General features: G+C 36.9%; 4 protein-coding genes and 2 non-coding genes across 7 annotated transcripts in view; 4 read left to right on the top strand and 2 right to left on the bottom strand.

The window, feature by feature from the left end:
- The first annotated feature begins 28,181 nt into the window (after positions 1-28,181).
- On the top strand, positions 28,182-110,855 carry LOC148839531 (pleckstrin homology domain-containing family G member 1). 2 transcript variants are annotated; one of them, XM_088929353.1, is made up of 18 exons: positions 28,182-28,203; positions 65,542-66,065; positions 82,930-83,030; positions 88,097-88,166; positions 95,127-95,173; positions 96,841-96,991; positions 97,994-98,125; positions 98,356-98,538; positions 98,759-98,854; positions 99,751-99,837; positions 100,626-100,659; positions 101,180-101,275; positions 101,598-101,636; positions 101,743-101,765; positions 102,130-102,336; positions 103,173-103,289; positions 103,589-105,230; positions 106,489-110,855. In XM_088929353.1, exons 2-18 carry the CDS (start codon positions 65,679-65,681, stop codon positions 107,577-107,579), a joined length of 4,503 nt encoding a protein of 1,500 aa, XP_088785479.1. In that variant the 5' UTR covers positions 28,182-28,203; positions 65,542-65,678; the 3' UTR covers positions 107,580-110,855. The 2 variants fall into 2 exon arrangements, with proteins under 2 accessions (XP_088785479.1, XP_088785470.1); XM_088929344.1 differs by lacking the exon at positions 28,182-28,203 and adding an exon at positions 55,663-55,703.
- Positions 110,856-122,287: 11,432 nt separating this feature from the next.
- Positions 122,288-130,433, top strand: tcp1 (t-complex 1). The gene is made up of 12 exons (XM_088939783.1): positions 122,288-122,446; positions 123,586-123,671; positions 124,255-124,383; positions 124,753-124,850; positions 125,024-125,134; positions 125,406-125,587; positions 126,005-126,131; positions 127,647-127,822; positions 128,449-128,572; positions 128,936-129,128; positions 129,296-129,459; positions 130,059-130,433. Exons 1-12 carry the CDS (start codon positions 122,374-122,376, stop codon positions 130,270-130,272), a joined length of 1,677 nt encoding a protein of 558 aa, XP_088795909.1. The 5' UTR covers positions 122,288-122,373; the 3' UTR covers positions 130,273-130,433.
- LOC148839530 (small nucleolar RNA SNORA29) lies at positions 123,258-123,397 on the top strand. The gene has a single exon (XR_016090312.1). It is a non-coding gene; the product is annotated as a small nucleolar RNA SNORA29 (small nucleolar RNA).
- Positions 124,519-124,655, top strand: LOC148839529 (small nucleolar RNA SNORA29). Its single transcript, XR_016090301.1, has one exon. It is a non-coding gene; the product is annotated as a small nucleolar RNA SNORA29 (small nucleolar RNA).
- Positions 130,434-130,991: 558 nt separating the features above from the next.
- acat2 (acetyl-CoA acetyltransferase 2) lies at positions 130,992-140,730 on the bottom strand. Its single transcript, XM_088939795.1, has 9 exons — positions 140,579-140,730; positions 139,423-139,557; positions 138,155-138,336; positions 137,403-137,520; positions 137,029-137,172; positions 136,220-136,342; positions 134,281-134,435; positions 133,379-133,489; positions 130,992-132,030 (listed from the first exon to the last, which is right to left on the bottom strand). Exons 1-9 carry the CDS (start codon positions 140,628-140,630, stop codon positions 131,860-131,862), a joined length of 1,191 nt encoding a protein of 396 aa, XP_088795921.1. The 5' UTR covers positions 140,631-140,730; the 3' UTR covers positions 130,992-131,859.
- Positions 140,731-142,488: 1,758 nt separating this feature from the next.
- wtap (WT1 associated protein) overlaps positions 142,489-144,179 on the bottom strand; it is a 10,055-nt gene continuing 8,364 nt past the window's right edge. The window contains exons 7-8 of the mRNA XM_088939770.1: positions 143,895-144,049; positions 142,489-143,677 (exon numbers count right to left, since the gene is read on the bottom strand). Of these exons, the coding sequence (XP_088795896.1) occupies positions 143,100-143,677; positions 143,895-144,049 (733 nt within the window). The 3' untranslated portion in view covers positions 142,489-143,099. The remainder of the gene's footprint in view (positions 143,678-143,894; positions 144,050-144,179) is intronic.

Raw genomic sequence — 144,179 nt, 5'->3', positions numbered from 1 at the left:
TCTGCCATTGAAGAAGGGATGGAGAGAATAAACTTCAGAACCTAAATTCAATGTTCTGTACAGACAGTGACAGCAGCATAACAGTGAGTTCATATTAGGTATATTACCATCCCATTTTTTAACTATTAGCTCATCAGTCCCCAAATCTTGTCCATCTTCTTTATTGACCCCTAATTGTTGGCTTCAGCAATTTGGCCAAGTTGGTCTGTTGCAGTTATGCATGACTTTTGGCATGACATACTGTATTTCTTGTTTTTAGTTCTAAACCCATGTCTCTCCCATTTCTGTTTGTGATCCCATATTCTGTTGAAGTTAAAAATGAACTTTTAACAGCACCATACTTTTAATGACTTTTTAACTTAATAACTTCAAGACCAAACAATGTGTTAATTTAACCTGTGTATGATGTTCCTCTGAGACCAGGATTTTTTTTAAAAGCTTTTCTTTTAAATAATTCCAGGAAATTAATATCCTTTTGTGAAATGTGATGACTATAGCTCTAAACTATTTTGTATGAGGTCACATATTGTACGTATGGTATATTGTGGTTTAGCAGTGTTGATTATTCACAGTCTGCGTTTTTTCTACACCTGTGTATGCAAGAATTATTTTTCCCCATTGCTTCCATAGATTGTATAGATCATCTTGCAGAATAAATTTGTTTACTTAGTATTTGTACCATTATATTAATGAAGGAATACACATTTTTTTGTATTCAGGAATGTCCTACAAAGCATCTGAGCAACTGTTTAGAAATTTGAAAATTATTATTTAAATTATAAAATGGTTTTATATACAGACATGTCAAGTAGACAAAAGCAATGGATGTAAGGCAGGACACCCACTGGATGGGATGCCAGTTCATTGCAGGGCACAGACAGACACCAACAGCGGCATGCACACACTCACTCACAAGCCAATTAAACATCAATGTGTCTTTGGACTCTGGGAGGAAACTGAGAAATTGCATGTGAATGCGGGCATGCAGACTCCTTTCAGGTAGCACCCAAGTAACTGAATCTAGGATTTCAGAGCTGTGAGGTAGCAATGCCTAACCACTGCACTACAATGCTGCCTGCATGTATGGATGTTGGTTTGAAATCCTACAAAAGAAGCTAAATAAAATCTTAATGGGTTTATAAACCCATTTAAAAAGAACTACTAATACAGGTGAAATAGAGCACATCAAAATTATTCTTACTTTCTCAAGTATTTTAGTTCTCAATCGCAAATCCTTTGGCCGCCAAAATATTTTACATGAATGGTAAAAGACATTCATGTAAAATATAGTCTTTTTGATATAACTAAAACACGATTTTTGTTCTTTTTATAGCACCTGTGTGATCAAATGTCATAGCTCTCTAAATATCCATGCTAGAGTGAATGGATAAAAAAGTTTTCCTCTGCATACTCACAATTATTATTAAACATAAGCAGCCACACGGTTTTCACACAGTCATGAAGCAGCTGTACTCATTTAGTAAATAGCTGGCCATCTTATTTAAGAAATACAAAGCTCAAGAATAAATATAAAGTGAATCTTTGCAATTTGTTGTGCATTGTGTTTATTTTAATTGGGATTAGTCAGCATTATTTCATGTGCTGATGGATAATTGAGGCAATCACATCTAAAGCAATGATTCTGTAGTTTGTAGAAAATTAAGATCTTTGTTCATTCCTGCTTTTTATCTGTATAACAACTTGGTTTTGATATGCTGGCATGCACAGTAATTATCTGGGGTGAGGCATTACAGACCTCACTTCCACAACACAGTTACTGCCGGAAGGAGATTGCCTTTTATGGTCTGCCAGAGAGTTTTGTTATGATGCATTCTTTGTTCATTTCCTTCCTTTCCTTGTACAGTATCTTGACATCTTGTTAGTCATGGCGTAGTTCAATGTTCTGTGACTCTCATACTGGAGAAAGCCATAGCAATGACTAAAGAACAATAGCTTATATTGCACTGAAATTAGAATGCTGCTGGAATTATCCACAAGAGATCACTTAAACTTAACCAAATATTTACAATACCACTAATAGTGGACTGGTCCACCTCCTGTGGCAAATTATAGATGCAACTTGCTGTTGCATTATTTTAAATGAAGGTTCACAGTTGTCTGTGGAAATATGAGGCTGTTCTGTGGTCTTTTCTCTAGAGGTGAATCTGCCATTTGTTACAGAGCACCATCTGGCATGAATTGCACTTCTTTTTGTACAACGACAATAAAGCTTCCTCAATTGGGCTGCTGTTGTCTTCACTGAGGCCTAAAGACGTCAAATATCATTCCTTGAAACTGCATGCATCAGTCATCTTCAGGGACAAATAAGAGCATCCCGCTTGCATTGTAATCCAGAACAGGGTCGCAGGGAGCTGGGGCCTATCCTTGCAAGCAATGTGTAGGGGGCAGGATATGATTTGGATGGTACACCAATCCGTCGCAGGACACACACAAACATGCCCACACTCCTCTCATTTTCTAACCGCTTCCTCCTAGTGAGGGTCGCTGTGTTAACAGGCTGAGCAGGGTGGCCCAGACTTCCCTTTCCTCAGCAACTGTCTCCAGAACTGGCTCCAGGGGTGGGTTCTGGTGTCCCAGATCTGGGCAAAGTTCTCTGCATTTTTAATTTGGATCGTTCTTAATCTGGTTTTGTCACCTTAGACCAGTTTGCCAAGGGTAAGCCTACCATCACTACAAAGCCACTGATATTGTAGCTCTAAGGCTACCTGGGATACTGAAGCTGCTCCACCATGACAAGATGAGGAGGATCCCAGGAGGTGCTTACAATGTAATATTAATCTTAATTTACAGCCCTATTGTTGTTCAAAACCAAAAGTTACTAAAATGTTAACGTGTTTTTTTGCTATAAATATTTTAACATGTTTGTGCATTAAATGCATAGATACATTTATTGTTGAGCTGCACAAATATTTCAAGTCTGCAGTGTATGTGTGTGACTGCAGATGGAGAACTTCAAGTACAGCTAATTTTGACATGATTTACTGTCATCCTTCATTGAAATCTTATAGATTTGTTTTATTGTCCTAGTTTGTCTAAACAGGTCTTTTCAGCAATGTTCTAGTGGTTGCAAACAGGAGTACTGTATATTCATAAAATGTTTACAAATTTGACAAAATGGAGACCTCTGGATTCCAAAAAAGTTCAACATGTACACAAAGCACTAGTTTTATCCATTGAGCATCAGAAGAAACATACAACTCATAACTGCAACAAATTCACAGTTATCAGAAAAATTATAGCTTTTGGTAAAGTTTTGTAGGAGTTTTACTGATATGACATGACACAGGTAAATGTTTTGGACAGCTTATTGATCAACCCTGTTGATGACAAATTCATTATGCTCATTAATATTTGTCATTAATGCATATATTAGCAGGATATTTTTACTGTGAACATCACAGGCCAGAAGCGTGTGTGGCCACTGTTTGGAAGAAATGGAAACTGTACTTCTGTGCTGCATGCTTTGCTTCAGTTCAGACAACAGTTGCCTACATGACTGTCACATTCTCATCACCAAAGGGGTCATTATCATCCTCTCATTTGTAACCTTTATATTCTCATCTTGCAAGAAAGCCTTTGTTACACAAACAACATGAGGACCTGCTTGATTCTGTTGCTGAGTTGTCGTGTCAGCATAAGCCTGCAAGAAGGGCAGCAAATTAGCTTGTGCGGTCAGTCAAGCTGCCATCAATCACCGCAGCACTGCAGCTTCACAACTCTTGTGCAGTTTGGGTTCAGTTCCAGTGGAGGGTAGCTTGGGGTGTGGTCCTCTTGGTAACTGGGGTTCCTACCAACTTCCAAAGGAATTCTGGTTATGTGAATTGGTATCACTGAATTGATCCTGTAAAAAGCATCTGTATGCACAGTGTGAGGGATTTACATCTCATCTGGGGCATAGTTCTGCTTTGTACACTGTACTTCCAGAATAGACTCAAGGAATAAGGGGCCTTCTGCGTGGATGAATCTTTTTGGATTCTGAATCCAAGAAGTATGAGAAGTAAAAGTATTAAAAATAACTTGCTTGATATTGATCTTATAATGCAATACTCAATTTATCATCAAATATTCTCATCAAATGGACAGCATTTGAGTAAACAGCATATAGTATTGGAAGGAAAGTAAGGATGCATTTCTAGGTGAAATGGGAAGAGTTGAATTTGCAGTTGTTGGCACTGAAGGAGACCAATTATTTGCTTAGCAGATGTCCTCATCTAGAGCAAATTACACAGGATAATTCTGTGGCATTTAGTACCAGTTTATTATTAGTCATTGCCCTCATAACATTTTTTAATTTGCTCCTTTGCTAGTGGGGTTTTGATCTTAGAGCAATCATTCTGTGATTCTGTGGCTTTTTAATTATGGACATAGCTTAATCAATTTTGAGTACTGTACTTTGCGTGGGAGTTAGCTAAAGAGTTAAATTGCACTGCATAAATTTTTATTGGATCATAGTTTACTATTCAAATTATAGGCACCAGTTAGATTTGTAAAATTTACACTGTGCTCCTGCTTTATAGCTCATAGTCCTCTCTTTTCCAAAGTAACCAAATACCTCATTGTTTGTAGGAAAAGTCACCAGTTCAGAAGTCAGTGGGTCTAATAAGACAGAAGACTGGAGAGGTAGGCCTGTGCTGATAGCAGTTTGGCTTCCTGAGCCGGGTCATCTCAGAGTATAAAAGCTCTCCAGGGCTTCTGTTTATCCTGGCAAAGGAAAAATACCTAAACAAAGCTTCCTGATCTCAGCAATGGCATGGGGCCTTTGCAGCCTTCCTGGACAGCTGAGTGGCCCCTGCATCTTGCCATACAGGAAATCAATTGCAGCTGAATGGGCATGGTTTCCAGGCCAAGTATAAACACATCTTGTTTCACAACCCTTCTCTCAGTTGTGATCTGTTTTTACTATAACACAGGAAAAAGCCAAGCTAGAGGCCATCTCTGTGAACTGCCAAAGACGGAACTCTGTGTGAATCCTTTCTGAGACCCCAAATGCAAGCTGAATTTTATTACTGCCTTGTCATGGCAGGAGTTGTAGCTTCACTAAGCATTTTAATGAAGATGCCTGTAATGTGGCAAAACAATTAGACATTGAGCAGCCTAGCATATGCTGGGGTGATTCAGAGCAAAACTGTTTATTAGGTGTCTGTATATGAGTGTGGAGAAAGTGTGAATTGTTAACCTTTATGATGGGTGAAAACAGGTGGGTCTGTAAGATGGAATTTCTTTCAAAGTTTCAAATAATTGTGCTTTATCGTTATAACTGTATGTTTCCGTTTTCACTTGATCATCCTTATCTTGCCTACTGCCATGTGGAACTGGGTGTGTTTGGTGTGTCCTGTTATTACAAGATGATGTGACTTCTTATGCACGTCTTAAAAAGGCTAGCCAGATTACTGCAGTGCTTGGAGTTCTAGAACTGTAATGTAGCAGGGTCTAGAAGAGCTGCAGACCCCACTGTTGCCATGTAAAATTGTTCTTTTAAATCCAGGGAAATTAAAATCCATATTACCTGAGTTAGAATTCAATTAATGGTTTTAAACTTCTTTTAGTTGATTTTCTAGACGTAGAAATGTGTGTGATTAGAGTGTTTGCACAGCCCTCATCTCTCCATACATATGACAGGCTATGCAAACAAATGAAAACTTCACTTTACGTGGAAGGTAATTCTGATTTAAGATTATTTTTTTGGAGAATGTAATCTGTATTTTCTGAAAGCTCAATTGTAGACCTAAACTGAAAAATTTAGTGAATTTTAGTAATGCAGGTTTGTTCATTTAAATGTATTTTATCTCCTTTTAAAAGACGTATTAGGTCTTTCTGTGATTTCCAGTGTAATCAGTCCTGTGTGCTTTCAGGGGCTGTTTTAATGGAACATTATTAGACATCTGTACTAAATTAATTTTCATAGCATGCAAATTTAACTTGTGCTGAAGTTTTGTTTTTGAGGTCTTTTCTTGTAACTTATGGTATTTATTTCATTTCAAAAACCTTGAGTTAACATTTGAATAAATGGCAGAATTTTCCCCTTTGAAAGAGCAAACTAGTTCCTACAAAGGCTGTGATTTTTCCTTTTCCGAATTAAAGGGTTTTTTGTTTGAAAGCCTTTTTTATATAGAAGTACTGAGCTAAATTTGTCTGGTGACCTCAAGAAACATATCTATACCAGAGGGACTGGTAGGTTCTCTTGCTAGACATAGATGTTTCTATGTTCCCTAAGGATTGAGTTAATTGTGTACATTGCTATTTATTGTGATTACGTAGTAGAACTTCTACGAATGAACATCTTGTATCCATCAGGGGGAATTATAGATAATGATCCAGGAGGCCACAGAAATGTGCTGCTGATAATGATTCCAAAATGGTCGATAGAGGTTTGGGGGCTGTGGTCTGTGGAGTTTACGCATTGCCTGGAAGTTCCTTACCAACCTACAGTACAGTTTCTTAGAAGGAAGCAGTGGTATAGGCCCTGATACACAATCACTCTTTTCAGCAACTTTGCCTTTGATATTTTATCTTGTGCGGATGAGATGACTTCATTACATCAGAGACTTTATTTGTTCTCCTTATGGGGAAAAAAAAGTCCTAGTAATATTTAATCTACTGTACATTTTAGCAGCACAATAGCATAAAACTTGGCAAAAGCAATATTTCATGTTCTACATTTGATTCATGCTGTTGCTATTGTGAAACAGTCAACTTTGAAATATTCCACTGGCTAAGTTCTTTCTTGTCAGTTTTTCAGGAACAGGAAATGGTGTATTAGTAACTTTTTGTTAACATTTATTGTACATTAATCTGGCTTCTCAAGAAATAAATAACACTATAAGTAACTGGCCACCCAGATTTGTGTTTTGAGAACTGGTTTTATCTTGCATCTAGTGTAAGAACAAAAAATATTCTATCTACATTAAAGAATATATGGGACAAAAATGTACAGTAGGTTACGTTCTATAACAAGAGCATTGAACATTAATTTCATGACTGAATATATGATGTACTGTACAGTACCTGGTCCGAGCTAAAGAAAGGTAGTGATCTTGATTGGGAAAACCCATGTTTTTATGCATTTGGCCACCAAATCTTTCTTCCCTAACAAAAGGAATGATCTTGGGCAAATTTTGTATTGCATGTTTGAGTAGGATGTTGATCCAGTGACCACCATTCCAAGGTTTCCTGTATTGCTCTGCTGCAGCTAACAAAAGAAATAAGAGTGCATAAAGTGCATAACAAGAAACCAGGAGTAACAGGATCCACGAGACAAGCTCATAGAAAGACAGACAAAATTTTTGCATTTCTACAGATGATTCAGGCTGTCATCAGGCACTGGAGCTGTCTTGAAATCGCTGGCTTTAATCTCATCCTAGGTCAGGTGGGTGGGGTGTTGGCGGCTCTCTGGAACCTTTTCAGTGTTTGTGTGCTTTGACGATACAAATATTGGTTTAATAATTTCTGGTTTGTTTTGTGGGTGCTATTTGAAGTGTATGGTTTTATTTGACCTGTAGTCAAGGGAATTTCCGACTCCAGTAATAAAACATACTAGGGAGAGCAAATGTCTTCTACTTGGATGATATGCCAGTCCATCACAGGGCCTACACCCAGCCAGCACTGAGCCCTTTCTTACAAGGTCTGGATGGACTGGAGCAATTGGATGAAGTATCTCACTCAAGGTACCACAGCAGTGTGACTTGAACCCACATCCTGCCAGTATGAGTCCAAAGACTGGCTGCTATACAGTGCAATTCAAGTATTCTTGGAGTTGTTTTTTATTTGATAATTTACTAATAATCGGCAACATACATTAGCAACCAGCAGTTTCATAAGATTTTTAAAAATATTTTAAAATGATGAATTTCCCATTAAACATGGACGTCCTCTCCATTTTATTACTTAGATTTTTAGCATACTCAGTTGTTTCTAAATGTGAGTTGAAAACAAGGGCAGCATGGTGATGCAGTTGTTAGCATTTCTGCCTTGTGACATTAGGACCTTGGGTTCAATTCCTGGAGTGCTATCTGTGTGAAGTTCGCATGTTCACCCTATGTTCTGCATTCTGATGCAAGGCCTTTAAAATGTTTCATAGTGCATTATACCTAAAAGCTGTTTACAAACAGTAGGTGTGTTCTATCCTTGCTACCTTGGTACTGTATGTGCTTTGATTATTCTTTAGAAGGGAGAAATGGTTTACTGGAAAACCCCTTTTTCTATGAAAATTAAATCCTACATAGAGTCACTGAGTAAAGTCTTTCCAGATTTTCTATAAACTACCTCTCTATAAACATGTGGCTGTCTTTATGGATAATGCCTTAATGGTTATGGATAAATTTCAAGCATAAATCCAAACCATAAAATCAATAGGGAAAAGCACTTCAACTATTTTGCAACATTCATTATATAACTCTGACCTTTCATTATCAATGAGAGGGGGTAGATTCACTTGCTGTCCTATTATGGACCATGTTGGTTCTTGTCTGTAGTTGAGATTTCAGATTGAATTGGTGAAGGACAAATTACTTTCTCTTCTCTGTAGGTTTTACACAGTTGATTTTGTGTGTATACAAGTAATGATTTTTTCAAAAGTAACAAATCTGTTTTAACAATATCCAACTCTTCAAAACTAGTCAAAAACAACCTTTCAGAAGGATTTCTTTAATTTTAAAATTCCCTATTGGGGAATTTATGCATTTGTTAGCCCTGCATCAAAACATCATTACAAACCTCATTAATATCATTAATATATTAATTTCTTACGACAAACAGTATGTGTAATTCCAATGGGCGGTAAGATCTTGTATACTGTACTGCATGCTGTAAGCTTATAATAAAGAATTAATTTTCCATGACTTCTCTCCGGAAATGTATTGGATGAGATCTTCAGATCAATTAGCTAACAATTACTCTACTAAATGGACTGGATGGACCACATGGCCAACTCGTTTGTAGCTTTCGTGTTTTTTATGTCAGAAAGTACTTGATTTGACTTGATTTAGTCAATATCATTTTATTTGAATGCAGTATAATGTTGTCGGAAGCACACCTTTATATAGGCTACAAAACCATGTCAGTTTACTGAAAGACAGTGCATCATAACAAGCTGTAATTAACATAATTAAATGTATGTCAGGTTCAGAGCCAAAAGCGAAACATAAGAATTTAATTATTTAATAAACACAAAGCAGCCAATATTCTGGCAGGGAGAATATGATTTATGATTAGGAGCTGATTTTAATAGCCTATCATAACTTTTTCAGACTTCAAACAATGTTATGTTAAAAATCTGGTGGTTTTTTCCTTTACAAAACATCACTGTTTTTTCTTACAAAGTTTAAGGAAGACTCTGTCAGATTGTCACACTGTATCCCATAATTTCCATTCATCTTTTGGATACTTGTGTTTACAGGAGAGAAAGCTGGAACAATTAAAACAGAAATTGTCCTGTTGAAAACTGACCATCATGGGTGCAGTTTTTTTTTAGTTTAGTAAATCGATAAAAAATATTAGAGCATTAATATCTTGGTGCAATGTTTCCGAAACGTGTAGTGTATTAGCTATTAAACAGGTACTGGCATCTGATCTTTGGTTCTGTTTAATCAGTGTCTAAAACTGGGGTTCTCCCTTGCTAAGGTTAAAGACCACTATTGTAGAACAAATTTGTAAGTTAAAATTAGTCCTTGGAATGTAGACAGCAGGGGAATCTGACTCTAGGTACAAATGGAAGTGGGACATTGAGATTGGATAACTAGGTTGTGAATTTCTTGTTTTTCTTTATTAAAATGTTAATTAGTGTGAAGGAGGGCTAATTAGGCTGAATGCTCATGCTCAATTACATAAATTAAAAGGTTAAAGCTTTTCTAAGCCAGTAATTTGGATGGAATGTTGTTTTGTGGCAATTTTATTCTGTTTGCCTAAATTACGGAGTTCATTCTCATCACCAGTACTTGGACAATAATCCTGAAGCTCAGAGTGTGGATAGAATTTGTTTTCCTGTGATTTCTCTCTTAATCTGGCCCATCGCCCTCAGTTTTAAAGTTATTTTTATTTGGCACTGTCAAGTGAAGGTTTGTTTTCATTAGTATTGTTTTTTCTTCAAAACTAGAAACTGCATCTCATTCTGTATATATGTATATATATATACAGTGGTGTGAAAAAGTGTTTGCCCCCTTCCTGATTTCTTATTTTTTTGCATGTTTGTCACACTGAAATGTTTCAGATCATCAAACAAATTGAAATATTAGACAAAGATAACACAAGTAAACACAAAATGCAGTTTTTAAATGAAGGTTTTTATTATTAAGGGAAAAACAAAATCCAAACCTACATGGCCCTGTGTGAAAAAGTGATTGCCCCCCCTGTTAAAACATAAATCAACTGTGGTTTATCACATCTTTGGAAAGCTGAGTTAAATTTCTCTAGCCACACCCAGGCCTGATTACTGCCACACCTGTTCTCAATCAACAAATCACTTAAATAGGACCTGCCTGACAAAGTGGAGTAGACCAAAAGATCCTCAAAAGCTAGACATCATGCTGTGATCCAAAGAAATTCAGGAACAAATGAGAAACAGAGTAATTGAGATTTATCAGTCTGGAAAAGGTTATAAAGCCATTTCTAAAGCTTTGGGACTCCAGCGAACCACAGTGAGAGCCATTATATACAAATGGCGAAAACATGGAACAGTGGTGAACCTTCCCAGGAGTGGCCGGCCGACCAAAATTACCCCAAGAGCTCAGCGACGACTCATCCAAGAGGTCACAAAAAACCCCACAACAACATCCAAAGAACTGCAGGCTTCACTTGCCTCAGTTAAGGTCAGTGTTCATGACTCCACCATAAGAAAGAGACTGGGCAAAAATGGCCTGCATGGCAGAGTTCCAAGACGAAAACCACTGCTGAGCAAAAAGAACATAAAGGCTCATCTCAGTTTTGCCAGAAAACATCTTGATGATCCCCAAGACTTTTGGGAAAATACTCTGTGGACTGACGAGACAAAAGTTGAACTTTTTGGAAGGTGTGTGTCTCATTACATCTGGCGTAAAAGTAACACAGCATTTCAGAAAAGGAACATCATACCAACAGTAAAATATGGTGGTGGTAGTGTGATGGTCTGGGGCTGTTTTGCTGCTTCAGGACCTGGAAGACTTGCTGTGGTAAATGGAACCATGAATTCTGCTGTCTACCAAAAAATCCTGAAGGAGAATGTCCAGCTATCTGTTCGTGACCTCAAGCTGAAACGCACTTGGGTTCTGCAGCAGGACAATGATCCAAAACACACCAGCAAGTCCACCTCTGAATGGCTTAAGAAAAACAAAATGAAGACTTTGGAGTGGCCTAGCCAAAGTCCTGACCTGAATCCGATTGAGATGTTGTGGCATGACCTTAAAAAAGTGGTTAAGGCTCGAAAACCCTCCAATGTGGCTGAATTACAACAATTCTGCAAAGATGAGTGGGCCAAAATTCCTCCACAGTGCTGTAAAAGACTCATTACCAGTTATGGCAAACGCTTGATTGCAGTTGTTGCTGCTAAGGGTGGCCCAACCAGTTATTAGGTTTAGGGGGCAATCACTTTTTCACACAGGGCCATGTAGGTTTGGATATTTTTTTCCCCTTAATAATAAAAACCTTCATTTAAAAACTGCATTTTGTGTTTACTTGTGTTATCTTTGTCTAATATTTCAATTTGTTTGATGATCTGAAACATTTCAGTGTGACAAACATGCAAATAAATAAGAAATCAGGAAGGGGGCAAACACTTTTTCACACCACTGTATCTGTATACATGTTGTAAATATGTTCAGCTACTAATCACATTACCTGTGAATTAAAAGATCATATATTAGTTGATACTGACTAGCAACAAATAATATAAAAACAAATTCCTAACCTGAACTAACACTACAGTACATCAGTGTCCCAGTCCTAAGTCTGGTGAACTTTTAATATTGTTGAGTTGCGCAATATTTTTTCATATTGGATTTTGTTTAAAACCCAAAACAACTATATATATATACACAGTATGAATGTCATATGTTTAAGTTGTAGATGTATTTGGAACTTTTGTCCAGTAAACTAATATGACAAGACCCACTTTCAAGTCAGGCTGTTTATACTGTAGATGATTGTGCATGGGACTTAATTAAGTGTTGTGCTGTTTTGTGACATCTGAAAGATTGGCCCAAAATGGTTTTCTCCCTGAAGAATAAGATATTTTTAAAGAGAAATATAAAATGCCCTTTGAAAAATATTTGAAAAATTTGAAAAATATAAGCACAATATCTTCTACAATTAACAACTAAATAGGGCAGAGAACTAACTACTGAGAACTACAGTTTTAGTTTTCTCTCTCATAGCTGACTCCTTAAAAAAAATCTATTTTCCGGCTGATGCCACCAATATGTTTTACTCGAGTTACAAGGTAATTTTTTTTTAATGTGCAAGTCTAGAAAAAGATGATATATGGAGGTGGTCTGTGCTCTTGCATTTTGTAGGAATAAATTCATTGTATACTATAATTCATTATAACCCTGATGCTCTATGTTTAACACTAGGAGGAAGGTATGCACTCCACCTGCAGTGAATTAAAATGTACAGCATAGTGCTAGTTCCAAAATGCACCACTGTTAGTGATTGTAGTTATTAGTGATTTGAAAATCTGCTGGTTTTCTAAACTTAATAAATCATTCCCTCTCTTTCAACAGAAACTTTCCAATGTCTGAACTAGCTTCCTTTCATTAGATTTTCCACAATTTAAAGATGCTGAAAATAAACAAAAAGCTTTAAATGAGTAAAGGATATTTAATTCCTTCTAACTCCTTTTGAAGTAAGCAGTTAATTGATCTGAAGATCTTGTCAAGCTGCTTCTTGAAAGGCTTGGACACCATGGCTGGGTAGCTTGTTCTAGACTCCTGTCTCCTCAGGACAACCTGTTCTCAGTTTTAGATGCACTTAATTTTGTTTCCACTTATTTTGTCCATTTCATGTTTCACTGTTAATTTAGAGTTAACTTGAATCAAACGGAAACATAAGCTAGAACTGACAAGGTTTAGATAATTTAATTTTTTTAAGTTGGAAGGGGAAGAAACTAAAATTCAGTCAGTGCCCTCAGTAGGTTTTCTGTAAATCAGACTCTGCAGCATGAATAGCTAAACATGGATCTGAGCATGTGTACAGTGTAGTTCAGGGGGTTTGAATTTGAAGTTTGAATTGTGTAAATGCAAACTTACTACCCATACACAAATTGGTTATCAGTCAAATGTAGTCCCTAGCATTTTATGCACAACTACCTCTTTATAAGACTGTGGGCATGATGCAGGGCAAAATCATTGGGCTTGCATTGCGTTGAAATAGTCCAGACCATTTAATTGGGTATTCCTTGTAGTCAAGGATGTTTATCTTCAATGAACCCATAGTGACTGATAAAGAGTAGACATCCAATAACGGATCCATGCATACTTTTGCATGTTGATTGGGGGGAGATTTGATCATGTACGGTATTTCAAACTTTTGGTCATGGTAAGCTCTTTTTGACTCTCACTTTGCTTCCTTATTTAGACCTCTTTAGTTCTCAAAGGGCTGGGCTCCCTTCCTCCATCTGGTTCTGTCAAGAGTCATAATCCCCCAGGAGCTGGTATCAAAGTTGCATTTCCCCAAATATCTCTGAAATGCTTCTTTTGGCCTCCTCTGGTGTGATTCCATTAGCTTAGCTTGGAGAAAAAAAATTTTTTTTAAGGAGACTGAAGTCTGACATCCACCAGACATGGCCAATCCAATCACTCTGCACATGTTAATTAATTGTAGATTTTCATGTTTTCAAAGGAATTTAAAAGATAATTGGAAGGTAGACTAAATCAGGGCACTGTCCCTTGCTGTCTATGGTGTTTCCAGAAAGTTTTAGTCTTGCAAGGCTTTAGACAGCTAAACACCGTATGTCAATGACAATTTGTGGTCAGGCAAACCACATGTACATGTAGCAACACCTTGCTATGACTATTGGAGTGATTGTCTGGACAGAAGTGTCTAATCACTGGAACCTGTCCTGTTGCAACCCTGTTGATTAGTATATATGTTTATTCACTATACTGAATACATTTTTGTTTGCTTGATAAAATGTCAGTGGACCTGATGCTACAAAGATTATAACTTTGCTAATTTACTACAGTTGTAAATGATAAGTATCCAATAATACTTTATTGTGTGACATTTCTGCGGTTGACCAAGGGTTCAAAATACAACATTTGCTGGGCCATTGACATTCCAGAATGCATATGATTGTTTTATGGCCTCTTAATTCTTATTCCAAGAAATCACTGTCTTATATTGTCAGTATTGCACAGATAAATAACAGTATGCTCATTTAGTTTTGTTTTCATTGTTAATTTAATTATTTTAACCAAACATAAATTAAGTATTGTACCAAAATGTCACTGTATTATAAAGATGAGTAAGTTGGCTTTCTTAATTCTGTATTGCAACATAATATAAAATATGTGCATTGCACTATAACTGAAGAGAAAAGCATGTGAAATGATGATATTTTACTTTCTATTTGTGTAAATTTCTTTAAGTTAGGCAAATAAAACACCTGAAGCAAATGTGAAATGAATAAATGCATTTCTATGTGAAATCTACTGAAATATTGTCCTACACATATTGTTTACGGAGTGATGAAAGGATCCCCTCATGAGATGTTGATTTTAGTATTTTTGTGGAATTTTGTTATTTTCGAATTCCTTGCTGTTGGCAGAACTGCTTACATATTTCCCAATATATTCTTTCTCTGTGAGTGATGTACAGCTCTGGGCCTCCAAGGCCATGGGTTTAAATGGCTGTGGTTTGTTTTAAATAACTAGCTATTTACAATCTTGGCAATGTCTAAATTGGTTCTGTTAGGTAAGTAATTTAGAATGTGCATATTGCCAGGAATTTCCAACTATACAACCTGGAGCATGTTATACAAATGTTCTTATATATGTACAAAAAGAAATAAACATAGGACTATCAAGCTGTTTCCAGACCGTAATATGCATGCTTGCTGAATATTCTAAAACTCTAATTAATATTTTTTAACATAGTGTTTTCTTACATAGCACATACTGTAACACCTGAAAGTCTTGTGAAAGTAAATTGTGTACCAGGTGGTTTTACACTACATTGTTTATGTAGTGTGCAAACATTATTGAGTGGCTGCATTAATTTGCACAAAGTAAATCTCTTTTAGGGAGGAAAAAATGAATGTGGAGTAGAGGTTTACCACCAATGGAATTATGAAGCAAACAGGTGGTTTCAATTGTTGCCCTTTTATTGGGTAGTTTTAGGCACACAATATGGCTCAGAGAGCAGAATAAATTATGAGATTAAACTATAATAACAGGCTGTCATGGTTTACTACATATCAATTAATTTATCCAGAGAACATTGTGCTGCTGAGTTGCCACAAGATAGCTGTGCATGCCAGCAAATTTTTCATAGATCTTAGATGAAGTAAATTAAAGGCGGCCAGATAACCCTTTTTTGCTAACTGAGCACATATTGAAGGCTTCTTGTTTTTGTCACAGATTATAATTTATTTCAAAGATCCTAATGGGCTAATACAGCACATATAATGGATTCATGTTAGATGTTTGCCTTCCTTTACTGCATATTTGTATGACTGTGGTTGTAGTGTTCATGCACGTGGTTTATAGGAGCATAGACTTAAAATGTTTAGTATAAAACACAAAATAGCTAACAGACTGATGCAAAAGATGTTCGTTTCTGACTAACTCACAAAATTAGTTCATTGTGGCCTTTGTGGTTTATCGATCCAGGAATTTAATTATGAAATTCAGATAATTTTATGCCTGCTAAATACATCTTGAAGGTCTGGTTTTGGTGACATTTACGCATGATAACTTTATGTATATTTCTGTCTCAAGTAAACAATTATTGAACAAATAAAATGGTTTGAATCCTCATTGAACGGGTTTGTTTGGGGCTTCAAATGGAAGTCCTGAACTCTTATTCTATTATTGAAAGATATCACCTTTTTGAGCCGAGACCAAGGAGGTTAAACTTAATTAATGGACACATTTTTATCCATATGTAAGCATCTCCAAGCGGCTAATATAACATTTAATTCTACACTCAGAGAAGCCAAAAGTCCATTTCTTTTGCTTCTTGATAAATAACATGACAGTGCCAAGGATCTAAATAGAGAGCGTTGCCCCAAATGAAAAAAAGGAGTGATGGGGGACTTTGTTGAGTGGCTCAACCTGTAAAGATGCTCATCTGAGCCCAGACGGGGATCGGTGGTCCAGGCGTCATGACCAAGTTTCCAAACCACGTCACTTGTCAACAGGGGCGAGGATTCTCCTGGTTGTCGTACACAATCGGCTGAGGGCTGCCGGGGGTAGAGTGTGAATATGCAGCCAGGGCTGTCTTGCCTCTCAGGGGCTTGGAGGCTTGTGGTGCTGTCAGTGAGGGATACATCTCATCTCCAGCTGCCTCAGAACTTCTTGTTAAGTGACCTGTTAAAGGAGGAGTTTGTCTACAGTTCCTCCGTCTCCCCTACACTGTGGTCATAACGTTTGTAGCCTCACTTCAGGATGTGAAAAACACAATTGGCAACTGCTAAACTGGGGGTAATAAAGAAATAATTTGTTTTTTTTGTTTAAAAACTCTAAAAGAACTAAAGAAAACAAATGCCCCCCCAAAATTTTGCTTCAACAAAAGTTTCAGTCAATCCAAGTGTTAATATTCCTTATGAAAGATTTTTAGAATTTCAAACTTGTACTCTTCATTATGTTAAAATTAACGCTTTTTATTAATTTTTACAATTCTGTTAAAATGAGGTTCACTGCACTTTTCTACAATGCACATAAGAACCTGTGGATAATTTCAATTAAATTAGTTTCATAGAATATTGTCAGTAGGGTCTTTTGACAAGCACTACAAAATAAGCTCATGTGAGGTATTATGCTCATGATTGCCTTAGAGAAAACAACTTACACTGCCCCTTTGCTGTTAAATGGCAATTAAAAGGCCACCTTCTATAATCTCCTGTGCAACAGTCAAGAAAAGCTTAACTGTTTATAATGTCATTCAGAACAGAGATATTAGTTATAAAGAGGACATTACCTTGTGTCTGGGATCATTTTAATAAACTTTGCAAGAAGATAGTACTAAATAAAACTTTAAACTTACTATACCACTACAGTACATACAGTACAAGGTTTTACCAATAAATAAGGTAACAAGCACCTAAGGCAATATATTTTTATGTTGCCATTTTCCACCAAGTCTTGTGCCCCACCGTGACACCAGTGCACTGGACCTGGCATTATAAAAATTCTCAATGAGCTGCTAGAGCTGAAACCAGCAGTAACTGCCTCAGAATCCAAACCATCTCCTGTACAACTGCTTCTGCCAGCAATCTTTAAACTGGTCCTTGGAGTCCCCATAGACAGGTGGTGTACTGCAAAATCTCTTTTGTGTTTTTACAATCGCAGTGTGCACTAGCGATACTTATGGAAATGTACTAGGAGCACGTTTCATTTTTAACAACACATGTAATAAAATATGTCCTCTGTTCCTCTATATGAACTATATTTTTAAATTGTAAATCACTTAGAAATGGTCATTGACATGAATATGAATAACAATCCCAGATCCTTAAATGGTACTGCACTCACTAGGGAACAGTACTGTAGGTTTCATATCAAACAGGACAGAGACCTTAATGCTATGTTTTCATAGGTCACGAAGATGTTACCTGCCTCTTAAAAATGGATAATTTTAGTAACAAAAATGAATATACCCTCACTATTAGTAAGAGTGTTTTTAAAATCACCTTATGTGAATAACCCAATTAACAACCCATCGGGGTTTCAGATTTGTGGAGAGAGACATTTCTAAAATGTCGAAAGCGATTTGGAAGATTAACATGCTATGGTGCAGTTCATCATGCATGTTGTTTTGGCTGCAGATATTTTAAATAAACTTTCAGAACCGTTGCAGATGATAAAACTAAAACGTGCTATAGGTCTGATATTTTTTGTAAACAAAAAGCAAATGCAGACAAGTGTGTAGCCTGAATCCTGTATGTTCCGACAAGCTAGACAGCTGGATCTATTTCAGCATAAGAGCATAAGCTGTTCATTTTGCTTAAATTTGATTTCTACCTGTAAAAGTTCATTCCAAGCCATATTTTGTTTTTCGAAGAAACAAATTTAAAATGTCCTTTTCTGTATGTCTGTATTTCTAATAAGGAAAATAGAAATTGCTCAAGATATGCAGTGCTATAACATTGAAAAGCATTTCAAAGTGCATTAACAGGCATCAGTTTTATAAACTGCTTTTGTCTTTCGGTTGCTTAGCACTAAAAATGCAGAAGAACAAGTGTTGGACCATAAATTTTAGACAGCTGTAATCTGTGCTGTTTGTTTGGCTCTGTTGCGTGACTTGGATTAAATATAGTGTTTGGTCTAAACATTTGATCTTATTTAGTCTTTCATTTGTTCCCCTAGAATGTGCTTGTGTATTGTATTTATATTATTCTCAAAAATAGATATTCATCTCAACTTTTAATTAAGTACTGTAGATACTTCATTGTCCGCTACTGTGGAAATTTGTTTTGGCTTCTCTGATAAAAGTACAAAAACATAAATGTCCCATAACATCACATGAAGTACATGACATTGCCAAAACAATATGCAATACATAAATAGGTAGTGGGGGAACTACATTTACATACATTCATTGAGCAGTTTTATTGCAGAGGAGACAATGGACTTTTAAAAATGTTTTCTGTAGGCCACAACCTTTTACTGGGGAAAAATGAAGGATGTTTTAATGGCATTTTCTCTCTCCCTTCCATTCTTCCAGATGATTAAGTAGCCTCTTGTCTTAAGCAGGCAATGGGTAAGCTCACCCTCAGGGCTGTCAGTCAGTTGGTAATACCCGTGTGAAGTAACTGAAAGAGATGGTTTCTGGCTTGATGCCACAACACTAGCCCGTCCATTAAAGAAACTGCAGGATAGGCCTGCATGGTGGCAGTTTTCCTGGCTTTGCATTATGGGGGCCAAAAAGTTCAAATTGAAAAGCTGTGCAGTTTATTAGGGGTTGCAACACTGGCTATAGAGCCAGATAATGCTGTCTGTATGTGTGTTTCACTAATATGAATGAACGCTATTCACACAAATGCCATTAACTATGCCAATAAACTGATTTGCTTTCAAGCACAGATGGTGAGGCAACTAGTGCCAAACTATCACACTGTCAACTTACAAGGATGAGGCTGGCTCTTAAACACCTAGACGTTTTTTTCTGGTGCTCTCTTGGTTGCTGTGTGAACCACGGTACAAGATTGAAATAAGAAAATAAATAAGTGGAATAATATGGGCTGTTTACTGCGAGTGTCTCTCACTGTTTACTTCTAAGTCATTTTGCAGTGTTGAAACAGGTGAGAATTCTAATAGGAAAGGAAAAAGCCGCCATTAGTTTTTCACTAAAACATCTGCTGTGGTGCAGTTTCTGTTTTAATTTAGTCTTTCATTTATACTGTATATAGGTGGTTTAAGCTCCTAGCTGCCAGGGACACTGTTTTCTATTTAGTTGTGAGCTCTGATGGAAATATCCTTTCTGCTTGCATTACTGATATCCAACTGTGAAATTGGAAACACCCAATGACAACAAGCAGGGTCTCTTTTATTTGTTGATCCTGGCCTCCTCATCTCTTCAAACAGTTATTTCTGATGAACACTTTAAACAGCACATAAAAGGAGAATGTTTTCTATGCAAGCTGAATTCATGCTGTAAAAATTCTAGTGAAAAGGTTGCTCATTTTTCTTGCCGTGTATTGACTGTTTTTTTTTCACCTGTTATCAATATTATTTCAGAGCTCTTATGTTAGTGGTAGTTAAAACAGACATACCTATTAAATGTCAATATGTAGATGTCTAATTTCAAATTAGGGCTTTTCAATTTAGAGGTCAGATCTGACTAACAAACTGCATATCAACAATCTGACAATCACGTCTCTGTCCATTTTGCACATTTTTCTTGCACACTGCTTAATCGGGTGTTACATAATAATTTCATTTAATACTTCCAATCTTTTAATACTTGAATTTCAAATACTTCCAATCTTTCTTTAAAATCTCGGATGAATCAATCCTTACCTTGTGTAGGGCAGAAACCTACTGTACGTCAACACCATCCACTTCAGTTAGTAAATTAGAAAGTTATATATTTTATTTCTTTATTCTTTAAAATAAAAGAAGCTGACTGCTTGAGGCCAATGTAATTAATGTCACTCTGGTAGTGAATAAAATCCCCAGTATTTACAGGGTGTGGACTACAAATATAAAAAAGATATCCCAAAGTATTTATGGCATTTTATAAATACTTTAATAAAACTTCAGCCTCACATCATTTTAAAGTTTATGATTTAATTATAGTCTGGCAAGTTGCAAACTGTGGTTCCTTTGTTCCTGTACTATGTTGCTTCTTTACATCAATTTCTCCCTGAATGTATGGAATGTTTTTTTCCCTAAACTGCTGAGTCATTAAAATATTTTATGCTTCATGTTTTCTGCAAAAAAGGTAAGCTTTTATATGCTAAATCAGCAGTTATGATAATAACTTTTATTTAAGTTCTTATTTCCTTGACAGCTGGATACAAGGGATCAGCTGATAAGTTTTTGGCCACATTTTGATGTCTTGGTAATGGAATGTACAGTAGTAAATATCAAGAATGGAATATGCTCATGTATGAGGCAGAGAATTTAGTTACATATAAATTATGAAATGACTTCTGTAAGAGCCATGGCCCCAATACCCCCTTCTGAAAGAAGGCATGGACAGATTTCTCAAAGAAGGGTACACTTTTACTAAATTGGAAGTTTAGGGGAAATGGTTCAAGAAATTGGTACTAAATGCTGACATTGTTAAAATTAATGTTTTTCGTGACAAAGTATAGCCTAATACGATGTTAGCTAGTATTGGTGTGGAGGATGCAATCCTCTTTATGCTGCGCAGACTATACTCCCACTTGGAGAAGGCCGGGAGCTCAGTGAGAATGATGTTTTTTGACTTCTCAAGCTCCTTCAATACTGTTAAGCCCCATCTAATTGGAAGGAAACTTACAGAACTGCAGACCAACACTGCTCTTATGAAATGGATATTGGATTATCTACAGGCAAGACCACAATCAATGAGACTAAAGGATTCAGTCTCACTTGTACTTCACTGTAGTACAGGGGCACTCCAGGGTACTGTCCCTGCCTCTTCAATCTTATATACCAATGTTTTCAAGTACAACAACCTTTCCTGTCATCTAATGTTTTTTCTAATGATTCTTCAATAGTTGGCATCTTTACCAAAGACAGTGATACTCAGTATAGAGAGCTGATTCACAAATTTGTGGTTTGGAGTAAGGACAATTGTTTACAGCTTAATATCTGCAAAAGCTAGGGACATGTGGACTTTAGAAGGAAAAGACCTACTGTTCTCATTAACATCCAGGGTACTGATATGGAGTCCTACAAGTTCCTTGGTGTACATCTGGATAAGAACATACTGTAGATTTATGGATTTAGTGTGTAAGAAGGGCCAGTCAAGACCTTTTTTTTTCCTTTGTTCTTTTAATGTTTGTGGCAAGATGCTGGCTTTGTTTTATCAAAGTGTGGAGGCTAGTGTGGTCTTTTATGTTGAGGAAGGGGGGTAAAAGACTCTGTTCAAGGTTATAGGTTTATTAAGAGGGTGGTTGCCATTTTTGGGACACAACTGTAGTCTGTGGAGGATATAGTACAAAAGCAGATCCTAAGGAAAGCCACACTTATACTGGGAAATGTGTGGCATCCTCTCCACAGTGATTTTGGAACAAAAGCTCTTCGCCTTATAGCTCCCCAATGCACTACAGAGAGGTTTATGAGACCCTTTATATCAACGGCCATGTGCGCACTGCATAGCTCCAAAGCATTTTAAGATTTTTTTTTATCTTGAACTTTTAGTGTTTGTACTGTCCTTGTTTTTGGAATAGTGCACTACATAATTTGATTAGTTGTGTCAATGTACTGTACTGCATTACATGTCTGTTTTTAGAGTAACTGTCATGTCTGTCTCTGTAGTGTTTTCATAATCATTTGTCTTTGAGCTCTGCTGGCAACTTAATTTCCTCTTTGGGGATTAATAAAATGTATCATGTCGGATATCCTCTTATTTTGTAATCCCCATATAAACATGGGGTGAAATGAAACTACTGTATACTTCAAAGCTAATGCATGGCAGAAGTTAAATCTTCCATTGTCCACTTGTTGTATATTCTGTTATGTGCAGATTAATGAGATAGAAATTCCCATGTTCTGTGTATGTTATTTATTCTATAATATGTTTTGTTACAATACATTTGCTAACAATATGTTCAGATGTTTTTTTTTTGAGGATATACTGCTGAAGTTCTTGATTTCTACTGTATGGAATGTGTGCTATGAGAGTGTTGATAATTATGTGAAGTTTCAACACCTGTTTTGAACTGGGCCTTTTCTCAAGTAGTGATTGCTAATATAAAATTCAGCAATCGGATGTTTATAGCTTTTAAGGGCTGATATTTTGTGTCTGGAATTTTTTCTTTGCTCTAAATGTTTATCCAGTCACTTGATGGGGAAAAGCTTAGGTACAACTCTTGCCATTACGCTCACAATTGAGCCCATATGTGGATGAAAATTGTTTTATGAAAAACACACTTGCAAATCCCAAATACACTTACATTAACCCCAGACCAAGGCTGAAGATGAAACTACTTACTGACATATATAACTTCCACATTCCCAAAAAAGCTGATACTGCAACATTTCAAGCAGGGCATGTTACTAATTCCAAATAGCAATGGTGTATAAAATTACCATATATTTGGGGGATATTACGAATATTCATGGGAGCACATGCAGTAGCTGTGTAGTAATTAAGAAGACCATTTCAGCATCCAAAAATTCATAAAGTTTTTCCACACGCAGAGAGGCTGTGATTATCCAGTCTTAATCAAGCTGAGCAGGCTTCAAGCCCGGAATATCCCAAAGAGCTTCAGATGTCACAGATGCCAATAGTGTCAAAGGAGGCACCTGTTCATGCTATACACATGGCGGTGTTTAGAAGAGGTTGGTTTTGTCGTTGTTTTGTAATGGTCTGGGGAAGCCTAGCTTACAGTCAGATAGCAGAGCTAGGCATTGAGGTCAGCCTAATACAGAGTAGATCAACTTTCTCAACCCTACTCATCATTCTCTCCATGTACATTAGTGTCCCAGGTCTTGGACTGCAATAGAAAAATTCCTGTCTCCACGATACTGTTTCTCTGTGGGACTGACATCCTTGCCGGTTTGGGAACCCACCTCAGATTCATTTCTGCTTGATCAGGGAACTAGTCAGCATTGTGATCACCTTTGTGATTACCTCTTTGAGATGCAGACGCCTTGTAGGACCAGCATGATCATAAAGGGCTGCATGACACCAGCTTGTACAGTAAATGCAAACTGTAACTACCCGTGTAATGTTATAGAGAGAGAAATGTATGTCATGTTACCCCTAAGATGATAAAATTGAACTGTGGGATGTTGCTGAAGTTATTTGGATGGTCTTACTACTTTTACATTCTGTAGGTGGACTCCTTTTAGGAGCAGTCTTATTACCAGCAAATATATAATGTTCCATTATATATTTTTCAGTTTAAAAAAAGTCATCTCCTGATAAATGCAATTGATAAATGATTGATAAATGCAATACTAATTATTTTCTATTAGTGAACATTCTTTACTAATGCTTGAGATCTCATCATTTATTTCTCGATTAACTGTTAAATATTTCCACGACATTAAAGTATTTGGCAGGTCAACTTTTCCTGGTCTTGGGTGAAAAGCTTTCCAGGGTGTGACACATCTGGTTTTTGCCTTTTTTTTTTAAATATCAGATCATTCACGTAAAATGCTTGTATTGTAAGACCCTTCCCAGACCTGAAAGGCTGAACCCAAGTAATAACATAATTTCTTAAAGGTTGTATTTTAGAGTTTATATATAATTTATTTTTTTTCATTTCATTTTCCAATAATTTCATACACATCAGTGTCACCCCTCAGACCTGGTTTCTGTAGTATCATCTTCATTTTTTTAAATGATGATAACATTCATTGTTCATACATAGAAAACAAAATGAAACCCAGTGTGAACTGTATTGGTTTTTAGACAGTAATTGAGTGAGTTAGGGTGTGGACAGGCTAACACTAACAGTCTTACAGATTCTGACTTTGATTCTGTAGTATCTTCACTATAAGTGCTTTGAGTGGAGTGTCCAGAAAAGTGCTATATAAGTGTAAGCATTATTATTATTATTCACAGTTTTTTAAAGCTGTTTGCGTGTTGAGAGCTTTTATCCATATTTCCCTTATCTTTTTTCCTAGTGTGTTGATGCCTGTGCAAGTCTTTATCAAGTTCATAAAGGTTTGGCCTTCTTTTGAGGAGAGCCTTCACTAGTTTTATATGGAGGTCGAAAGACGGTGTTTTTAGTCTGGTTTGTTGTGCTGTAATGTATCATGTGTATCAGGTGTGACTCACTGCGATGGCTATCTTATTCGTGTTTTCAACTGTATCTGCTTTGTTATGACTTGGATCTATCCTCAGGATATAGCAAAGTTAGTCTTTCTTTCTTATACAGGGTAGGGTCTGTTTGGATTCCTTATCTGAATGTTATGTTTTTTAAACTCCAGTTTACAGTCTTGTATGTTAGAGTGTCATGTTAAATATCTATGATTGCATTGCTAAAATGTCTTTACTGATTTATGTGTTGGCTTTTAGGAATTTTATCCTTAATACTCCAACAATATACTATAATAAAACATGTAGATTTATGTACTTACATTGAGTACAATCATTGGTTATCACTTGAGCATCACGTTCAGTGTTCTTATGTCCATTGTGTGTGAATAAAGCTAGCTGGTATCGCAACATTGTTTGTATTACATTTGGTATGGCAGAAACAATACTTTGTAGTACATGTTTATTAACGTTCATGGGATTTGTCCATTTACAGTATAGGATGAAACAAATTTATGGTAACTGCTGGTTAAAATATAATGAATATTTTAATTGACTTAATCTTAACTGTTTTCAGGCTGTTGTCTCACATTTTTCCATTTACCTTGCTGTTTCTACGTTGTTTCAGATGGAGCTTACTTTTGAGTTATTTTTAATTTTGCAAATTTATTTAGACATTTTGGTTTCTTATCTAACGGTAGCCAATTCTGCCTTTGCGATCCTGGAGGTAAGCTTGACCTTGCTGCAGTTTTAACAGTGATGATATAACTTTTTTTTTATTATGTTAGAAAGGGAGCCGCCTGTAATATGCCCCTGATGGTTATAGGACAAGTCACTATATCCTTTACTATTACATTGTCACCTGAGGGGATAAAAAAGAAGACATCTTCTCTGCAAGGCCAAACTAAGAAAATAAGCAAGGCTGAACTTAAGACCCTTTTAACTCATTTGGTTGTACGGTATGTAACTAGTTGATCTGAGGATCTCACTGAGCTTAAGAAGTTTAATCTTCAACAAAATGGCTAGCTACTGTAGCCTGTATTTCTTTACACAATTGAGCTTGATCTCAAGTTTTAACATGCTCTAAGCAACAAGGATAAAACAGTACAATACTTGTGTGCCCTTCTGAGTAATGTTTTTTTTTTTCTAAACCCAGTCTGTAGTGTTGGTGCTATCACTGTTGTAGTTACAGTATGTTACAGAAAAAAAGCCATGCTCTTTTATCCGGTCTTGATTCAACCTTTTGAATTTTGACAGACAAATTGGCTGCTTTTTTTTCCATCTTATATTTAGTTTTTCTTTAAAAAATATCTAGGTCATTGCTTTTTTAAATGTTTTTATAGCTTAATACAGTACAAGCACTGTAGCTTCCTGAACGTCAAGATGATGCCGTTGTGTGCCTTGTGAGCAGAGCACATTTCCAGTGAAAGTGGGAATAAGCCCGGAGATAGAAAGGATGGTGCAGTGAAACAGATGGCAGAAAAATATTTTAATCTCGGAAGGTCATCATTTCAGCCTAATTTCCCAGAAGGAGGCAAAAGTCAGTCAGCCCGAATGTAAACACTGAATTATAAGTAAATGATTTAATAGTAGTATAGGACAGGAACCTTAATGTTGAATAATCTAGGGTAGCAGTGTATTTAAGTGATGAACCGTATTTTGTTTTATTGTTGTGTTTTGCATATGTGAAGGAATGAGTAATGTTTATTTTTGTAATACAAACCATGCTGTTTTGAGGAGAAATAAGGCTTTTACAGAGAACAGTTACTGTTACAAGAGATTGAGACTCTGGGTGGCACAAAGCATATTTGTGGTTAAATTAAACATGCTTCACTGATCCTTAAGTCTTTAATAAATACACACAAACTGTAGCATCATTCATATGCTGTCACTCATTTTAGGTTCATCCCTCAGATAAGCCATTTTTATTCAATATGTACAGTATGTTCCCAGTGTGTCCTCTTACTGAACCAAGAAAAAAAATTCTAGCACTTATTTGCTCAGAAATGTCTGGAGTACTCAGCTTTTCAGTGATAAATAAGTTTTCTTATATAACTATAAACACATGTCTTCCCAGAATGGGGTATATAAAATATTACCTCCATCATGCTTCCGACTTTGCTTAAAGTACAATCATGAGCCAGGAGAGTTTGGGAACAAAGTATATTGACAGATGAGACTTTAACCAGCTAAACCGTTACCAAAGTAATGCTTCAAAGACATCTGTGAAGCCTGGTGAAGGTGATGCTATGGTCTGAGAAAACATCACTGCCTCTGTAACTGGCTCATTCACCTTTGCTGATGATGTAACTGAAGATCAGAATGAATTCTGAGGATTACAGTTACATTTTGTCTTCTTCTGCAGAAGAAAATACTTCCAAACGTGTTGGGTGGTAGTACACCATGCAACATAACAATGACCCAGTGCAAGCAAGGAGTTTGACTTGGGCAGTCTGATTTCACACTTTTCTCCTGATAAATCCAAGTGAGTGTGCATTTTACATGCTAAAGAAAAACATCTGAAGTTGGATCATCCCAAGGACAAGGATAGGCACCAACACAAAGAGGCTGTAGCTGTGTCTTTATAAAACATCTCAAATAATTATAGAAAGTGTTTGGTGGGCTGAAATGATCACAGGCTTCATGCAGTTCCTGCCTCAAAGAGATCAAACTTTGATCCAAAACTGTGATAAAAAAGTACCTCTTTATACAAAGGGTAGCAGGTGTCTACAGCAATCTGTCCAGCTGTGTTGTTTAAATGTATTCCAGAACTAACCAAATCTCTGGTATCCTTGGCAGGAATACAGGCTGATTGCCTATTCTCTACTGTATAATTCCAGTTTTAGCTGTTTTTTATAGTTCCTTTTCCTAGATTCTTCTTTTCCCAGTAATGAGGGGAATTGGAATTTAAGGGTGTGCAGCTATACTGTGTGCTAACATTGTCAGAGGTATTCCAGAGTTTGGTTTAAACCTCGCTTCCAGTCACAACTTTCAAAATTAGGTGGTGTCTTTCCTGTAATGTCCAATATAAATGTCTCACAGTTGGCCTTTCTAAATATCTTGCCTTTCAGATGGATACAGCACTGTCTTCTGTGTTTTTCCTACTAGGTTGGAGTCAAACAGGTGAACTAGATTCAGTGAAATGTAAGAAGGAAACATTTCATTAGGCAAGGAGAGAAGCCAAATCTCAAAGGCTGCCTTTTTTCCCCAGTATGCAGCCTTCTGTGTTTCTGCAGTAGTAATGTAGTACTATCCTCACTATGATGTTTTTAATTGCTTTTTTTGGAAGGCGAATACTCTGAATTAACAATAAATCTTTGTGGCAGCCCAAGTAATACAGAGTCTTAAAGATTGAAGGCATGTTGATTTTGCCCAGACTTTACAAACCTTTAAATGTGAGAAGTTCTGTTTGGTTGGAGTGGTGAAAGAGGAAGTATTCTTGTTCTTTGCTGGGGCTAATCCAGGTTGAAACAGTATCTCTCATCTGTGTAAAGGTGTCCTTCTGCTGGAATGTGGTGGTTGTGCTATAGAATCCTTTCCTTTCTTTGTATCCCCCAGGTTTCAGTAAGCTGGTTTCTACTGAGATGCCTGATAAAGGGCTGGAGGGAACAGAGTCTGTGGTCAGGAATGAAGGTTAGTATTGTCTTACAAGTGGGGATAAATCTCTTCTCACCAACCCCCACCATTACCACCTCTGTCTTGACTGAGTACACACAGTATGTAGCTGAGCTGAGAGAGTGCTCTTCCTTTGAGTAAGCTCTTTTAAATTTTAGTATTCAGATTATAAATTAATACCTTAATACTGTAAATTGATTGATTAATTACATTAGCAATTTTCTTAATTCATGTTATTTTAAAATTATACACTCTATATCATAGAAAATGGAGGAAGTTTTAAAGATACTAGGCCGGGATAGTCTACATTGATTTAAGAATTTAATTTATTTTGTTTAATGGACTTGCTAGACTTTTTGGAACAAATAAGCTGTATTGTGTATAAACATTTCTTAGGTTTTCGGAAAACTTTTGATTAAGCACTGTCGAAGACTAGTTTTGAAATTTAAACCTGAAGGAATATCCATGTGTTCTGAATTTCTTAACATGCAAGTAGCAAGATAATGATTAAAGACTAAAACCTCAATGTGGGTTGAGACAGAGCAGAATGGGAACTCACAGGTGACCTGCTGCTATAGTTGTTCATCTTGTGTTGGGCATCTGAAGATGTGGCAAAGCAAATATGCAAAGAGCTGGTGAGAAAAGGCAAATAAGTGTTAAAAAATATTCAAGGCTGAATAGAGGCCTATAAACGTAGACAAGTAACAAAAGGAAGGAGCATTTGTTACATACTGTATAAGGATTTGTGTTGAATTATCACCGTCTGTACCTTAGCAGTATGTTAAAACAGTGCAGCAATGTTTACTAAAAATTAAATTATATAAAATTTAGTACAGCTGTGGTGACTATAAGATATTATTGGAAATACAGTCCAAGAAGGTCTTAAAGGTGTATCATAAAAAGAGATTTTATTTTTGTCTTGAACAGTGGGGATTACAAGGGATCTTCATAAAAGTAATGAACATTCTGAGAAGTACTGTCAGATATAATAGAATATACACTAATTAAGGAAATGAGGACTCATGGATCTAAGTGAAAATTAAGAGGAAGTGCATTTAGGAAAGAAGATTGGAGATGGTTCTGTCTAAAAGATCAAGGGGTATCGGCAGAGACCTACCTGTCCTTTGTTGTTGAAATTGACTATCTTATAGATGTTTTTTTTTTAAAGAAGATTGGGCAAACTTCCAAAATCATGCTTTAAACCAAAAAGGAAATCCATTCTAAAATAAATGTGCTTTTAAGTACTACGCAGAAACTGTCAGTAATTCCTGGTTTGATTTAAAGAATTATATAACTGTCACAGATACACTTCCTGAGAGGCAAGAGCCTTTCCAGAGATTATACAATTATATAGAATTATATAGATGTGGAAGCTCAATGTTTTCTCACAGTCTGCTCTCTACCTTCATGATAGATGGGAAAGAAGGCTGGTGAGTGAATTACGGGATGCAAGCTCTGCAGCAAGCACCCAGTCCTGGCTGTTTCATTGTTCCTCAAAGAGACGGTCATCCCATTGGCGTAAACGTTGAGGACATGGATGCACCATGAGTTATGGGGGGGGGGGGGGGGGAGTGGGTCACAGCCAGGGTTAGACGAGACGCAGCACAAACATAAAAGTAATTTATGTAACTGCCGGCTCCAATCCATTGATGGGTTGCTAGAACCACAGCTGTTACTTTTTTTGGGACCCACCGGCCACAGATGCATGATGCCTTTGTTTAATCATGCTGAAACACATGGAAATCAAAGAGTGGAATGAGTTTGCGTGTCGGCTGCTGTACTGTAGATCCAACTGCAAACCGTTTTAATTGTGGCTGTAATCAATAGTCTCTGTGAAATGTCTTTGCAATGGTGATGGATAAGTTTTTCCTGCCAAATTGAATCTGACAGTGTGTTTTGGCTACCCCCCACCCCCATTAGTTAAGCCTGAACTTGTTCATTCAAATGAATAAGGATATTATGCTCATTATTTTAGGCTTTCCCTTTTTTGTACATCTGTCTTGAAGGCTAAATTGCTTTTCTTACAGATGCATTTTTATTTTGTCATACAGTTCTTAATCTTGCATGTACATCAGGTTTATAAAACATTTCACACAAATCTTAATCTGTCTTAAAAAGCCACAGTAATTTTGGACTGTATGGATTCTTTGTTTTCATGCGCTTTATTTTCTTATGTATCAACAAATAATACAAATTGATAAAGATTACTCAGATTTGTTTTATACCAAATAAGACATTGTTTAAGATGTTATTTCAGAGGTATTTGGGCATACAAATTAAACCTAAGCTGTTCGAAATTATATTGAATATATTAGTAAATGTATATATTAGTAAATATAAAAATATCCTCTGACAAAATTCAGATATGTTGTTTGCTTTTGAGTTAAAGGTTAATTAGGTTACACAAAACTAAGAACATTGCACTGTTGAACACAAGTGGTACAATATTTTTTTACACTTTTCATGAATTTCTAATAACTTATTCCATACACTGTTTTCCTTTTTGTTTAGCTTATCATTCAACTTCCTTATTTGTGTAAACTTTCTGCTTCCCTGACTGGTATGTTGAACCTAATGTATACCAGGAAGTGATAAGTTTAATTCACATAGGTTTCATGTTAGGTCCCTGTGTACACTAACTTTTGCAAATTCACTTATTTTATGCCAAATAGAAAGCATTTAAAATGTTTTTCAACTCAAACATATGGTACTTACAGTAACTAGTATTAGAATTCCACAGTGGTGTTAATTTTGCAGCTTGCACTAGTTTAGGGTAAAGAAAATTAACAGTTGTCACAGCCCCTACTGGTTCAGTCAGACTGAAACTGGGTAGGTGGTTGGATTGTAACTATTTCTAAATGCAGTGAAAGCCATTATACCCGAGTAACTGAACAAGTTTCTACACCCATTTTATTCAAAGTTTTTTTTCAAAGGCTGTAAGTAAATGTGTTTATAGTGAGATCTTTCTACTGCTGTATTAAAACCCTTTACATTTTTCAAAGCTTTGCAATTAGAATTGTACTGTCATAGAACAATATCTGACAAATTAAAGATTCCACATAGTAGAGATCCAACAATATGCAGCCTTTAGCTGATTAAATTAACTTGCTGTTGAAGCACTAAACTGAAAGATGTTGCTGTTGACACTATAAATTAAAACATTCTTCTGGTTGACACAAAAATGCATGCATTAATTTATGGATTAACTTTTATTTTATCCATCTCCCGGATTTACAATGTTATGGATGGAATAGAGCATAAACACAAAGTGCAAGATTTTTTAGTATTACTGTCATACATCAATATTTTAGAAATGTTATGCTTTTCTTCTTAAATATGAACAGTTAATCTGATAGATGACAAGTCTATTCTTCATACACAATTTTGTAGGTTCACCTACAAAAATGTTAGTTCATATCTTAAAGTCTTACCTCCTGTGTGTGAGAATGAGGACTTGTGTGACCACAAATCTGTTAGAAATAAGGATTCCTGTGTTTTGGGATCACACCTGTAAAGGAGAAGAAGAAAAATGCAGAGTCCATCCATTTGTCATCAGTGCTCTGCCAGCTGATAGGAGATGTCCATTGTCGGCCCAAACCCAGTGAATCTCATTTATAACTCAGGAAGAACCACCTGAGAGATCACTTCTCATAGCATCAACTGCAGCTCACACTCATCAGATGACACTCAACTGACCAGCCAATAACAATAGTTTTGTGACTCAAAGTCACTTAGCTATACAGTACATCTGACCACTTTTTTTGACAAAAGATGATCAAGCCTGGTTTTGTTGCTGAGCTTGCAATAGTAGATCATATGTATAATCTTTATAAATAAACAGCTCTGTTCAATAACAGTAACACTTGTATGTGGCCCATTATTGCTGACTTTGAGAGCAAGCTTTTTTGATTGGAATTGTGTGATTTATACTTCCCTTGTTACAGCAACACAATTGCAAATATAACTCTGAATTTACAAATAAAAGTGCATTTACCCATACATGAATGGTCACTTGCTTCAGGGAATTGCTTCATTTCAGACTTGATTCCAATACAAAAATATCTTTCAAGGAAATTAAGGTAGCTACAATGAATGTCAACTGCTATTTTAACAAACCTCTAACCAGCATTGTTTATCCAGATAGTACCCAGGAATTTGTCTGCCACATTCCATGCTATTCTTATGAGCTTAAATTTAGTTTGCTTGCAGGTCTTCAGTTGGACTCAGTGTGGCCTGTTTTGCAAGGACACTATTGTCAAACTTAATTCCAGGAAAACCAAACCATCTCAAGCACTGGGCAAAACATCCAAAATGCCCTTTGTAGGCCTTACTGATTGTTTGCTGGAACCATTTGCGTTGCTCTCTGTAATTTTTTACTTGGCTGCTCACTTTGCAAAGTTCCAGACTGTTTTGTCTGTTGAGATTCATACTCATTCCTTAGAAGTAACCTATTTTAAAAGGCCTAAAAACTTGGCCTCAGATCATGAACATGAATGATCAAAAGGAGCACTAGCTCCCTCAGTGATTTTTCTTCTTTTGATCCACAATGAAACTGATAATAATCTTGTTTACTGTTCTAAAACCCAGCACAGATTTAAGCTGTAGTTCTTGCTGAGGAAATGACTCGGAGTCCCCAGAGAAGGTGAAACACAGAGAAAGCGATGTACTATTATATTTATTCTGGCATGTGAGGTGATCAGCATCTGTGGTAAGGTTGTAATTTGTGTGTTTGTGTGAGAAACTAAATTTATTTCTCTTTGTTTTTCCACCACTTAATCCAGTGATAGAGCACACATCTGGGTTTTCAGGCCAACAACAAATTAAGTTTTAAGAGAGAAAGATTAGCAGAGCCATTTAATTTGATCGGACTTTAGAATTTGCTTCAGTATAGCAAAGAAAGATTGGCAACCCTGACGAGATGTCAATTTAAGATCACAGTATGACTTTTACTTTTTATACTGTAGCATCAAACCAAAAAAAATAATCAACTTCTTACTTTAAAATAAAGCATTGCCATTATTTACTCATATTATTTGAATTATATGAACCACAAGACTTGTATTCAGATCAAAGCTACAGCGTTAACTTCAAGTGTTATGTTTCTAATTTTTTTTACATTAGTGAAAGATTAGAAAACAATATTTGTTGTTGGCTGACTTCATTTATTAGAGTAGCGGGTAAAGTGTGTAACCTGTATGAGTCACAAGGTTCTTCAGAGGCCTTTTGTAATATTGTCTTGAATATTAGGTCATTAACAGATTATTTTGGTTATTCATCATGTATTAAACAGGTGACGAGGGGAAAAAATAAAAGCACAGCCGTCTTGGGTCTGACGGGTAAGGTTAAACAATGGAATATGTGTAAACACTGACCCACTTCTTATCCGCAGTGTGGCCATTGTGTTCCCAGATTATAACAGATGTGACTTGAACAATAAGCTCTATAAATAAAAGGAAGTGACTTATAAATAGTTCCATGTGCAGCTTGCTGTGGAATTCAGATATGGATAATACATTAAAGTAAATCTTCAGGCTTGATTCATTAGAAATGCTGTTCAACTAAGAATGCAAATTTGACTGACACTGTTGCTAAGGAGCATAGAACAGTGATTAATCAACATTTAGTAAGGGGTGACAAATTCTCAGAAAGGTGTGGCATTTCGTATTTATTGCACAATCTGTGGGGAAAATGTTTTTGTGTAATGCAACACCGTCACCATCACTTTTGATAACCGCTTATCAAATTCAGGGTCAACGTGGTCCGGAGCATATCCCAGGAAGCACGAGGTGCAAGGCAGGATACTGTCTCGATGGGACGTCACTCTATTGCAGGGTACAAACGGAGACAAACAGGCCCATGCACTCATGCCATTGCCAGTTTTACAGAAGCCAATTAACTTACCAACATGTCACTATACTGTGGGAGGAAACCCACATGAACATGGAGAGAGTGTGCAAACTCTAAGCAAAAAGCACTGCAGGAACTGAACGCAGGGCCCCTGTTCTGCAAGACTGCTGTTTCTTAGTCAGTTTATGTTTTGAATTACCTATCGTATATATGCTTTTCTGCATGAAGAAAAGAGCATAAATTGAAATCGTTCTGGTGAACAATACATTGTTCTAATCCTTTGTTGTCAGGGGTTCAGTGAAGATGTACTTATGTATACAGTAGTGTTCATATCAAGTCATAATACATTTCTGTATTATGGAGCACCAGTACAAATACAAAACTGAATAATGTATTGGTTCCTAGTATTTATAATTATTATTGACTGAGATCTCTTTAATCTTTAGCCTTGTTATTGGAAAACAAAACATTTCACCACAAGATATTCTGTCGGCGTTACCATGTTCCCTAGCTCAGATACAAAGAGAAAAGCCAAATGTCAGTCTGGTCATTTTATAAGAAACAGTACAGAGCATGTGGGTGATCTACCATTGCCTTATTAATAGCACAGCCTAGATCCCACAGCGCTGTCAAATGGTTATGATGTTCGTTCGGGGATGTAGTGGACAATTTCACATATTTTAAGTTAGATTCAATACCTTCCAGTCTTCACTTTGCTATTTCTGCTATTTAGTTTACGAAGTCAAGGGAGAACCTTGGGCTATCATTAAATTAAAAAAAAATCTCAGAATACCAGATCACATTTTGTTCTCAATTGGCTTTCCTAAATTCACAGATCATGGAAAATACCATTAGCAGAAATCTTTTGAAAGATCGGTATTGCGTATATTGATATACAGTATCTCAGTTGCGTATAACTGTCCATATGACAGTCTGTATTCCGGCCATATGAAAATGGATACAATGTAGTCCATAAGTATTTGGACAGTGTCACTGTATTTGTTGTTTTGGCTCTGTACTCCAGCACATTGGATTTAAAACAAAACAATGACTGAGGTTAAAGTGCAGAATATCAGCTTTAATTCAAGGGTATTTACAGGTATGTCTATATTGGGTGAACCATATATAGTAGGAATCGCAGCCCTTTTTATATCTAGTCCTCTTTCTAAATCTTCCAAAGCTGCATTTTGGTAATTGTTCACATTTATCATAGTTATTGGACAAACTCCAATTTGTGAAAATTTCTAATTGTGAAAATGAGATTCCAGGACTCTGATTGCAATAGTATGGCAATACAGAAATAACATAAGCAAGTGTAAGCAATTATTATTATTATTATTATTATTATTATTATTATTATTATTATTATTATTATTATTATTATTATTACCCATTTTAAGAAGGTGTGGTATGTTCACAGATTTAAAAGAAGTGTTTTATGTTCCTCCTTATGATCAACTAACAGGATAATTTAAGTTCTATATAGTGCCTTGCAAAACCATTCACCCACATCCAAATATCCTATTTTGCTGAATTTAAAAGTGTGTATATGTCATTTATAAGTGAATATTTTAATGGAATCTCATGTAAAACTGAACACTTTATGACTGGAATACCTAAGGTATATTTCATCAGGATTACTCCTGATAAGTCCCAAATTTGTCTCGTTTGAAAACAATCTTTTGCTACTTATTTGCAGTATTACTTAAAAGGCTTTGTTGCAAAAAGAGGGATTTTTTTTTTGGTAATGATTTCCTTCTGCCACTCTGCTAAGCAGGCCAACTTTGAGACATTTTCTCCCATTTCGGACATTGAACACTGTAACTCTTTTAAAGTCATTGTTGGCCTTTCAATGGCACCACTAACCAGTCAGCCTGATCTAGGCATTATCTGAGTAGTAAAATACACCTTCCACTTCTTAATGAATGACTTTACCATGTTCAAATGGATATTCAGTGTCTGAAGTTTCTTTGAAAGTTTCTCCTGTGCATTTGTGCAACTTTATTCCAGAGTTGTTTTGTGTGTTCTATTGAATCTTTGCTCCAAATAGCTGACTGAAGAGTTAGTGATGTTAATTCTAAAATCATATGAGCTGCTATTATTGCAGACAGAGTCCATTCAACAAATTGCTTGGCTAAATTGTGACTTGTCAAAGTAATCTTATGCATCTGAATCAATTTTGAGTCATCATACTGTAGGTAAGATGTGTGCACAATCAGCATTTTAATTCTTGATTTTCTTTGTAGTATTCAATAATATGATGATGACCCATTCAGTGGTCTGATTACCAACACATTGGGTGAGTTGAATGTGAGATACAGTGTGTGGATGATATTATTTGAACACCATTTTATTTAGAAATTGACATCAGATAATGAATTGTTAAATTGTAACTGAGATGAGAAATAACATCTTTTTACTCAGTCTTTTGTGATGGGGAACAATCTGAAGTGATTAGCCACAGACTTGGTGGACTGAGGAGTTTTGGTTTAGCAAAGGTTTTGGCAAGATCATTGGATCATAAAGCAGTCTAATGGAAGAGATAGGCTAAGTGCCCTCCTTTCATTTGTGACCTTTCTTGTCTTCTTAAAATATATAAAAAATGAATTTTTAGTACCCCTTGATTTGTGTGTTCAATGTCTAGTGCCAATAAATCCTAGGACATTAGGATCCTTAATCCATAATTCCATAAGATCCATAATTATGTTCTTATTTTATTTAAGTTGCTGCACATCTTTACCTTAAAATGTAGATCAGACCCAGGTCTCTAAAGTTGTGTCTTCAGTCCACTGGGGCTCTTAATTGTAGACTAGACATGTTTGGACCAGTACAACAGATTTTCCAGGTCGATGGAATCTGGTGATTTTAAAGGTTCCTTTAAACCTGCTTAATTTTTTTCATTAGGCTTAAACTGCTCTGAAATGACAGGTACAATTTTTATTTGTTTAGAAGACACTTGTATGATAAGGGAAAGCTATTAAAGCATGCATAGTTAGGATATACTGTATGTCAACGGAGCTTCTGCTCGGAAGTCATGTAGGTACTGGCTTGTATTTGTCATGATAACACTTTACAGTCTGAACAGTTTGTTTTTGTTGGTGTGTTCACCTTAGCCATGTGATTCCACTCAAGTGAAAATGATTACTCCATACTGGGTTGTGCCATCATCACATAGTCTCTCCACCCAGGCTATCTGATTTCCTTAAGAAAGCAGACAAGACTAACCACCACAGAAACTGGGTGTATGTTAAATAACCTTTTATTACTCATCATTGTTCATATGGGAATGGTTGAGCTGTGTACAGTAATTAGCCATCTCCTCACAGTAGTGTTTTTCGTGTTCATACAAACACAATCTCCATTTTGCACTAATTTCAATTTTCTGTTCTCTTTCTTCTAAATTTAAGGTTTAGGTGCATTTAGCAGGCTTTGAGTAAAAGAGGGTTAACTCATAATATGGGTCAAGTTGTACTTTCTAAAACGAATGTTTGCAGCTCTCAATTTAGGTCACCCTTTATGTGGCTCTGATTTTCAAGTTGTTAGTTAGGATCTAAACTTACTGTCGCCATTAATGGGGGTTTTGGATTTATATAATTTTATAAAAGTAGAAAAGATACAGAAGTTTGGGATTTTAAATGTGTGTGCATATATGCAATTTTATTTCCTACAGTTTTAGGGTTGTTAATGATTAGCATGTTTATTAAATCAAGTGGAAATTTTAATTTGATTATTTAACTTTGATATTGGTTTTGTGTTTTGATTTCTAATTGTCAATTTAGAGCAGCTTATTGGTGCCATTGATACTGTGTAACTGATTTTATCTTTTAGAAGTATGACATAACTATTATTGTACATATGCCACAAACACAATTAAGGAAATTGGACAGTAAAGGTAAAAATATTTGGCATTAGTCTGACGATTCATGTTTCTTTTAGTTATCTTGATTGTTTACAGTGTTTCAGCCTATGCAAGCTAGGCAAATCTGTGGTTGATTTACTGACTGGGTGTACAGTGCTTCAGAAAGAAGAATTGCATGTTCTTGTCTTTCATGTAGTCTGTTTCATTACTTCATTAACTGAACCGTTCCAAACCTAGGATTACAATGCCAGTATCAATGTGAAAAAGTAAAAATGAGGTGATTACCCATTATGATTTATCTTATTTACTCTATTATCTGAATTTCAGCAGGCAATTTGTGCAAAGAAACGCGAGGTAAAAATAACAGGATCAATTGTTTATGGTAAGAGAACATGTAAATTCACCTGTACTGTATTAAGAGATTGAGTGGATTTAATAAAAGAATGCATACAATCTCTGTACTGAAATATAAAGGTCCCTTATATATTTTTATATAAGGAACATATAAGTATATATTTACACAGTTAAATGAGCTTGTTCTATGCTTTTATGTGACGAAAGATGACCAGCATAGTGCATAGCCATGTACATTTTGTGCCAAGTTCTCTGGTTTCCTCTCTCAGTCCAAAAAACATGCTGTCAGTCTTAACTGGCTTCCCTCTATGTGCGTCTTGATCTGGCACACCACCACAGTGTATTGGACTAAGCGGTTATTGAAAATGACTCGAAAAGAACATGAGAAGGGCCAAATGGCTTCCAGTGGTTTGCAACCTCTCTAGCCTGTTTTGATAGTTAATCCATCCAAGGATCTCATCCAGGCATTTCTTAAATGAAGCTAAAGTACAGACCTCAACCACACGGCAGGATATCTTTCTTACAGTATATACTCCCACAACTGTCCGGGTAAAGGTACTTCCACTATGGTTATACAAGTGTTATATCTGTCCTTCTGAAAGTGTCGGAATTTTCATGATCTTCTTTTTATACGTCATTCTTGCAGGATTTGGGGGGGTTGAGAAAATGAATTCATTGTTTGGGAGAAATAAAAAGCACACATTGCTTTAGAACCCATTGTTAGTTTTCAAAGCAGGTCTAGTAAAGTTTTACTTCAACAAATTGAATACAGTACATCGAATAGGAAACAATATTTGAAGATAATTTTATTTTTGTACTTTTAAAATCCATGCGCTGTGTGGGGAAAAATGGGGAAAAAAAATTGGCAATACTTTTCTGCTTTGCTGTGGAATTGTTCTTGCAGAGGCACCATGGCTATAGATTGATCAGCCATATTAGGTCTCTTTTTGAGTTGTGGTTTGGGAGCATTATAAGGATATTATCTGGCTAAGAGCACTAAATAGAAGAATGCTTTTCACATGTTTATGGAACTGATTTTCTATCACACACATTCTCTTGCTTCATTCCCAGAGTTTGTAAAACCTTTTCAAAAGCAGCTTTCCTCCGGCCACCTGTCTATCCAGGATGTGCCCTTTCCCCAGAATCATGCTGGGAAAAGTGCTGATCGGTGCGTCAAGTCTGCCATTCTTCGCAGAGGACTTGTAAAGTAGATATGTTTTGCTCAGTGAGACTTAAATTCCACAGGTTTAGCTGGATTAAATCATGATAGCAACTAGAAAACTGTTTAATAAGCTCAGGAAGAAATTAAGCCCTTAAATATGTGACATCTGTAGTCAGAATTGTTTATATTTGCCAAACATATTAGTGTTAGCCGAGTCCGCTGTTCAGTGGCAATATGCAGCGCTTCCTTTCAGATTTTTATTTTTTTAACAGATGCGTGGGTTGTAAGAAGAGCAACACATGCAGGCAGCTTTTTGTAGAAACATGATTGTTTCCACTGAGTTGGCCAACCAGTCTGGATTTGAACAAATTAATAGTACGTTATTAGCTTTGTGCTATGCTTTTATCATTTCCAAATCATATACCAACGTGTTTTTTGGTTTCATTCCATCTCTTTCTTACTTGGTTTACAGAAAACGCATTTTCAACCTCTCTTTGTAGACCAAGAGATTGCATTTTATTTTTGTTTTATAGATTTTTTTTTTTCCATGATTTGAGGACTCATTCTAAATGTTTTGATTTTTTTAAACTCAAACATTTTCTGGTTGTAAATCTTTGTGGTAGTAATTTGCTAAATTTATTAAAATGCCAGATACCCGTGATGCTGTTCATTCAAACAGTAGATATAGCTGGACACTTGCTAAGTAGCTTCTGAAGGGATTTATTTTTTCATTTTTGATTACGACTTCTAACATAGAGATCTGAATAGTAAACAGTATAGCTGGAAACTAATAAAATGTAAAAATCCTTCCTAACTAATATTTCTCCAAGACAGCTGCTACTAAAAATATACTTGTGTGTTCAGGCTACCAGGTGGCTTTATCTAATTGAGGTTTTCATCACAAGCAATACAGTGTACATAGTACTATATAAATGAAGTTCCTACCTATGAGAAAAGAATCCTCTCTTCTCCAAACAGGAATATGAGCTTTTCCTTAGTGTGAAACTTGCACTTTACTGAAATGTTATCATTTCATGCTTCTAGTGAATGATTGAAGTTATATTCTTGTCACTTTAAAAAAATGTTAAAAGTGCAAAATTCAGACCTTTTCTTGTAGTTAATTCTGTGTTGGTAGAACAGACTCTTCTCTCGGTTAAATTTCTAACCAGTGCCCCAGTATAGTGAAAGGGAACACTGTGGTCTAGGTGGTATTGTCCTTTGAACTAAGGTCCTTACTCCTTACCTGTAGGTACTAAAGGACTCATGCTTAGAGCTTAGAGTTTAAACCCCAATGTAAATTGCAATCTGGAGTTGAACAATTTCGCCTCCATGAAGTTCCTCCTTAATTCAATTGGTGAAGCAATTTCTCACTTCGCTACTGGATCTGCTGTGAAGTGGGACTGCTTATGCACAATAGTACTGCTATACAGCTTACAAACCCCATCCATATACTGTACTTCACCCTGTGATGGATGAAATACAGTAGTTCTCCTATACATTAAGTACCTTCCTTTGATATAAATGAAATTATTATTATTATTATTATTATTATTATTCAGTGATTTTTTTCTTTCCTTTTAGTTTAGTATCAAAGATCAGTGCACAAATGTTTCTGTCAGTGATTTGCAAGGTGGTCAGTAATTTGAGGCTCTCACCATTTCTGCTGTTTGTTGCAACTAATAGTCTTTGCAGAGCAAACACTCCAAATCTATTAAAGGCTGGTAGGGCTCTGAGTAAACATTCCCATGTTAAATGAGCCTTAATTACTACTGTTGCCACTACTACAAATATCCCTTATCTTCTTATCAGGTTATTAATGCTTATTATCAAAGTATTTAGGGATTTATCCAAGTTTCTGTTTGTATCGTTTTATTTGTAGTCTGTTGCTGTTATTAAGGAAAGCCTTAAAGAATGGTATACACATTGTTGCTTACGTAGTGTTTACTACATAAACTCATTATCCACTTAAGCATTTAATGGAAATCATATATCGAACAGCGTACGGTTTTAAGCGTCTTTTTTTTTACAGACTACATTATTTGTGTTTTCCAGGAGCTGAGTGTGAGGGTTTATTAATTCACCGTTAGCCCCAACTGCTTCAACCTCTCAGTATGCAGTAATACTATTTAACTTTTTTTAATATAACATCTCTGGACAGACTGCATTGGAACAGTTTGATAGGCATGACTGTAAAAACATAATTTGGAAAAATTCTCTGAAACCCTGTATTTATCAATAAATAATATAATATATAAATATATAATAATAATAAATATAATATAAGTTGGTATTGGTCTTTTGATAAAGAGACTAACAAAACCCTGTATCCATTATATGCCTTCACTTCTTCAGTGAAGGCATCCACTGTATAGCAAATGACCCAGAATTATGTTCTCAATAAACAAGCTTCCCGATTTCTCACTTAATAGATTTTGGTACTACCATGTCCCACTTTTTTTTAGTTTTATTGCCTGGGAGGATTGTGGTGTTCTGAAGTCATTAGGTGATGACTTTCAAGTTAAATCTGCCCTATATACGTGACACAGTTTAGTTCCTTCCATCTAACATTTTGCTTAAGAAGTTAATAACAGGGGAGTACAGTAATATTAATTAAATATAAATGAGCGAAAGTATTGAATTAATGTTTCCTACTTTAGGAGTACAAGGACAGAGGACATTTTCTGCTTTCTTGTCTGAAGTAACAAGAACAGCAGTGATACTTTGCTGTAGAGGGCTGTTAGACAGCAGCAGTCAATGACTTTAGGCCTTGATGTGGTTGGTCTACACTGTTGCCTCTCTTGCAATGCAAGGTGTTTCTCTGAATCATTGTTAAATGGATCATTTCATTTCCAATTATTATAATTCATGGTCAATCCTAACCGCACCTGTGGTAATTATTTCACATTTGATTAAAAGAATGGATTTTTTTGCCTTGTTTTTAAGAGTGTATACAGTGTTTATCTTAAACAAGATAATCTGCAGCATTAGTATATCATGGAGAGTAACAGTATGGAAGCTGTACTGATAATTTTGCCAAATGAACAGATAGAAACAGAACAATTGTGTGAAATTAAATGAGTCCAAGAAAATCTTTTAAACCTACAGTAGCTGGTAAAAAAATAGAACAATATGCCTCTCCAGCATTAAGGATCTCTTTTGCACTCTGACAAAACTTTTCTTTTGTACTAAAAACCGTCCTGCATACAGTATGTGTTGAGAACAGGCCTTCTCCTTACAGTGAGACAGTGAGATATTATTGGCTTTTAAACCAAAAAACATTACACATTTAAATGCTCTCTCCAGTCAGATTAAGTAGAAAGCACTGCTTCTAAGTAGTGTTTTCAAATAAACCATGGCATTCAACTTTTGGCCTTCCTGTGCATCTTTGTCCTGTTCCTGACTAAGCATCTGATGCTCAGACAGACACTTTCAATGTACTTCATTCACCATAAAAGTTATTGCGTTCCTAAAAGCCTGCATCATTTTTCTTACTTCAGTGTCCTCTAAAACAATAAGAAATGCAATTAAATGCAACTCTTCTTGCTTTCTCATGAGTCATGGAGATGTCATTATCTTGCAAGTGGGAGGTAAGAGGTGTGTAAAGCATTCAGGGGAGGCAGAAGATTCTCTGTGGTCTCACAGCCCAGCAACAAAGGTTATCCGTAGTGTTTGGAGCAAACTTAGTGGCAGTTACCTAACCTAAAAAAATTCTAAAAAGTTGACTTTGACATAAGTCTCCAGAGGTGACATCACATTTCATCAAAGAGCAAATATGTTGTTTTATCATGTTTAGATTTTAACCCCATCTTTCCATTGATACTGTATATTAAATGCAGTTAAAATTTGATTCAAAATCTAATTAAGATATCTCACTTCTTATCACTGAATTTCTTGATATGATCGCTCATTTTTTTACTTTTTTGGGTTATCCACTGAAGTAAACATCACATGTCTGTCACATCTGTGGAAATATGGTGCCACAGCTGAAGCCTAAATGTATTTTCCATTGGGCACAAAGAAGCAGGCTCCTTTTTGCATAGTTTTTGCTTTTGTTTTGGATTCTGTTTTTTACTTTTAGTAAAACTGCTTAGGAAAAAAAGGACTGAATCCAAGAAATGCTCAGTAATGTTGAAGCTAAATATTGTAGCCCAGTAATGTTGAAGCTGAAACTTTGCCTTCTTTCAAGAAATCACGTGAGCTCTTTGATTCAGTTAGCTGCTACCAGATGAGCTAGATCGGTCAAATACCCTTCTCTCACTTATAACTGTTCTTATGTCCATAAATCTGGTGGTTTGTTGCTTTATTTAATTATCTTTAACTAGATCTTTGTTAACGGAGCACAATGTAGTATCTGAAGGACAATACTAAACAAGGGACCAATTATTTTTATATTAATATTGCTCTTTGTTCTCAAACTTGGTTTCCTCACTGATGAATGTATGAGCATTCTAATTATTAGATCTTTGGATGTCTCATACATATGTAATTTCAAACAACAAAGTACATTTCCTAAACTGTAACTAGATTCAATATTAATTTTCTCTTTTTATAAGGATCCAGTTTCAAAGCCCTAGGCCCCCCATAGAATAGAACATTTAGACTGAGGACCATACACTGCCTATCTTTTTACCTGCTTTATTAATTTTGCAGAATTACCAAGACCAAAACTAAGTAATCTGACATTTCAGATGCTGGTGCCTGGATTTTGTGTTAAGAAGTGATACTCAGTGTTCTGGAATTCATTATTCATTATAAAGGACTCTATTGTACAAACTGAAGTTTAATCAGTAAAAAAAAATATACATGTCCAGAGATTGTGGGTCGGAACCTTTCTAGTCGTTGTTTAGTCCTTGCCAGTTCTAAGATGTTTCTGGAATGAAGAGCTACAGCAGACAGCTGAGATTATGGAATTGGTCAAATCTATTCTGACAAAAACTAAACACAATTACAGATGAAATCTTATGAAGACCACATATTTCTTCATCAGGTGGTTCTATCATGGCAGCTTTAGTTTCACTTATTTTATAAAAGTGCAAAAAGTGATTAAACATAAAACTAAAATTGGTCATTTGTGATTTTGAGATCTCAAACCTTTAGAATGAACTTATGGTTCACTGAAAAGGAAAAGGCACATCTCCAATTTGGATACTTTTAGTTGAGTTATACTGTAATGTTTTTGAAGTTCTGGATCAAGTTTTAAAAAGCTGCATTGTGGTATTACAGGTCATTTCTTCGTTGTAGAAAGCTAGGTGCCTTGTTTCAAATATCGGATGTGCATTTGAACAGTGGCTTAACTGAGCATTGAGATAACCCTTTATTGAAGCTTTAAATGCCCTCTTGTCTTGGTGTTTAGTACCCAGCCAACTTATGAGGTTGCCCTGAATTAATGTTACAGTTTTCCCCTTCCAAACATTGTTAAAGATAGAGTCACTGGAAAAAGATTTTTCCAGACATTTGATTATTAGATACAGTACAGGGCTATGAGTGTTAGTATGCAAAAAACATCTTCATTTCTTTGTGTGATGTGCTCAAACCTGAAAGAAGTATTAAGAAGAAAATAATTTTGTGAAAAATAAGGCAGCTTCCTCTGTGGTTATTTGTCTGAAAATTGTCAAAGATTCTTGGATTTTTTTATATTCCTTTAACAAACTTTCAGATACATCTACATAACTTTTATTATAAAATTATTCACTGTATTGTCTTTAAATCTTTCAATTTGTCTTGAAATGTTTTGTTTTTATATGAGGTTCTGACTTTTCACTGCATGGGCCACACAGACAGCACATATGGATTCAGTGGATTTGTTGCAGACTATTCATTTTACTAACTTGTGTGAACCCTGATCCGGTGTAAAAGGCCTGTGATGAGCTTTTACTTAAGAGGTACAGGAGGACAGTGATCTACCATAAGTCTCCAAAAGGTTGAAGTCAAGTTGTAATGGTTGGGGAAAAATAAACCAGAGCAATCGTAATATGAGAGGTTCATAGCCTTCATTTTTTGCAATAAATTTTATTGTGTTTAATGTTTAGTTTTAAGTCTTTATAGTGTTTCAGACTACAATGTGATGATAAAGTTTTTAGCGCCTTATAAGATAAATACCATTTTTAATATTAATCTTATGTAATTGAAGATGCATCCAAAATATTAATTGTATCCAGCTGATGGGACATATTAGTGTTTTACAATGTGGTGAGCCTTCCTTTTCCTTTTTCCCCTGAATTCAGAATTGCTTTTGCCAAAAACTGCCATTAGTCACTCAAAACAGATATGATTTAGTTCAGCATTTTGAAAATGTTATTAATTTTGGAAGGATTTCAGAGCTTGAAAATGAATGTATTATTGTAGGCTCCCAGAAGACTGCAGAGTGGACACTGAAAGGCTCAGCTTTGATTTTATGTTATGGGAATTGTGATGTTAAAAACAATGCTGGCCTAGAAAGTGAGTTTCCCAACATCTCTAAAGCATATTTGTGATCTTGCTTCATCTTCTATTTCTGTTTTTAAGTGCTGTCTTCTCCACCAGGCATTTGAGCCACTGGGAGCAAGACTTGTTTAGAAGTGGAGAATGAAGGAATGGGAGGACATTGGGGAAAACAAACAGGAGGAAATTCCAGTCTTTTCTACTAACTTTAGAATAACAAGAATACAGCTCTTTGGGATGTGGGTTTATCTAAATATAAAATCTTTTCAGATGATTTTTATGATTTATGATGAATGTGCAACATTTCTTTTTTTGCCAGATAAATGTTTATTGTAAAAAATTATCAGCAAGGACAGAAGTACAATTTAAAATCCAAACACTTGGTATTAGTTGCATTAGACTTTTTTCAAGTCCTTTTGTAGCTTTTGGTTTACAGCCAACGTATTGTGGGCTTGTGGACAATAAATAATATGAATTTCCAAATTGATTGATACAGAGAGAATGCATAATATTATTTATATAAAGGGTAAATGCTGTATTTAACAGGATTGGTTTCAATTAACTTCAAATGATTAGAAAAGTAGTTATAAAGTGCTTGAAATACTGTATAGCTACGTTGCCTTGCTGAAACAGGTGTTTGTAAATTTTCGTAGAATAATGTTAGGCTTTGAACTCCATATACACTTTCTGAAGCTTTTCATTTATTCGACTGTTGGGATGTTAATAGCTGTAATTACATTTTCACACATGATACAAATCTGTTATTGCTGAATGGTCTGGGACCAGACTTCAAGATTGTCGGTTTGCCAACACTGTGCTGCTACAAAGTTTAATAGAACAGAATAGTTTACTGAGTGTGACCTACCTTATCTAAAATGGCCTGGTTTTTACAAAGGTTTCAAAACCTTGGGTCCTATTTTCAGCTATTTTTTATATTGCAATATAAAATGCATGTGACTTAACTGCTAAATTTAAGTTTCCCATTTTCAAAGTTAAAACCTGTATATTGTATAATTCCTTGCGTTGTTTAAGTAGCAGGATTCATTTCCTACACATTATTAATAATGACATAAATACTAAGTAACTAAACATTTTTGAAAGGTGGTGGTGAGTTTTGCACGTATTTGCAGCTGTTTGAAAGAATCTCTAAAGAGGAAGGAATGATCTCAGAGTCCTAATTGTGTATCCGCAAGAATCCAGCCTGTGCATTCACTGAGCTAAATATAACCAAAAATTCAATATAGGTGTCATTGTTACTGAGAAGTCCAGCGACGCTCATGCCTGTCCTCATTTTGTGCTCGGTTTGGTAATGAGGGGTGACGTTTTAGCTGTGTTAAATTCTCAAAAGGTATACAGTACGTGTTGTGTTCATCTCATCATCATCCCTGGCTGATATTCAGTGTGCACTGGAAAGCTGGGCTGGAATAACAAGAAAGGGGGACGTAATTGTTTTACTGGATTCATTGTTATTTTGAAGCTTTAATTGCCAATCTGTTTGGTTTCACATTCCTCTAAAGCTGACCATAATTTAAAAACCAACTTTCACAAGAAATGCACAATTCCAGGAAGAGTTACTCAGGAATTGCATAATAGCTTAAATTAGGGATTTTCCTGTTGGCTTTCTACAGCGCTCAAGTAAGCAGTGGCAAGACTCAGTGCAAAAGAAGGATATTCACATTGACAATGACAAGTGTTTGATACAAACTTCTCAACTTATGGTATCGAATCAACTTATGGTATAAAACAACTAGAACATAACAAAGACAAAATCTAAAAGACATTATCCTTCTTTTTAAGATCATTTTGTACCCAAGTTTCTGTCTTATGCACATTTTCTTGTTATTCTCCAAGCTGGTTTATCTCCTCCGGTACAGCATTTATCATTTATCATTTATCACGGTTCTGGTAATGTTCTTTTTTCACCACAAAATAATTTCTAAATAAGAACAAATCTGAAAAGTTTTGATTGCCACTTACTAGGAATGGGTAGAATGGGTAGAACTCATTTCTGTGTTTATCCCCTCCTGAAATGAGAACCTTGTTTTTAATTGCAGTGATGATTTAAGTCAAAGAACACCTGGCAAAGTGTCAATGAGATTTGATTTGGGAATGTTATGGATTAGTCACTAAGGCACTTCATGTGGGCTGTTTATGTACAGTTTACTTTGAGCTGTTGTGATCAGAATATACAAAAACATTTGAACATTGAAATAAAGATTGCTAAATGTCAGGTTTAGCTTCTTCTCAGACATGCTGTACTGTATTACAAACTTGTTGCAATAGAAAACACTAGTGGAAGCTTTGAGTCAACTGTTAAACGTATGTAATATAACTCCTATTTGTGTCATTGATGTCTAAGGTTTGAACAGCAGTGCACACAGAAAACACCTTACAGATGTCATAAAGAAGATGAATGCCAAGTGTGCAGGTTTTTGTTCATGTTTTCCTTCTGTAAACCACAGTGAATGAGGCAATAATATAGCGTTCAATTTGTCGATAATTTCTGAATGCATATTACGGAACATGTGCAACGTGAACCCGGTCTTACCAGGAGCTTATTTGATTTTAGCTAGGAAGGTGAATACTAGCAGAGCTGTGCCCTTGGGTTTGCATTAAGAATGTCCCGACTCTGATCATCCATTATGATACAGCAGCCTATTGCCTGGCAATTGACATCAAGTGTCGCCACTTCAGCAGAAGAGATGCTGTGGAGTGTGGAAGAGGCTCTGCGAGTGAACACAGATTTCCTTCTCTGTGGTTCTGCTGCCTGCAGTGCTGGCAGCTTTCCAGTTCTGTTATCAGCAAAAACTGCGGGCTCTGTCTCAATCCAAACTTGAGCTGATGGCCCTTGGCTCAGTTAATCTTCTGACGAAAACTTCGAACCAGTAATTAGTTGTGATGTGCCTAGTAGATGCTGTCTCACTCACTCATTGCTCCCGAATCCCTGATCTGATCACATTAATATGTGGACTTTGGCAGACAGAGCGTCTTGCTAGCTGTCATTCTTTTACCGCCTGAGAAAATCGGAGAGCAATTAGCGTGCTTGTGGGGAAAAGCTATGCTTGGACTACCACACCAAGATGGAAATAAACTTTAGGAGAAAAACATCTTGAATATCAACTTGAAAAAACAAATGCCAGCTTCTTTTACAGGACTGGAAACAGCCTGCAGGGTGAGTACTTTTGTCATTTTAAAACCACCGATGCTGACTTTTCTACCCAGCAAATAGAAATTTTTGTTTTTGCAATGAAGTGGAAATTATTCAAAGACAAGTTTGATTTTTCAGATCAATAATTTCAAAAGGGGTTTTAAAGAACATGTCGATTATAAATTGTAATATGCACATTTTAGCTGCAGTGATCACAAATAGTCTTAACATTTTAATTTAAAAGTGAGGTTAAGGGTAACATTTTCTTACATCTACTATGAAACTAGAAGATAGGGTGTTCTTTTTAACATCAATTTTCTGTGTGGAAAATGTTCCTCTTTCAGATAATCTTCATTTATTCACAAAAGTGAAAGCACTCTAAGTAATTTTCATTTGCTAAAAATAACAAGAGTAGCTTTATTTACACAGCATGTTGCAACCCTTTATTTTTAAGTGATAAAAGCTAAAATACAAGTGAGTTCAGTTTTGTCCAAAAAATTGAAAGGTAAAAAATACATCTTTGTTGTGAGATAAAACTGCAATTCTGTGCTTTCTTCTCTGAAGCTGCTCTTAATTGCTTAGTAAACTGTGTGGATAAGGGAGTACCAACCAAGCAAAAGGTTTTGGGGCTGTTTGTTTATTATTTTTGACCCTGACACTTCTAAATTCATAATCTTTTTTTTCCCCCGATTGAGTTGCGTGGTTGATACTTTGATTTTTTTTTTCTGGTTGCATATGACCTATTTAGAGATGCAACTTAATTCTAGCAAGAATTATTCAAATTAAAATGTTTACAATACTGCTACAAGAGATACTGTAGCCAATCTCATCATTTTGTTGTTGACTGCAGCCCTCAGACTTAGTTTAATTAAATACATTAGTTTTGGCTTATCTTAGTAGGGATATGCAGTTTCCTTCTTGAGAAGGCAAATGCATACTCTTAATGTAGGAAAAAACAAAGGATCATGTAACCATCCTGACATTTATATATCTTATTATATTTAATTTTTTATTTATGTAGGTTTGTCTGTATCTAAAGAGTGATAAATAATCTCAGTAACTTCACAGACCTAAGAGTTTATGTCAGGGTGTTTATACAATTTCTGCAATGTTTTCAGAAGAGCAAGACAAAAGAAAATGAGGGGAATGTTTCTTGATCTGCAAATGTTTATAGCAACCTATTCAGTTACTGTAGTTTTATTGTAAAACAATATCCGAGCTTCATGGTTTTTTTTTTACTTAGGGTAGAAATAAACATTGCTTGTGTAAGTATGTAGATAATTGAATATGTGGTATTCAAATTCCATTTTTTTATTTAGCATGACATTTTCAGACAACACCATTTTCCTTTTTTCCTACCAGTGGTCAAACACCCTGCATTTAATGATTCACAGGCAGTTTCCTCCTCTGTCTTATCTCTCACACCTATAGTTCATTCGCATCCTGGTGTGCTTATTTCCACGTCATGTGTTTGACAACGATGTAAACCTGCATCTGGTAAATTAATAAGAAAGTGGGAGCAGCCAAGTGATTCATTTAAAGCTGCCAGTTTTAACGATGGCTTGGTTTTGGAGAGGAGAGAGAGGCTCTGTCAGCTGTCTTTTGCTTATTTTCTCTTAGTTGTTAGAGTTGGAAGGCTGTTTCTTCACTGGAGTAAGTTCCTGTTTGTTCAGGCTTATGTCAATAGACACCTTCATTGTACAAGCTTTAATTGCTCTTTTGGAATTTTGGCTGGTTGTTTTCAGTAAGGCATTCTTCAGCTTGAATCAGTGATTTGGTAGAAACTTCTGAGAGGTAGATGGAAGGAACTGGGCAAATGAGTTAGCTTTTCTTACTATAAAATAATAGCAATACTATTCTATTGTTGTGAGGTATTAAAATCTCAGATAGCCACCAGGTGGACATATTGGGAATTGCTGGAATGTTTAAGCATTTTATTATTATTATTATTATTATTATTATTATTATAAAATTATTATTTTATTTTTTACATAATAAATGTCGGGTTTTTCGTTTTTTTTTGTTTCGTAAAGGTTTAGTTTAACAACTACGATTTTAACGTTGCAGGGCTATAGGTAATATTTTTAATCAGGAAACTGTCTCCAGGATATTTTTTACAGTGTAAATGCTGAGAGTGTATTCTGGAAAATGTGTGGTGGAAACTTCATGCCAACCAACAAAATCATCACAGTGCCATCTTTAATGTGGTTGAAGATAAAGCTGTGTCCCCTGTTTGTTTTAAAATGGTTCATTAGTGCTACTATATATTGAAAGAGCATTGCAAAAACCTAGGATAATTAGATAAGATGATTGGAAGGAATATGAAATGGTAATTTGTCAACTTTCACTGTTGAAGTTGATCATTCAGATTTTAAAATGATTACGGCATTTGTTGATGCTGTCCTCACTGTACAGTCTCTCAGTCCTTCATTCTGCAGAGAAGGCATGTGTAAATTTTGCTGTTTCAAGCAAGTGTAAACACGCCGTTCTGGAATAAATGGATCCCCCCCAGAAACGTATCAGGACATTTCCAGAACACAAGTGTAAACTTGCCTGTAGATAGTTCTGAAACTGTCCTTAAGTTGCTTTAATCATTACCCTCACTTCATCACTCACCCAATATTGATCACCATTTGCTTTTTAGAAACTTCCTCCAGGCCAATCAAAGTTCAGTTCGTAAGCCTAATTTACAAAGTTCTTCTGAATTGTGTACTGTACAACTGGTACAAGCTGTGATTTGACTGAAACATTATAACAAGCTACAGTACATGATATACTCCCTAAATGCAATAGAGCTCTAGATTCAGGGCTACTTATAGTACACACCAGACTCCATTTTTCCCTGTAAGAGTTTCCTTGGTTTTCCCTTTAAAACTAGATAGATCTGTCCCAACCAGCCTCAGCATACTCACACTGTCACTGTTCACAGATTTCGCTATTCAATTGATGAGTTGTCTCACTGTCAGCTTTTACCTGTCTGTTTTATCAATGAAGTCAAGGAAGTATGAAGTTTTTTCTTTGCAAGACAGGAGCTATGTTGCCCGTGGCTATTGTATTAAACACAGTAGTCATGGTAAAACCTAGCACACCACTTAACTTGACCTTTTGAGACTATAAAGTAATTTCTGTGCAATAAAATACTTAACACAAGGCTGGGCAGTACAGATAAAGTTATAGAACCAACTATGCTTAGCAAAAGATAAATATGTACTGTATCCGTGTCTTTCATGGTATGTGTATGAAACTTAGAGGTGATGAGAAGCCTGGCTACAATTAATTTTACAGTATTACAAGGTACATTTGGCATTTCTAGCTTGAAGCAGGGTCAATGCTAAAGAAAAGAAACAATTGTGATGTTTCAGGTGGGTAGTTGCGTCGGCATGCATAGGCTGTAAAGGAACAAGTAATAGGTTTATTTCATGCTGAAAAGAGAAGAAAGAAAACACAACGTTTCGGCCGTGGAGCCTTCTTCAGGTGTGAGCAGTTGTGATGTTTTACTGTGGCAGTGAGGGAAGGCTACAAGGTGTGAAAGCTTAATTGTACTAGTGCCTCAGGAAATTCCACAACCTTAGCTGACACAACTTGAGAGCTGTTGGTTGTTTTTTTTTAATTGAGCCTTTTATTCTGCTTATTTTGCTCTTCATTTTAAAACTTTTTAGTGTGAGGTAGAATACGCATCAAGAAAGAACCCTCCTGAGATATGTTTTAATTAATCCATCACTTGAAGTATGCTAGCTTTCACTTATTTTAAACAGCTGATGCAACAGCTAAGAGTTGAAGATGACTCTGCTGTTTATTCTGTTTCTTATTACTCATCTTTAAGTGCTGTAATGTTGTAACGTGGGTTACTTCCTCTCTTCATGGGAACCAAATCTTAATCAATCATTAACAAGAGCCCTGTTGCTAATGATCACACTAACTGAGGTGTGACTGGTGAATTAACAAAAGGGATTCATCTTGAGTGTGGAACTACCTGAGTAAATAAGTCTTTTCAGTGGATATTAAAAGGCATCATTCTGTGCCCACCAGGGGCCCTATTGAATTGGTTCAGCTACAGACCTCAGAGACACAGCTGGGAAAACTGGAGCTCATCATGTTGGCAGGGAAGGTGCTGATCTTCTCACCAGCACAGTTTGTCTGGCTACTACTGCAAAAAAACACTTTCCGATAAAGAGTCTTACTCCTCTTTATCGGAAATCTCCTAAAGCACCATTATAGGAGGTTAAGCAATCTCAGAATACAATTATATATAATATATCTATTGATTTAATAATTTGAAAAAAAAATCCTTTCCTAATTAACAAGTTAGATCTGAAAACGCCATTGTCTTGTTTTCATCTTTTTGGTAAAACTCCTAAAGCTTTTTATTGGAACAAACAGTACATTGCTAAAACAAAGCATTACGAATTATGCTTGGAAGACAAAATTATATAGTATGGCCTGGCTACAATTTGTTTGCGCTGAGTCCCTGTTAGAAGAAGAAATGCTACTTGGTTATTTGTGTTGCAATAGTGCATTTTCTTCCCTGGCAGAGGGGCAGCACAGTGGTGTTGTTGCTACAGCAACTTCAGCACGACAGCCCTTGTCATCTTGGCAATCCCCCCCCCCACCAGACCCATTGTGTTCTGACCTGACTAGATCCTCAGAGCTTCATCGTCATACTGAGACATATGCAGATGAATGATTACAAATGTACAGACAGGAGAGGGCTGAAGGGCATTTGTACTTTTCAAAGCAGCTTATTGTTTCAGTATTTGATCTCGCCTGAATATGCTTAAAAATTCAATTAGTGTAAAAGTTATTTAGAATTGGATGAGATCTAACATTATTAAATATTAAAACTAATAACTGTTAGAAATAATAGCCCAATTTGTCATCTCATATGGAGCTCACTTTAAAATTTGCTTAAACACGTACTAAATTATTCAATTTTCCAATTCAGATAATAAGATCTGAATTGGACAGATCTTATTACAGTTATTTTTTTCCTAAAAAAGCAACAAAACTGATATAGCTCTACAATAAATGCGCAAAAGGAAAGGGAAAGAAATAATTTGGGAACAAGCCAACCTTACAGGATATACGAGTTCCTGTGAACTATGGAATTGTGGGATGTAAGCTTTGTGTTGCTATGATGTGGCCGGCTATTTACATGAATGATGATGGCGTTGTGATATAAGTGCCAGCGGAGCTATGGGACTTTAAAATGTAGATGTTTACAGAGTTAAGGATGGGTGCTTACATGATCAATGTCCAACATGTGGTTTTTACAGTGACGCTAATTTGTGAGGCATCCATTGCAAACCTGTCTCACATCCTCATAGCTGTACCTGGATTTTATTTCCAGTGGAATGTATTTGGGAACTTGCTCTACACAGATGTAATCAATGCCCTCTTGTCCCCCGATCAACAATTTAAAGGAGGAAACAACTACAACACTGCCCAGTGTTAAGCTTAGGGAAAGCCACGATTTAATTAGCTAAGCAGTTCTCCTTCTGTACATCACTATCGTTGCCATTTTTATCTCTGGTTTCTGAAAGAACCCTGTAGCACTGGCAGTATAGTGACACGAGGAGCAAACTTCCCAGCTGACTACACAGATCTTTGTTTACCAGAGGCAGTATTGCTGCTTTGCTGTGCAGACAGGACATCCTTCTACCCATTTTCCAAGTCTTGAAAGAGAGCTAGGCTGAGGACTTCCTAAGAAACAAAAAGGCTGAATTGGTTTGTTACACCACCCAGTCTCAGCCCCCTGTAAATGTATCTGGAATGAGATTGATGTTCTTGACTTTTAGTATTATTTGCCAGGTTTAGAATTAAATCACAATATTGTAATTCCCATAAAACAATAATACAGTGTGTCTCACTCAGGAAGGCACCGTCTTTAAATAAATGAACGTTTTAGCCAGATCTATTCAAAAGTTGCATATCTGGAAAGAATTATCACAGATTTTTTTAAAAAAATTATGGCGAAATCAAAAATAAGAAAAAATAATTGGTAAATTACATGAAGTTCACTGCAACTACTGCTGGTTCTTGATTTTTTTTTTTCCCCAAAATTGATATTGAGCTTGGACTTGGGGAAAAATGTGATTGTGGTGCCCAGAAAGTTTCCTTAACTGAGTGAGTGTACTAATAGTAAGAGGTAACAGTACTGTACTTACAGCCCAGCTTGTCAGAGCAACTCTGGTCTATAGAACTCTGTAGTGAATGTGCTGCTTTGTCTGGGATTGAGAAGTTTTTGCTTGGACTGTGTATGTCTGGACAGACCGAAAGAAACTTATTTTAAGCTTGTGGCTCCCTTGCAATTAGGCTGGGAAAGAGGGTGGGGCAATAGGGAAAGTTAAGAGGACTGGGGGGAGGGAGGTTTGGCTATTCAGCTCCAGAATGTGAAACAGGTTGGATATGCTGTAATAACCCCTTTAGAAAACTGGCTGATAGCTCATCCCCTGGGGAGGCTGTCTGAGCTTCACTCCCTGCCTACTGTAGTGCAGGGAGAAAGAAGCAGGGAGTTTGTTTCTGCAACGCCTGTGTGTATATGTGCCTGTGTGGTGGAGGACGTTTTGAGAAACTTGGTGAAAAAGGAAATGTATCTGCTAGAAAGTTAGAAGGAGCAGTGAAGTGAAGACAGGAGGATTGTGGAAGATTTGCTCTTGGGATCTAACTGCCATTGGATGTCTGCACCTACAGGGTTGCATTATTCCATTTAGAAGGAAAAATGCCAACTGGTAAGCAAAATTAAATACATATTATAAACATTGGAGATTTAGCAGGGAAGAAGTTTTAGAATCAACTATTGTCCCGTTAGCAGGAACACCTTGATTATTTTTCTGTCCCCTTCGTTTCAGTGCACTGTGAATTGCACACCTAAACAAAGCCTTAAATTATTGAAAAGCTTTAATTCAAGAGTAGTATGTTTTGGAATGTTGTTAATCATTGTTTAAGCAGTCCATATTTTTATGGAGCTGTACCATTATTTCATATAATCTTAAAAGAATTTGTTAACCTCTGGGAGGAGTGAAGAAAAGCTCTGTATCAGCTTTTTTTCTGTCATCTTGTGTTAGCATTGCCTGAATGATTTTTGTAGCTCTGTGCATGTTAAAATACCATCAAGTAACTGCGAACCAAATTAGTACCCCTGAGGGGGGGGGGGGGAGCTGTAATTGCAGTTTAGTGCTGGTAGCAACGTTGTCTTTTTCAAAACATCTGCTGTGGGCTCAGCTGGCAGCTACCAGAGCCGCGTTAAATAAAACGGCACCTTTTTAAGTGTTGGCAGAACACTTTTTTTGGGGGGGAAACAATCAATTGAAATAAAAGCCTGCATAAAAAATGAATATTGTTTAAGCTTCATAGCAGGCTATAATATCCCATAACCTAATAAAAACCAGATGAACTATTTAGGGATCAGCTTTGGTTTCTGCTAACTACTTTGGGAAGTGTAATCTAATCACTGCAGCAAAACAGGGCTGTGTGAAGGAGGTTGTGCATATTCTGCCCCATCTGAAATTAAGAGGTCCTTTCTTGACCAGATATATTCTTTTTTCAAAATCCCAAAGTTTAAGTTGCTTAATTTTAACCAGCACTGATGTTTCACAGCCCTGCCAAAGTTATTTACCCTGCATCCAAACTTTTTCCTTTCCGAGTTCTTAACATGCTTGATGTAGGTGTAAATCACTTGGCAAGCTGAGCAAGCATGTATATGTTGAATTTTTTTTACCAGAGCTCTTTTCAAGCACTATAATTTTCAGAAAACGGTCTGTGCTAACAGAAAGATTCAGAGAGAACATCTGACTCAGGCAATTTCCATTTTTATTGCTGTAGTTTTATTTCTTTTAGAATATAAAAAAGAAAATGAATATTGTGAGGTGAGGCAAAATCTGTGCTTCTGGGAATGAAGACAGTATTTTGTTGAATCAGCTTTCTGGAACCTGATCAAATGGATACATGAAATGGAAACCTATTTCTCCAAGGTCAATGTAAGAAGCCAAGTTGTTGCATCTGCTCTGTTTTCTAAATACCAGTTTTTGCCTTTTTAAACTTAAAAGTAACTTCTTAATCTTTATGCAATGATTTCTGCTTCTGGGGGTAAGAAAAGCTTAGACAAGTACAATTTCGTCCAACATCTGTTCTCCAGGTAGAATTTATTACCTTTCCAGTGAGACGAAAAAAGGTTTATGGTGAATAGTTGACCTATACCTGCTATAACAGGCATCTAGCTTTCCCTCATTTTGTAGCACTTTCAATTTCCTACCTACATTACCCTGCTTCTTTATAAATCATTCTGTCTTTTTAATTTAACCTTAAAATCTGTCTGTGGTCAATACAAATGAGCAGTGTTGTATTGTCTTACCATTGATGAGGTCAGCCATATGAAAGGTCTATTTTGTTGCAGTAGATACACTTGGCTTTGCATTTTTTTAAGATGTCAGCAGGATTAAGACAAATGTGCTGTCTTTCAAACAGAAAATGGTTTAATAGATTTGATTATATTGATTTTGCTACAAATCAACAAAACTCAATGACTCTGCTATAGCATCTTTCACAACAGATGGCCATAGAGTGCTTTACAGAAATCTGTCTAGCCTTTGAAAGGGTGCATTCTTTTTGGAGTGTAGTACAACGTGTGTTGGACATGTCACACTTTTTTTGAAAGCATTTGTGAGTCAGACTTTCAGTAATACTAAAGCATCAATAAACCTGCTTTGGCAAGTGACAGAGAAAGTTGTTAAATCTACATGTAACTGCTCAGTAGGAAGTAGAGAGAGAGGGGAGGGAGGGTTTGTGGCGATAGCATTGCTCCCTTTCCAGTTTTGCATTGGGGAAAAAGTACTTACTTGGAAGCTGTACAATGAAGGCTTTTGAATTTTGTTTTGTGGTTTTAAAACAGCCATGGCAGAGAACGCAACTCTGCCACCTTCTGCCACAATATAAACGTGAGCCTTTTGATGTTTTACTTTGTGTTTTAACAATGTTGCATAGTTACATTTTTATTAAACTTGGATTTACATATTCTTAAGTTCAATTGATTATTTTCTTAATATTACATATTTTTAGCCATTGGATTGGTTTTTAGTTTATTTCTTGTAATAAGACTGTGATTTGATTAGAGCAGGTTCGCTAGCATTGATTTCTGTATTAATGAGTTGTTCCAAACTCTTGTGTATTTATACATACAATGTTTAACACTACATTGCCTGGTTTTAGATCACACTTTTTTTCAATTTCTCCTCAATTTTTATAAAGTTAACTGAATACATCGATCTATTTTGCTTTAATGGGGGTGGCAAACTAGAAAGAGTTCTGACATTGGCCTTTCATTGTTCATTTACAAACATTCTTGCTGTTTACCTCTAGCACTAAATGACTTCATAAACGTTCAGTTCAGTTTTTGTCATATGCACAAGTGCAATGAAATACTTATAAGGAAGAAAGGCACCATTGGGTTAAACCTGGCCTTCATTGTGATTTTTTTGCAGACCTGTTAAACATCGAAAATACCAGAGTTGAGCTACTAGTTTGTTTTCTTCCTAAAGCCCAGTAGCAAACTTTTAACAGTTAGCCGGTGGCAGCTGTTTAGGTGGTTGATTATAGCCAAGTCTGCAAATCTTTAGAAAGACGTCTTAAGGATCTAGCAGTGCACCCCTTGAGTAGCTTGAAAACTGTCTTTCATTTTTTTCTTGGAAATTTTGTTCTTTGTGTAGCTACTCTACAATGGTAGCCCTTTTTAAAGAGTTAGGGGTATTTGGAATGTGGAGAATACAAGGACCTGATCAATAGCTTTGTTTGCTAATGCCAATATAGGCACATTCAGCACTCTGGGGCTCTGTGCACCAGAAGCTTGAGTAGGCTGTATCAAAAGATTCCCTGCTCTTTAGTTACATTCTTTGTTTGCAGTGTGTGAAAGAAAATTTATTTTCCCAGAGATTTACTTATTTTAATGCGGTGAAGCCCAGGCATTGAATCATTTTTCACCCCACTTATTTGTGCATTTAGCACATAGCAAGTGTTAAGATGGGAGCAATTCTGTAATATTTCTCGGTCCCTTTTCTCATAGCAAGCTAAATTCCGTTTATTAAGATATAGCTGGTACAAACACTAGGCTTGAATTATATTTAAATGTTATAGAATATTTTTTTAGATGTCTGCTGCTATACTGTACTTCAACTTGTCAGGCAAGTAGAACAGCCGACATCATGTCAAAGCACATTTCCTCTTGATAAAAACAGTCATTGAAAAATGCCAATGCAGATGGAAAAGTAATACTGTACATTGTAATTCTGTGCAACGTTTCTGCCACTTAGACAAGAAGAAGGTTAAATACACAGTATGAGAACGTATCTGTCTAGGCTGTCTTAGTAGCTCTTTCTCATAGCATAGGGTCATCCAAAAGAAATAAATCAATCACTTTTCAAACATAATTCTATGGTGAATATATCTAATTCTATGTAATGTATCTTAAAATTGCTATTCCTGCCTATCAAAAAGCCTTCAAAAACAATTGCTCCAAAAGAGAGTGGTTTGCATACATTTGCATTTTTAAGTCGTTGAATGTCATGAGGGTAGAAATAATTCCATTTGTAAGGTCTCCTTGGACATGTACGTGACTTTAAGAAAGAAAGAGTCTGCACCTTTTTTTTTCTAGATTCCTCCCGTGATGTATGCAGAAGTATGGGAAATGCTGTGAAAGTGTGGATTGCACTTTGTTTGATGTCCCGCAGCCTTGTGCGGGAAAGAATAGGGTTTGCAGGGTGTTGCTCAGTGAAGTGTGTACGTTAAACTTACCCACAGCAGAGGTTATTGTGCTTAGCTGAATTGAATGATGTCATGTTTTAGTTTGAGAGTCTCTCAGCAGCAGCATTCAAGACGGGGGTCTCTTCCTCTCTTTCTCTTGCTTTCCATACTTTCGGAATGAGAGGACTGGAGTTATGAGAAACTTGCAAATCAGGTTTCTGGAGGACCATTGTGTTTTAAGGGACTTGATAGATAAAAGCTGACTCATACAGTATTTCTCTGAAAAGAGCAGAGTCGACAGCTGGAGTGCTTTGGATTTACTTACGTTAATGTGAGCTGTCTGTCCTCCTGGAGTGCCTTTTAAACCAGAAAGAATGGACTTTTCTCCTTGTGGTGAAACAGGTAGGTTTGGCTGGTTGCATCTGCAACATACAAAGTAAAATGTCCAGTAGCAATAATGTCACAGTTCTTGATTTCGAAGTACAGTGTCAATATCTGCTCTTGGCAGTCCTTTGTGTGCAAAAGGGATTATTTTCTTTACTTTTGTCTTAATAACATTAGAATGCCTTTCAGTCCTTGGAGCTCATTGAGTTTTTAGTAGCTAATTAATATGAAGATAACCTCCCACCAAGATGTAATCTAAAGAAATGGAAATTTCAATATGGGAATTTATTATTTTACATTTGAAAATGTAGTCTTAAAAAAAGGTTTTTTTTATGATCACTTGAAATTTTTAACTGATTTTCCTTTTTGTGGTTCTTTCATTGTACCCATTGTTCTATCTAGTCCAATTATGTTTTTTATTAACCTTTTTTTCATCGTTTTTTAGTAATCCAGCAGAAAGAGAGAGTGTATGATTGAATTATTTTCCTGACAAAAGCACAGTAAGGGATGGTGAAGCCAATTGAGAAGTACAATTTAGCTAAATTCCCACAGTAGTCTGCCTTGTGGGGAGTGAGTTTAGCTGTAGCTTTGTAAGGAAATCACATTAACTTCACTTAGTTGAAATGTACAAAGAGTGTTTCAAATGTGTAACTGATTGAATTCAACATATTATCATTATACTAGAGTAGAATGTAATATGATATAGAAAAAGAACCTGTTGTCGGGTAGAAAGATGTGGTTAAATGCAACGGCTTATATTCTTGGCAAATGAAATTCCCACAGATTAGATCCAGTAGCACCCAAATTGAATGTAAAACCCTCTTTGTGTAGCAATCTAATCTCGCCTTAATGTTTTGTAGACTTAGCTTTCTTTTGATGTTGAAAGCAATATTCTGTTTATAAACCCCACTAAATTGGTGTCATTTGATTAGTTCCATTAGTATCGGAACATGCTGAAGTAAGCATTTCTGAACACAAGTACAATATGTAATATGATTGTGCTCAATTTTAATTGGCCTTGTAGATGCCATGTTGTGCAAACTGAGCCAAGATTGTTGCAAAAGAGTATGAAGTATCCACTTTTTTAGATGAAGGTGACTGAATAAAAAGTCTTAATAGAATGTCACTTTAAACAGAAGGACTTCTCATGTGTCGTCACAAAACAAATGACATTTATCTCTACTTGTACTGTAATTCATTTGTACTTGTTTCTTAATATCATTACCCCATTTTTGTTATTTTTAGTACACCTATGTTAAAAGAAAAGGATTTTAGTAAGAAATTGGAGAACAATGCTCCTAATGTCTCATTACAGTTAAAATATGCTTTCAGGGAATCAAATGCACCTTTTAGTTTCACTGTTTTGAATTTAAGCAGCATTTCTTCCACAGCAGAAATGTTTGGAAAATATTGAAAATCCCTTGCACATTTTAGCTGTAAGTCTCAAAGTGTTTAAATTATCTTCTTGTGGGAGATGTAGAGAACTGTATATTTGTTTGCCTAACAAATAGTGAACATATGGTTACAAAGAGTTAAATTTTGACAGTCTTGCTCGGTCTTAGCCCTTGTTGAACAGGGTTTGTATAGCTTCTTTGGTGCTGACAACCAAAGCATAGCACAACAACAGCACAGAATGCTGAGGGTGGAGCATGGAAAAATGGGCCAGGGTCCCAAAATCGAAGTAGAGCCATAATAGATTTTAAATCATATGATTTGTTGAGTAAAATAGTAATCACAATAGAAGGCTGTGTAACAGATTAAAATACTGCAAGGGTTGGTTTTGAAATCTGTAAATGTGACTGAATAAAATCACAGAGGTGGTATAGGCCTCTACTGGTAGTTCCAGTGCTGCAGACTTTTCTCAATGGGACAGTTTTTGCTAAGGCATGACTTGCAAAGAAGGCTTCAAAAAGGTAGCTTATGGATTACTTGTTTCTACAGGCAGGTTTATACAAGCTGTTGGCTGGTTGGTAGTGTAATTTGATGATATGACTGCTGAAAGCTCTGATTGTTTATACTGAGGCATCTAGCTTTTATAATGGTCTGTTTTTAAAAGGGTTCATGATTTTTTTAATTCTAAATCATTTAATTGTTTTGTCATTTTTTTCTTATGTGTGGCTGCTTATATTAATGCTAATTTGGAGGACATATCCATCTAACTTTGTTTTGCTGGGCCAGTTGTAAAGCTAACCTAAATCAAATACACTGAATGAATTGTTCTTCTCAATGTGGTGGCGTAGCCCAGTGGTTATGCTGTTGCCTCAGAAGCAATATGGTGGGCAAATTGATCTTCTTTCCTGAAAGGCCCAAAAAAAGCTCATATCTTTCATGGTCATTCTGTTAGTCAGTGTGAAAAACAAAATGCTCAACCCATCTGTAACCAAAGGATGGACACAATAAAATGACTAAAGTAAACCATTGATATGGTTTTAGGGTTTTGGTTAAAAAGTAAAAAGAAAACCAACAAAAGAAAATGCAAGCATGCAAAAAAGCAGTTCTTTTGTGAAAGATCAATAACAACAGTAGTTTTTTGCCTGAATGTCTAGTAAGTTGTTGGTATGTCAAAATTACCAGGCAAATGTTTTAAACGGCAGGCTTCTTTTAACTAAATGCAATTTTAAAGCCCATAAAAACTTAAGTAAGAGGAGTGTGTAAATATATTGTATTAGTGGCCTTTCTGGTTTCTACAAGCATTGTGTAATCTTTCTTCTAGGCAAAATGGACTGATAGAACCTCTTTCAGTTTTGGTAACGTTTTATTTAAATTGTTTCCTGTACAATTCAAAATGTGAAGTACTCTCATTAATGAGCATACAGATTATTGAACTCTGTCTACAAATGTAATACACTACTGCACTAAGAGTCTAGTGAATGGTATTATTATTCCAAGTATATTGTATAATTATTTTTTTTCTGTTTTCATCAAAACTATTTTTAAGAAATGTTTGAATAACTGACCTCTGAAGCACTTATCAATTTAAACATTTCAGCTTCATATAATTTTTTTTTTTTTACGGGTGTTGAAAGTAGGTCAGATGTACAATGTAAACATTGGTTTGCTGCCAGACCCTTAAGAACCTCTGCAGTTTGGAAAGATTAGTGCAGCATTTGGGTTGGCTCAATTTATTTTGCTTTCTCTTCCAAGTTTCTCTTGTGGATAACTTTGTACTCTCTTAACTGAGTCACAGGGTAAATGAATAGAAGCTGCTCTTGAAACAAATGAACGACAGATTGTGCTTTTTTATTGAATCCTTCATAATATTAACTTTAGTGGATGTCCTATCATGGAGGAAAAGCTTTTTTGTTAATATATTTCCAGTTGTGGGTCTTCTAGCATCGTGATCTTATACACTTATATCTTATCAGTTGCTCTTTTATCTAATTTTATCTTTTCTTTTAAAAGCAGTTGTCATATAAGGAAGAATTGTGAGTAAATTGCACATGTATTTGTGGTATAAAAGTCTTGGTACTATTAAAAGATTGAGTGGTGGTTCTTTGTGTTCATTCATCGACCAGAATACAGTTCTGTATTTACATTATTGCCTGCTGATACATTAGATATATTCAGTTGTTTTCCATCCGAAGTGGTCTTAAAGTTTGATACTAACACATAATGTGGCTGTAGACTCCAGGCACCCTTATCTTAGCCACCATATGATCAGTACATCAGAAGGAAACATAGCTGTGTTACCAGCAGACATTTCAATTTGACCACCATTGCTGGAAGGCAAAAAGCCAGTTAGTGAATGGACTTGGCTTCACCTGCCCCACCTGGTACAACAGTCTTGAGAGCAATTCATCCCTGAGCAAGCACATGTTTTTTTTTTTTATGAATGTCATCTTTATTCCTTTGTGCTTTACAATGGCTTTTTTGAATGAGAGTTTCATAGAAACCACAGTGATATATGAAAAGCATTGGCTTTCATTATAGACAGCAGCTTTGCCTACAGTGTGTCCAAACAGTTTCTTACACATATCTTTATGACAGAACCAAACTGCTGAAGAAGAAAAAAAACGGTTTTCAGGATTTGGCTGTAGTCTGCACCCTCTTCTATAGAGTTTGGTCACTAGCCAACAAGTGGCTACAAAAAAAGCATTCAGTCATTTGATCAGTTAAGCCAGTGCCTGTTGCATTATACAAGTCTGAGGGTTATGAAAAACTCCTTTTCAGTGAGATCTTCCATTTTTTCAGAATGAGTCAGTGATTATATTTGGAAATAATGGACAACTTTGTGACAGAATGCTAAGGACCCATGTAGAGTATCAAGTGTTGTGGACTGGCAATTATTTTAACTTCAGACTTGGGGAGCATTTGGTTGCTTGGTAGTATTAAATCATCTCTTAGGATACTGAAATCTTGGTGATATGGCTTATAAGGCATAGTATATTAATATCTAATTCTGATAATTTTCATTAGGTGTTTTGTGCTAGAAAACTAGTCATCACCTTTTTTAGTATTCATCCTTTTTCTAACTGTTTCATCCAGTGGGGGAGTAAGAGCCTAACCCCACAGTAGGTGTAAGTTAGGATACCCCCTGAAAAGAATGTCAGTCCATCGTAGTGTACACAGACATAAAGTTACACACACACACTCTCACCAGAAGTCAATTAACCAGTATGTCTACGGAGAAAACATATAAAATCCATGCAGAACACTCATGGTCTAGAACTGACCTCTGGGCCCCAGTGCTATGAGGCAGCAATGTTAGTCACGCCGCCCTTTCTTTAGTATATCTCAGGGGAAAAAAAAGATTTTAAGCAAGTGCTTCCAAAAAAGTGCTGAGTTTATATTTCCTCAATCAGCATTTCCTGCTTGAGGAAATATAACAAAACAAAATGCTGTACCATCTCTTCATAGATGCTTACCAAGGTGGTGTGACTGTTAATTTTTTTCTTAATGTTAATTTAAAGGAACCGTTTTGTTTTGTCAACGCATTTATATTTACTTCAATAGTGTTTTTGTTTTTATGGAGATCTGTTTCCTCTAAACGAATTCTAAAAACGTTCTTCTTTTATGTAATATGAAAGCCTTATATGGTCCTTTTGAGGACTGTTCAGTGTCATTATACTTGAAACTTAAATTTGAAAGTGATAAATTAAGGACATAACAAGAGGGGACTATTCCGTGATTAAAGAATGTCATCCAGGTTCTTGATGAGAAGGATCTATTGTTTGGCCTTCAAAACCTTGCGGGATACTGTCTATTCTATACATCCAGGACTTTGTGTAAGGAAGTGCCACCTATTCCTGGTCCATAATGCACTTCCCCATATTTTTCACTTGCGTCCTTGGACTTTTGTTTCACTGTTGAGCATGAAGTAGACTGGTCTTTTTCCATGCTTCCTGTTCATAGGCCATAGACTATTTTATGCCAAATGAGTTAGTTTCTCCTTCTCATCTTGGCTAAACTGCAGTGTTAACAAGACTCCTGTTCTGATTTGTGTTTTTGTAGACGATTACCATCTCCCTCCAGATGCCCTGCCACCACTTCCGGAGATCCCAGATAGCCGGACTGCCCTGAGCGCTGCCCCACTGGGGCGATTCCGTCCAGAAACTCGCCCAGCCTTTCGTTACTGCAGCGTGCGCAGCATGGACTCCACAGACAGCGACCGGCCCGTAAGCTACAGCTCCACCACTTCTTCCGCCTCCTCCCGTGACAGCCATTGTTCGCTGGGCAGCCGTGCCACGCTGGCGTCGAACAGCCACCTGGGGCTGGCCTCCTCCCCTCAGGACAGGGACACTGGGGCAATACGGCTGGAACTGGTCCCTGCTCCACAGCTGGGCTGCAGGAGTGAAAAGGAGAACCAGACGGATAGGGAGAAGAGGGCTGAGAGCAAGGGACCCAGCAAACACATCTTAACACAAATCCCGGCCGCTGAGCAGGCTGGCCCTAAGCTCCTTTATGTGGACAGGGTGGTCCAGGAAATCCTAGACACTGAGCGGACCTACGTACAGGACTTGAAGAGCATCGTGCAGGTAGGGGGCCAAATTAATTTTCCTTTGGTATCCATTTATTTAAGATTTAAAGCGTAATAAATCTAAACGCCTCTATTCAGAAGCATACAGAATTGCTGCTAGTATTTGTCTTTGATTGCTGTTTTTGTTTTTTAAAAACAATAATAATTACAGCTGCTGCTTTAGGATCAATCTTCTTTGCTTTCCTTGCAGTTCTAAATGCACCAATGAAAACTAATTTGTGTAAATTTGACTCGAAAACATGTCTTGAAATCTGAAGCGGGCTGCCAGGCAGATTCAACAGAAAAGTTGCCTATTCATAAGCCAGGTTGAAATCGGTAGTCCAGGCTTGTGAGGCTGTTCTGAGAGCTGCTGGTATTGCTTGGGGTTCAGTTGGCAAGGGTATTCTCTGCTTGATGTGCAACAGCAACCAATCTGCCTCTCAAGGCACCAGTGAGCTTACAGTGGACAACATGTGGTTGACCATTAAAAATGACAGATGGCTTGACTGCATGTTATAGAAGAAGTTTCTTGCCCTAACTTAATGTTACAGCAATGAGCCAGGTTGATTAACAAATCTTGATTTGAGGGGCTATGAAAAAAAATACTGTGTAATTCTGGGAAAAAATCGGTCGATCGCCTATTCCTTTGGAGCCACAGTTTAAACTTGAACGTTTTGACTAAAACTAACTTTTTCAAGGACAAGAAGTCTTCATATTTGTGAATGGGATTTTTTTTTGCCATAAGTCATGGTACATTTTAAAAGTTTTTTTTTTAAAAAGATTGTTTTTTCTTATACCTACTGTAAATCATTCTTATCCCCCCTCCCCCCACTGATCATCATCATCAACATCATAATAAAAGCGATTTTCTTTTGAATACTTTTTCCCACTTGAGATGTATGATGATCCCGACTGGCATTTCCCTGATCATAATATTATTAAGAGTGGAACAAGAACACTTTGAGTATCAGATGTCTGTATAAACTGACTCTATTCGTGCTGTGGTTTATTGAAAGACTCACTCACACTCCTGCTTTATGTTATATTACAGTGTGATGTGCTGATTGATTGCAGTCTTATCTTACACTCTATAGTTTATCGAATACCTGAAATCAAATACCATAGTACAGTACTTTTCAGCATATAAAGTAGCAATTATTGAATATTTCCTTTCCCAGCTTTGGAAGTTATTATTTTATGTTATTTCAGACAGAATTATTTCTCCATGGTATACTTTATATTTTAGCATGTTGTGGAATAAGACAATAAAGCAGAATCGCTTAATTTTTTTAAATGGCTTCAAATGGATTAAATACTTCTGTTTTAAGGGGGTGTAAATGAAAGTTGATTTTTTTTTACCCCTCTGGAACAAATTTTGATCAGGAATCTACAGTATTGTATGAGTACTCAGTGTTTGTTGGCACTTTTGTCAGGTTTCATGAAAGATCACGCTCATGATAAAAAGGCGTGTCCATCGCTATGCATTGACTGTGTAATTGTCTGTTGGATTGAGACTCATAAGCTACTGGAAGGGTAGGGCTGTTTCTCCCCCAGACAGGAGATGGGTTGGGAACAATTCTTAAGCTAAGTGGAGCTCTACTACATTTTTCTTTCAAAATATACGTCCAAAACAAATAATTGACAAAGTCATTTTTGGTTGTACATGTGTATACTAGTCATGGAATTAATAGTAGATTAAATTGTCTTTAAGACTTGACTCAAAATTTTGTCTAATATCCATCAGAGCTTTGAGGAATACTGTGAGCAGTATTTTACATATCTACCTGTTGTGAAACAGTGTTCTCTCCTATATGTTATACTGTATATACAGTATATTTGTGTTATGTGTTCAAATATCCTATTTTATGCCATTTTATCAAATCAATAAAGTATACAAATGCCTTTGTGAGAGGAGGGTTCAATTATATTTGTAACCCTGAAAAAAGTAACTAGACATTTTAAAACTAAATAGCCAATGTTTGATGCAGCAGATCTCTCTTTAAAAAGAACTTAATATCCTAAAATATCCTTTCAGCAGGTTACCTGGCTGTCTTTTTTACAAACCTGGAACATTCTTTAATTGCAATTACAATATTCACATGTGTTTTCATCAGTTATACGACATTATACAACAAAGCAAAGTTAAACTGTCGTATGAAAAACATTCAGAAGCAGTTAAGAAGGACTGTTAAGAAGGCACACTCTAAACTCCATTACCATTACTTTTCTATCTTTTTTCCCCTCTTCACTTATTAATTTTCTTCCCTTTGACAGTTCTGCTTCCACAGTTCAGATAATTTCTTTAGACAGACCACAGTGAACAGGAAGCCTAGGCCTTTTCTGGGGGAAACCCAGGCCTATTGAGAGGAGGTTCCTGGGAAACGTTTGGTTTCCTTTCAAGCCGTGCCACAGATGCTGATAAATCAGCCATCTATTCTGAAGAAAAGAAAGTAAACAAAATGGTGAAAGGGAATAAAATTAGACCAATTCAGTAAAAAGGGAAAATGACATCAATATCCTCCATACGCTCAAATAAATTAAAAATATAGGAGATAAGGTATTTGATTCTGAAATAATGATATGGATCACATTGCAAATGAACTGCACTGGAATTGCTTACCTCACTCCAAAACAAAGCCTATGACTGCTAAAACCATTGTTATAGATTTTAGGCTAGTTTAAATTTCAAGGCACGTTAAATTTAACAACCTTAGCACTGTAATAAAAAGGAGTCTGAGAAGAGGTCCATGGTCTTAAGTCTGAGTGCTCAAGGTTTTGTGGTAAAAAAAAATACAGCTAGAAATATGCTGGTGGTCTGTAAATTCCACTTAATTTAAATTAGTTAGATTAGATTCTTTGCTTAGACATTGAGGAGCAGACACTTAAAAGTGCATTGAACTTACAACCAATAAATAGAGATGGTGCTGCTAAAATTCCTCTTTTAACAATTAACAGAAACATTGCAGTGCTTTGTGTTTTATAGTTTGTATTATTCTTCTATGCTTTTGAAAAACTGTGGTAATTTCTCTTAACTAATTTGGGAAGTAAATTCTTTCATCCAGATAGAAAAGCTAGAGAGACCCACAGTGTGGCATGAAGGTCTTTACAATGGAAGAGTGGTGTTTTTGAATAATATTTTTTAATATAATAATATAACTAAGTAATATTTTTGAATACCTGTAAGCAATTTGTAATAACTAAGCAACTTTCCACTGAAGAAAAATGTGATGTAGTCAATATTGCTTTTGTCAAAAACTATTCAAACTCAAAGAGCTTTATAGGCATGAAATACTGTGCGACCAAATTAACGGAACTAGTATGAAGTAGTAGCAGACCTGGCCTGTGCCTTGTTATGAAGCATGGCTGATGTATGTAGATATTTTCCTGTTGTACAGGAAAGGTAGCTTGAGACACAACATCAGACATGGATAATGTCAATATAGACAGCTTCAGGAGTTAGTATTTTGTTAATTTGTATTAAATTAATTTCCAGCATTTCTTCAAATATACTACGTATAATTGTTGAGTAGAAAATCACAAATAATAAGCAACTTCTTAAAGCAGACTAGTCCAAGATTGTTTTGGGAGTTTCAACAAGTTTGGGAATCTCTCCAAACAGTAGAGCAGTGGCACTGTGCCATTATATCTGTTGTCTAGCACAAACTGATTCGGTTTCAAAAGTGTGGTATCTTAGATTTTCCATGGAAGTGAAACAAATGCCTCCTGCAGTGTTTTCACTCTTATTGTAATATCTAAAATATTTAAAATTTGAAGAGCAAAAAATGAATCCAGCCCTCGTCTACAATGGTATACAAAACCAATCCCTTTCCCTTCTATGACACCAACATGAGAAGAATCTTAAAGGAGCCTCCCAGGATTATCTCTTGCCCTGAATAAGCCATGTCATGGGGAGTTACAACAAATCAAGTAAAAAAAAATAAGCAACTGACATTCTATAGGTTAATCCAATATTTATATATTTCAGAAAATGTATGGATAAGAGGGGACATTTTCCTGGATATTAAATTCCTGGGAAAATGCCAGGATATTAGATTAAACAATATGTCTGTGTAGTTTGTTCCAGACTCCAACCCATTGAGAAAAGAAGTGCCTCCTGTTCTCCCATTTAAATGAACTTCCACTCGTAAATGTGAACCACAACTAGTGGAAAATACTATTTATTCAAAAGATATCAGATATGTTGACTTTGTCAGTAGTTTTGAGAATTTAAATTCTTGTATCGGGTCCACTTGAAATCTTCTGTATTCAAGACTGAAAAGGTTGAGTTCATTCAGTCTGCCAGTGGAGGACAATCCCTTACACCATGGAAGGTATCTGGTTGCTCTTCTCTGGACAGATACCAGAGCAGGCATATATTTTTTATAATGTGGTGACCAAAGAAAAATACAATAAGGTCTTAGCAGTGCATTGTACAATTTTAAAACAACATTGTATAATTTTCAGAAATCCCTTGATTTGCTAACATACTGTATGCTAACATTTATTTGCTTTTTTTCTTGCTGCCCTGTATTGTCTACAAGACAAACACCTAAATCTTGTTTCATAAGTAGTCTTCTCACGCTCAGCATTTACCACTTTGTAGTTTGTTTTTGCTTCCTGCTTGTGGACATATACACAGTGTTTCATTCAAATGTCATCATATCAAGGATATGAACGTAATGTGGGAAAATTATGTATTTCAGCTGTTTTGAAGAATTAGTTTTGGACTTTCTATAAGTAACCAATGAAGTGCTGGTTTTTAAAATAATCTTTTTAACCTCTGTTTGTACACTGATTCCTGTTTTTTCAGTATGATCAGGTTTCTTCATTTTGGTATTGTATATTCTTTGAACGACAAGAATATCTCTACTGCCACAATTCCATGTGTTTAGTTAACATCATTCTAATCAATAATTAACTGAAACATGAGAAATGGTTCTCAGTTAAACTGAAGCAGTTTGATATGGGGTCAGAACTTTACCACTACTTCAGGATACAATCCAAGATAATTTGGAAGTTTCTGGAAAGAATGCAAGATTTTTTAACCATTACATTTTGCCAAACAACATCAGTTTAATTTAATATTGTAGTGAACAACTGATTAATATTAAACAAAAGAAAATAATATCAGATAAAAAGAATGTTAATTTGTTTTTCCATCTTTTCTGTGCATCATTAAACAATTGAAAGCAGTCAATTTCAGTCAAGATACTGTATGTCTAGTGATCTCAATTCAGCAGGGAAGTAATGGGTTTAAATCCCAGGTAGGACACTGCTGTTGTCCCATTGAGCAAAGCATTTAATTCAGATTATGTCAGTAAAATAATCTGCTGTATGAAGGGGTAAACATACATATGTTTGGACAAACGCATCAGCTGAATAAATCAATAATTATTGAAGGAGTTGACTATGTTATAAGACCTTACTAGAGCTTATTGTGTGTAGACATTAAAATAAAACATTTTACCTACTTGTTACTGCTTACCTTGCCCACTTTACACAGTCTCTTTGAGTTCTCCTTCTCATGTATAAGAGCTCTAGCTCCTGTATATTTCTAAGATCACTTTATTGGCCATATACAATTTCTTCCATTATGAATTTCTTTGCTTGCTCTCCATGAGACACACAGGCACACAGACGGGGAGAGAGAAGCTTGGGGTCAGAGCGCAGGGTCAGCCATTTATACAACACCCCTGGAGCAGTTGGGGTTAAGGGCCTTGCTCAGGGGCCCAACGGAGTATGATTCCTCTGCCGGCCACAGGATTTGAACTGGCAACCTTCCAGCAACAGGCACAGATCCTTAGCCACAGTGCCACCGCTCCACCCATTATATAAGAATATAATGCTTGATTATAGTCAATGTCCTAATCTGAGATCTGCTGGTACAGGCTTTTTTTATTCTGTTGAAGACCAGACTCCACACACTGAGTAGCAGAACCTTCACATGCATCACCATGTCTATGGATCTCTGTGTTCAAATCCATAAGAGACTGTTCTGCTAATTGTTACTGCTTTGACAACACTAATTCATTGGTCATGCCAATAAAGCTCTTTGAATTTTACTCTGAATCTCCACATTCACTGAATCGTCTGTGACATTATTTTGATTTAAGATTTTTATGCAAAATTTAGTTTTACTATTGGTTTCCCTTAGTCAATTTATTGTGCTTTTGCCCCACTTTCTTTTTGATAGTATTTTATGAATGCCAGTATCCAGCACTTTGCATTTGTTGGGAAGTGCTCATCAAACTGTATTGTGGTTGTTGTCACCATTTATATTAACAATTGTTAATTGTATAACTAAATCTTTCCAACACTGCATTCCTAATGCTCAGAATTCAGTGTTATTCATTCATGGCACTTTAGGGTACAGATAAATGAGTATGAGTTCAATAATAGGTAGGTTTTAACAGAGTTATTAAATACCTCTATTACTGGAACAACCTGACGTATAATGACCTAAAACTTAAAGGCATGTGTTCCTTAAAACCTATCTAGTTCAGTTTGGCCAATTTTCCTTCACAAAATCTTAAAGCTACTTAAAATTTTTACCTTGGTGATTCTGTATCCTTTGTTTTTTTTCTTCCCATTAGATCTTGAGTGTTAATATTTCCTTGGATAAGGCAACACATTTCTACACATTTGTAGAAATTCATTTTTAGTTATCTGTTGAATTTTATCATACATTTTAAAAACATTCTCGTTTTGCTAGGCTATATCAGTGTTACTTGGTACAATAATAATAATAAATAATATTTATTGTAATTTCAGATTTTAAATTCACCCTTTATCCAGCAAATCAGTTTTTTACAATAAGTAAATTATAGATATTAGGGGAATTATAGGTAAGACAGTACATTAATGCTAGAACTGAACGTGCAAAAAATTGGCACACAAAAACAAACTAGATCGAAATGAGGCAGTACCATAACCTGTACAAGGGTGTGCAGATAATGGAGGAGCCCAACTGCTGTGTTGTGAGGCTGCTGGTGAATAATGGCTGCACCATGTCACCTAAATGTGTTCATTCCTGTACACAAAGATTTGAGGGACTTTTTGGAATAAAAGCAATGTAGTATTTTTTTTTTCTTATTGATGTTACCAGTAAATACATGCCATACTGAATTACTGTATATTACCAGATTGAGAATTTTTATGTACAGTATTTCATGCAAGACAATGTAAGAGTTACTGAAGGACAACATGGGTTGATAATGATTTAATGGAATAGGAATGTATTAAGAAATTTTGCTGAAGTCTGACTATCAGGACACAGTTATTCTCATTCATGATCTCTGGGTCTTTGTGTTCTGGCAACATTTTACCCATTTCTAGTATTTCTAGGCCCAGTCTATTTTAAGACGCGAAGCTTCAATGAGACTGTTGAGAGTGCACATCTGGTTTCTTTCCAGGTTTTAGAAATGTAAATTAATGGATAAGTAAATGTGGGATGACATGAAGCTTAACCTCACTGAAACCCTGTTTAATACTGAATATAAGGGATTTGTCAGACAAACAATCGGACAGTTTTGAGAAATTCTTCCCCAGCTTTGGAAGAAATGTGATCCGGTAGTTTGCGCTGACTAATAAAAGAGTTTGGTTTAGACAGGAGGCACAGTGGCATTTCATACTTGTGGGTGTGGATACTTGCTGTCTCAGATCTTTAGTTGAATTTTAAAAATGCACTACTCCTTCTGATAAGAAGAGCAAATAAACCCTAATTTTATTTCATTCTTCCATGTTTATTTTGCCTGTTGGCTTCATAGGCTGGGTTTTCATTTCCTCAGAGAGCTTATTTAACCTGAATTGTTTCACACAATTGTCTTTTTGACAGGAGCAGTGCTCTTTTTCTCAAGTACTTTAATATATTTTAATGGCCAAAAGATGATAATTTGTGTGGTTTAGTTGTAAACAGATGTTAAACTATAACATTATTATTTTCTTACAGTTCACCACTTAACTCTACAGAAATCTGTTCCATTTAGTTTAATGTTTTGGAAGAATTGTACAATTGTACATAATAATGTACAAATGTAAATAATGACACAGCTCTCAAAAACAAAAGTGATAAAATGCATTTAAGGATGTCTTGTGACCTGGTAACATAAGAACCTTTTCAAACAAGAGGAGAGCATGTCGTCCTTTGAGGTCAGGTAATATTTAGTAGTTCATCTATTGCTGTTTCTTGAAGGAAGTGTATTGGCTTCAGCACAATGGTTAGCTAACTTGTTCCATATTCCAACAAGCTTTGGACTTCCAACAGGCCTGCTGCTCTCATTTTTAAATCTTTCTCTTTTCCAGTTGTTTTCTTTGGTTCAGATGTCACTGTGGTTCTGAAGAGGTCCATGGGGTTGATTTTGTTAATGCCTCTGAGGACTTTGAATACTTGCATCATGTCTTCTCATACTCTTCTCTGTTAAGGACTAAAAAGCTTCACTTTATTCATCTTGCCACTCGGTGTGGGACATTCCCTTAAGCCCTCTTGTGTATATTGTTTCATTTTTTTGCACTGAGTCTGGAGGAGCAATATTTTTCATTGTATTGACTAGAATTATTATATATTTTAAATGAAGTATTGCACAATTTTGGCACACATACAGTAACTTGATTTAAATTCTACGCTTTTAGCTATTGATCTCTACATTCTGTTTGCTTTTCTTTTTTCTTCCCCACAGTGTCTAGAAGATTATAATGATGTGTACGTGAACACCTACTGTAATTGCTGCAGGTTTTCCAATTTATGTTTGTTTTTGTTACTTGCACGTGACACCCTGTACTTTTCCTGTCATTATAGGTATATCTTCTGGGTGTTTACCCAGTCTTAATTTTTGGTCATGGTCTTTTTTAATTTCTTTTGCAAAATGCAAATTACTCGAGTACTTTGGCGATGACATCAGGATCTAGATCACTGATTTAAAGGGGGGAAAGCTGTAGTCTTAATACACATCCCTTATGTACTCCACAGTTTGAAACACCACAGTTTTAGTATTTACCCCTTATCTGTCCATTAAATAAATCTTAATCCAATTACATGCATTACTTTGAATGCCTGCCGCTTTTAATTTGGACTCTAAACTGGAGGGCTGTTCAAGTACTCTTGGCACACTGCTTTTGTACCCATGAGCAATGTGTTTCACTCCGATTGCTTCAGATATAATACCCAGCTTAAATGGGCACACTCCAGGTAATTGTTGTAAATGAGAATTTGATTTGTGTTGACCTGTCTGGTTAAGTAAATGACTAAAAAATAGGAAGTTACATTCCTTTGCACTCAGCATTTTGTTACATGAATACTAACATGCCTGTCTATACTTCAGGAGAGAAACAATGCTGAAATGATCTTTGTGATATTTTCTCAGATCGGTAGTATATTTTTATATACAGTAAATAAACACTAAAAATTTCAGAAGAAACCACTACTGATGTACAACTAATCGGAAACTAAAGAGTTATTTAACGATTTAATCACTGTCATAATAAAATATTATAACATTTTTATTTAATACAGCAGATTTAATCAATGATATTCACAGGAGATTGTAATCTTTCCTAAGAAGTTTATAATCAAGTATCCTATATTGAAAAACTGAATTGCTATTGGCTAAGTTAACCACAAAAATTAAGTAATTTGTATGAAACTTGTAGATACATGCAAGTCTTTGTAAGCCAATAGACTTCCTGTAAGTAGAATTATCTATTTCTATTCTCTGTTTCATTTTAATTTTTCTTTTCTCAACAGTATATGTCCTTTTCGGAGGAATAACTTCCAATACTGTATTAATACTTTATAGTATCCAGAATGTGAGCAGAAAGAACTTTTAAAGTGTCTAAAATGCCAAAGCATGTCTGTTTTGTTTGACCAGAAACATGCTGGTTTTCTCGTTAGTTTTACATGGCTTACCTTATATTTTAATCAAATAGCCTGTACACAAGCAGAACATTTATATGTGTGAATGATTTAAATTTAAAGTCTTTTCTGCACATGTAGTATTTGATGTAATAGTGATCCTTTTGATAGCTTTACCAATGTTTGTTGAATATTTAAATGTAGCATTTATGGGTTAATAAGTGGGGAAAACTATGTTATCACTAGTGACAATTTGACATTTTGTCTTGTAAATAGAGATGACTGCAGTGTTTTAAATATGTTTAGATATTTGAACATCATTAAATTATTCAGTTAAACTTTTATTAGCATTTACAAATGCTTTGATCGCATTTGTTATAACTCACTGTCATTTTAAGATTGGATTGAACAGGAATCAGTGGAGTTTTGCCATGCAAATTCTGTACCACAACAAGCCTTAAGCTGTGGAAGTTTTGTTTTGTATTCGTAAATTACTGGTTATAGGTAAGTGAGTACGTATTTATGCAACATCCAGACTTCTGCACTGTAGCAGAAATTAGTATTCCTACACTGTCATAGAGTGGTTTAACTCTTCCTAATCTTACTAGAAATAATGAGCGATGAGGAGATTTCAAATACTGTAGATATTCTTTTAAAATAAACACGATTAATGTAAATGTAATAGTTTAAGAAATAATTATTAGATACAGAAAACACAATACCTAGGTCTGTAACTATATATATATATAAAATTAGCACTATTATTTTTAGCTTTAATAAGTGTAGGGACAACTTTTTGACCTTTTTAATAAAGCAACCATGGTACGGTACGACAATATCAAATTAAGGTAAGATGTGAAGCATAAGTGTATAGACAGAGGAAAGAAAGAAGCCATAAAGCATTCAAACCTGTCATGGTTTATCACATGTATTTTGAAAAGGAAAACAAAACTAAGAACCCCTCTCCAAAGAAAAGGGCATAGACTGCATATACAGTAGACGCAATGACTGACATGCATACAGTACACTCACACCAGGGTCAATTTTCTTAGAAGCCAAGTAACCTAGCTCTATGCCTTTGGACTGTAAGAGGAAACAGGAGCACCAGAGGAAACCCATGTGAACAAGGGGAGAACATGCAAACTCCATGCCAACAGCACCCCAGGTCCGGAATTGAACCCAGGGCCACAGTGCTGCAAGGCAGTAATGCTAACCACTGATCCACAGTGACACCCCTCAATGAAGTTTCATATAGATATTTTATTTTATTTTATTATTTTTCAAAAATGTTCTTACCATGCTAGTGAAGATTTTATGATTATGGGCCGGCTACCGTTATTTTTTTAAGCATCTCAAAGCAATGCATATATCAAAAGGAGTTCATTTGACCCAAACCAACAATGGCTCTGTGATGTTGTTTCTGAAATTGAATACCAACTGGCACAGCTTTTGTAAGACACCACGGCCCTTTGTATGAAAATAAAATAAACAAAGACATCAGTAGCACATAATGAAACGGCATGTAATATGTTTAGTCAAGAGTTTTATTTGAAGCTACAAAGTGAATTGTTATAGCTATGGATTATCTTAATTTCCTTTATCACACTAAATTGTTTTGAATGTCTTTACTGTCTCATGCTCTGAGGCTGAACTTGAGAACAAATGAAAGGTGGATGACTCAGTGGGTTGTGTGCACTCTTTCATCTTTGAATGGTTGAGTTCTAAATGAGATTTGTGTCTGACCTCCGTCACCAAGAGGGACTGTAGCTCTGATCATAAATACACCACCCAATTTGTCATTATTGGCAGGTTGTGATAATAGAAGAGCCCAGAAATGCTCAGTGTAGGGTGTTGTTTGATTTTATCATGCAGTAACTCACAAAACTCTGAGTGCATCTGCTTGTATGCATTGCAGTCTTCGGATTCCATTTGAATTATTTGTATTTGAAAATGGTCATTTAGACTTCTTTCGAGTAAAGATATTTTTTTAGACTTGACAGCTCAAACATTGTAACTTCAGCAACATTCTGAAACATGTCTTTAGAATGTTGACCTGATTTGGTTTATTAATTAAAATGGCAAAAAAGCCTCTTGATTTCAGCTTCATATAGTGATTGAGTCTCCTGTCATGCTTTGATGAAGTTCCAACTCAAGTACAGTAGAAAGTCAACAAGTGATTTTGGTACTATTTGAAGTCAGTGTTTATGTTCTCCCTTATTTTAAGAAACACACAAAAATCTTAACCATTAGATTAGTAAGGACCTAAATACCCTTCACTCTTCAAAATGCTCTTAGCCACATTTTAAAATGTTATGGGCCTAAGCTCAACCCACAAAGTGTTACATTTTAATTTAGATTTTTATAGATTTTCTAGTGTCATTTTTAAAGCCCTTCATTTACCCATTAAAAAATGAAATGTGCTATTTTAATTCATGAATGTAAATGATGGTTTAGGAAATTACAAATTGTAGGGAGGGAGGGTGGTGCAGTGGTTAGCATTGCTGCCTTGCAGCGCTGATGCCTTGGGTTCAGTTGTGGGCCCAGGGTGCTTATCTGTGTGGAGTTTGTATGTTCTGTCTGGGTTTGTGTAAATTTTCTACAGGTGTTCCGGTGTCCTCTCACAGTCTAAAGACATACTGTTAGGTTAGTTGTCTTCTTCAAAAATTCACCCTGGTATGAGTGTTTGTGTTTGTGTCTGTGTGTGCCCTGCAAAAGACTGGCATCCAGTCATGGTGTACCCTGCCTTGCGCCTGGGGATAGGCTCTGGCTCCCCCGTGACCCTGAGTTGGATGAAGTGGTTAGAAAATGGATGGATGGATGAAATTACAAATTGCACATTTAAAGTTCCTATAATGGAAACCATGTGTATAGAGGTTTACTTCGCTGAGCTCTCCAATCCTCCACTGAAATATTATTCACTTATATCGGTCAACTGTAAAAATAATGCTCATCTCAACAAAACCACAGTATAGAAAAAGGGCAGTAGTCTCTCAGTTTTTAATATTGTAGTTTTTGTTTTTTTCTTTGGTCAAAAGTATATGCCATGTTGTAAGACAGACTTGCTGCTTGGAAAAAATATCGTATATGGTTTTCACTTTAAAAAGTCTTCAAAAACCTGATGCTATAAGACCTGTAATACTGGTTCTCAGCTGGACAGTTTTTTGTGTGAACTGAAGGTCCTTTCTATATAACAGGACATTGTTTCCTCTCAATATTTTACTGGGTTAAAATGAATGAATTAGGAAGCAGGTTAATGCAAGTGAAAAGTACAAAGCATTCTAAAGCAGAGCTTGATTTTGAAATGTTTTGAGCCAACGCATCGCAAAAGGAAGTCAACTACAGTAGGTTTTATCTTTGCCTCTTCAAAGATCCACATATTACCGGGCAGTGGCACAAAATATTTTTAATACTTTATTTAACTTTATAAGTCTATTGAGAGAACAGTCTTTACAATAGCAGCCTAGAGAGCACCACTTTGTACAGGGCTTTCTGCTACAACTACAAACAGTTAAATGTGAAGAGGGTGAACAGGTCACTTCTCTTGTTAATGCTTAACATTGCACTTTTTATTTTAAAAAATGATTTTGTTCCCACATTTCTAGATTCAGTTTTTTTCCCCAATTTTAAATGTGAATTTAAATAATATAGTATGGTTTCAGAGGTGAGTTGTTCCGTCTTTCTCTGTGTTTTTTTTCTGTGACTTGTATAAAAACAGCAGTGCATCCAAGCCCAGGCACGTATTCCCACACAACAGTTTATTTAGCAGATTTGTTCACAGGTCATTGTGATGCATCAATAAGCCTCTCTGACCAGACTCGACCATTGTAGCCTGTCTTTTTATTGTAGCTTGGTTTGTTGGCATGTCACTTCTTAAATTCCTCAGAAAAGCTCAGTTGTGTTACTTTCCTACCATGAGCACCCAAGATACTGATGTTATCTGCCTGAAACCATTAATTTGTCTTGTCAACATCTTTGCAGACTGGTCACTTCCTCCCAACATCTGCCGGTAAAGAAAGTTTCTCTGTTTAGACACAAAGCTGTTCATTATGTTGCTTTTTGAAAATTGTATTTGCTGAATAGCTGTGAGTTGTTAAAATGTCTACTATATGAGCTGTTGAAAAATTGTTTTATTCATCTTGAGATATTTTTAATCATGTGGAAAGCTTAACTGTTTTCAGAATTCAAAACGGCAACCGCTCATTCAAGAGTTACATCTACTATGTGCATTTAGCCATTGGGTTCTTCTCTCGAATGTACATCATTCTTGTTTTAAGAGGCAGCCCTCCCTGCACTTTTGTGAAACTGTTTGTGTTTTGGTTGGGTAATAATTGCCATGTAGCCCAAAGCAAAATATTTTTCTAAAGCAAATGTTACTCTGTGAACGATTGCCCCTCTTAATTCTTCCAAACATATTCATCTACTGATTAGCCATCTCCCTCATTTTTATATGAGTGACCCTGAAAGCAGGTATTTTAGCTTTAAAGGCAGTATTGTAGCATAGTTTCATGTTTGCATCAATTGTGGGTGTAGATGACATAGACATGCCTTTGGATGTTACCTACGTAGTGTCTTCTTATTTACTATCAGTAGTGTCTGTCTTCTGAATCACATGTAGACTATGAAAGTTCTGTAAACTGCTTGATTGTGATTGACTTGGTTAGAGAAGATCTTGAGCCACAGATCTCTGTGTTATTTTAAAGTGTTGGTTTTACTTGACTTGTTATATATCTGCAAAATAAGAATAAGAAAAATAATAATTGCTTCCATGATCCGTCCTCCTGGCTTGGTTGATTGACATTCACTACTGTTACTTTTATAAAATCACGTAGTTAACCTTTTGAGTAAAGTATGAAAGGATTTCTTTGGGTCTGTTTCATAATGTTTTTGATGCAGTCTTGGGAAAGGAGGATCTAAATTTGAGACAGATGGTAAAGAGTTCAAAAAAGGGGAAAAAAATGCACATTCATTTACAAATTTAATGTTTGAAAAAAATAATCTCACTAAATCACATCATAGCTATGTTTTTTCCCAAGCCAATCTAACCTCTAAAAAGAGAAACACCAAAGAAGAGGACGTTGGACTTTTTATTTTTATTTTCTGCTGTGTACTTCATTCCCAATGAGAATAGGTTCTCATCCCCAAATCAGAGCTAAAAGATGACATTGCCGGGTAGAATAACAGCAAATAAAGAATTCAAGGGACATGATGTATAGAAAAAAAATCATATTTAACCTTCGCAGAGTATTTAAAAAAATATTCATACCGGCCACATGTATAGTCTTTAGAATGGAGAAATGTAGGCAAGCAGCGGTCAAATATTTTTCACACCAATCCATGCATTACTACTGTTATTTTGTTATTAAAGCAGCCCTGTGAATTCAACTTGAACATTTTTTCTTGCAGCAAAAAAGCTATTTTTGCTGGGACCCAGAAATGCTCCTCCTTCTGAAACTTGCCAAGCCCACACACAACTTTCAGGCTTTAATGGTTTGTTTGTTTACATTTCAGCTCCAGATGGCATCCTTTAGGAAAAGCTACTCTTACAGTACATTTTTCTCCTCGCTGCTGGCTCATCTTTCATTTTTTGACTTTGAAACCCAGAGTCACTGTAGCACATGGTGTTACACAATTGTAAGAAAAACACAAATGTGGTCTTCTTGTTATAATTCATTCACCTAACATCAAGGCGTAAAAAGGTTCTGTCTGTTCTAACTTCTTTTAAAATATTATTATTGCAGTGTTTTATCTAACCCATCCAAGCGTAGACTTGTATATAAAAAGAAACCTAAACTCATATATCGCAAAGTATTCAGAAAGAGTAGTGAAAGCACTGTCCATTTGAATAGGACAAAATTAAGTGTTGGTTTTCTGACATTTAGGTCCTGTCCTGTTTAGGTGAGGAAGGAGTATGCCAAGCTGGAATGTCTTGCACATTCATGGTGAACTGTACAATAAAATAAAAGTATTTCAAAATCCATTTCAATTCAATTACCTTAAATTTAAAAAAAATATTTTTATTGCCACATATTCAAATGTATTCTCATTATTTATTGCTTCTTCACATTATCTAGAAGATGTACAGTAAATGTTTTGACATAACCCCTCAGGTCTTTTTCATAAGTAGCCTCTACTAGCTCATGCTTTCCCAATTTGTATTTATAGTTTGCTTTACTACCTGCATGCAGAAGCCTGCACTTGTCTACAATAAAGGTCATCTTCCAGGTGTCCAGTCTTGAATTTTGTCTACAGCATCTGGTATTGAATTTGCTTCTTCTATAGCATTTGCTAATCCTGCAGTCTTGGTATTATATATAAATATGAACAGATGTACAGATCCCTATGATATTACATCACAGTTTGAGCATTCACTCTTGATCTGTACTTTGTTTTCTGGTCTAACAACCTGGTCTAAATACACCACATCATATGCTCTGCGTATACAATACTGTTGCTGCTTGCTCAAAGAACTCTAATAAGTAGGTTACGCAGATAATGTTAGCCTCCATTTCAGTAGTTCTTTCTATATGTACTTCGTTAAGTTTATCTGGTATGAAACTGAAAAGTGTTCATGTTTATTGGGGATGTTTGCTGCAAACTGAACATGTCGACACCAGTCCCATTCTAAAGCATTGCTTTATCTTGTATCTAACAAAAAGTCAAAGAAGACTTAGGGTTTAAAGACTGGCAATGAAATCTTTTTCATTTCCACATTCTAGAAGCTATATCTGTATATTTTTCCACATGTGTTTTTGGATCGGGAACCTGTAATGTTTTATTGTTGTCTGGTTCTGATGTTTAAATATTGGTATTTATGTTTTATATTTGTATTGAATATGTTCAGGGTTGAGTTAATGGATCCTAGACTCTCAGCCAGCCATTTCTTGAAGGAAACAATGGTGGGAGTTCAGCAACATGTTTGAGTAACTTGCTCCATTTTCCACAATCCTTTGTGTAAAGAAGTGCCTGTTGTTCTCAAATGCAATTCGATGTAGACAGACATAAAATATTACATTCTAACTATTCTTTTTGTCCTCAGGATTACCTTGAGTGCATTTCCAGTCAGTCCCGACTGTTGCTGGGCACAGAGGAAAGAGCATCTCTCTTTGGCAATATCCAAGACATTTACCACTTCAACAGGTAAGGAACACAGGTCTTCTGCGGTGTGACTGAGTGAAACTCATGGATCCACAAAACAGCTGAACCATTTGTTTTATATTCCCATACTTATTAAGAGAATATTGTAAATGCCTCCTATTTTCCGTTGTAAATCTGTTTATAAAACTTTTTGTATCAGACTAAATTAACGACTGTAAAACTTTATGTATCAGTCTCCTGTTCCATACCCAAATTTCCCCATCCATCTTTTTGCAAGGTTTAGTTTTTAAATGGTATTCTGTATCATTCACTCATCATCATTTCTGTTCTTTCTGTGGGAACAGTATAGAAAACCCTAATCTACATGAGGTGGCACTAGAATATTGTTGCTATTCCTTCAAAAACTTTAAATCACTGCATTAACTTGTATTTGACCATTTTTAAATACCTCCTCAACCTGTCTGTGTTGTCAAAAACACCTGAAATTTGTGTCAGAGCTCAAAATCTGAGAAATGTCTTCCAAATATAGGTATTTAAAGCTGCAGTGGTTTTTAGTGAAGCAGGTGTTTAAAGCATATGCAATAATATGATGGGCACATAGGAGTAGGTACTCCTCATAATATTTAATGCACTGTACAGGAAAACAGAGGAGACAGGGATATACAAATTAAAATAGTAATTTAAACAGAACTGAAAGAAAGAAAAGCTGGAATCTGAAGAGCATAAATAATGTTTTATTGTGTATGGAATTAACAGTTTGCTGATATAATCAGGAACCAAAACGTTTAAACCCTTGAAGGTGAGCAGAGGTTTTTTTAATGTTATTTTGAAATCCACAGGGAGCCAATGCAAGGACACTAAAATAGGTACTCTACACTCATGTGTTTTAGTTTTGGTTATGATCTGAGCAGCCGACTGCTGAACATGCTGCTGCTTGTTAATAACATGTTTGGATACACCACTGCATTACAATAATCAAGCCTGCAAAGGCAGAAGCGTGTATTATCTTTTCTGCATCAAACTGGAATAGATGTGTATGGATGTGCAAAATGTTATGAAGATTAAAAAATGATACTTTCATGTCACTATGAACATAAGCTTCAGATTCAAGGCTTAGGTCAGATATGACCACAGGATTCTTGGGTCATTAATAGCCACAGTAAGGCTGATACATTTACAGAGTTTGTAAGAAGAACCAGTCAAGATAATTTGTCTGGTCTTGTCAGTTCAAGTGTACAAAGTTTGGTTGCAACAATTTTTAATATCCTCTAAGCTGTTTTAGGGCGGATAGTGCTGATTGACATCGGGTTTCATGCAAACATAAATTTGGGTGTCACTGCGTGTCAAACTATCAGGTTGCCATCTGGAGGCAGATCCTCAAAAATTCCTCTGAAAATCCTGACTCCACTGAATTATATGGTAGGACAGCAAACAAAAATGGAAATGCTGTTATCCAGTAAATGGCCAGTTCTCCGGACCTAGAGCTTGTCTTTGGTCTAATGTGATGCAGGTGTGCTCGAAATTGCCAACTGTAAGACCACATGTGCCACATAAATAATTTCAAATACACTGTAGTCTACAAGCTGACACAAGATCAGCAAAAAACAAACAAGAGAAGGCAATGCAGTCTATATTGCTCATTTGGACCTAAGTAGCTGATTGTTAAAAGGATCTTATCCAGCTGTTTGCTGAAAAAACTGATACTGTTGGCTTTGACAACATGAATGGAAAGCTTGTTCCAGATTCCAGCAATCCTTTGCGTCTGTTCTCAGTTTTAAATGTAGTACTTGTGTAAAATATAAAATTATCCTTTTCAGTACCTAAATGTCTTCACTTATCTTTCACTTTTTAGTTTGAAGGGATGAATTTATTTAGATTGATTCACTTAGTTGTATGTACCTAGTGTCTACCAATTCTCAGTTGAAAGCTGATTGTTAAAGCAGGGGATTGGTGATCTAGCAACATGCTGTAGTATAGCACTAATGTTTGTTATTAAAATAACTAAAAAGGTCTGCAGAAAACTGTGTCCGCTGGAAGAATTTCCACAATTTCCCCATAAAGAATCAAAGTTTAAAAATGATAACTTTTTTTTAAATTAAATTTGTAAGCAGTACAGTTGAACACTTTAATGAGGTATTTTGGGAAACGAAACTGAATTTTCTGAAAATTAGTCATAGTGTTTTAGACCGTTTAGACATAACTCTATGTGAAAGGATTTGAGTACTAAATGGTTATGTGGCTCCTGGACTACCAAAACCTGTCCATGGATTGTCCATTCTAGCTGTGCATTATTCACCCAGTATTTCTGGTAATATAGAAATACAGTCTAGTAATACAGTTGGTTCTGCTGTAAGATTTGTATTAGATGTGTGCATTTTTGTAAATGTTTAAAACCTGAGACCCAATTTTTCTTACTGTCTTTAGACCATCTATTTGAAAGATTCCCTATATGCGGTATAAATTAAATGAATAATTATTGTATATAATGTATATAATAATGTAGCTAATCATATGGTAAAGAAGCAGTTTTCAGATTTAGGTTTTTAGGATGTGATCAGTAATTATTATTATTTGGATGACCAGATCAATTATTATTACTGTTCAGTAAGATGCTCATATTGGCTTTAATCCCATTCAGTTATTTGTTGGCCTAAGCTTTTTATGCAGTTTCTTTAAATATTTTTTAATAAAATATGTTCACCTATATTTGCAGTCTACATAATTTGAAATTGATAGAAAAAACGAATGGATCTTAATATGATAGACTGACATCTCGACGGTGCAAATAATCTGGCCTCAGCTAGCTCATTTTTGCAGTAATTTCTTATACTCTGCCTGCACATACTGTACTGTATTAAAATACTTTGGTGTGGTTTAAGACTTACTAAATGCTAATTACTTAGAACACATTGGTTTTATCTAGTTGTTTGAAGTTCCTCGTGAGCAGAAGACGATGTTACCAGCTCTCGTTAGATCTGATTCAGGTTTGATTGCCACGGAGGAGCAACTTTCAGAAATACACTTAACTCTTGCAAGGGATGAGATTTACAACAGAAAAATGTAATGTGTTTTGCCTTATAGGGTGGCTGTGTAAGTTAATTTGCAGTTTATAAACTGGATAATTAAGATATTACACAAATTAATGAAACGGGGAAGTTCTCCACTTGAACAAATCCATTCAAATGTCACGTGCACCTTTTGTTTAATCGCTTGCTATGTGACCCTATGAAGCAGGGTTGCTAATCTCTCTAATCAGGCACACACTATTGTACACACTTTACTGTTTCGTGCACAGAAGGGTTCCTGCTTATGTTTTGTAGCTTGTAATCAATGAAATTAAATTTAGGCCAGCTGCATTAGAATAAGTTCTCTGTATTGGACAGGTAGTACCTAGCAGCAATAAAGGTGGTGTCAGACCTCATCCAAGACATTCCCTTGTCCAAACTGTGACGTGCCCTCCCTAATATATTTTGTGTTCCACAGCATGGGGCAAGACATGTTCATCATGTTATCTTCTTGACCTTTGGACCTCCTGTCATTATAATCAAGACAGAACATATTTTTGAAGATCCACTAAATGTGATCCTTATCCTCTCTGCAATATCTGTGTGTGTGTTGGAAAGGAGCCATACACATTTTTGTGGAAGTTGTAACCTTTCTTACATCCTGGAGGTCTTTTTGTGTTGTAAGGGTGTCGACATGACTTTATTTAAATGCTGGGAACTTCCCTAAAGGATGTGATTTTTTTGCCCACCCTAGAAGGTTGATCTGGACTAAAAGTTGAGTAATAGAGAAACCATGTGCTTTCAGGATGTTAAATAATCCTGGACAAGAATTCACCAGGAGCAAGGGTAAAGCAAGGACACTAAAATTAAAATACAAATGGCAGAATTTTACTGCTTTGCATTGTGATTACTTTAGTTTACAGTGCAATACACAAAAATAGAAATGGATATCAATGAATTTTGTCACAAAACGTATACAAAGAAAAACATTCAGATAAGTATCCTTATTAAACATCCCATATTTTCAGCTGTTTCTTTATAAAAAGAAAATAATGATGTAGGGTAAGATTGGATTATTAAAAAAAAACTATGATACACATTGTTAAAAATCTAAATGGGTAAAAAAAACTCATTTTAGGCAGCATCTTAATTTCACCCACTTTGCAGAAAAGTAGTGTTTGGAATCAAACTACAGCTTCACAGCTACACTCTTCTCTTTCTTGGACTAGCTGTCTACCAGTCTGAATGTTTCTAAATATGCTGCCTTTCTGATACTGCTGCACAATTTAACAGTTCTGACCCATAAAGATCTTCAGTGACAATTCTTTACCATTCTTAAAGTACAGAGATTTTGCATGAATTGTTTGATTCTTTTTGGAAAGGTCTGAATTTCCTACATGGTGAAGATATAGTTTTATGGAAACCTTTTTCCTTTTTTACTGCATGTTGTCTAAGCTCAAAGAAACAATAGTACCCCTGATTAATACTGGTATTGTTTATTTATTTTTATTTCTTATTTTATTTCTTTATTTCTTCCATTTATTTCTTAGTCTATGTCAGATACAGTGTACAACAGCTGTTATTACAAAAGTTAAATTCTCATTTTTTCAGTCTATATATTTTTGTCTGAACAAATGTTTTTTTTAAATCCTGATTTATTGGGTTTTTTTTTTCAATTTCCAAAATTCAAATTACAGACAGTCACTGAATGATTAAATGGGAATGGCAAGTGGTGTCACAACCACCATTGTCACATTGCTCAGATTTTAAGCAATTCTTCCCACTGTAAAGCAGAATAGTTGCCGACATTCTTTACCACAGGATTAACTCTGGGATCAGGAGACATGTACAGTACATGATATGTTGTTCCAAAAACATTTGTCTTGCTCACTTCACATGTACAGTTCAGGTGGGATTGAAACAGACACCTGATAGCAGCCAGGAAATACATTATGTAGATAATGTGTTTTATGGGACAATTGAAAAGAAATATAGTGCAGTTGGAGTTTCTGTGACTACCAGGTTGCCTTTATTGAAGAATGCATTCACCCCCCAAAATCTTGTTCTTGTTGTGAACCTACTCTGCTTCAATCTGAATTGCAGTGACCTGCTTCAAGACTTGGAGAACTGCAATGCCGACCCTGTGGCGATAGCAGAGTGCTTTGTTGCAAAGGTAAGGGTTATGGACCACGTGGTTCTCCTCTACAAGTTTCTCATTAACCTGTCTCTTGCCTGCCAGAGCTTGTTTGACTTGCCTTCCCTGAATTTAACAGCTGGTTTCTAAACAAAGAATCCTTACAGAATAATAAATACACATCTTAGCTCCTGCTGCAGAGGTCCACAAACTAATTACTATTTGAGCAAGGGTATTTTTGGATGCAGTTATACAGGCCTTGAAGAACACTGCATCATATTTAATCGTTGTTTTATTGTATGCTTAGACCATAGGCTTCTGTGCATTAAACAGCTGTTTTTAAAAAGTTACAGGTCAGCATTCGTGGAATTCTTAAAATACAGTTTATAGCAGGTGTGTCTGAGAATCCCTAGATTAATAATGTAGATTACTTTTTGGTAGAATTGTGTTTGGAAATCAGTATTTCAAATAACAGAGTGAAGTAATTTAAAACACATCTCATGACCCCAGTACGTTATTTGGCCTGAACTGGTGCATTGAACAGCAGAACTTTCCTTGATGTTACCAGTGTCTTGAGAACATTTTTTCAAAACCAGCAAAGATCACTTATAAAGTAAATGCCAAACAGCTATGGTTGAAAGGTTAGAAGGTTCCCACTGATTATCTTGTTCTTCTCAATTCCTCATTCAGAATCAAACTACAGTACCTTAAGGGCAAACTGTGTGTCTCTTGGGTTAAAAACTTCCATTTTTAACATTTGAAAATAAGAAAACTTGCACATGAAAACAGGCCTTTTATCCCATTAATACGGAAGCCCGTTTCCGCCAGAGTGTAAAATAAAATGCGCTGTGGTATCTCAGAATTGCGACCTCATATCTCAGAATTGCGACCTCATATCTCACATTTCATTGTCTGTCCTCTTGTTATTGTAACGGATTCGGGTTCTAGGGCTTGTGCCCTCGCCGCTCCCACCCTAGTTCATGCCTCACTGCATTGGCTCAAACCCAGGTCTTGCCAGCTGAGCTAAAGAAGACCTTCTTTAGCTCCACCAGCCAACATCCCTGTTATGCGCAGGGGAGTGCGGTAACAGCACCGCACTGCAACCAGATCGTACAACCTGTATGTCGGCTGTTCTGTTACACTATATTCATAAATCGTACAGGATCATAGGACCTATAGGCCTGAAGACTTGTCTTGTCAAGTGTCCTGATAAAAATCAAATTAATTACACTATTTTTTTATGGAATCCCATTTCTGCCAGTGAGGTTTCCATAGTACCCGGATGGAATAGTGGACGGTGGGCTTTTTTAAAAAGTTTTTAAACACCAGAAATACAAAAAAGGAGACAGAATATGAAAAAAGATACAGAAATAGACACATCACACCCAGATGAATTCACAATTATAAAAGCTGAAACTTATACTTTTTACATATTTCCATTGTATGTCTTGCCTTTTGATTCTTTAAATTTGTAATAGAATTTAAGCTGGCAAGTCCTGGGTTTGAGCCAATGCAGTGAGGCTTGAACTAGGGTGGGAGCGGCGAGGGCACAAGCCCTAGAACCCAAATCCATAACAAAAGGACAGACAATGAAAGGGGGCATTTCGAAGTCACAGATGTGAGATAAAACATTCTGAGATATGAAGTCGCAATTCTGAGATGCAAAGTCGCAATTGCGAGATACCATAGCACGTTTTTTTTTTTACTCCCTGGCGGAAACGGGCTTCCATACATTTAGATGTGGGTGGATAATCTGATTTTTTTTACATTCTTTGAGAATTTGAATAAAGACCTCCAATAGCCCGCTGTGTAAAACAGCGCCACTTTTTCTCATTTTTAAGTGTATTTTCCTTTAGTTTCCACTCGTGTCCTCTGGTTTACATTTCACTGTTTATTCTGTAGACGTCCATTGGGTTGACATTGTTAAATCCCCAGGAATTTGGATACTTGTCTGTTCAAGAAAAAAAAAGGTTCAGTTCTTTCAGACTGTCAGTGTAGGACATTTCCTTAAGGTCTGTAATGTATATGATTGCTCTTTTTTTGGACTGATTCCAGATCAGCAATAATGCTTTTATAATGTGGCGACCAAAATTACACAGTATTCCCAATGTGTTATGTCTATTGAATTGTATAATTTATCATATCACTTGGTTTAAATTCTATGCTTTTAGCTCTGTAACATTGCTTTTTATGGCTTTCCCACATGTCTAGAAGATATAAATGTTATAAACACAGTATTACCTTCTTCAAACTCATTTCCCTTTCTGAATCTTTAGTTATGTTTTTCAAAATCCTGCATTCATCTACATTAAACATCACCCACCAGGTGTTTGCCCAGTGTGAAAGTTTATCTAATTTTTCCAAATTTAATTTGTTGCTTCTACAGTTTTGGTAAGTTGCCTAATTTGGCATTATCTACACACTCGATTCGTTTGTCAACTATCCCTGTTTCTAGATATTTGGAAGAGCAGTGCTCCTCATACAGATCTCTGTGGTACTCTTTGGTGCTTTTCTTTTCAAATCAGTGCTTTGTGTCCCCTTATATTCTTTTATTAAATCTTTTGTGCTGCATTTGTGTTCCTGACTTCGATTTACTCAGTCTTTGGATACATCTGTTCTCTACAAACAAAATGTCTTTAAACTGTTGCTATCCATTCTTAGCTAATTCTATGTGGTATCTTCTCCCATTTTACTTCTCTTAAAGAGCGGTCTTATTCCTTCACAGTCTGCATGCAAATTGAAATTGTAAAAATTTCACTTGGACCTATACTTCAGTATACTTCAGATCATAACATATGATGATCAGTTCCCTAATAGTTTTTTCCACACTGTTTACTTCCTCATTCTGCCTTGATTGTTTGAAAAGTGTAAATCAATAGACTTATTCCTTCTTCTAGGTGCTCTGACAGACTGGACAAGAAAGTAAACATTAGCTGTAGCATACTCCTAATGCTCTGCTAAAGATGTTTAAGATGTTTGGTTCCTTTAGGCTACGTTCCTGAGCTTGAGTACTCTTTCTGATGTGTAGCACAGCAACCGCCACTCTTCCATTTTAGCCTGTCTCCAGAACACTGTATACCCACTGATATTCATCAGTATTGGACTCCATTAGCCATGTGTCTGCGATTCCAGTCATATTAATAATTACCAGCTTATGTGTTCCTTCTGTCTCATGCATTTTGTTTCTGATTCTTCTCGCACTTATTAAAGAAGCACTTAATGTTATCATTTAAATTAGCTTAACCTTTGAATTGGTTGTGGCTTAATGTATTATATTGGTTCTGAATCACAGGCGTCTTGCATCAGGGCAGGTGAAGCTCGATAAAGTCTGATTAATGTGGAATGCACTTTATCAGTTTGTCAGCCCAACATGTCCAATTGAATTAATCTTCAGGAACAAGACTGGAACATTGTAGCACAGCTGTAATCAGACGCAGATTATAATACTGGCTGCCAGCTAGCTGTCTTATGGGGGTTTGGTCCTCATGCAGATCATAATTTGTTCTCGGTTGTGAAGTACCTGCTGTTAGAGCATCTGCAGAAGTTATGTGAAAGATGGTGAGTGGAAGTTAGATGTTTTTGCAAATGGTTCAAAGCTATAAATCTTGTAAAGCTTATCCTAGCCACTAAAGCAGAAATTTGATTTTTGTCTTGAGGTTTATTTTATAGTTTTCCACAAAACTATAAATATTCTATGGAAAACTCTTGACTAAACAACAGAGACCTTTTATAGTTACTCTTCTTTCTGTGAGGTGCTGCTTACAGTTAGAAATAGCCAGTTCACCACTTGTATTCCATAAGACCATGTAAAGGATTTTAGAATGAGGAGCATGTCCTAATGTCACCATCTTGTTAAGTGTTTTTTTTAAACCCAGCCAATATAAAGAGATTTCCAAACTGCTTAAGCCCAGAAACATGAAACTTGGTTTTAGTGACTTCAAAAGAAAAAAAATGCCCTGCTCTGTGAGAAGCTCAGTAAAGCAGATATAATGTGATGGTTTTTCACTGCTTAACCTTTGATATCCTAAAAACTTTTTTCACACTCCAGTAAAATCTCCAGGAAAGTATCCTCAAAGAATCAAACCACCTTCTACTTACAATTAACAGGCCCATTATTTCCATTGGGGGTTTCAGTTAGTGAGAAATAAAAAGCCTCTGACAAAAACGGCACAGTTAAGTGCTATTTGTTTTATCTTGGGATTATTAGATGGGTCAAAGTTTTTATTTGACCTGGGACACAACAGGTAACTTGTGGCACGATAAACTTGCCCCGGTGTTCATGAAAAATATTACAATGCCTATTATGGTCTAAATATGGGCAAAGAGTTTTTATTTACCTGGCTTTGTGTTTACAATATGATAATCTGTTCCGTGCTGAAGTTTGTGATGTTCAAGGTTTTTCTTGTATTTTCTCAGGTTGATTAGATATAATTTCTTTATCTGATTAATTCCAGAGTCATCACTCTGCAATTTTCCCTCCATTTTCCGTACTACTTCATTCACTAGGGCCAAGGTGAGCCAGAGCTTTACATCACTCCAGCATACTATTCCACCATAATTCAGATGTAATTAAAGCAATTCCTGCAACACGTAGGTATTAACACCAAAGTGTTTATATTTCATGACAAACATGGATGAGAAGATGCTCACTTTTCACTGAATTCAGAAAGTATTTAACAGGTGTTTCCAAGTATTTTTAGCATAAGCAGCAATGTGCGAGAATCCCTAGGCGCCTCTCCTAAGCTCTTAATGAGAGAGGAGGGAAGAGGACTCAGAAACTAATTTAATAAGCCACAGGGATTCCATGTGTCATTTTCTGTCCTCTTCTTGTACTTTGTGGCATATTTGATGTTCAGGCGGTGCTGGTGGGAACTCAGTTGGGCTTCTAACTGCCTTTCTTTCACGTTCTTAGAAAAGAGGGTGAAATCTCAGATTCAAGCCTTGTCATCTTACTGATGTTTTGCTTTATATTCAAGCGTGCATGACCTGCCTAATGTCTTTTATTTCATTTGTTTTAAAAGTTGTACAGCAGGCAACGTTCAGAGGCTTTTTAGGCAACTTTCAGGCAACAATCTGAGACTTAGTTGAAGAAGTCTTTGGTTCTTGTAATCCTTAACTGATAATATACAGGAGTGCTATCACACTAGAGCCTGTATTTCCAATTAGGGTTTAAGACTTGTTTAAGATGTACAGCAAGTCATTGTTTAAAAAGAAAAATATAAATTCAAGATGGTGTTTATAGTTTTCATTATTTACTGACTCTCCCCGGTATAAGAAAAAACAGAAACTTCACAAGCACTGAAAATTAGATTTTGTTTTTCCATGTTCTGTATCTGCATAAGAACATAACATTATCTGCTTAAGCAGGTAATTACTCACTGTAATGTCTTCAGCTTTTCCTTGACTTATCTTTAGCTGTTTTTAGTCATGGGTGCTGGCACAGTCATGCTCACCATGTCTCTCTAAGGAGTACAGTATGCTTTGACATAACAGGCACCCAACATTAACTGATAATACTGGGTGTGCACCTAAAAAAATAAAAATATGTCAGCACAATAACTGGCAAGTAGAATGATGTTCTGTGTTTGTCCTGTGATTATAAAAAATGACTTACACGAAATCGTTGCAAGTGGTAATTATTTTTGATTTATTGAATTTTTCAAAGCTAGATTTTTTCCTTTCAACTCAAATGGTGCAGGGTATTAAATAATAAAATAGTCTGTATTTTAAGGGAGTGGGACTGTGGCTAATTTGCTGTTATTGTGCTTCAATGAATTCAGCTGACTGCATGCATGCCTTGACCTTCTAATTGCTTATTGGCCCTTGACATGACCTTATATAGTTTCTATCTGGAATGGCATACAGCTCAAAAGATTGTCCATTATCCCATGTCCACACACTCTTTCATCACCTTCACTGTTACAGTGGAAATCAGGCATGTGCTGCATTAAAGCTCAGCCTTAGAGTTTGCCAGCTCTTCCAGATGTGTAAGAACAAATAACTATGGCTCACCATCATGGGGAGGAGCGGTGGCTCTGTGGCTTGCGAGTGGTTGCCAGTTAGTATCCCGTGGCTGGCAGAGGAATCTTACTCTTTTGGGCCCCTGAGCAAGGCCCTTAACCCCAACTGCTCCAGTGGTGCTGTATAAATGGCTGACCCTGCGATCTGACCCCAAGCTTCTCTCCATGTCTGTGTGTTTAATGGAGAGCAAGCTGGGGTATGCGAAAAGACAAATTTCTAATACAAGAAATTGTATATGGCCAATAAAGTGATCTTCTCTTATCATGGAGAGTCAATTACTGTGGGAGGTCTTGGTTTTTCTTCCTCCTCAATATAGACAAAAGGTTATCACCCGGGTTTTAAGAAACAGACACCTTGACTTCACATGTCATGTATTTCCAATCATCCCCCGGTGTCTGTTTACTTAATGGTGACAACACTGCTGTGACATTTTAAATCTGTATTTCTGACTTTGCTCTGTGATTTAAGACGTACAATATACAACTACAAACATCTTTGGACACTTCTACTCTAGAAATGTGTTTCACTTGTCTAGTTAAAGCTTAATGTACGGTTTGCAAATGTTTCCCAAACTATACAGATCTTTTTCAAATAATAAGCAACCATATTTCTTCTCTGAATTAGTTAGCGTTTTTACAGTTATGTATGCACAGTTCAGCCTAGCCAACACTTCTACACTTTCTTGAAATATGTGTGTGTATTCCCTGTAGCCAGTTAGTCTCAGCATTTACTAGGTATTACTAAGGGGCTTGTTAACACTCTATGGTTGATTACAGCAATGTAAATTTCTTAGGTACAGGTATGAAAATAAAGAGCATGCCGGCCATAGGAGCTAAGTCACAGTTGCAGGGATTCACCCCATGCTGGCCACCACACTATATCTATTGAGAAGTGGAGGGTTACAGGATATCTAGCAAAGGAGCAAATAGTAAATGCAACATTATCCTTTAACTACTATTTGTTGTTGTTTTTTTATAGAGTGAAGAGTTCCACATATACACTCAATACTGTACCAACTACCCAAGGTAAGATAAACTATTGCTTGTTTTTGTCTTGTAAAGCTCCTGTGCCTGACCTTTAGATACCAATTGCAATTCAAGATTATGTTTTTACTTCAGAATATGTTGGAGACAGAGCAAAGACTTTTAATATTTTAAACATATCTCAGTGCATCAATCTACTTAATGTTCTGTAACAGCAATACAAGAACGCTGAATTAAGGGCCTCTAAACATTAGACTGACGATAATATTCTGATGGAGTTTTTTGTTTACATTCCTGAGCTAAAGGAATAAAATGAGTGCACTCCAAAGAAGTGCCTGTAGCATCCTGTTTGTGCTTAGAAACTTATACTAATCACATTTTCATGCAGGCACTAAATATGAAAATCTGTGTAAATGTTGTTTTTCCAAAGTTTGCATTGAAGATTCTAACTTTCCTCAATGATGAAAATGAGTTAAAGCTTTGGGCTCAATGCAAGGGACTTCTTGATCATTTTTGTGTGCTTCTGGCTTGCAGCTCTAAAATATTTTAGAACAAGGTTTTACTTGTCTTTGCAATATGTAAGCGCTAGTCTTAAAGAAATTGTACTGTATCCATGAATCTTTTTGTTTCTTAAAACTGTTCATTTTCATATCATTTCTTGGACAGAGTTATGATCTACTTAACATTAAAAACTCATTATAGTTTAATCATAATACAGGTAATTTTTCCTTTTGGATTAGATGAGTAGTGTAAAATTCCCACATTTTGGCCTTTTAAAGTGAAATGAGAGAGACGTGAGAGAGCATTCAGCAATCTGACCCTATTTTTATCTTTAGAAATGAGACTGCAAGAGTAATTATTTGCTTTCTATGATATTAATCTTGAGTTGGGGGCTTTTTTTTCTATATAGGAAACCAGGTCTGTTAATGTCAGTACAAATCCTTTTGTTTTCAATGAACTTTTTGAAAACTTGAGTAATTTCTGGGTTTTCTGCAGAAAAAGAACTTCTGTTTCCTTTCCCTTGACAAATTGCTCTCTGCACAGCAATGACCCCAGGCAGGGTTATATGATCCCTGCTGGAGAATCAGTTGACAGTTCTGAGAGTGTCAGTCAAATCATTGCAGGCACCTCTCCCCCATCCACACACCCTGTCTTTTCCAGTGGGATGATATAATGAAACCCACTGAATAGCACATAAAAATGCTCTTACAAAAGAGTTTCACTTGCCTAGGTTATGTTGCCTCTTAACAATGGCTGCCCTGTCCAGAGCTGATCAAGCATATAAACAGTGGAATTTGGTGGATTTTGCTGCAGAGCCTTCAGAAAACACCAGGGTTCATATTGCAAGAGCTACATCTCCAAAATGGTGTGCTACTTAGTTATAGAAAAGTGCGTGAAAGATTTTTTTTCCCTTTCTCACTTTTCAGTGTGGATTAACCCTTAGCACAACTCAAAAGGCCATATTTTTCAGTTTGTTTTACAGCATGGTCAATTTCCAAAGCAACCATAATACTCATTCTTTTTTAACTTGCTTATCTTTTAAAGTATTATATCATATCGCAGTATGAATCTGCTCTGACAGAAAATAGGTCAGACCTCATGCTGGTTTAACTTCTTCCTATCATTGGTAGTGGATATCAAGATCTTATTTCATCTCCAATATTTTTGAAGATAGAGCTAAATGTGCAGATTGTCTTTGGTGTTTTCAGATCAGTGGCTGTGCTGACAGAATGCATGAGGAACAAAGCTCTGGCCAAGTTCTTCCGGGAGCGACAGGAATCACTGAAGCACTCTCTCCCACTGGGATCCTACCTTCTCAAGCCAGTCCAGAGGATCCTGAAGTACCATCTCCTCCTTCATGTCAGTACTCTGACCTTTACACAGGGAGTTTCTTTAAAGAATTTTTGTTATTATTATTAAAGAATAACATAATTTTTGTGTAATTAAAAAAAAGTGTCAGTAATTGTACAGTGAACTAGGAGAACGTACAGTAGGGGTCCCTAACTAAAGGAACATGTCACAGGTATTGCACTCGTGAGATACATACAGGATCCTGGTGGTTGTAAAAGCCTCAGGTTTTTAGAAAAATGTATTCCTGATATGGTGCTGCTGATATCAATCCAGAATAAAACATTGGTTCATTATCAGAAAATTGCTTTTTCCTGGTAATGGTAATGGTTTAGGCAACCCGGAGCCTATCCTACAGGCATATGTTACAAAGAAGAACTAGACCCTGGAGGGGACTCTGTGGGCAGAACGTGCTAAAACAGAAGATACCGTAGCCTGGAAATTGAACCCAGTACCCTAGAGCTGTGAAGCAGCAGTGGTAACCACCATGCCACCCCAGAGTAGGACAAAATGTTCATATTCATGCAAACTGATACCCACTGGAATTCTGGCTCCTGCAATTTGTGCCAGCTGAAGTGTGGGGAGTCTAGTACATACAGCAATGCAGTAGTCCAAGCAGTAAGCAAAGATGTAACAAAAAACCACAGCATATCTGAGAGAGACGGAGGGAAACTCTACCCATATTTCTGAAGCAAAAAGAATGTATAAGGTACAGATCTGGTTCAGGAGAACTGAAACCTAACAATGTTTGGAATCATATCATTATAACCTATTAAGCTGGTATTTTGTTCAATTAAGTAGTTCAGAGGTGATTTAAAATTAAACTTTTAAGGGCCACAGATGGTTATTTCTAGTGTACTAAGAAAAGTCAGCTGCTACATTTGATCAGACATCACAGTCTCTACAATTTGGTGGTTTAAGGTGACTCATAAAACCTGTTGGATTGGGTCTTTCCAGGACCAGAGCTGGCCTCTCCCATTACAGTAATTTTACAACGCTCTCTTGTCCCTGCAGGAGATCGCAAACCACTTGGATAAGGACACAGAGGCCTATGATGTGGTGCTGGATGCCATTGACACTATGCAGAGAGTTGCATGGCACATCAATGATATGAAGAGAAAACACGAGCATGCTGTGAGGTTACAGGCAAGTTCTCCTGTATTTTATACTGTCAACAAACCAAGGTGGCCAAATGTATTGAAAAAGCCAATTGTGATTTTAAATGGTTCAATTATCATCATTTAGCAGTAATTCATTCCTCACTGCAACAACAATAACAGCATGGACTGATCCTTTTATCCACCAAGCCTGTGCTTGAATTTGCTTTGGAAGGGTGGCAGTGCATGGAGGTATTCATCAATGTGTTTCTTTTACAGGAGATTCAAAGTTTACTCACCAATTGGAAAGGCCCAGACCTGATCAGCTATGGGGAGCTGGTTCTAGAGGGAACGTTTCGCATCCAGCGTGCCAAGAATGAGCGCACTTTGTTTCTTTTTGATAAACTACTGCTTATTACAAAGAAAAGGGAAGAATCCTACACGTACAAGGCCCACATCTTGGTAAGCAGTGTGTGAACAATGTAGTTTAATCTACCAGATTGCTTTCCATACTTTGGATTGAGACTTAATGGTTTGTGGAATAAATGAAAATGGATGGAAATGCTGCAATCTGAGGGAAATGGACCTGAGGGTACATTATTTATACAAAGGGGTTAAGGAGTAGTTTTACAGGAGTAACTTTTTTGCCATTTCTCAGATTTCTCCTTTTTTTTTTTGACAGTGTTGTAATCTGATGCTGGTGGAAGTCATACCAAAGGAACCTCTGAGCTTTAGTGTCTTCCATTACAAGAATCCAAAACTTCAACACACTGTGCAGGTACTCTCACCAGTTGTGATTTGTTTGGGTTTTTTTAAATGTCATTTACATTGAGTCACTGATAATTGGAGTGGATGCAGTGAGCAGAAATAGTTTGCTTCATTAGGTTCTTAAAGTTTAGGAGCCGAATGCAGCAGAATGGCAAATTGTAACCCCTTATTCACCTGAACACCACTAAACAGACAAAAAATGTAAAAAAACTGAATTTTGTATACCCGCAAACACTATGTGATTTTGTGGCACCATTTTCAATAATTTTTTCAATACTGTAAACTGGAGCTGATTGAGTCTGAGTTATGCGCAGTGGTCTTCTCTCCTGATTGTGAGTGGTTGCTGCTCTCCTGGAGGGTGAAGAAGTGTAATTTAGGATGCCCAGCCACCCTTACAATAAGCAAACATAGCTGAACCTGCAGTTGCTGTTGATGGACGGCTGAACTGTGACCCAGTCAAATCTGGGCTCATTTTAACTGGTGGCTCTTGTTATCCATCTGAAGAAATGAATGAAAAGATAGGGGTAAATTGAGAAAACCTTGTCATTGTTAAGACAGATTACAGGATGAAAAATGAACACCGATATTGACATGAATGTTTGTTTAACTTTGTCAAAAACACTTATCACTCTGAAATAAGAAAAACTAAAGCCAGTGTCTTATTAATGTTAAAATTAATTCTAACTCTAAATTAATGGAATTAATGTACACTGCTAATTATATTGGGTTTTTTTTTATTTTTGCTACAACAGAGCTTTGCTTATTGATCTATTTCTGCAGGGTTAAAATGTTTAGGTTCCCACAGATATATCTACAAACAGAATATTTTGTCTTGATTAAAATGGTAAGAACTAATGAATTAATAATATCCACAACATGTTTTAACCTCTTTTTTTCCCCCTAAAGGCAAAATCCCAGCAGGACAAAAGACTGTGGATTCTTCACTTAAAAAGACTAATACTTGAAAACCACCCAGCTAAAATTCCAGCCAAGGTCAGATCACATTCATCAGACTTAAGTTACAACATTTATGTATTGTATTGTTTGTTGCGCTCAGCACATTGCTCATATGAATGTTCTCTATTACAAAGTGTAATGAATAGATCTATACCTGTAAAGAAATGGATTAAAAACATCTTATTCTTTGATGTGGAGCATCTGCAAATTGTATAGTCGTGTTTTTAAAACATAAGCTTCTGTTGGATTTTTTTATCGCATGCTTCATCATGGCCCTATTTCCAGATTGCAAAATGTGGTACTCAAGCGCCATCTAGTGAAGAAAATATTTTAAATTCAAGATACCAAGTTTGCCAGAATTGTAGGACATTTTAGTGGAGTACTGCTAACAAAGGAAGAATTGTCATAATCTTTTAATTTAGATTAAAATGTAAATTATCAAAAGTAAATGCAACAAAAATGTGTTTTGCTGTTAAACCCTTCTCATCTGAATACTACCTCCCCCCCCAAAAAAACACAGCCAGACATATACATGTGACAGTTGTACATCACTCATACACAGTCCTGATCGTCTACCAGTTCCACTTTAAAGCATAATGCTGTTGTGAAAATTAATTACTTACTTAGAACGAAAAGTATTAATGTAATAGATATGTATTGTTAAATGTTTAAGTCTTAAGACATAAAAGAATATTAACTTCTACATTATACAATATACATTGTTAAAGTATTGTGAATGTTGAGGATTAAGGAAATCCTGAACTGTTAAGTATCCAGACTTTAAAAACTGAGCTATCTTTCATCTTTGTTTTTCATTTCTACAGGCTAAGCAAGCCATTTTAGAGATGGATGCTGTGTGTAAGTATAATTCATTGTCCTATTAATCTGAAAATTGCATCTTTACAAAAGAAAAAGAACTGGACCTCTGAAATGTTCATTGCAAAGTTTCACTCTAAACTGTGATAAAGAAGTTTTTTAAGAATTAACTTCACTATTTAATGTAGTAGAATGATTCAATACTCACCCTGTTTGTTAGACCACAACCTCAACCTACAAGATTGTAAATCAGTCTTGTGATAAAAGGGAATATTTATCAAAGTTTTATTTGATAATAGAACTTATCATAGAACTAAATATTCAAGCACCTTAAGAATGTTCCATTAACCTGTTGTATGACAACACAAGGTATCATTTATGAACTATAATACAAACTGTCACACTTTCCATGTTTGAATCTTCCAAATATCCAGCCATTTCTATTTAACAGTACACTCAAGCCTTACAGCAACATGCTGCTAAAACATATTGTGTCTGTAGAATTAAACATGATTTTATTGTTAAAACTGGTTAAAGGATTTTGTCTTTTTGTCCTGTACAGATCACCCTGGATTCCATTATAGCCCTGAGGGTGAAAGGAAAGCTGCTTCACACTCAAAAGACGGCACTACTCCTCGCAGGGTGAGAAGGAAGTCAGGTGAGCAGTGATTAATTATACTGATGAAGTACAGGTGAAACATGATTCTTTTTCATATTGCCCAAGAAGCTGAACAATCTGAAAAGCCTGTTTTCTTGTGATGCTACCTTGGGTTTTCACCTTTTATTCATTATGTGTGACATTTTATACGGCAATTGGAAAAATTTAATCTGTACCTGTGACATTGTCTTTCTTAAAATAAAAAAGATGTAAGAGATCAAATTGTTATAAGAGTCTACAAAGTTTGTATACCATCACATGTCGGTAATTACCAAAATGTTTTATTTCTGCTCTCTAAATCCAATATCTTTTTTTTTATCAGAACCCTCTGCAAGACTGCTAAGAACTTCAAAGCAAAATGGTAGGTCTCAGACAAGTCCTCACCTGTGAAACTTTGACATGTTTTTTTTAATTTTAAGAACATTGTAATCTTAAACCCTGTGTTTCTCCTTTCTTCCCAAATGCAGAAATAAATCCAGATGTGCAAAAGGTAAGTAAGACCTGGAATTACACAATAGAAAAGATAAAAGGCCTGATGGCAATTTTGATCTTTCCAACATTGTTTGATCACCTCATTTTCTAGGAATCGCTGACGAATCTAGTTTTGTTTAATAAAAAAAAAAAGAACTTACTGAGATGCACTAAGCATTTTTCAAAATGGCTCTTGACAGTGTTTGAAGTACTTACAATACAATATGTACTTACTTATACTGCATGTTGTTGTTTCTTTTTTTTATGTATTCATTTTTATATCCGTATAGATTTGTGTATTCACTATTTTGACTAAATCTGAAGCATGATCTCTCACTATAAATATTTTATTTAATCAGAGAATGTCTGTATTATTTTCTCAGAGAATCAGCATGGAAGGATCTCTGCTGTCCCAAGCTGGCAAGCTGGACTTGAGCGAGGGGCAGCTGAGCTCCAGCAGGACAAAGGCTCACAGGGATCTGGCCCATAAATCCCAGGATTCCCTGGACCCAACCAGTGACACTGAGGAGAGTTTACACATGCAAGCAGGAGAGCTGGCCGATGCAGAGGACGAAGATGAGACTGATCTGGTGAGCGCAGTCACTCAAGGAGAAATCTTTTTTTTAAAGATTGTATAGCATGTTGTTTCCATTGCATGGCTCAAAGGAAAATGAAGGTAATTAAACAAAAATAAGGACCGAAATCTAAAAGTTAGAGGGAGTTTCCTCTGTTTGTTCTAAATAATGTGATAAAGCATCGTGTTCTAGACTAATGTTGATCAGCTCAGCATATCGGATTCTGGAATTCCCACTGGCTTTATGAAAATAACACTTAAGAAGATTACATGATTTGTATTTAGTTTTTTTCTTTCAGTTTACGTTTATCATTGAACTTACATAAGATGCTGAAAGAAGATTCACTATTAGTCAAACAGCCTTGATTCTCATAAGTGCCTTAGGAGGGTCTTGTTTGATAAAAGAGAACACAGCATTGTGTAATAGATGAAGGTTGGGGCTTTTGGATTCCTTATTTCAAATGCTTTAAGAATAGTGATATTCTCTAACCACTCAAGTCAAAAGACTTGAATGGTTATGTTATCATGATTACATGTCACCGATCTGTCATGAATATACTGTTTTGCAATGAAAATTCATTTAAACATTAAACTTTGATGGTAATTTGAACTATATGTAAGGTGCATTTTTGCTGTAGTGTATAATAAACATGGGAAGAGGCTTGGTTTTTGCATTTATTTTGTGACAATCTGTCAAATTTTAAGTTGGGAATTTTTATAATCAATTTATATTAATTTATCCTCAGTTTGAATCCCAGAAACAGGACAGCAGCTTTTAATTTCTTTTTAAATGTATTTGGTTACCTTAGATGTGAAGCAATAATTTCTTTCCATGTTTTTTCTTGTCTGAAGAGTATGGGACTGAATTTCAAAATCCAAATGAAAGGTGCCCGGAAAAGGCTTAACAGCCAAGCTTCAGAGAATGTTGAAAAACGAAGAAGTATTACTGCAGGTGCACAAGACTCTCAGGTAATTGAGTACCAAGCAACTGGGTTGATTCAAGTGTGAATAGCATATATCTCTGTTCCTCCACCCTGACAGATGTCTGAACATCATTGAAAATTGTAATTGATGTTTAAATGTTGAAATTGCATTGAACTCTTGATGAGCATTAACTATGTGATGTAAAATACATGCATCTTGTGTCTAGTTCAAATTACAGTTAATCAGTTAAAAGAACAGCTTATTTAACATGATAGTTATTAAAAAATGCTTAGATGACATATTTAAGTGAAACTGTTTTCATTTTGTTGATTTGCTTTCTGCAGGCAGCTGAAGGGTCTTTGCCAAATGGCGCAAACTGTGCTGGCAACTTGTCTCACCCAAAAATCAGACAGCCTAACACACCCAGAAGCTCCCACCTAAACACTATTCTAGGTGGTGATCACACCGTCAGGAACATCTGGGCAGATCACCAGATCAGACAGGCGCTGTTTCCAAGTCGGCAGCCCACTCTGCAGGCCGAAGAAGAGGAGGACATCTACCAGATGTTCATGCCATCCATCGCTGCTCCTTATCCACGTGTGTCCCGAATCAAGGAAGGGAGTCAAGGTTCTGGAAGGCCGTGCAGCTGGCATGTTGAGCAGCTGCAACAAGAGTCGCCCAAGGCCAGTGGAAAAGTCATCAGAAGAGCCAGCAGTGTCGGAGAGAAAAATTCGAGTTTTAAGGCTCCGGTTTCAAGGGACCGTAACAGACCAACCCACCAACCCAAAAGCTTGCAAATAGAAGAGACGTCCAGCAATATTTCTGGTTCGGATTCTGCAGAGCAGCTGACCATTGACGACATAGAAAATGTGTATGACAACATCAGCTATGAAGACTTGAAATCGATGGGTCTTATCCGAAGAGACCAAGACTGTGTCCGTACTTCACAAGGAACAGCTGAAGAGAGAACAAGTTCAAATGTGCGCCCTAAAGAACGACAGGCAAGTCCAGGTGTTGCAGAAAGGAAAGACCAATCTCCTCTGCTGGGCACCAGCAAATCCTGTTCTGAGGATCTTGTTTCTTTTGGGAAATGTGAGCTAAAAATAGTTGAAGAGAACATTTATGACACTATAGGTTTCTCTGATCAGGTTCCACAACAACACAACAAGAATTATGCCGAAGCAGGTAAAAGGGACAGCTTGTTGGCGTTTGAAACTGATTTTGCTGGCTGTGACAGTCTAGGCAGGTTCATTTCTGAAGAAAGTCTTCAGTTCAGTGAAGAGGATGCATCGGACCACCGCGTGCCTGCAGAGCCTGATTATTCCGGTTGGGTGGACAGCTCTTCCAATTCGGACTCCTTCTCCCACAGGTCAGCTGCAGACAAGATGTCAGAACAAGTTGACGAGATATGGAATGATCTGGAGAACTACATTAAAAAGAACGAGAAGAAACCAGAATGTCTCCCCGCTGCCTTCCCTGTTAACAGGCAAGATGCTCAGGAGACTCATTCTGGTAAAGTGCCTGATTTTCACAGACGGGAGACCACGGAGAACACTGAGCACCAAACGTCGTTTTCCTTCACAGAGACTGTTGGCACCGTCAAGGCTGTTAAAAACAAGTTAGCAAGGCTCAGCAGTGGCAGCTTTAGATCTGAGGAAGGAGACAGCCACAGAGAGAGGTCTGTCTTTGGTCTCGGCAAGAGCTTCTCAAATGACACGGGAAATCTGGAGAATCCCCTGCTTTCCAGCAACAGCATCCTCGCTCATTCCAGTTCAGAAAGCATAGATTTGTCAGGTGATATTGTAGATAAAACAAAGAACAGGGTGTTTCTGATGGCAAGGCAATACAGCCAGAAGATAAAGAAAGCCAACCAGCTTCTCAAGATGAGAAGCCCAGAACACGAGCATGGACCTGGAAGACAGAAAGCAAAACCTAAAGACCTTGCAGCAATACTGGAAGAAAAGAAACAGGGAGGAGCTGCCATAGGTAAGTCCCTCCTGTTTGTAGATATAATTGTGAGGTGTTGTGCCATCTTCATATCCAATTACTATGGTGAACACAAACTTGCGTACCTATGTGGTTGCCGCATTTAGTGTGTAGGTTTGAATGTATATAAACTATTTTTTTATTTAGCAGAAAAACAATACATATAACCTTTGATGGTGTACAAATTATATACAGATGTGTCTCGACATTTGCAAGGATTTGGTGCAGAGCACAGTCATGAATAGCCAGATTCACATATAACCAAGTCCACCCCTATAATGTACTACAGTATATAGTATGCATATATTAAAGTAGCCCTCCCTTATATAATAATCAAAGTACTAATGCATTGCCTTTATGTTAATTTAAATAACAGTGATCAACTAAAAGAACAGTAATCAGAATCTTAGAATCAGTTGAAACAACAGCATGATTCCCACCTCTGCATCAAGCGGATGTCTGCACTTTCTCTCTCTGCCCCACTGTAATGAAATGGGGAAAAAAACTGTCAGTGAGCCTGTAAAGCTACCTCCAGACCGTCATTCCCTACACTGCCAAGACAGAACAGCACGCACTCCTGATGATATAAAAACAGACAGGCCCAGGCTGAGATGCGGATGCTCGGTAGTGGTTACTTGGGGAGAGAGGCAGGGAGAGGCTCGCTCATGAGCTACAGTGGATTCGTATTGTGGTCCTAACCTTTAGTGTCGCTAATCTGAAAGCTGTGGTGAACAACCTTCAGCTCGCTTTCCAAGCACCCTGCTCTTCTTTCATCCAAGACCCTATCGATTCTCACAGGCTATGGACTTCTGTATAAACCACTTTACATACTGACCCAGTGATTAGTTCATACAGAAATACAGCCTTAGAACAGTTGCCTTTGAAAAGTCTTAATGGTTCAGATGTGTGCTGCCACCACTGGTGCTTCCAAAAGGGGTTGAGTACTTCAACAAACAGGATATGATAGGTTTTGGATCTTTTACTGTTTTTACATTTTTTTTTCATTATAGTTTTTGCTGCCTTTTTCCCCCCACTCATAAAAGCATTACTTGAGCTTTCAAGTTTAAAATACTTTTTTAAAAATGTGTATGCATTTGTTATTCAACAAAACTATGTAACAGTTTAATATGATTTTATGTTATGTTAATATGTATAATATTTAATATTTAGAACTTAGAAATGGAAAATACTGGTCATTTTTGTTCAGCACAGCCATTTAAATCCTTCTGATCTGGATAATGACTTTCTTCACACTCAGGTGCCAGGATTGCAGAATACTCTCAGTTGTATGAGCAGATCATGTTCAGAGAGACCCCATCCTGCACGCAGAAGGCCACACATAGCCACGTTGGTGAGTCCTTTGTAGAACAGCAGTCCCCCCTGCAACACTGCTCTCAGCTGGATTCTGACAACTCCTGCCTCAGCGAGGACTGGCTGAACTCCACCTACAGTAACGGGGAGCTGGCGGACTTTGTTTCTTGGCCAAATGAAACAGACTTCAAAGGGGAGAATCAGATGTCGGCTCCACAATGGAAGCTGTCTCCTGCCTGCTCTGTCCCAGCTCTGAAATCTGCTACACCCCCGTGTCCCCCAACCCAGAGATGGAGTGCCTTTGTGAGCCAGCCCAACAAGGAGAACTTTAACCAGGAGCACATTTACAACTCTTTGGGGCGGCGGCCAGAATCTGCCAAGCCACTTTCTTACAACAGATGCCAGTCCTCATCCTCAGTCAAAATGAACAACAAAACTATAGAAATCGCTGGCAGTCGGTATCCAAAAGAAAGGAATCGGGTGGCCTCCAACCGAAATTCATTAGGGGAAAACAACTGTGGACTACCTTCACCTCACAGAACCGAGCATGCTGCCCAGTCGGGACATCAGCACAGTTCTTCTGATCAGAAGCCAGAAAGCCGGTCAGACATGATACTTCAGGACTCCCAGCAGGTTTTGGTAGTGAACAGGAACTCCCCCCTGAATGCTCACATTGCCACACAGAACTACTTTGCCAATTTTAAGGACACTGGGGATGACGATGATGAAGACTACGTGGAAATCAAATCTGATGATGAAGATCAGGCCTCAGTTACGGAACAAAGCACAAAACAAGCCGCCTCAACACCATCGGCCAAAGAGCACTTCAACAGGGGCCTGACACAGTCACTTAGCTTGCCCTGCACCCCCGTGAAGTCTTGTCATGGCACCATGAGCCCTGTTGTCTCGTTGGCTGCCCTCGCAGATCATGACAAACTGAATGATTACCTTTGGAGTGTGCCTCCTGCAAACCAGCAGAATATTGTACAGTCCCTGAGAGAAAAATTTCAGTGTCTCAGCTCCAGCAGTTTTGCTTGAGCCTCTTTTTAATGCTGGTATCTACAGTTGCTTGTGCAAACAGGTATAATGCACATTTGTGTGGTGATCTGACACCGCAGGTAGTACTGTAATCCTTGTTAGACAGCATATAATTTAAGGTCTGACAATAACTTAAAAAACGTATGTACATGTATAAAAATAAATGCTTGTGTATGTATATTTAAGAAAGCTTAATAAAGATCAAAGATACTGCTTGTTTGTGGCTTACGAACCAATAAAGTTACCGTATTTGAATTGTTCAGACAAGTCCAGTCCTGACTGTAACCATGGGCTAAGAATGAAAGGGATTTTACTTCTGACTGCTGCCTTACAGAAACTGCTTAAGTCAATAGTAATTTTCTGTATGACTGTGTTTAGATGTTCTCATGTGTCTTTGCAAAATATAGAACAGGGAAAGTGAATTAATTCACTGTGTAAACCTGCACAGTTCTCCTTTGAGGCAGCATACTGTACCTCTGTTATATATTGACAATACCCTATTTTTGTAAAAAAACATCAATTATTTTCTCACATCAAAAGAGTAAGGAAAATTCCAGAGAGCTTTTCTCAATTACGTACCGTAAGAGAAAAGAGCATTCATGTACTTGCTTTGAACAGGAAATCTATAAATTGGTGTATTAAATGAAGATAAAATAAGCAGTAGTTCCACCAACAGAACAGAGAAATTCAAAAATACTTCCTAGAGCATTAGATTGTAACTGAAAATTGGCAAACCTTCTGATTTTACATATGAAGGGTCAAAGTTTACAAAATTATTAATCTACATTAAAAACAAAAACACACATTACTTAAAAATGTCCCAAGTACTGTATTTCTATAAACTCCTGAAAAATATCCAATGCAGTGTCTAATAAATTAGATTTAATTGGATTACTTACTGTATATTTGAACTGTACTTGCTAGAGCTGGTCTTCACTAAACCAAAACCATTTCGAAGGATTGGTCTGGGAATCAATATAAATGTTTTTGCTTTAATTTCCAATAACACAGTTGTTGCCTGCATTACAGAGTACAGCTGTATATTAACAGTGCGGAGCTACTGATTTTAGAAAATCCATTTTAAGAAGCATAGATCAGTTATTTTAAGTATCTTGAAAACTTGTAGTATAGCTATAGCCTGTAACATACTATGTAGTTAGCCTAATTACCTACAGCAAGGAATATTAGCCTACCAGAAAACAATAGCTGTTAAAAATGTCAAAAAAATAATGCACGCATATATTTAAAATCTAAAACCTTCAAGGCCTGTAAAAGTGCAAACATAGTTTCTTGCTATTAGAAATTATAACTATCTCCAGATTTCTAATGTATTCAATACAAGTAGTTTTTGCTTCATATAAAATGTTAATTTCATTTTTAGATGATCACATTTTAAAAATAGGCAGTTTTAAAGGGATGGTGTACATTTTTATTACAAAGAGACTCGCAACAATATCTATTTATTTCAAAACTGTGCGTGAAATGCATTTATATATATTGAATCCAGTCTGTCATCAACAAACTGAGCAATTTGTAACAGGCCATGTTTTTTGGAAAGCTAAAATATTTGTTTTATTAATTTTTAGGAGGGACCACACACTTGAGACTTGAGTAGGATCTATGTAATAAGATGTTTAATGAGTACTTTAGTCTGTTACAGATTTTCAGATAGCAATATTTAATTTTTTAACTGGCTGACTTATTTTTGTTTTTTTGGCAAGTTTTAAATTATTTTCCCAAGACAACACTCCTCAAATACTAGTGACCACAAATAAAAAGTACTATCCATTTCTGACATTGAAGTCAATTTTCAAGGACCAATTTGGAGGTACGCTCTTTTGAATAATCAAGGTCATAGATTTTGTATTACCTTTATTCCTGAAATTCAAATATTGATATATTGTTGTGCAATTAATTACAAAACTGTTATTTAATTTTGGATATAATACAAAATAAAGCAATATAGATGCCTTCAATTACAGTATGTGACTGATAATTAAATAGCATTTTAAAGAAAGGTGAGTAGTGCTGATTAAGGAGTACAACCAGAGTTACGATTAATTGGATGCAGTACTCAAAAAATTCTTGTTAAAAATATTGGATTAATGAAATCGCATTGCACTATTTTTGTTTAATTTAATCAGCAGTGCATTATCAAAATGTATATTAGTAATGAAGAACCTTGACTAAGAATCACATACATACACTAGGAATGTATAGTCCAGTATATTTACCTATGTATTCACAATCACTCCCATCACATGTATAAATAAACACAGTAGGGTATGTGGTAGATGTGATTGTGGATACATACACTAGCACGTGGTGTCATAGCTACACTAGCTTGTATGCATACCTTAGAGTTTTGTGTCATGCACTGGCCTACCATCAACTTATATATGGTATGAGATTCATAAGAAGAACATCAGCAAATTAAATGCTTTCATTACTAAAACAAATGTCATCTTTTCCTGGATAGACACCAAGAATGTAAATTTATTTAGTACGTACTGTGTATATTTCACTTTTGTGTCTATTTTTTTTTTACTGAAATGGCTTGGCAATTTTTTCTTTTTAGGACATGACCTTTCTATTTATTTGTAAAATTGAAATCAAGCTCTCTTTTGCATTAACCATCTATGAAAAATAAATTCAGCAGGCAACCTGTGATTTGAATGTAAACATATTTATTTCAAGGTCATCTGTTTTTACAAGCTTGATAAAGATTTGTGTGTGTATTGTTTTTTGCATCTACTGTGAATGTTCAAAAATATTTTAGAAACTGCTTTCAAGCACTGAACAATTGCCCATACTGTCAAGCTATTTTAATGTCTCAAATTTTATATAAGCTTCAAAATACCTAACAAAAAATCCATTACATAACTCAATATAGGCCAGACGTGCGCATAAAATGTTGAACAAAAGAACGATGAAGTATTGATTAGTTTTTTTTTCTTTTCACAATTTTACTTTTACTTTGTTCCCCTTTATTTCACAGGCAGGGATTGTAAGAGTTATATCCACTGAGATATGGACTTTGTTGCACTTTTTTTTACATCTGTATTGTAAACACTTAATTTTGTATGTATGTACATTTTAGGAAAGTTCTAATGTAAGGCTCTATAGTTTTGCTTTTGCTATAATATAAAATTAAGATGCAAATACTGTATTTCAACTAAAGAGAATGTTTTCTAATGGTCTAGTGTTCAATGCTTAGAAAATGTGATTATTGGAGGCAAAAAACACAAAAGCATAATAAAAGGTGATGTGTTCTCTGAAGACTAGTTTGGTTTTACTTTAAGGCAAATACATTTTCTTTTCCACAAAAAAAATCTGGAATTCTAAAAACTTCATAATAATGTATTGTTGTAATGGAAAGAAAAACGTTTTAGCTTCTATGTCCTGCCTTGTGGGATAGGCTCTGGCTCCCCTGAGAACTTGTATTGGATAAAGCCGTTTAAACATTTATGTTTATGTTTATCAATCGGCAATAAAGACTGAACGGGAATAGTTTTCGTGGGAGGACAGCTAGGAAGAAATCACTGCATTTCTTTAAAAGGAACATTGCCAGCCATCTCAATTTTACTACAGAACACCTGGAAAATCCACAAGATTACTGAAAGAATGTTCTCTTGGCAGATAAGTCAAAAATTGAATTTTGTGGCAAAACCAATCACTGCCTTCCTACAGAGGGAGCTCATCCCGACCATCAGAGATGGTGGTGGGAGTATCATGGTTTGTGTCTGATTGCTGCCACAGGACCATGATTGCCATCATTGACAGAACCTTGAGTTCAACACTGTATGAGCAATGATGATCAGGTCATCCATTTCTCAGCTAAAGCTGTGCCGAATGTGGGTCATGCTGCTAGAGATTGATCCAAAACTTACAAGCAGATTTACAACAGATAGCTGAAGAAGAAATTTTACATTTTGCATTAGCCAACATAAAATCTAAACCCGATTGAAATGTTATGACAGGACCTGAAGTAAGTTGTTAATACAAGGGGACCCTCAGATGTCACCAACTTGAAGCAGTTCGTAAGGACAAATAGGCCAAATCTTATAAGAGCAGAAGCAAGAGACTGATGAGCAAAGAAAATGTCTAGCTGAAGGTGCAGCCATTTACTTAATCTAATGGTTCACACGCTTATTCATGTGATAATACTGTAAAATCCAGGGTTCAGTTTAGGGTTTTAGGCATTCATGTGAAGGAAAACAGAGCTTTCACTGGCCAATTATCAAACTTTATTGATATAAAAAACTAACAGACCAAACAGAAGAAAAAAGAACAACAGACACAGCGCATGCCTGCGTTCTCTCTTCAACCATCCACGCCACACATCCCTGGGTCAGAGATTAAATAAAACTTCACTCACACTAAACAAATTACCACATACAAAATACTGATGTATTAACCCAAATATGTCTCACAATACTGTTGGTTCCTTTTTTTAATATCTTGGTTGGGCAAGGTTATATTAATATATTATGAAGACTTTCATAAACATCTAACTAGGATTAAACTAAACCTCACACCTGAAGAAGGCTCCACGGCCAAAACGTTGTGTTTTCTTTCTTCTCATTTCAGCATGGAATAAACCTATTTACTTTTTCTTTTGCAGCCTACGCATGCTGATGCAGCTACCCACCTGAACTAGGATTAAACTATACAAGAATATGGACCAAACTAGAGGGATCATAAATCTTTTCTCAGCACTTTAGCCAAGGGTTTTTTGCTTGCTAAAATCCTGATTGTTTAGTAGTTTAAATGATCGGAAGCTGAGTTTTGTTAACCAAACTCATATTCTCTTCACTTGAATCATCTGACACATCCTGCTCCTTATTTTACACAGACATGCTTTGAGCCAAAACACCTCTCACAACTGCCTGCTGCTCAGGGTTACATTGTTTCTAGTTTTGACATTGGTTCAGATTCGTCAGTAAATATTTTGGTAGATTTCTGGTAAAAAAATATATGGCTGGATTTTGGCCATCTGTCACTTCTCTTATGTGCCAATTGTAGTCAATACTGCAATCTACATTGGCAGTGTGCGCAACATGTCAGATTTCAAAAGTATTTTGTAAATTTTCTAATGTTAAATTTTTCAAGTCAGGAGGAGGTGTTAATATTGAGAGTCACTCATAGTTACACGCACAGACACGAGTTGTGTACTCTGATCCACTGCAATTTGTATTCTGATTGCACAAATGACACCAGCGGCTCAACTTTTAAACCATTTCTTACCTTTTTTATCAATAATATAGTTTGGACACTATCCAACTTAAATTCAATAACTAAAAACATACTGTTTAATGACCTAATATAATATTATATATACAGTATTATATTACTGTCACAGTTGATTGAATACAGTACTCACAATGTATACTGCCTGCAGATGAAATTATGTTTCATCCCAATATCAGTTTTGCAATGTAATTGTAGAGTGCTTTGTCCTTCTGCACTTTAACAGGTTTTAAGTCATCCATCTATGAAATAATTTTGGAAGCTTTTCAATGAAAGCAAACAGGATCCAAGACAGGATTTCACACCTTATCATTGTTTACCTGGCTTTTTAGCACCTTTGTAAGAAGCAGTGGAGATATGATATTGGGACAGTACAATGAAAAAAAGAAATATCAACATTATGTGATTTGACACTCCACTTAATGCATAAAAGTAGACTTAAAGTGTAAAAAACCAGAGCAGGACTTAAGGCCATGCTCTCTTCTGTACCGCTAAGGCACTGACTACATCATTGACTACAATGATCACTTAATGGGAGTGGCGGACAGACATCAGACTTTTTAAACAACGCGACTAATGTCGATCGGCCTTTAGGCTGCTCTCATCATGACTAGTATGTGCTCTCTTGTGCTCTTCACCTAGTTAAACAGAAGTCTAATCGAAATCAGGTACAACAGATCTTGCTCTCGCAGCCTAATGCAAATGCACTTATTTCCTCTCAGTTGTCTGTAGGCCGCACACCCACACTCAAGAGAGGCAGTTGCTGCGTTACACACCCTGAATTGGCCTGTATGGCAGAGTGGCAAACCCACAGTGTCTCGAATACCACATGGAGTTTGCAACAAATGTGTGATATGTTGCACTGGCTTATTCCCCCCAAAGAGAACTGTACTTGGAATGGCAAAGTGGTGAATGTTTGAGGTATAGGATGTGCAAAATAAGTCAATTAAATGACAGATGAAGAGTTCCTAAAATATCCTGTTATATACCTCAGTCATCCAAGTTTGTAAGTCTTAATCCCTATAACGCCACATGGAACATGCACTGTAAATTTCTGTATAATCTAATTAGCTATTTTACAGCATATACTTCAGTTAAAAAAGAATCACAAGAATACATCAAATAACATGTTGAAAAAGCAATATATAGAGATCAAACTTTAAAACCAAACTATAACAGTACATTTTGTTTTTAAAAAGTGTTGACGCTGCCCTTTTTGCCGAACAAAAGATTATTTCACAAGGTGCAAAAAATGTGGTCACTAAAGAATCACCTTTGAGTTTTATGTACACATACATAGCTGGAATCCAGGACTGGTACCTAAAGAACACCTATTAAACAGAAGGTTTTTGAAGCAAACTGATGTTTACTTTTTATTTAAATAGGATTTAAACCAATTTAGAGTGTCAACTGGTAAACCTAGTAAACCTACATCTAATAGGATTACAGTATAGCAGAGAAAACCTAGAATTAGCATATTCATCTCTACCATGCCCAGATCTGACACCATCCCTTTGGTTCCCTGCAATCTGGTCCTGACATTGCAGGCCCTGGACGGAAGGCTACTAGGATCAGGACACATCCAGAGGAGGACCATACATCACACTAACAAGGGTGCGCTGCACAGGGAGACCTTTGACCTTTGACCTTTGACCTTTGACCTTTGGAGCCTCCCTCCCTTCCATTTCTGTCACCTATCACAAACTCTGCTTATACGGGGCCTCCAGTAGAGTAGATGACCCCTCCCACGCCTCCCATAAACTCTTTTCCCTCCTACCATTTGGGAAAAGATATCGTAGTGTACGGGCTAGCTCCACCAGACTCTGTAACAGCTTCTTCCCGCAGGCTGTCAGGCTCATCAACACCCTATAATCTACTTGCACCCGCTCCCATTCCAGAAACAGGGTTTAAATCCCCCCAGTGTGTTGTGTATATTGTATTATGTATTTACCTTGTAATTTGCACTATCTGCACTTTGCACTATGTGTATCCTGTCTACAATGTCTATGTCACTGTCCTGTCTGTCCTGTCTGTATTTGCACCGTGGACCAGGAGAAACGATATTTCATTCCACTGTATACTTGTATATACATTCTTTCCTAGTGGTTTGGGACACCACCCAAGCTTTACCCCTGCTCCTTATTTTCCTGAAAGCTATCACCCGCAGAGCACAATTATGACGTAGGTAGTTGGGAGCTTCTACCAGTCAAGATGGTCCTCGAAGAATGCTGACATCCCCTAGAGCCCTCGACAGGTGCACTGGGTCTAGTTTTTTTCCCAATTTGACTTCACCCTCTCATACTGTCCGGGAATCAAGACAGGAAAGCTGATGCCCTATCAAGTAATATTCCCACGGGTAATTGCATTCAAACATGCCTAGGGGCTTTATCAATTCTGCCCACATTCCACCAATCATCCATTCAGTCCTCTTAATTATTCTATTAAATTCTCTATTTAATACTATTGACACCACCTTTTCAGTGCTCTGACATTGTGTGAGGCTTTTTTCAGGAAGCGCTCCATTCCATTTCTGTTCAGGGAAACGCGTCTGCCTGAAAGTCTGAAAACCCCAAACTTCAGAATCCAAAATACCTGAAAGCTGATCTATCCAAAACCTTGTTCTAGGACCGATTCAGTCGCGTCTTCCTACTCCCAGCTTGACAAGAATACAAAGAAATATATTACACTGGTGCAAAAAAGATGCAACCAAATGTTTTAAACAGATGCCAAACAAAACCAGTATAATAATAGAGTATAAGTAAAACTACAGTACGGGTCAAAGAGTCATGGTGAGTTTTCAGTAGATAGATTAAAATGAAAAGAGTTCAAAGTTAGTATTGGGTATGATCTCCCTCAGCATTAGCACATTTTTAGCCATGTTTATGCATGAACTTGATTAACCTCCTGTGCGATGTCTGTTATTTGGTTCTGCAGATGGTTTATTGGACTCTATTGGAGAAAAAGCTGGCCACTACAGGATCTTTACATTGTTTTCATAAAATCATGCCAATATAATTTTCGAAGTGTGTGGTCTTGCATTGCCTTGCTGAAAAGTAAACACTTCTGGGTCTGCTGAACTGAAAATCTGCTGGCTCAAGGACTGTCAGTGACACTGTATTGCAGAGCTGTAAGGCTGCCCTTAATATGCACCAATTGTGTTTGACTGTTGGCTTGAACAATTAAACAGCACAATGCTTACCACAACAGTTTTTTCCATCTGAACACACGCTTGTCTTCCATCAAGGGCAAAATAACATTTAATTTGCTCTATTTATCTATCACCTGTAAATGAAACACTCTATCACTCTATCTGTCAGATTATCCCTAGCACAAAGGAGACACAGATTTCATCTCTCAGCTGTCTGTGTTCCCCCTGAATGGCCTCTGACCATGTAATTCATTTTCATGCACAGCAGGAGTTACGGTCTACATTCTAGCGCTGTGCGTGGTATTTCTTCTTGGCATTTCCTGTTGCAGTTGTATATGACAGATGTGATGGTCCAGTGCCATTGTTGTGACCTCCATGAGTGACATGTACTCATCTTTTTCTGTACTTGCATTAATTAAAATTGTCATTTTTGAATAGTTGTGGATATATATTTCTTGGGTGGCATTGTGGCTCAGTGGTTAGCATTGCTGCCTTACAACAATGTGGCTTTGGGTTCAATTCTAGACCTGCGGTGCTATATATGACCACACATTGATACATTAATAAAAAAGTAAGTAACAATATGTATGTATATACTGTATATAATGAGTTGTTGCTGTAAAGTATGCATTTTCGTTGTGCATCAGTATGTTTTCCCATTGGGTCATTGGGAAAATTGGTACTAAAATAATCAATATTTTGTGTTCTACTGCAGCACATTATCTTAAGGTGCATGGAAACATAGTAAAATACAGAATGAGTAAAGCAATAGTAAATCTACTATAAGTGGATTAAAGCCAGTGTCCCCTAGATTTATTTATACCCCAATGAAATAAGAACTTAAGTCTTACTTAAATCAATTCTAAAAATGGGACATGTGTTATAGAAAATTCAGTTTGAGAAAACACAGCAGTCATTTATTCACACCTCTAAGTAAATAAAACCTAGCATCCATTCAGAACTATAAAGAGGATTCTAAAAGTTTCCCATTTCCACAGAGTCCACTGTGGCACGGTGGAGCAGTGGTTAGCATTGCTGGGGCCCTGGGTTCAATTATTGACTGAGGGAGCACTCTGTGTGGAGTGTGGGTTTATTCTCCCTGTGTTTGTGTGGGTTTCCTCTGAGTGCTCTGGTTTCCTCCTAGAGTCCAAAAACATACTTGTAGGTTATTTGGCTTCTGGGAAAATTGGCCCTGAAGTGACTGTGTGTGTCTGTGTGTGTCCTGTGATGGACTGACATCCTGTCCAGTGTGGATTTTTGGATGTGCAGAAGTACCAAGTTTTAAAGAGGTAACCATGAGCAACATGTTACTAAAAGAATGAAGATCCTGGAATTAAATGTTATGCATGATTATGGGAATTTTGAGCATAAATGAATTATTAAAACCTTAACTGATAAAAATGTATTACATATATGGAATATTATTGTATTTAATTCCATAAAACAGCAAAAAAAAACCTTTCTTAACTGTGTTAAGGTGGCTTAATAAATGTTCAATCAATCTGTCACACTGACTTTTGTGCTTCAAAAGCTTTCCTTAACCAAAATCTCCAGGGCTTTGTGCTCCTATCTGTGAAAAAAGCAAGAATTTAACACAGTATAATACAGCTTTAGCTATTTTCATGCTCATCATCATATTTTCATGTGAGAACATGCTCTCATTGAGCAGGGTGATGGAAACTTCAGAATATCTTGTACTATTTCTAGATGCATCTATGGTGATGGCCTGGCAGACAATTATAATTCATTCTCAAAATGACTTTTAAAAACCTCTAAGGGGGGGACATGAATTTAGAGGCATTCAGTCCTAATCCCACAGATAGCAACTTCGCACCATTTACTTCTCAACCAAATGTTTGAACGTTTGGTTTGTACAGAGCAGAATTACTGTAGCAACAACACATCATCAGTGTTGTTTTAAGACATTAAAATGGATTAGATTCCGCACTTTGAAATGTTACAAAAACCTTGGAATAAAGTCTTAGGTTGGTGACACTAACAACACAATGCACTTCTCTAGTATAAAAGTAAGGCTTTGTGAACTTACAAAAATATTTATTAGATTCTATATTCCTTGGTTAATCTTGTGATGAGATTGAGATTATCATGGATTCTGTGGTATTATGTTGACAAGACGATAGCTAAAAGGAATCCAGTATGTTGTTTCTACAAGATCAACCGTCATCCTTCTAAAGCTTTTTACTGAAAATAAACAAAGCAGTTTTATGCTTTTAAAAAAATGATGTTGCCAACACATAACTAGGCTACATGATCAGTTTACATTAAGAGCTGCTACAGATTGTAATTCCTTGCATTTATATGGTGTTTTCATCCCAAGGGATCCTAAAGTTCTTCATATATAGTCAGGAACCCACTACATCCAACACCAAAGGGCAGTGACACACGGCAGCGGCTCCACTACATTACAGGACTCTGAGGTTAACATACCTTCTTTTTTGAAAAGCATCTTTAACAACTAAGTAGTCAGGTTGTCATGCCCTGTACAGCTAGAGGGCGCTCTACTTCTGTCCTGTTCCCAGTTCCCTGTGATCATTCATGTCTTTCCGGTGTGTCTTGCTGTGTTGCCTATTTACTTCCTGTGTCTGCTCTGCTCCTGGCTCAGCACTGAGGGTACGGATGTCGTGAGACCCGCCTTTTACCAGGTCGCCCCACGTCCGAGGCTTGAGGGCATAGGTTTCTCTACCGACATTGTCTGACCCCCTGAACCTGGGCTAACCCCAGTGTTGCCCCTTTTTGCCGCTACACATAGGGTCTCTACTGCTCTCCTTGTCATTCCACGGCATGCACTTTCCGACGTCCGTGACACAGGTTCTCAGTTTAACATCTCAGCTGAAGGGTGGCGCCTTCTATAGCTGTGGTTTTCAACTCTGGTCCTAAGAGTCCTCTGTTTCTGTTGGTTTCAAGTTCAACAGGGCCCTTAATCTTCAATGGTCATTGATGCATTTAACTGATCTGCATGCTTGTTTAGGCCCTTTTCTACACAAAGTCTTTGGTTTCAAAAATTACCTTACCTATATTATTTCCAACAACTCTAACAGACACATTTTTTTCAGCCATTCCTCAACTTCCTAAGTAAAAAAATGCTGTTTTATTTCTGTCTGTAAGGCTCTTGATATGCAGTCAATTTTATGAGAGACAGGTAGAGATGACGATCTATTAAACTGTCCAGCAAGGAATGTTTTTTTTCCCTTCTGTTGAAGCCAACTCAAAATTGGTTACATTTCAAGCAAAAATTTAAATGAAGGGGGCAATGAAGCTCAGAAATTCACATAGTTGATACTACAAATTTTTAAGAGTTGAAGAAAAATTTAAAAACACACCTAAAAGGGTAACCACTTGGCAACCACTAACCTACAGCACTGCCATACTAATCACCATACATGGGATAGTAGGCTGGACAATCTGGTCAAAAAGGAAGAGTAAAACCTACTTATTCACCAATACCAAGAACTGGTTTTCCTGTATGGACGTCTCCTATCCCAGCGCTGACATTTGCTTAGCTTCTGAGATCTAACTAGATCGGGCCACAGAATGTTAATTTTGTGCCAGGGCTGCTGCCAGTGATGGAGGTATTGTACAGAAAACAGCACTGGGGAACTGATATACTAAATCATTTTTACCTTAGATTTGACAAATATGACTTAAGGGGCATAATCATGGACCATAAAGAGAAGCTCACTGCTACCACCAATTTGATAATTTGATATTGTGTTTCAAACATTTTCAAGAAACAAAGGTCAGGAAATGTCTCGGACCTGAAAACATCAGTGGGCAGGTACTGAGGTCATGTGTTGAGCAGCTCAGTACTATATTTCATTGTATTTTCAAAATGTTTCTGAATCCGCAAAAAGTACCCAGAATTTGGAAACAGGAAACAATCATACCAGTTCCAAAACATGAAATCCTCAAGACACAAAATGATTTCAGAGCAGTGGCATTGACCTCTTTAGCTATGAAATAATTTGAGAAATGTGTTAAAAGACATGTTCTCTACCACGTAGAGCACCTATTGGATGCCATGCAGTTTGCCTACAGGGCCAAAAAAGGAGTCGGATATGCTTGCCTCACATTACTGAATTTCTTATATTCACATCTAGAATGTCCGAAGACACATGCCTGGCTTTGATTTATAGATTTCTCATCAGCCATTTAACACCATTCAACCACACTTATAAATGGAGAGAGAATGTGTCAGAAATCCTGGGAGCGAAAGGCAGTGTTCAAGGTCGGGGTAGCCAGGCTAGGTCGGGTATCCAGAGGTCGAGGCAGCGAGGTATCCAAATCCAAAAGACGCGAGGCAGAGACGGAGTCGAGGTCGGAGGCAGAGCGGGGTCGGGTATCCAGACATCGAGGCAGTGAGGTATCCAAATCCGAAAGACACGAGGCAGAGACGGAGTCGAGGTCGGAGTCAGAGTAGGATCAGGTTATCCAGAAGTCAGTTAAGAAAGAATGCGCACAAGAAAAGGGCTAGGACAATCTCAACAGTGAGCGGAGTGAACGGGTTTAAATCAGGAAACAGGGTGAGCGCAGTGCTAATTGCTAACAACAGCGCAGGTGTGTACGCCGAGAGGTGCACGCGGGAGTGTGGTTCGTGACAGGACAGACACATCATCCAGTTTGCTGATGACTCTGTCATAGTTAGTCTCCTCCAAGGCACAGACACAGGTCATGGGCCTGTAGTGGATTATTTTGTTGAATGGTGTCACATCTCCTTCCTTCAGCTTGATATGTCAAAAAATATTATGATCATATGATTAATTGTATGATCATTGATTATAGAAAGCAACCACCCAACAGTCATTGAGGAGCAAGAAATTGTCAAGTTAAAAAAATCTTGGCACTGTTGTTGATGCCAAACTAACCTTTAAGGAAAACACAGACACCATATAAGATCACTTTATTGGCTATATATAATTTCTTGTATTAGGAATTTGTCTTTTCGCATACCCCAACTTGCTCTCCATAAGACCCACAGACAGGGAGAGAAGCTTGGGGTCAGAGCACCAGGTCAGCCATTTATATGGCACCCCTGGAGCAGCTGCTCCAGCTTGCTCAGGGACACAACAGAGTAAGATTCCTCTGCCAGCCACAGGATACGCACCGGAAACCTTCCAGCTATAGGCACAGAGCCTTAGCCACAGAGCTACTGCATCACCTCAAGAAGCAAGATGCGAGAAGGCCCAACAGCAATTGCTCTTCCAAAGAAAACTCCATTCTTTTAATGTGTGTACTTGAACAATGACTTTATTCTACAGAACTTTCATTAAATCTGTCCTAACATTCACTGTGGTAGCCTGGTTTGGTAACCTTAATATATGTAATGAAAATAGACCAAGTAGGATTGTGAAGGTAGCAAGCAAAATCATTGTTGCAAAACAATTACAGCTTGCAGACATCTATATCAAACAGTGCAGAATAGTGCAGAAGGCCAATATAATCATTGACTGTCATGACCACATCTTGCAAAGTGAATTTCATCCTCTTCCATCTTGACTTTGATTTAGACTGCCTAGGCTCAAGGGCAATAAAACTAAGTCATCTTTATTTCCCACAGCTATCAACCTGCTCAGTTTGGACATCTGACTGTACATTTACTTTATTTTTTTTTTCTTTCTCACCATAGATGTGTGTGTTAAATGTCTTACATAATGTGTTGTCCTTACCTGCCTGCAAAGTACATTTCCCATCTGGGATGATAAAGTAACTAGGACAGTGCACTGAATTCTGCATAACATTGTCCTGTACACTGCACTAGTTCTATACGAAAATGCATAAAGTAGCATTTTCATTCCAAGTTTCAAACACATAAGAAATACTATTTTCTGCAATTTGTATTAGATAACTCCATCCAAGGCGATTTACACTTCAGAAACATTCTTAAAAGATAATATAGGCATAGTTATACGTACAACATTAATCTTCATGTTATATATTTTTAAAAATCCCATATTAAATCAGTAAAAGTAAATATGTTTTTTTGTGCATTTTCGTTAATTCAGCCATTTCCGCACCACCCTAATATTCCCACCAGAAGACGCTGCCGAACACTCACTGTTCCTCGATGGTGGAAATACATGTACATGCATTGTGGGAAACGTAGTACGTTAGTGAGAAGGAAGGCAATAACGTGTGATTTCATTTCCTATAATTGTAATATTTAATTGAAAAATCAGATGAATGCTTATATATTTTTCTACATAAAGTGTAAGTATTTCCATGTATTTCTAAATTGATCAGAATATTTATTTTTGGGTTTTGTACGGATGCATCTCGAAACTTCCACCCCGTTCCCGATCTTCCCACAGTGCTGTGCGCTGCGGCTGTTACCCGGCATGCTGGTTGACTCCCTTCGGTGTGTGGCTGCGGCGCGTGAAGATGTCGGTTTTAGAGGGGCCTCTCAATGTGCTCGGCCAGAGAACAACTGGCGAGTCAGTCCGCACTCAAAATGGTGAGATGCGTTGTTTCTTACCGATAATCTGTTATAGCATACTGTTTCACACGGCATGAAGGGAAATCTAATATAAAATCAATTAAACGTGGTGAGCAGCTAAGCTGGTCTGCTTGCAGTTACCGGTCTGACGCACGTGTGTCATATATTCCCCGTTATTCGCTTAACGTTAACGGCATTAATAAAGTTTACTTGTCCATCTACAGAATGTGCCGGTTGATAACGACATTTTAGCAGTAGGGTGATGCTTTGTTAATGAAGATCGCTTTTAGTTGATCAGCTTCAGAATTTGCTGGTCACTGACCCAACCCAGCCTGCTGCAGTTCTCCTTTGTTACTAAGCTAGCCATCTTAACAGTCGGTCTTGTCATTGTATTTTGCAATTCAAGTTTTTAAAGATAGGTTTGTATCTCGCCTACATATGTAGGGAAGCCGTTGAAGCATTCTGATGCAGTTATTTTAGTAGCTAGTTTTTTTCCTGGATTATGTCTGTTCACGTACTTGTGCCGTTTTGGTACAAAATGGTGTCAGTGTGTCTTGTAACTCTTGGACACGCATTCTATCTTGGAAACAAATTCACTCTCACTGGAAAAAAAACAAGGTGCATTTCGGGTGTATTACTTCCCCATCGCTTTTGTTTGCACGGTTATTTTACGTTCTCTTGTAATTTTCCGATTGCTATTTAATTGATCATAGATTTGATCAAGGATCTATTTTTAATCGTTTTAAGCGAGTGCGAAACGCACACTCTGGTTCGAAAACCCGTCAAGTCTTGTATTGGTCCGATTGTATATTATCACTGCTCAATACGTTTTCCCATTTTAGTATCAGTCATTCAGATCAGTTAGAATGACTGGCTATGCTGATGGGAGAGATAATTCCAGTCATGGTCTGAAGGAAAGTCTGGCAGCATTTCCTAGCTTTCCTATATGAAGTGACAGAACACTAAAGGCCATAAAACGTTTTTATCGAGATTTGTAAGTGAAAGGATACATAGTATTTGAAGGATGATTTTCTTGTACAGCAGGTGTTTGCTTAAAACAACGAATCTCCACTTGCTTCACATATACAGATGATAAATTCCTTTAAAGGAAAAATAACAGCAGACTGCCCCATTAATGGCCTTTTTTTTTCTTTCAGTTATGGCGGCAGCCTCTATCGCCAACATCGTCAAGAGTTCCCTTGGTCCAGTTGGTCTTGATAAAATGTTAGTGGATGACATTGGCGTGAGTATTTACTTATGTCTTTGCTTTTCACATTTAAATCTGTAGCGGCTGTGTATTCAAAATGAACCTGTAGCCCTGGCCTTCTTTAAGACACGTCTTCAATTTAAAAAACTTCATTGAAGACTGAGCTACTCCTCTTAAAGAAGCCTGGCTGTCCATAAACCTTTTTTATATTGACTTGCTAAAAGGCCCTAAGAATATGGCAGGGATTGTGCACTTCTTCACCTGAACAAATCAAAACAGAGAGGGAGGTTTTCATGTTTTTCTCAATTTCAATTCGAATTTAGCAGCTTAGTGTCTCTTGTTAATTAAAATAATTGTCACTGTTGATTTGCTAAAGAGACAAGTAACATCTTTTTGTGTTGCTGAAAATCTGTGGGAGGGACAGTTACAGGTTGTTTTTAATTGTGAATAGGTTGTGAGTGTCTAGCTTAAAATAATGCAAAGGATTCTGTGTGTATATGACAGTTGAATCTTTTCAAATTTAGCATGCTAAAAGAAAAACAAGGTTTGTGTTTCTAGATTTAAAGACTGCAACCGTGATCACTTTACTACCCAGCCCTGTCTCTTATTCCGTCCATAGGATGTGACCATCACCAATGACGGAGCAACAATTCTGCAGCTTCTTGAGGTCGAGCACCCAGCTGCCAAGGTGCTGTGTGAACTAGCTGACTTGCAGGACAAAGAAGTAGGGGATGGGACAACTTCAGTGGTGAGTTAATTCTTATCAGGTGCATCTAGAGAATTCTATACTATATTGAAATGTATTATGTTGGCACAATTTATTTATAACACATTCTATTAGAAGTGGTAAAACAGTTTATCCTAAGTGGCGTTTATAATCATTATTCCCATTTTAGTACCATTCATTCGGTGCACCAAGAATGACTGGCTATGCTAATGGGAGAGAGCAACACTGTCACAGTCTGAAGGAGAGGTTGGCAATATCCATCTCTCCTATATGAAGTGGCAATACATTTTGATACCATGTGAGGGCTTTTCCTGGAAGAAATCAGACTTCAGTTTGCATGACCTCAAGTGAAAGTAATTGTAGACAATTGTCATTGTTTTTTGTATGTAGGTGATTATTGCTGCAGAGTTGCTGAAGAGTGCGGATGAACTTGTCAAACAAAAAATTCACCCCACATCTATAATTAGTGGATATCGCCTGGCTTGCAAGTAAGTACATAAAGAAAAAATATGACATTTTAAAAATTCTGTATTTTTTCAGTTTGAGATGCAGAAGAAAATGAAGCATGCTATCTATTGGTAGTATTTTATGTTGTCGTGAGTTGGCAATGTTTGGAAGTTAATGATTTCCATCTCACTTTTTTTTATTCTTGTCTCTACAGAGAAGCTGTTCGATACATCAGTGAAAATCTGACTATTAGTACTGATGATCTTGGGAGAGAGTGTCTTGTCAATGCAGCTAAAACCTCAATGTCTTCCAAGATCATTGGAGTGTATCCTTTTTCTAAGTTGTCACTCATAAAAATATCTAAAAAATGTCTAAAAGTTGTACAGGGGCAAATATTATTGAAATCTGGTAACTTACAGATGCTATTAAGTTTTTTATAGCTAGAACTTTTGGGGCAGATTTATAAAGTGGTTAATATAAAATGGGTAGACAGTTTTTGTAATGGTCTCAGCCTAGTAGGTAATAAAGCAAGGACTGCTGTGTTGCTTTACCGTACTGCATCTGGCGTTAACAAAACCTTGACAGATGCTGCTCAGTGATGCAGACTTCTTTGCCAACATTGTGGTGGATGCTGCCCTTGCAGTTAAGTTTGTTGATGGGAAAGGTCAGGCTCGCTACCCAATCAACTCTGTCAATGTGCTAAAGGCACATGGACGCAGCCAGAAGGAGAGTTTCCTTGTAAACGGATATGCACTGAACTGCACTGTGGGATCACAAGGTGTGTGCAGGTGTTTTGCTATTAAAACTCTTGCTTTCCCATTTTTTTTGCTGCTACACCGTGCAAGTGGTGTATGTAGTTATACGCGTGGGATAGAGCATCCTCAGTTTGAACAGTCAAGCAGCATGCTGAAGTTGGTGCACAACTACTGCTCAGACTGGACACTTCTGTTTAACTCATTGCTATCCTAAATTTGGGACCTGTAACATGTTTTGCAGCATATGAAGAGATTAATTTAGATGTGTTTTGGGAATGCTTTGAAAAAATAGAATTTAGAAAAAATCCCTTTGTGTAATGTTACAGAATGTTGGTATAATGCCTTGCCCATGAACACAGAGGTCTGACAATAGTATTGACTGTGTAGGAGTAGCTTGCAAGTCAATGGATGTGCTTTGATCCGTTTTCATTTTTCCTCAGGAATGGTAAAGCGGATGGTAAATGCTAAGATTGCTTGCCTGGATTTTAGCCTGCAGAAGACTAAAATGAAGCTAGGTGTCCAAGTAGTTATCAACGACCCTGAGAAACTTGACCAGATTAGACAGAGGTATGTTGACTTTCTTCTTAGAGATGTGTGTTTTATCAACACACAATTTATTTATTGTGTATTTATTTGTCAAACAGCCATTATTTTAAGTACACTTAGGTTTTTTTTTAACTGATATACACCATTTAGAAATACTCCTAGTTTGAAAAAAACTTGAAATCAAGTTATTCAATAAAATTAGAAAAGTGCTTTCATGGGTTATTTGGTTCAAATTGACTTCAGCTCTTTTCTTTGCTGAATAAAGACCTTTTAGGGGGATTATTATTTAGAGACTTTCAGTTATAATCCTACAGATGGGAACTTTGCACCATTTGCTCCTCAGTCCAGCATATATGCTAAATGTCTGAACCTGCGGTTCTTCTCCTTCCTGCAGGATTACTATTGCAACAACACATCATTAGTAGGATAAAACTAACCTGTCTCACAATGGTCTAAATCCACCTCGCGTTTCCTATTAATGGTGAATTCTGCTTTACAATGTTAGGAAAAGGTCTGTGCAACCCTTTCTTGACATGTCAATGAGTTGTGAGTGTTAGAAGTTCCCCAGCCACTTTATACAAGCCTGTTTCATTTCAAGCATCCTAATTTGCAGAAGACAAATTAGTTTATTAAACACAAAAAACACAGTAGAGTGTGCCAATATGATCCCAATTTGTTGTGGAAAACAAAATGAAGGTAATATAATGCACACTGCTGAGTTACAATAAATATGACGTTTAATCTGTGCTAGTAATAGACATGCTGTGCTATTGTAGAATGAAATGCCTATAAACCTTAAAAACCTTCAACACAGTAACTTTGTAAGTGATTATTTTTCTTTAAAGTTCAGAATAGTATCAGTATGGGAGTGTGAAGGACTGATAATAGTTCTATAAATCATGCACAGAAAATGTTGGGAAAAGCTGGAAAATGGTCTCAGCAAGGTTGAGCACCAAAAATGGATCTTAATCATTGGATCCGCGTGTTTCTATAGCTAAAAACAATTAGCAGAATACTATAACTAGAATACCGAAGCAGCTTTTGCAGCTGTGTGGTCCTCTCCCTGATCCCATTTTTATTGCTCCCACACTTGAAGTAGTGTGAGTGGTTATACGCGTGGGATACAGCAAGGCCAGCCTGACGTTCTTCTTGTAAAAACACTCCTGTGTTTTTGTATGCTCTGTTGGCTGCACATGTACCTAACACGTTTTTTTTTTCTTGACAGTATTGGTCTTATTATCTTCTTGTCAGTGAGGCTAGAGAGAGATTCTGGGAAAATACTAGAATCAGCTTGTGGTTAACCATTTTGATGTATATGATGTATATTAGCTAAGTCTGGTGGTCTCCACGGGTGGTTGCCACTTACTTTTGTTTTTACCTGTTAATACTACTCTTCTGGTCAGACCTGTAATACACCCAGCTTTCTGAGCACCTTGTGTTCTCTGCCGCTACTCCAGAATAATGACTGGGTCGTGTTTCTATCTGGCTGTAATGCTGCTGGTTCAGAGGGCAGTGAGAAATCTCGTTCTGTTGCAGGGAGTCTGATATCACCAAAGAGAGGATCCAGAAGATCCTGGCAGCAGGGGCCAATGTCATCCTGACCACTGGGGGCATCGATGACATGTGCCTGAAGTACTTTGTTGATGTGGGGGCCATGGCCGTGCGCAGGGTTCTGAAGAGGGACCTCAAGCGCATTGCCAAAGCAACAGGAGGTGAGCCTGACCTCAGAAGTGTGTAGAATCCAGCTAAGACAGTTGGGATGTGTGCCTGAATGTCCCACTTTGATCACTGGATTGTTAAAAAAAAAACGTTGATTCATAGGTTATTCTATTTCGCGTCTGCAAATGTGCTCCTGCCTTGTTATAAAGTGAAGGTTGGGGTCCTAGTAGTTTGTCCGTCTTGCTGTCAAAATGCTTCTTGATCCGTCTTTAGGCCATCCACAAAATGTAGCCTCTGCAGTGTTTTGAAAATGCTGCTCGTGTTTGACTTTTTCTCACGTTGTTTACCAGTTTTCAGATCGTGCATTTACGTTTTGATTAAAATATTGACTTTAAAATGTGTATACAATTGTAACCCAACAAAATGGGAATCATTGGAAAGGGGTTCGTACTTGTAAAACCAACAACAGGAAACACTTCTTTACCCAAAGGGTTGTGTATGTCCATTGTAATAAATCCATTGTAATATTAGTGATTTAGTGGAGATATAATTCTGATCACACTTAACTTGCTTTGGAAAACCATTTTTATCAGTGATTCTATCTATAATTCAGTTGTATTGAAAGTGTTGTGTATGCAATTAAGTAGTCCATGAAATAATTCACATCTGTGTTTTTCAGCTACTTTGTGCTCCACTCTGTGCAACCTTGAGGGAGAGGAGACATTTGAAAGCAGTTTGCTAGGACAAGCTGAGGAGGTTGTTCAGGAACGAGTGTGTGATGATGAGCTGATTCTTATTAAGAAGTAAGACTTTTTGAATACTTATGTAACAAAATAAATAGCTCTTGTTCAGGATTTGTTGTAAAGGTTCAGTTACCAGCATACAGCCTTATTGAAACCACAGAAGGAAATATCTTATATATATATTTTTTAAATTGTCAAGGATGATAAAGTTCTTATGTGTTTTGTTGTTGTGCATTGGGAGTTTAACTAGTCATGACCTGAACATGGACTCCATGAGGTGCTTGTCCTGGTCTGTAGGAAATTTAAATTTTTCTGAGGGAAGGATCTTCAGTTTATTATTTTATAAAGTGAACTGTATTTGCATAAATGCTAGGTTTCCTGTTTTGAAGTGCAATGCAAAATTAACCTCTTCCACCCTTTCAGCACCAAGGCTCGCACCTCTGCTTCCATCATCCTGCGTGGGGCCAACGACTTCATGTGTGACGAGATGGAGCGCTCCCTGCATGATGCGCTGTGTGTGGTGAAGAGAGTCCTGGAGTCGAAGTCTGTGGTCCCTGGAGGCGGTGCTGTAGAGGCTGCACTCTCCATTTATCTGGAGAACTACGCTACCAGCATGGTAACAAAAATTAGTTTCATAATTATTTTAAAAGGGATTTTTTATTGATGATTTAACATGATGGACAGTCTAAATCTTCTTTATCCAAGGAGGGGTTTCATTTTTTTTGTCAGTGTTCTGTTTTTTTCCCCCCTTTTCATGTATTAACATTCACATTGTTGTGACAGGGCTCCCGTGAGCAGCTGGCTATAGCTGAGTTTGCCAGGTCTCTGCTGGTTATTCCCAAGACCCTGGCAGTTAACGCGGCTCAGGACTCCACCGACCTTGTTGCTAAGCTGCGTGCGTTCCACAACGAGGCCCAGATCAACCCAGAACGCAAAAATCTGAAATGGTGAGTTTCAGAAACTCACCATAAGGGCTTGTGCTGACATAATTTGAACTACTAATTGAAGGTAGAATGGGTTTTTGGGGCTTTTTTTGGGAATTTAGTTTGTTACAAACTGGGGGGGGGTTACGAAACTGGTAAAAATCATTAATCATTAATTAATGACTGAGCTGTTTAGTCAATCAGTGAAATAATTATTCATAACCCCCGACTTGAAAGTAATTTGTATACCCGAGCAGTTAGTGTAACTGGTATTCTGCTCAAGGCCCCCCCCCCAGACCTTCGCAAACATTCTCTCTGCTTTTAAGTTAGAAGTGTTTACTTTTCCCAATGTCACGAACCGTATCTAAAATCTAAGACACTTCTCAGTCACCAGTCTCAGTCAAAACTGTAACATTGTTCAAAAGTTTTTTTGAGCACTGCGTTTTCACATCGAGTTGAATTTGTAAAATTGATTTGATAAAAATTGATGCAACAAAAAAAATTCTGCTAGCTCAATGTTTTAGAATTCAGTGGATTGTGTTAAAAGCTCATGTTCAGCTTTGAAATATTTCAGTCATGACACTTTAAGATGCTCATACAATAGTGCTTTTATGTTTGGACAGGATTGGTCTGGATCTGGTGAATGGCAAACCCAGAGACAATAAGCAAGCTGGCGTCTACGAACCTACCATGGTAAAAACCAAGAGTCTGAAGTTTGCGACGGAGGCTGCAATTACTATCCTCAGAATTGATGACCTCATCAAACTCTTCCCAGAGGAGAAAGAAGGGGGACAGGCTTACAGGGATGCGGTCGAGTCCGGAGCTCTGGAAGGCTGAGGATCTTAAGCACTAGTCCAGTTCTTACCATTATTTATACAAGTGTTAACTGTAATGTGGTTACTTTTCATACACGATTGTACAATTCTTAGCATGCCCAGGTAGCTTGTAGCCCTGGTAAATGTAACATATTGGAATTTAAATAAAAAATCTAAAATACACCACATTTGTTAATTTCATAAAAGACACTTGGGAGGTGACTACTTCCTGAACTAGATGTTAAATTTGTTTTTATTAAATGGTGGTAAATGTCATTTTTTATAATTAGGCAAAAATATCTAATACTTGTAACAAACTTTGAATTAAGTGAATAGTACCAAAAGTAGACAGGTTTTGTTATAACTTAATTACAGTAATAAAATATGGGGGAAGTTATGATCACAAGTTGTCTAAATAAAACTGCAGATAGCTGCTCATTTCTTGAAAACATAAATCTCAAAGTTAATTCTGTTCCTCTTATTGGGTACCTGAACCCAATTTGTACTTTGTTTTGCTGATGTTACAGTAGTGTTGCTTAACACTTAGTTAAAAAGTGATGATGCATCTGGGAAATGCTGTTTGATCTATCCACACTGACACTTGTTGTCAAGGTGTGGTCTAGCTCATTACACCTGACGTAGGCCATCCTGTGTCCTAGTTCTGTCTTGGCAAAACTTCATTTATGCGAGTAGTTTGCTTTAACCCTGTGGTGCTTCCACAGATTTGCACTGCTCATAAACCATTTGAAATAGCTGTTTAATAAGATCCTTTTAAAGTAAATACAAATGTGCTGTATTCTACATTTAAAAGACCGAGAGAAATAACCATGACATTAGTAATTAATAATACACCCATAATTATGTAAGAGGTTTAAGCAACAATAAGGTTTTTTTGCATTTACAATGAAAACATTATTCAGACTTGTTTGAACACCTTTTAAACTGATCACACTGGTGTATCTGATTATATTTCACAGACCATCTATGTTTTTTGTGTGCATTGCTGCTTTGTGTATATAGAGCGTGTTGTGTCCAAAGCATGCTGATGTTTTCGTGGCTGAGTGATTCAGTTGGTTTGAGTGTGGAGCTGTAACCTTGTTTCATTTCTTCAACCACTTGCATGGGATCATACTGGCACTATTTTTCCAAATTTAACTACGTGCGTCATGGCATAACAAATTGTATGAGATACTGAGACTGAAGTCAGATTTCCAAAAGAGAAACTTTGAAATAGTTGGCTATTGATGGTTAAGACAAAATAAGAAAGACTGCAAACAAGCAGAGACCATGTTGCCCACCTTGCTCATTTGGTAGTTTAGCAGGTACTTGCTTAGAGTTTGGGCCTCAACTATGTGGCTGGGAATTCTGTTCTAGAAACTACCTTACAAAGAATTATAGGTAAACACAGATGCTTGGCACACTTGGCAGTTTAAGAGAAGACCCGAGTAGAACCATTGGTTTTGGTTTCAGATATACAGTAGCACTAGTATTTTAATTTAAAAAAATTAATGCCATTATATGGCAAAATAATTTAAGGAATGACAGTTACAGTATTAAGTGTTGTAATTCTACAATTCTAATTTTCACGTTCTTGTAGGCTACTCTAAATTCACATCCTTTCAACACACATTGCTATTCCCATGCCACCTCCAATGCACAAGGCAGCAACTCCTCGCCTTCCCCCTGTGCGTTCAAGAGCATACAGGAGAGTAACCAAGATCCGACAGCCAGACATTCCCAGAGGGTGGCCGAGAGCGATGGCACCACCTTGGACATTGACCTAGAGAGGAAACGGCAAACACTGAACATGGACAACACTACAATGGCGTTTCAGCTTTCAAATACTAGTCTAGCAGAAGTGAGACAAATTAAAGAATTTAGGAACTGTTTCTAGACTAGACTCCCAAAAAAGATTTACATCATAAACTTGTTTCAAAATTATTTGGGATAAAAATCTTAAAATGTATGTTCCATTAATTTGTTAAGATTAAATTTATATGCAAGATTTTAATCACTTTGGGCAGAAAATGTCAATACAGGAATAAATTTAGCCAGATTATCTATTCACACATATACAACATATTTCTATATATAATTTTTATTTTTCCAAATTTCAAATCATAAGTTATTTCTTTCATACCTCCCCAATCAGGAATATTCAGTTGTGAAATAACTCAGGTTTATTGATATAACCCCTATAATAATACCACAGAAGAGATGAGGCTGTGTGCTCTTTCCTCTGAAACACGCACGGTCAGGGCCAGTTTTCCCTTCTCGCAATGCACATCACATAGTTATCATCTATTAGAAGAGTAATGTAGCTTTTTGTTGACAACGCAGAGCATGCACAGGCACTGCAAGGCATACAATTCTTGATATACAGCAAGGCAAGAAGATACTAGCCAACTGAAGCCCATCTAATACTGTTGGCACTCAGGTAATTGGTTTTCTGGCCACAGTAGCTAATAGCCCAGATTGGAACTGGTGTCATCTGGATAACAGGAGTTAACCTGCTCTCTGAGCAAGTGCCTTTACCTGTAGATGCACCCAATAAACTCATTTTGAAACAGAACATGCATCTTAAAAACAAAATAAGACAGGAGCTAAATTTTGAGCTCTGACACAGGTTTATTGTGACAGTAAACCCAAAACACCCACATCTATGAAACCTAATTCCGTACAAAAACGTAACTCACATACAAAAGGAAAAGAATCTAACTACACATCTCCCAGAACCTCAAGACAACGTGATGCTACTTCAACAGTAGAGCAACAGGATCAGCTCATCAGGTGGGCAGTGGAAAATGTCACTGTAAAGAACTACTTTTTGAAACAGCACCCACTAAATAGCAGACAATTTTTCCTATTGTTAACTGAGTATATGAATGTATGTCTTCTACACAGATGCAACATTTCTTTTTACTCATTAAAATAATTAGCATCTAAATGTCAAACGTTAAAAAAGGCACAGGATTTTAACATTAATACCTAAAATGCGAATTCACATTACTTAAAATTGTCTGACAATGCTCAGCAGAGCTCATAGCAGACGGCTGCAGTCAGCATGGGCGCTGTAAAGGAACAGTTTGAGGTTAAAGTTCAGGTTTGTATTAAATAATCAAGTCTACCTTATCTGGGTCCAGGCCAAGTTCCTTTGTGACAGCGATAGATTGGGCAGCAAAAGCTTCATTGATTTCAAACAGATCCACTTGGTCCAGCTGCCATCCTGCATTCTCCACCTGAGAAAGCAATGTGTTGAGTTATTGCGCATTTTATAGAGATCAAAGGAAATTAAAAAAACCTGTGGGAGTTTGGATCTCATTAGACCCCACTGCTGTTGCTCCCTTGAGTAACTTAGCGTAATGCGGACAAGGTGCCTCAATCTCTGGGATGCAGTGAAGAGAAAAAGCATTTGGTTTGTAGTGCTGTACAGAGAATGAGGCAGTCTGGCTTCATGTCACTTTCTAGTCTAGAAAGGGTACTGCATGTTCCACTTGTTTGCAAATGTATATTGACAATTCTTCTCTCTCCTTTCTCTTCCAACAACAAGACCATACATTAAACACTGTTGAGTCCCTCCTCTCGATGACACCATTCAGATGGAAAAGGGGGGCTAGTTAGTCTCCACTAGTAGTTTTTGTCAGAATCGCACCCCCAAGACCTTCCATCCTCACTCATCTGACCGAATGGAGGTCATGTGGCAGTTAAAACCAGGAAACAGGCTTCTAATATTGGTCTGTAGGTGATGTCCAGCCATATATGCGATCTGTGGATCCTGGAAAATTTTGATTTAGTGAGTTTTTGGAAAAACACAAAAGTTTTGGAAGAGACTCTGTGTTTCAAGAGAAATAAAGGACACTGCTTTTTATCAGGTTTCTCTGACACCTATCTTGCTACTTGCTACTTGCTACTGCACTGCAGCCTTGAATGTGTCACATGGTATCAGAAACTTTGTTCACATTAAAAAGATGCTACATATAATTCTTAGCAGTATTTATTTGTATGTAAGAAAAGAAAATAGGAGACTCACGGCTTTCTTTATTGCTAGGATAGGCCCAGTGCCCATAACTGCTGGATCTAAACCAACTTGAGCCCAGGAAGTAATCAAAGCCATCGGCTTCAAACCTCTTCTCTCAGCCTCAGATTTGGTCATCAGAACAGTAGCTGCAGCCCCATCATTTATACCTGTGAGCGAACATTTACAAGAACAAAAATTAAAATACATAAAACTAAGTTAGCAGTGTTCACTCTAAACAATACAAACATAACCGTGAACTAAACAGAAGGGTTTTCATCAAGGTGGTTTACTTCAAGAGTAACATTCATATGTTTTTAATGAGCTTATCCCGTATAGGAGGAGCCTATCCCGGCAAGCTACAGGCACCAAGGCAGGATATACCGCAGTCAGGATACCAGCTCATCGCAGGGCACAAACAGACACAGACACAAACGCACATATACCAGGGCTGAGTTTTACAAACGTTTTTGGACTGTGGGAGGAAACCAGAGTACCCAGTGGAAACCCACATGTAAGCGCACAAACAACATGCAGACAGCAGCCTGGGAAGTGAACTGTGCGACCCTTGATGAGTATCATCTCCGAGAAATCTGAATTTTGAGTTAAAATCTTACAGCACCGACCACATCATTAGAATTCTAAGAGCCGCTGATTTAAGGGTTTTTATTAGGGTTTCTGCTGATGGCTAGGAACACACATCTAGCAGTGTCCTTGGGGGACTTGGTAAAATGTATACTACAGTATATTCACAGTACCAAGGCCCTCTCTAGTGAAACAATCGTATCCCCAATTCTTTTTAAGTTATTAAGTTACACATATTTAGAAATCGTATCTTCGGACAGTATGTGAACATCAAACAGGCTTCGTGATCGTATTGTATGTATTGTATTGTATCGTTGCATTATTGTATCATTTCATTACACTGTTGCTGTGTTGACTGTGTTAAGCTGCTGTTGCACTGCCCTCACGTGATCAATAAAGTATCTATCTATCTATGAAAGGGAGCCATTTGGTCTGTTGTGCACATTTAGTTCTATATCTCCATACTCACTTTGCTAGTAGCACTTGTATTGGGCATAAACCCCCAAGTATGAAACTACTTTACACCCTCCCCAGAAAGAAACAACTCAAAGTAAACAAATCAATCAACCAACTTGTATTCTTTAAGTGGTGAACTGGAGCAGCTGTGGAAAAACCCCTTGCATTCACATGTTTGTAGGAACATGCAAGCTCCATCACAACACCATGCAATCACTCAGAAATCCGTGTGTGCACCCCCTGTTTATGAAGCAATGATCTTCTGAAGGAATAGCAGAAATCTCTGAAATGCTATAAACTATTAACTTAATCTCAGTTATCAATATCTTCTAAACCAAAGCAGCTCCCACAGAATAACTGTGACGGGTCGTAACCACAGATACATGTCAACATGCTTCTTAAACACAATCACAATTTCACTAAAAAGAAGCTTATATTTACCAATATGGGTTTGTTTGGGGGTTGTGGGAATATGGCACAAGCTACCCAGCCATGCCGTTGAAGCTGACACTGACTTCTTTCAGGAAACAACTGGATGAGATCCTTTTAACAATTAACAACTAACCAAACAGGTTAGGTGGGCTGAATGACTTCCACTTGTTTGTAAACTTTTTAAGATTCATACAGTATGTGGACTGACAGGTTTGAAAATTGTATTCAGATTATGCCACTGGCACTGGCTGTGTGAAAGCAAAATGAAATTATTATACGTCCCTAATTTACTGTGTGAATGGGTATTGTATGCAACTTTATAAATGTTTTTGAGTTTTCTTAGTATTACCATCTGGGTGTGAAAGTTAACAAGTCAGGAAATCTGTTTCACCTGAACAATCTCAATGTTATGTCCATTGAACTCTCAGATGCTGTATTGGTCTATTTTCAGATTTCCTTTTCACAAAGCAAACACACCAACCTGAGGCGTTAGCTGGAGTCACGGTGCCTGTGCCATCTTTTAGAAAACAGGGCTTCAGTTTAGACATTGCACCCAAATTACTTCCATGACGAGGAAACTCGTCTGATTTCACTTCAACTGGGCCTAGAAAGAGACGACCACACATTCAGGGAACACATCATCTTAATGATGAAGTAACATCTTCCATTTAATTCACAAAAACTGATAGCATTTAAAAAGACTAGTGATGATAACAGAACTGTGCTATGGCTTATAATATATTGTGAAGTGTTATGGTATGAGGAGAAATGGAAAAGACAAAAAAAATAACCTACAGAATCTAAAAAATTACATGCAAAATATAATGAGAGGCATTAGAAGTCTACTAACAGGCATTAAACAAGTAATAGGTACTGGGGCAAACACATTCATTGTGTCACTAATAACCCTCTGTATGTAAAAATATATATTCTATTTAATTTTTTAAGCTCTATGATAAAATCATAAACAATTGTAATTAGTGAAATATCTGTGTGGTTTTGAATATTAAAACCACACAGATATTTGTATATGTATATTATTATTTTTGAGGTTTGTACTCACTGATGACACAATGGCCACAAGATTCCTCACAAAATCATCATTCCTCTACTGTTTCTCTCTGCAGACCTATTTTTTTCCAGTATAATAATCGACAGCTTTGCATGCTCCCTATTCTATTCAGATCCAGTCAGTAGCAGTTGTCATTGTCATGCCTAGATTCATTTAAACCAAAACTCATGAAGGTGTGCAAGCCCAGAGGTACATAGAGAGATAAACTCAAACGTCACCTTTCCTCGATGACACGGTGACCGGCACAATTTCTTTGTCGAAATAGCCTGCTTTCTGAGCAGCTTCTGTTCGGTTTTGAGACGTGACAGCAAACTGGTCCTGGGCTTCACGGCTCACGTTCCACTGCTTGGCAACGTTTTCAGCTTTTCACAGGATCAACCAACAGCGCGTACATGTGGTATATCAAGCACATGAATACATAATTACGTTACTTTACTCTCAGTAGGAAGTGTACAATGACAGATCTGTTTTGAACGTCATAATTAAAAATATATGGTAATGGCTGGGTATTCAATAAGAGAAATAACCAGATGATTGCATTTTTCAAAACCCTGTAGAGCTGCATTAAATAAACATATTCTGGAATCTTTACCTGTTATACCCATGTGATAGTTGTGAAATGCATCAGTCAAGCCATCAGAGATGACCGAGTCTTGCAGAGAAGCATCTCCCATTTTAATTCCAGCGCGCATGTGCACCGTGTGAGGAGTCTAAAGAACATGGAATGGAATGCTACAGCAACACAATCTCAGATCGATTCAAGCTTTATTATTCCCCCAGGGAAATCGTTTTTTTTATGGCAGAGTCCAGCACAGCAAAAACAAACATCACTAATGAAGTGCTTAGGACAACAGTGTTTCAGGAGATGAGGATTATTTTAAATTGTTTGAGAATGAGAAAGCAGAGGGAATGATCAATTTCCTAAGCATTCCTCCTAGAGGCACAGAGGTGATGCGAGTTGTGCAAATTCACAATGGTGGGGAAGGTGAGCCACACAGTCCATAAAGCTCTTAGCCTTCTTTAGATCTCCATGTTTCTCTTGTCCTGATAACTAAGACCACAAAAGGTCTGAGGACACTGCAGGCCACCAGATTTGCCAATACATAAAACTAAGTTTTACAAGCGATTTCATGGGAGCAGACCATGTTGAGGCTGTCCTTCAAAATGGTTTGTCCAATGCAAGTCTAGCAGCAAGTCGACCGTCTGTAAAGACTTTTTCAAACAAATCATTTTCTGACGCATAATTCAATCACCTGCAAACACTTTTACAACACATTTTAAAGCATCCACATTTCTGTCACTACTGTCACCGGCAAACACCCAGCTTGTTCCACCCAGACTTACCCTGCTCATGCTCTCCATTCCTCCTGCTACAACGACTGTGGACTCTCCAGTGCGGAGTGACTGGGCTCCCAGGCACACGGCTTTCAGGCCAGAGCCACACACCATCTGGCAGCTCCAGGCAGGCACAGGGTAGGGGATTCCAGCTCCCACGCTGGCCTGGCGTGCAGGGTTCTGCCCATGACCTGGCGGGCAGCAGTCACAATAACCCGCTAGCCTACTTCTCCTGTCAATCAGCACTATCTCCAGTCCGTAAACCCACAGAACACAACTTAAAGACTGATTTTGGTAGACATGGATGAAATGCCAAAATTTAAACTACATACCCTGGCTTTATAAACCGCCACTGTGGGGGTCACAATATAGATTTGAAGCGCATTCAGCAAAAAGTTCATAGCTCATCACGTTTAAAGCCAGACGCTTGACTGTCAGTCATAAAAAGAGACCTTATTCTTTCCAATTATTTGTCACTTTTGCAATATTCCTTGAAAACGTTTGAGAATCTTTTTTACATAAGTTACTGCAAGATGGCTTAGAAAATTATATATACTGATGGAAAAAAGAAATGCAACACCTCCTCCTCTACACTCTGGCCCTCTCGTCTTACTTGCACAGCAAGGAAAAAAACACATATCTCTGTTTGGTTAACAAGTATTATCACACATTCAGCAAAAATGCAATATCTTAAGAAGACAGATTCAGTTGATTATCTCAGTAATTTCAGGCTTGATGGTTAACTCCCACTAGTACACATTAGAAAACAGTACTGGAGTTTAATGGCTGCTGTTTAAGACTAAACACAAAGAGAAGAAAACATCACATACATGAAAAAAAAATTTATTCAAAGTTCACTTTGATAATGCCTGGAGATATTTCAGCAATTATGAAAGAACCAAAAAATCACAGGTTTTTACACGACTACAGAATGCAGGAGGCAGAGGATGGATTGTTCATTCATTTTAAGGTCAGCATTAGTGTGCCTGTCCCTCAGGGAAGATGTGGAGGAAACACAGCAAAAGTAGCTTTTCAGACATGCACTATTAAACACTGAACGGTATTTAAAGAATAAGACATCACTGTTTTTAAGGTGTTAGTTAGTAACAACTTATAGCCCTTTAGAAATATAGATAGTGAAGAAAAAGACTAAGAAAGCACACTGGACTTTTGGCAATATAAACTGACTTCTTCAAGTCTCATGGAATGACAAGCAATTACAATCAATTACAGGGATATACGAGTGGAATATTCAGATGCCCATATTAAACCTTTACCTGCTGTTAACACATGTCCCATGATGACTTCAGACACCTCCTCTGGTTTCACACTAGCTCTTCTTAAGACCTCTCTGATGACAACAGAGCCAAGTTCATGCAGGGGCACAGTGGACAGAGCTCCATTGAAAGATCCTGATAACACACCAAAAACAAAGCTTTTCAGAGAAAGCCTGTAGGAAGATAAATAAGTTTCATTTTAATGGGAGGATGGGGGCTGAGAAATTGTGACTGCAAAGCCATTAACATATCTATGCTGGGGAGATGAAGTTCATTCTAAACGTCTGTGAATATATTTCTTGACTTTCCATATTAAGCAGTTTAAATAACACCTTTTTAAAGTACTAAACTACTGCACTACTACTTGCTTCTAGCCCTCTAAGCTAAAACTCAATTTTGACGTTAAAACTGTTTAACATTTTATTACAAAACGTCAGGCTTGAAACTTAAAAGTCTAACAGTAAAGTTAAATTTTGTAAAACGTCATCCGCCAAAATGAATGTTCATGTATCGTATTTTTTCGCATTTGTTTTAGGAAGAGTAGTAAAATTCCCGCGATATTCTTTTCCCTTTAATCCAAAACAATTAATATTTTAACAGACAACCGCCGGGACACAAACATCGATTGTCTTTCCCTTTAATAAATCTGACTAAAACAACTGATTTGATCATAAGCGGAACTGTCACCCCAGTACAAACACAACAGCCAATTGCAAAGAATCAGTGTCTCATGGTTCTATTGCCTTTCAGCCAATCACTGCGTCAAGTCACTGGGCAGAACATCACTGCCCAATGAGCCGCTCCGCCACAGCAACACCTAACTTCTGTAAAGCGTGCTGGGTGAATTCAGGTCAGCTTGCCAACTATTAAATCAAAAAGAATAATTACGCTTATTAATTAATGCATGTACCCACAGACTTGTCTATGAAATTAGCTATGGAATTTCATTTCTGATTTGGCATTACGTACAGAAATAACTGCTTAGCTAAAACACGACGGGCACTAGTTGATTATATTAGTTCATTTAATTTTTATATATCGCAGTAATAAATTAAAGCAGTATTTTAAAATACAATTGAAACAAAATACAGATAAAATAGAACGTAAAGAAAAATGAAAGCGTTAATGTTAATGAGTTGTAAGCTATGCTACATACCTATAGGTGTCCTCGAAGCAGACACGATAACAACAGGTTCAGCGCTCATCATACTTAAATGCCACCTTTCTGATCCTTTCAGCACCTAACTTACTGCTTTCTCTTCTGAATGAACTCGGTTCTCTGGAGAAATTTCTTTTTCCTTACATCTATAGCAAAGGTGCACAGGAAAATGAAGAGGAGACCTACGGCTGTAGAATATAACATTTTGTGAAAGATCGCCCCCCGACGGTGTGGAAGAATTACTTAAAAGCAAGGTTGCACAACCAGCGAGGGCACGCTGACGAAAAAAACATAGTAAACCTTTATAAAGAATTTCGAAATTAAAAATAACATGTAAATTTAATTCTCAAAATAATCCCCATTTACTCATAGTAATGGACAAACTTAAACACTGAGTGACTGTATTAATTCCTGGTCTCATATGCATACCATCCAGACATTACAAAACTTCCTTTTTCCTAGTAATTTTCACGTCGACCAGATGTCATGAAGAACAAGACCCGAGTGGGACTAATTCTGGCCAGTTCCTTTCTGGACACACAAGCACACAGGGAGAATTCAGAGACAGCAATTATCCAGCATCTGTTCAGAAGGTTCAAGGAAACTTGAGTACCTGACAGAAATCCACATTGAACGCAGATAGAGCATGCAAACTCCACACAGAAGGTACCTCAGTCCAGAATGAAGCTCAGGATCCCAGAGGTGTGAGGTAGCAGCAGTAACCATCAAGCCACATGCCTCCTGCACACCATACATATGGTTTAAAAAGCACAATTCACTTTTACTGGTGATTTTAAGGAAATGTTCAGAATTCTGAAATACATTGACAAAGGTCAGCCATGGGAATACTTCAGGCACTTAAAGTAAACAGGGACTTAAGAGAAAACAAAACCAGCTACACAGAAAAGTGCCTTCAGAAAGAATCAAAGGAGAGTGAATATTGTCACAATTTATGTTGCAAAGTAAAATAGAAATACATTTATGTATTATATAAATGGTTTGTCACTGATTTACACAAAATACTCTATAATGTCAAAGTGGAACAAAAGTTCTCAAAACATTTTACATGGAATTAAAATGAAGACACTGAAATAACTTGATCTGATAAATATTCACCCTCCATGACACTTGAAGTGTATCTAATTTCCTTGAGATCTAGAACCTGAACGGAGTCCACTTGTGGTCAGTTGAACCGCTTGACATGATTTCAGGAGAAATATACTGTATTTGTCTACACAAAACTTCAGTTCGACCGTGCATGAAAGTCTACCATGAGCTACCAAGCTCTACAACTCTGTGGTTGAAATTGTGAGGCATTGACCTGGGGAGGAGTATAAACATATCCAGGGAGATGCAAGTTCCCCAAAACAGTCAGGTCCATCTTTAGAAAATGCTAAGAATAAAGAACCACACAGATTTTTCCTGAGCAACCAGGCAAGAAGGAACTTGATCAGAGAAGTAAATGAGAACCAGGCGACCACACAGACATAGCTGCGGAGTCCCATGGCCGAGTTGGAAGAACTTGTCCAGAGGAAGCATTACACAGATTTATCCTCTATGGGAAAGTGGCTAGACAGAAGCCACACCTGATAAAGTGTTTCTCAAAAGGCACTTGGCAAATGAGACAATGTGACAAAAGACTCTCTGGTCTGTAGAAAAACAAATTGAACCAGAGTGGCACTCCTGGCACAAACACAGCTAATCACACATGCAACCCCATCCCTACGATGAAGCACAGTAGTGAAAACAAATATCTTCATTCACTTTGGCTATGAACAGTGGTGTATATAAAAAAAGTCTCAAGTACTAGAAATACAACAGTATAATATTTGATCCAAGAAGACTCTGTTGCTATGAATTGGTCTCAATCTCGGCCATTCATGAAACTGGTAAAAATGAAACATTCATAATATTAAAAGTCTTTATTGATGTTTGGTCAGTACAGGAAAGGGATTCATGGAGTCAGAGTAATATGCAATTAACATGGTACAACATATTGTAGAAACTTTAAAACTATACACAACTTTTGAACAGCATTTCACCTAGAAGGGGAACAAAAAACTAAACATAAAAAGAAAAAAGTCAACACCAAAAACTAGAAGTCCTGAATGGGTCAATGCTATTTTTTAAAAACACATCTGTGGTGTCATTACTGTACTGAGCATTTACAGTATTAAACCAGAAGCAAAATGGTTTATTTCACCAGCATCATAAATGACATTAGAAGTAAAATCAAGGAGGCCTGTTCAGAACCAGTTCTGGTTACACAAACATCAACACGTGTATTGCAGAAACAGATGTAGCTTCTTATTACGTTAAATCATAAAAAAATAACTCAAATCTACATGTATCCATTTTATTGGTTTTGTTTAGCAATGCAATTATTAAAATTTAAATTGTGGCAGAGGTATCATATGAAGCCAAAAAAAATAGTCCCAACATTTCTGGACAGTATCCTCAGCCGAACATGTAATGACAACGTATATTATAGATATAAAAAGCTGGCGTGTAAAGGATGTTACAAAACTGAGCCATGTGCATTTACAGTTGTGTCCAAACCATTCTGAGCATGGCGTGACCCCGCAGTTCTGTTACCTTTCCCACTGACTGACTTCTCCTCCTGAGGGTCATTGTTGGAGTCTGTGTCATTAGAATGGTGCGTGAGAGACGTTTCGCTACCAGTGGGGGAGTCTACACTCTCATAACCTGCACTTAACTGGTTCATGTACCCGCTGCTGCCCCCTCTGCTTGTGCGCTCTTCTGAGTGGTTGGAGAGTTTTGTCTCATTGCTGGGAGAAGAGGGGAAATCCTCCTCAGTGCTGCTGACCTCCCTGTAAAGGCTCGGGCCCGATGTCCTGGGAGAAGGATTCCCGTTGCTTGGTCCATTTGCCACTCTCCCGCAGTCTTTACCAGCTGCCTCTGCCGGGCCAGAAGACTCCGAAGAGGAAGTCCTGCTGGTGCCAGGAGCCGGGCACTGCTGTTGTCCTTGTTGAGACAACTGCTGACGAGTCTCTTTAAGTTGCTGCTGAAGGACCAAGATGGTGCTCTGCATGCCCTCCACTTCTTCATCCAGCTGAATAATAAAATCATTCAGCTCTGTAAAGATAAACAAAAAGAAGCATATACTTCAATAAGAAACTGTACAGAATACCTTACAAAAAAGCCCTACGGACTACTGAGGCCATAAATGGAATAACCTTGACATAGTTTTAACTGAAGTTTTAAGAACCCAGAAAAAAAATCTTAGGCTATAGTTTAAGTGTGCTTTCACGTCCACACAACTGTCCCGACCCAGAAATCTACCAAATCTTACCATCTTGACTGCTTTTAAGCTCCTCACTGTATTTCTTCTGCAAAGCCAGCTCAGCCTCCAGCTGGGCAATGCGTCCCTGCGATAGCTGTCTCCCCAACTCCTGATTCTCCTGAATGAGCATCCGACATTTCGCCATCAACTTTTTCCCTGTTTGGCTGCAAAGGAAAGGAACCTAACATCACAGAATGAACTTGGGGTGTTTCTGAAACTATATGGGATTTGACAGAATAAAAACTGATAAAAACAGTGCAACAAAAGCTGGTTACCTGAAATTCCATAATGCTA

This window comes from Atractosteus spatula, chromosome 2, assembly GCF_055471065.1.
Source record: "Atractosteus spatula isolate fAtrSpa1 chromosome 2, fAtrSpa1.hap1, whole genome shotgun sequence".
Taxonomy (NCBI): domain Eukaryota; kingdom Metazoa; phylum Chordata; class Actinopteri; order Semionotiformes; family Lepisosteidae; genus Atractosteus; species Atractosteus spatula.
Note: the sequence above shows the minus strand (reverse complement) of the source record. Positions and strands in the feature narration are given on the sequence as shown.

Excerpts from the sequence above, each read along its gene's own strand:
- LOC148839531 (XM_088929344.1), top strand. Across the intron at positions 66,066-82,929 it reads ACTTGAAGAGCATCGTGCAG|GATTACCTTGAGTGCATTTC; the intron begins GTAGGGGGCCAA and ends TTTTGTCCTCAG. Across the intron at positions 88,167-95,126 it reads CAGAGTGCTTTGTTGCAAAG|AGTGAAGAGTTCCACATATA; the intron begins GTAAGGGTTATG and ends GTTTTTTTATAG.
- acat2 (XM_088939795.1), bottom strand. The coding sequence starts at position 140,630 with ATGATGAGCGCTGAACCTGTTGTTATCGTGTCTGCTTCGAGGACACCT. Across the intron at positions 134,436-136,219 it reads GACTCCAGCTAACGCCTCAG|GTATAAATGATGGGGCTGCA; the intron begins GTTGGTGTGTTT and ends GTTCGCTCACAG. Across the intron at positions 132,031-133,378 it reads TTGGCCTGGACCCAGATAAG|GTCAATGTCCAAGGTGGTGC; the intron begins GTAGACTTGATT and ends TTTCCTCTCTAG.
- tcp1 (XM_088939783.1), top strand. The coding sequence starts at position 122,374 with ATGTCGGTTTTAGAGGGGCCTCTCAATGTGCTCGGCCAGAGAACAACT. Across the intron at positions 125,135-125,405 it reads TCTTCCAAGATCATTGGAGT|TGATGCAGACTTCTTTGCCA; the intron begins GTATCCTTTTTC and ends GATGCTGCTCAG. Across the intron at positions 125,588-126,004 it reads CTGCACTGTGGGATCACAAG|GAATGGTAAAGCGGATGGTA; the intron begins GTGTGTGCAGGT and ends ATTTTTCCTCAG.